General features: G+C 35.6%; 13 protein-coding genes, 4 long non-coding RNA genes and 2 other non-coding genes across 46 annotated transcripts; 9 read left to right on the forward strand and 10 right to left on the reverse strand.

Annotated features, from left to right (window-relative positions):
* Positions 1 to 6,367: 6,367 nt before the first annotated feature.
* LOC147534042 (uncharacterized) lies at positions 6,368 to 7,037 on the reverse strand. The gene is made up of 2 exons (XR_015228288.1): positions 6,895 to 7,037; positions 6,368 to 6,617 (listed from the first exon to the last, which is right to left on the reverse strand). It is a non-coding gene; the product is annotated as an uncharacterized LOC147534042 (long non-coding RNA).
* A 1,716-nt stretch (positions 7,038 to 8,753) lies between these two features.
* Positions 8,754 to 12,527, forward strand: LOC147534043 (uncharacterized). Of its 2 annotated transcripts, XR_015228390.1 has the most exons (7): positions 8,754 to 8,874; positions 9,082 to 9,167; positions 9,767 to 9,845; positions 9,981 to 10,057; positions 10,647 to 10,782; positions 11,219 to 11,317; positions 12,267 to 12,527. It is a non-coding gene; the product is annotated as an uncharacterized LOC147534043 (long non-coding RNA). The 2 variants fall into 2 exon arrangements; XR_015228391.1 differs by lacking the exon at positions 9,767 to 9,845.
* Positions 12,528 to 15,170: 2,643 nt separating this feature from the next.
* On the forward strand, positions 15,171 to 20,226 carry LOC147534044 (uncharacterized). Of its 2 annotated transcripts, none has more exons than XM_086647356.1 (3): positions 15,171 to 15,494; positions 17,102 to 17,992; positions 18,087 to 20,226. In XM_086647356.1, the coding sequence occupies exons 2-3, from the start codon at positions 17,102 to 17,104 to the stop codon at positions 19,791 to 19,793; spliced, it is 2,598 nt and encodes an 865-aa protein (XP_086503482.1). In that variant the 5' UTR covers positions 15,171 to 15,494; the 3' UTR covers positions 19,794 to 20,226. The 2 variants fall into 2 exon arrangements, with proteins under 2 accessions (XP_086503482.1, XP_086503481.1); XM_086647355.1 differs by having other exon boundaries at positions 15,213 to 15,901.
* Positions 20,227 to 21,777: 1,551 nt separating this feature from the next.
* Positions 21,778 to 26,295, reverse strand: LOC147534045 (mitochondrial thiamine diphosphate carrier 2-like). Its single transcript, XM_086647357.1, has 8 exons — positions 26,059 to 26,295; positions 25,571 to 25,721; positions 24,892 to 25,008; positions 24,087 to 24,198; positions 23,522 to 23,649; positions 22,640 to 22,792; positions 22,374 to 22,523; positions 21,778 to 22,192 (listed from the first exon to the last, which is right to left on the reverse strand). The coding sequence occupies exons 2-8, from the start codon at positions 25,685 to 25,687 to the stop codon at positions 21,974 to 21,976; spliced, it is 996 nt and encodes a 331-aa protein (XP_086503483.1). The 5' UTR covers positions 25,688 to 25,721; positions 26,059 to 26,295; the 3' UTR covers positions 21,778 to 21,973.
* A 4,555-nt stretch (positions 26,296 to 30,850) lies between these two features.
* Positions 30,851 to 43,564, reverse strand: LOC147534046 (uncharacterized). Of its 2 annotated transcripts, XR_015227521.1 has the most exons (4): positions 43,334 to 43,530; positions 42,784 to 42,853; positions 33,670 to 34,231; positions 30,851 to 32,388 (listed from the first exon to the last, which is right to left on the reverse strand). It is a non-coding gene; the product is annotated as an uncharacterized LOC147534046 (long non-coding RNA). The 2 variants fall into 2 exon arrangements; XR_015227520.1 differs by lacking the exon at positions 42,784 to 42,853 and having other exon boundaries at positions 43,334 to 43,564.
* Positions 40,457 to 42,280, reverse strand: LOC147534047 (putative LL-diaminopimelate aminotransferase, chloroplastic). Its single transcript, XM_086647358.1, has 4 exons — positions 42,105 to 42,280; positions 41,629 to 41,691; positions 41,098 to 41,202; positions 40,457 to 40,804 (listed from the first exon to the last, which is right to left on the reverse strand). The coding sequence occupies exons 1-4, from the start codon at positions 42,111 to 42,113 to the stop codon at positions 40,739 to 40,741; spliced, it is 243 nt and encodes an 80-aa protein (XP_086503484.1). The 5' UTR covers positions 42,114 to 42,280; the 3' UTR covers positions 40,457 to 40,738.
* A 3,421-nt stretch (positions 43,565 to 46,985) lies between the features above and the next one.
* On the reverse strand, positions 46,986 to 51,701 carry LOC147534048 (putative protease Do-like 14). 4 transcript variants are annotated; one of them, XR_015227898.1, is made up of 12 exons: positions 51,596 to 51,698; positions 51,244 to 51,478; positions 50,915 to 51,100; positions 50,668 to 50,795; positions 50,185 to 50,396; positions 49,869 to 49,950; positions 49,097 to 49,239; positions 48,757 to 48,877; positions 48,165 to 48,257; positions 47,548 to 47,660; positions 47,191 to 47,337; positions 46,986 to 47,098 (listed from the first exon to the last, which is right to left on the reverse strand). XR_015227898.1 is itself a non-coding variant. In XM_086649083.1 (11 exons), exons 1-10 carry the CDS (start codon positions 51,608 to 51,610, stop codon positions 47,544 to 47,546), a joined length of 1,332 nt encoding a protein of 443 aa, XP_086505209.1. In that variant the 5' UTR covers positions 51,611 to 51,698; the 3' UTR covers positions 46,986 to 47,337; positions 47,542 to 47,543. The 4 variants fall into 4 exon arrangements, 3 of the variants coding, with proteins under 3 accessions (XP_086505209.1, XP_086505210.1, XP_086505208.1); XM_086649083.1 differs by having other exon boundaries at positions 46,986 to 47,337; positions 47,542 to 47,660; XM_086649084.1 differs by lacking the exon at positions 46,986 to 47,098 and having other exon boundaries at positions 47,105 to 47,337; positions 51,244 to 51,402; positions 51,596 to 51,701.
* An 889-nt stretch (positions 51,702 to 52,590) lies between these two features.
* EMB2411 (DNA replication helicase) lies at positions 52,591 to 66,999 on the forward strand. 4 transcript variants are annotated; one of them, XM_086647359.1, is made up of 34 exons: positions 52,591 to 53,383; positions 53,938 to 54,099; positions 54,187 to 54,408; positions 54,771 to 54,833; positions 55,061 to 55,252; positions 55,334 to 55,387; positions 55,476 to 55,537; positions 55,845 to 55,977; positions 56,167 to 56,277; positions 56,402 to 56,498; positions 56,717 to 56,799; positions 57,465 to 57,530; positions 58,475 to 58,630; positions 58,784 to 58,839; positions 58,953 to 59,010; positions 59,133 to 59,243; positions 59,329 to 59,385; positions 59,495 to 59,629; positions 59,717 to 59,947; positions 61,366 to 61,440; positions 61,651 to 61,772; positions 61,995 to 62,067; positions 62,149 to 62,253; positions 62,368 to 62,535; positions 62,648 to 62,717; positions 62,808 to 62,959; positions 64,154 to 64,231; positions 64,327 to 64,419; positions 64,513 to 64,650; positions 64,893 to 64,932; positions 65,033 to 65,106; positions 65,280 to 65,417; positions 65,847 to 65,966; positions 66,683 to 66,999. In XM_086647359.1, exons 1-34 carry the CDS (start codon positions 53,072 to 53,074, stop codon positions 66,842 to 66,844), a joined length of 3,969 nt encoding a protein of 1,322 aa, XP_086503485.1. In that variant the 5' UTR covers positions 52,591 to 53,071; the 3' UTR covers positions 66,845 to 66,999. The 4 variants fall into 4 exon arrangements, 1 of the variants encoding a protein (XP_086503485.1); XR_015227522.1 differs by having other exon boundaries at positions 52,632 to 53,383; positions 64,327 to 64,414; XR_015227523.1 differs by having other exon boundaries at positions 52,664 to 53,383; positions 62,808 to 62,978.
* A 539-nt stretch (positions 67,000 to 67,538) lies between these two features.
* Positions 67,539 to 70,492, reverse strand: LOC147534050 (Tetratricopeptide repeat (TPR)-like superfamily protein). Of its 6 annotated transcripts, XM_086647364.1 has the most exons (4): positions 70,379 to 70,491; positions 69,866 to 70,292; positions 69,563 to 69,743; positions 67,539 to 69,385 (listed from the first exon to the last, which is right to left on the reverse strand). In XM_086647364.1, the coding sequence occupies exon 4, from the start codon at positions 68,662 to 68,664 to the stop codon at positions 67,645 to 67,647; it is 1,020 nt and encodes a 339-aa protein (XP_086503490.1). In that variant the 5' UTR covers positions 68,665 to 69,385; positions 69,563 to 69,743; positions 69,866 to 70,292; positions 70,379 to 70,491; the 3' UTR covers positions 67,539 to 67,644. The 6 variants fall into 6 exon arrangements, with proteins under 6 accessions (XP_086503490.1, XP_086503487.1, XP_086503489.1 ...); XM_086647361.1 differs by having other exon boundaries at positions 67,539 to 69,665; positions 70,228 to 70,292; positions 70,379 to 70,492; XM_086647363.1 differs by having other exon boundaries at positions 67,539 to 69,743.
* A 157-nt stretch (positions 70,493 to 70,649) lies between these two features.
* LOC147534051 (histone H2A.1-like) lies at positions 70,650 to 71,436 on the reverse strand. The gene is made up of 2 exons (XM_086647367.1): positions 71,147 to 71,436; positions 70,650 to 71,038 (listed from the first exon to the last, which is right to left on the reverse strand). The coding sequence occupies exons 1-2, from the start codon at positions 71,342 to 71,344 to the stop codon at positions 70,814 to 70,816; spliced, it is 423 nt and encodes a 140-aa protein (XP_086503493.1). The 5' UTR covers positions 71,345 to 71,436; the 3' UTR covers positions 70,650 to 70,813.
* A 1,381-nt stretch (positions 71,437 to 72,817) lies between these two features.
* LOC147534052 (uncharacterized) lies at positions 72,818 to 76,024 on the forward strand. Its single transcript, XR_015227814.1, has 4 exons — positions 72,818 to 72,993; positions 73,076 to 73,121; positions 73,228 to 74,490; positions 75,744 to 76,024. It is a non-coding gene; the product is annotated as an uncharacterized LOC147534052 (long non-coding RNA).
* Positions 76,025 to 76,449: 425 nt separating this feature from the next.
* TRNAG-CCC (transfer RNA glycine (anticodon CCC)) lies at positions 76,450 to 76,520 on the reverse strand. The gene has a single exon. It is a non-coding gene; the product is annotated as a tRNA-Gly (tRNA).
* Positions 76,521 to 76,736: 216 nt separating this feature from the next.
* Positions 76,737 to 78,412, reverse strand: LOC147534054 (vesicle-associated membrane protein 724-like). The gene is made up of 5 exons (XM_086648145.1): positions 78,018 to 78,412; positions 77,650 to 77,791; positions 77,419 to 77,539; positions 77,163 to 77,225; positions 76,737 to 77,075 (listed from the first exon to the last, which is right to left on the reverse strand). The coding sequence occupies exons 1-5, from the start codon at positions 78,208 to 78,210 to the stop codon at positions 76,926 to 76,928; spliced, it is 669 nt and encodes a 222-aa protein (XP_086504271.1). The 5' UTR covers positions 78,211 to 78,412; the 3' UTR covers positions 76,737 to 76,925.
* A 158-nt stretch (positions 78,413 to 78,570) lies between these two features.
* On the reverse strand, positions 78,571 to 81,262 carry RUXF (small nuclear ribonucleoprotein F). Its single transcript, XM_086650401.1, has 5 exons — positions 80,982 to 81,262; positions 80,021 to 80,108; positions 79,883 to 79,920; positions 79,695 to 79,759; positions 78,571 to 78,898 (listed from the first exon to the last, which is right to left on the reverse strand). The coding sequence occupies exons 1-5, from the start codon at positions 80,985 to 80,987 to the stop codon at positions 78,829 to 78,831; spliced, it is 267 nt and encodes an 88-aa protein (XP_086506527.1). The 5' UTR covers positions 80,988 to 81,262; the 3' UTR covers positions 78,571 to 78,828.
* TRNAS-GCU (transfer RNA serine (anticodon GCU)) lies at positions 81,149 to 81,230 on the forward strand. Its single transcript has one exon. It is a non-coding gene; the product is annotated as a tRNA-Ser (tRNA).
* A 1,090-nt stretch (positions 81,263 to 82,352) lies between the features above and the next one.
* On the forward strand, positions 82,353 to 87,997 carry RAD9 (cell cycle checkpoint control protein family). Of its 3 annotated transcripts, none has more exons than XR_015228059.1 (11): positions 82,403 to 82,609; positions 82,845 to 82,964; positions 83,057 to 83,165; positions 83,378 to 83,629; positions 83,722 to 83,837; positions 84,177 to 84,241; positions 84,603 to 84,850; positions 84,979 to 85,141; positions 86,250 to 86,290; positions 86,383 to 86,573; positions 87,655 to 87,997. XR_015228059.1 is itself a non-coding variant. In XM_086649557.1 (10 exons), exons 1-10 carry the CDS (start codon positions 82,505 to 82,507, stop codon positions 86,502 to 86,504), a joined length of 1,341 nt encoding a protein of 446 aa, XP_086505683.1. In that variant the 5' UTR covers positions 82,353 to 82,504; the 3' UTR covers positions 86,505 to 86,795. The 3 variants fall into 3 exon arrangements, 1 of the variants encoding a protein (XP_086505683.1); XR_015228060.1 differs by having other exon boundaries at positions 87,882 to 87,997; XM_086649557.1 differs by lacking the exon at positions 87,655 to 87,997 and having other exon boundaries at positions 82,353 to 82,609; positions 86,383 to 86,795.
* Positions 87,998 to 90,391: 2,394 nt separating this feature from the next.
* Positions 90,392 to 91,061, forward strand: LOC147534058 (rapid alkalinization factor-like). Its single transcript, XM_086650658.1, has one exon. The coding sequence runs from the start codon at positions 90,431 to 90,433 to the stop codon at positions 90,797 to 90,799; it is 369 nt and encodes a 122-aa protein (XP_086506784.1). The 5' UTR covers positions 90,392 to 90,430; the 3' UTR covers positions 90,800 to 91,061.
* Positions 91,062 to 92,727: 1,666 nt separating this feature from the next.
* Positions 92,728 to 93,453, forward strand: TSPO (TSPO(outer membrane tryptophan-rich sensory protein)-like protein). The gene has a single exon (XM_086649073.1). It carries the CDS (start codon positions 92,743 to 92,745, stop codon positions 93,355 to 93,357), a length of 615 nt encoding a protein of 204 aa, XP_086505199.1. The 5' UTR covers positions 92,728 to 92,742; the 3' UTR covers positions 93,358 to 93,453.
* A 3,613-nt stretch (positions 93,454 to 97,066) lies between these two features.
* LOC147534060 (uncharacterized) lies at positions 97,067 to 110,239 on the forward strand. 12 transcript variants are annotated; one of them, XM_086651019.1, is made up of 29 exons: positions 97,225 to 97,586; positions 97,703 to 97,775; positions 97,857 to 97,925; positions 98,028 to 98,164; positions 100,282 to 100,398; positions 100,532 to 100,678; positions 100,820 to 101,042; positions 101,358 to 101,562; positions 102,164 to 102,285; positions 102,384 to 102,475; positions 102,955 to 103,177; positions 103,323 to 103,389; positions 104,030 to 104,178; positions 104,257 to 104,327; positions 104,419 to 104,592; positions 104,717 to 104,782; positions 105,097 to 105,198; positions 105,288 to 105,377; positions 106,420 to 106,495; positions 106,595 to 106,691; positions 106,787 to 106,856; positions 107,296 to 107,475; positions 107,609 to 107,731; positions 107,818 to 107,901; positions 108,070 to 108,254; positions 108,391 to 108,529; positions 108,630 to 108,689; positions 108,923 to 109,027; positions 109,894 to 110,239. In XM_086651019.1, exons 1-29 carry the CDS (start codon positions 97,512 to 97,514, stop codon positions 110,005 to 110,007), a joined length of 3,435 nt encoding a protein of 1,144 aa, XP_086507145.1. In that variant the 5' UTR covers positions 97,225 to 97,511; the 3' UTR covers positions 110,008 to 110,239. The 12 variants fall into 12 exon arrangements, with proteins under 12 accessions (XP_086507138.1, XP_086507142.1, XP_086507134.1 ...); XM_086651014.1 differs by having other exon boundaries at positions 97,301 to 97,586; positions 101,169 to 101,562; XM_086651020.1 differs by having other exon boundaries at positions 97,345 to 97,586; positions 98,031 to 98,164.
* The last annotated feature ends 629 nt before the right edge of the window (positions 110,240 to 110,868 follow it).

Genomic DNA, 110,868 nt, shown 5'->3' on the forward strand with positions numbered 1-110,868 from the left:
AAACACATAGGAAGCTATCTCCAAAAGAAAACTCAAAATCTAATATATGGTCCCCCTTTCAACATCATCACCCCCCTCCTATAGCACTAATCCAATCTTTTAGGTTTAATGCTCCCAATAAGTGTAAAAAGTAAATCATTTATGCATTAACCAAGAATTATCACGTGTGCATGTGGTCCTTTAAATCAAACTAAAGTTACTAAACCTTACCTAATTAAGATATTAAGTATGATTACTGGATAACCTAATTAGAGTTAGTTGAATTTATCTATTTGTTTTACAAAGTTAGGTCATGTTTTCTTACTTAAGAGAGTTAAAGATCCATATACAATGCCAAAACCTTCCATCTTTGTATTCTCTTTTTTTTCGTATTCATGGGATTTTAATTAGGTTAAGGTCACTCCAAGAACTCTGGACAAACTATAATCTAGTTAGAACCCTTAACCAACTCCCTTTTTCATTAAAAAGAATAAGAAAAAGAAAGCAGAAAAATATCACTATTTTTTTTTAATTATAGTAATAGCACTAAAGTTATATGATTCCATTGAGATGACTTCACCTTAACAATCATCATTCCTTTGAGAGTTCAAGTAACAAGCTTTATCTTTCAGTTGAAAATTAATCGAGATGATTTTGATCACCCATTTGAAAGTTTAATTACTTGAAGAGTGGATCATTATCGGATCCTTAATGAGGGTGTAAATTAGATGAAAGTTTTCAGGGATGATGATATCATTCTGTATTGATTACTATATATCCCACTAAAGAAAATTTACTATGCATGATTATTGGTTGAGTAATGTTAGGGAACAAAAAAGAAGTAGACCGAATGTGGGTTGAAATCCCTTGTGGCTTGTCGTGATTCGTTGTTCAGTGGACCAAAGTTATCTTAGAATTTCTTTTTGATTTTTCTTGTTACCTAGCATTTTTCTTATTTGTTATTTACCATCTACTATAAGTTTGATGAGAATTTTAGATTCTATAACCCACGAAAAAAATTCTCATAAATTGGTGTATGTATACTTCCACATTTGGTCTTGTAGGATCATGAGAGAATTTAACTTTTTGATTGTATTAACTAAAATATTGACTTTTTAATATTTTATCATAAGCCATATCTCATACAATGAATGTATTGACAAAAATGTAATCGAATCAACCACAACTTTTGGTGAAAAGCTAGTTTCTTTTTTCAAGTATAATGTCATTTCTTCAACAAAAAAAAAAAAAAGTATAATGTCATTACATAAAGCGATATAAATCAGAATCATGGGTTTGTTATTAACCTAGTTTTCTCAAGGATCATGATTCATAAACCACTCAAAACCAACCCTAGTAATTAATGGACTAGGGAATATTGTCCCCTCCATACCCTTCATTCTAACATACAATACTGCAAAAATGGTGTTTACCCTTGGTTCATACAGTTGACATTCTCCATTTTTATATTCTTCAAACACAATGAGAGTTGAAAAACCCTTGCTTAAACATCACCCAAAAGTGTGGTATTGATTTTTTTTTTATCTTTATTTTTAAGAAGAAAATAGTGTTTCTAATTGGTCATTGAATTGAACCAAATTAACCTAAAAATAAGTGATAAAATTGGACCAATAGTCAAACAGATGTTAAAATCAAGAACAACCAAATCTTGGTTGAGTGATCCTCCTCAAAATTATAATCTCATAGGAAAGCTAAAAATAGGTGAAAAAGTAGGTAAATCCCATTTTTCAGGATTCCTCTTTATATATTCTCTTCTCCATTAGATAAGAATATGTCCCTTTAAATTTATCTTTTTTTAATTTGTAATTACTAAAATAATTTTAAATTTTTGAGTTAACCAAGGAAGATGTGTTCTTGTTGCCTGTTGGTCCAACCAATTAGAGGAAAGCAATTGTCTGGGAAGTGAAGTACAAGTACAAATTCATGCCTGTTTAAAGGGGGAAACTAAGTACTCTATGCTAACCTTAGACACTAATAAACAAATGATATATTCTTTATCTAAAATGGAAGATAAAGGAGAGGAAAGTATTTAAAGAGAGCAGTATAGTCTGTAAATATAGTTCTCTAGACTTGCTTCCTAATGATATAATTAAGGTTTTTATCAAAGTGGGGGTTTTATGGACTATGGGGGTGTACCTTGTTTTGGCTTGGATTCCTCAACATGAAATTATCTTCCCTTTGACCCACACCTAAGGTTTAGGGTTTTGTATTTTAATTTAGATTCCTTATTAATGCATGTATTATTGAACTTTTTCTTTTGATAAAGGCCATTTCACTATTATACCATGACAATGGGTTTTTGATATTGTGCTCGCGTTATACACCCAGGTCCAAGTCTAAAAGTTACGGGATTTTGTTTCTTGGCAAAGACTCCACGAGCCTACCAAAAAGGCCCCAGATCGTTGAAGACATATGATTCACCTTACTTGCCAATTTCAAAGTACGATTCACCTTACCTGCCAATTTCAAAGTACGGAGCTACATCTTGGACCACCAACATGTTTGATGTTGCTCTACCGTGGTTTGATGCTTCGTTCCATTACAAGGAAACCCCAACACCTGCTAAGCTTGAGCTTACACCTATAACTCCCTTAGAGAGATGCGGGTTTATCAGTATCCCCCACCCTCGACGACGAGGCGTCCTCGTCTCTGATACCATTTGTTACGCCCCAACCCTTAGTCATTATTCATATTATCCCCGCTTTAGATACCCTTGCCCAAGTCCAATAGGTACGAGGTGTTGTTCTTGGCAAGGACTCTCCGAGCCCACAAAAGGCCTCTGACATTGGAAAACACACACGATTCCCCTACCCATCATAGTACGCAGTCATACCGTGGATCCCCACATGTTTGATTTTGTCCTCATTCCTAAAATGGAATGTTATCTGATCCATTCTGGATCAATTACAAGTTGTAGTACGGGGAAACCGTGTGGAAAACACGACTTATTTGAATGGCCACTCTTTTGGAGAAACAAGAAAATCTATCGGGATACACAATTTAGGGTGGAAATTTTGGCCAAGTTTTATTGTGGTCCTTTTGTTACCCAAGCCCCCACAACCATTTCTTCTACAAGCTAGCAAGAGTCATCGACAAACTGCCACTGTCTTGGACATTAATATTTTTTTCAATCAAATCTTTCTTTCACCACCTTCAACTGCCACCACCTCCGGCCACTACCACCTTCGGCCACCACCACTACAATTTCTTTCCTCCCTTTCTTTTTCCTCTCTCTCTCTCTCTCTCTCTCTCTCTCTCTCTCTCTCCCTCTAACTGTTCCGCCGAAGGAGAATGTCCTATTCGCCAGAACACCGGTCTAGTTTGGGGGATTTCCTCCCAAAACCAGTATTAACGGTTCGCACTTAAATAATACAATTCGAGTGTACCATCTTCTTTCTCATTTCAAGGAAAATGATAGGAAGGAAAAAAAGGAAACAACAGAGGGATCTAGATCGACGTCACCACCTACCGTGGTGTGTGGTTTTGTTCCATACCAACTTACCAAGGAAGCCTCGACACTTACTAGGCTTGAGTGTACACCTATAGCCGAAAATTCGGATTCTCTCTCGAGGGACGGAAGACTATCACATATGTTTTTAAGAAGACTTGCAGTGTTAAAATGTCCTCCACATGAGCAAAAATTCCAATTAAAAACTCTACATATAAATGACCATATTTTCCAAGCATATATTGGACAACAAAAGAATACATGATGTAGGAACAAGACTTAGCTGATGTATTGTTGAATTATAGTGGCACAACATCCATTAAAGAAGAATTGAGAGGAACCTAGAAGTTAAAAGTCCTTCCAGATATTAAGAAGTGCTTTCCAAGAAATTCTTTGAATAATTTGCCCATCTTCTCTTTCAGGGCAGACAACTTCCCCATTCCTTTGTCTAGAGGAGGTATAATGGTCCTAATCAAAAGCACATTCTCAGGCATCACTGTGTATTGCTTACCTATTAATAGTATTTATCATAACACTGCAAGAATTAAGTACGTAGATACACTAATTTTTAACATAAACAACATAATTGAGACATGCGTGGACTTACAATTACATATAATACATATATATGCAGGCCAAAAAAAAATTCCATGGTTCACATAAAGAGGATCAAGCACCCGTGTGGACCGGAATATGCTACCAACCTATTACCAGAGAGGAATACTTGACGAAACTTGATAGAAAGACAAACTTCAATGATACAATATTCAAGCTACAAACTTCCCCACTTTCATAAATACAAATTAACTAATAAGTATTAATATGTATACAATTTTACAAACTCTCCCAACCTTAGGATTACAAGATAGCTAATAATATGTATACAACTTTTATTCTCAATCAATAGAGTCCTTCTGAAGGCTAATTTTATCTGAAATCTTATTTCTTACTACGACAAGAATTATCACAAAATAAATATCTTATTATTCATAACTCTGAATGGGGATGTTCTCGCGATCATCTATCTTTGTAGGTTTTTCTTCTTTTCCAGCGGACTCTCTCATAATAGTTACCCTGTTTGCGTCTATAGACATGACAACACTATTGTGTTGAGGTTGTTTCTTGCCCTTCCCCAATGGAGGAGGTGTCGGTTTTTTAACGTTCCCTGCAGCTCTGAAGAACAAAAGAAAACCCAATTAAGTTATATTTTCATTCAATTTCATATATATATATGAATATAACGAACGATATGTCAATATAAACATATATATTGAAAAAAATACGTGCGTACCTAATGCTTCTGTATTTATTGGTAGTGATAGCTGTGTTAGGCTTACTGTAAACCAAAGTTTTTGGCATGAAAGTGAAATTCACATAAGCAGCCATACTTGAATATAACTACAAGTAAAGCTAGATAAAGATGGAGCAGAGGGAGAAAACCTAATGTGTTTAGTTTACTTTAGTGAAACCAGCCAATTAAGATGTCTATATATATATACATATATATGTACTTCCAATTTTTTATGAGTTAGATAGACAATCTACAATTTTAAATTTTAGTTAGTAATTTTAAATATTCAATTGATTACAATCCATATGAGTTTGATTATTTAATTGAAAATGTGCATGCCGTGTGGGAATTAAAAAAGAATTTCAACTTTGAATTGAAGTAATAATATTGTCTGATGACTAAAACGGCTTAAATGAGTAAATGGCCAGCATTTCCACCCACGAACTATACCTTTACCTTTACCGTAAATAGGCAACTACGAAATTTTCCAGATTTTAAGTTGTAAATGTAGCATTTCTCTATTTAAATATATAGTTATGAGTCACATGGAATTAAAATAATTATAAACTTGGTTATGAATCACATGGTTTTATCTCAGTCATGTTCTAAGCCATGGTACGTATACCAAGGTGGACTAATCTATGCACTTCTACTCATACATGTTCAAAAAATAATACGTAGAAATAAACAAACAAATAAAATTGTATTGAACTACAGATTTCAACACATGATTGATATTTTTAGTAATCCCATTTCTTTTCCACGTGGCAAAGATGACTTAAGAGGTGAGAATTGAAAGTGGAAAGAACTTAATCTTCTTGTGTTGACCTCTCTCCACTCATGATGAGTTACTCTCCACTTACTAGTCACCTTTTCTTCGTGCAAAATAGAGACGTTGAGTTTAACAATTAAGTAAATGGAAACAGAATATCTGTGAAATTCATTTTAGTTGAGTAGTCACGTGTCCTCATGTATACCTTTTCACTAGAGAGACTAATTAAGTACATGGAGATACAACCGTAATTGGGGTTTGTAAATCTATGGTGCCCATAAAACAGGGGTGGTTCTATATGCACCCCCAGAATTCTGAGATATCATATAAGCAACCAAACATGTTTATAGTCACCTTTGGGTGTCAGTAGTCTGTTTAGTTGGACGGTCTGTCCTGTGAAGTAGGTGTGAACCTCACTTGAATGCCCAAAAGGAGTTCAAAACAGAGGTATCAATTGTCTTTTGATATTGTAAATTTGTCGTAAAGTTATTAAAATGGTCCAATTATTTTATGAACATAATTTGGATCTCTTTTTTTCATTAAAGAAACGCTTTCGGCCCAAAAGAATCATTTGTGCCATATATGCTACAGAAAACGAGTTGAAGTATCGTCGCTCTATAGTAAGGGTTCATAGAGGTAATTTAAGTGATTGTCACTCAAACTCTAAAGTGCTTTTCTTTTAAATGGTTCCCAAGGTTTTTATAGAAGATCAAGAATCTCATTACCGAATATTAAATCTCGCCCAAGCGATCCTCATTATAACAATTTAGATCTAGTACAGGTTCAATTGTTACAAGTATAATTGTATAAAGTAAAATGATTGAGGTTAAAGAGGATTAGAACTAGAAACATAAAAAAAAGCAACAAGGATTAAGTTTATATATATATATATGGTGTGTAAGTTAGTAATAATCATAGAATGTCATTGAGTCCCTTGTTTCATTTCTTGATTTGGTCCAACAGATTGGGTAGTAGCTACACTGGTAGTGGTGGTGGTGGCGGTGGTGGTCTCTCTGACCATGATGAGGACGCTGTTCTTTTGAGGAGGCTTCTTCCCCTTCCCAATCGGAGGCGGAGCTGGCTTCTTGTTGGATTTCATCATAGATCTGTTAATTATCATGAAAATTAAATTAAACACCATAAAAGAATTATCAACTTCGCTTTCTAGCTAGTAAATCAAGACCTAGTAGTATTGTTCTAAATTAGATTTGAAAATTGACACGAGGTTTCAATTAACTTGAGTATGATTCAGAATATATATTTTCTTCTTCTGAAATTTGATGTTTGACTTGTCTGAATAGATAATTTAGCTTCATTATTTAAGTCAGACGACTCACATCGAAAAACAAAAAAGAACATAAGGGAAGTAATGTATAAATTTACCTGATAGCGCTACTTCTATTGATAGTCTTTGGCTTCATCACCGAAGAATTTGGTGTTAAGAGAGTACCAAATTGAGCAGACATTATGAACATATTAAGGAAGAAAACAGATAATGAATGAAGGAGAAGAGAGAAGGGTAGTGAAGAAGTAAGTAATCATGTCTATGTATATTTATAAATCTGAATATCTATCTGTCTGTACTCAGTTGAATTGTTTATTAATTAATTATTAATTAATATATTAAAAGTCAGGTCAAGGACGACAGTTCATTCCCATCTTACTCGTTTTTAGATTTTCAAGGTTGGAGTTTATATGTGTGTCAAAAAAAAATGCAAATGAAATCATTTTGAAAGGACCAACACAAGTCAAGGCCTCCGGAACTGACTGGTTGAATTAACGATTATATGTGTAAAATAACTTCATTCAGTCTAACATTTGCCCCGTAATTCCGACCAACATCCAAAACTAAAAATGGGATTTATTAGTAATCACCAAAATTATGGGTTTGATTCGTTATATTAGTCAGACATAATTGAATGAATTACACTTTAGAGCTCAATTAATATTTATAGAGTAAATTAGAATTCTTTCGGTCTTCTCGATCTGTCATGTTATTCAATGTATCTCAGTAGAGAGGCTACACAAACCCTTGTCATATTCACCTTAGTTGTTATTGAAGGGTTCTTATACGGGCTACCACACTAAGTAATTCCCCATTACTTTTCTTTCTATCGGTTCAAATCTATTATATTAAAACAGCTCAGTCGGTTATCCAGGGGATAAGTCTGACCGTCCATTTTATTTTAGAGATATGATTGGGAACACATCCGACGGATGATATAAAACTTTTTTTATGTAAATAGACTAAAAAAATGAAGGGTATCTATGTAAATCAGTCAAAATTGGTTAACCACCTATCCATGTGTCACTCAATTAGATAAAGAGTTACAAACTACCTCATCCTTCCCCCATTTTCTATTCCTCAAATCTCTCCCTCAACCAATTATCTACCCACGTTTCAGAAAATAACCACTTAAAAAAGATTTGTTCAAAATAACTTCCCCTCCCACGAGCCTATATATACACTATTAACTTGCGGTTTTGCTAGGAAAGTAGCAATCAATTTTTGCTGATTTCATGGGAAAATTATTGTATTTCAATTGCTTTCTCTTATTCTCTATCTCTCTCCTCTGTATCAAGCATTTTATTATGTGTAAATAATGTAAACTTTTATTATGCAAATTTAAATTGGATTCATTGATATTTTATTATGTAAATAATGTAAACTTTTATTATGCATTTTATTGATGTGTATTCTTTTTACCATAATAAACATGATTCTTTTTACCATCTATTATATTAAAACAGCTCAGTCAGTTATCCAGGGGATAAGTCTGACCGTCCATTCTTTGAATGAATTTTGCATCTGACGGACGAAGATATCCCAAAATTTATCTATTTTAAATGTTTGAGTAATTAAAGACTTTATTGGAGGCTAAATTAGTCCTTTACAAAGAGGGATTTCTCCTCCTCTCCACGATCTCTCCTTCTCCACGGATATCACACGCTCAATCTCCTTTACAAACAGTTTTATTTTACTGAAACCCTTAAACATCAGTCGAATTTAATCTCCAAACTTCCCACGCTCCTGATTTCTCGAAGCCGTCTTCCCCCTGCTTTCTCAACTGATTTCACACGATCTCCATAAGATCTCTCTATCTCCATCGAACTCAATTGAAAATCTCATTTGGACTGCTTCAAAAGCCTCTTGAAAATCTTTCTGTTTTTATTTCTCTAGGTACTGTAGGAACTTGGAGCAGTTAAAATTACAGAAGTCTATCGAAAATCCCAAATTCTTCTCTTCTTCAACTTTGCTCAAGAACTGTTTGGTGAAATGCTTCGGTAAAGTCTTTGGACATTGAAATGGTAATAGCAGGTGATGCTTCTAAAAAAATCGCTAGAAAGTCTCTGACCTAAAAGGTAAATCTTCTCCCTTCATGGTTGTTTGATTTTGAATTGGGTGATATCTTATTAAATCAACTCAACTCTGACCTAAAAGGTAAAATAAAGGTTTGGATTTGATTAAACTCATCTCTGTGATCTTAATTTCTTTGTGTGGGTTTCCAGTTTTGCTTAAAGTGTTGATCTTAACCAACATCTAAATTTTGCTCTCTCTTTTTGTTTCAGTGAAGCATTACACATCAAATAATCAAAACTTTTTGGCTTCATCTTTTAAAGAAAAATAGACAACCAACTCTACTCTGACCTAAAAGGTAATAAAGGTTTGGATTTCATTAAACTCAACTCTGTGATTACTTTTGTGTGGGTTTCAAGTTTTGGTTAAAGTTTTGATCTTAACCAACATCTTAGTTTTGATTTGTTTCATCTTTTTAAAGGTAAGTAAAGGTTTGGATTTGATTAAACTCTACTCTGTGATTTTAATTTTGCTCTCTTTTAGTTTGATTTTGATTTGGCTTGATCTTTTGAATGAGTTAGTTATGTGTACTTGAAACAACATCTCTCTCCTAAAGAATTTCATGTTTTCTTTTCCATGAGAGGTTGCTCACTTTTTCTCTTATGGTTTCATGAGAGGTTGCTCACTTTTTTTTTCCACATTCTTGGCTGCCCCAAAGTTCATTTATCTGAAAAATTCTCTCCTAAAGAATTTCATGTTTTCTTTTCCATGAGAGGTTGCTCACTTTTTCTCTTATGGTTTCATGAGAGGTTGCTCACTTTTTTTTTCCACATTCTTGGCTGCCCCAAAGTTCATTTATCTGAAAAATGTTGAGGATTAATGAGGTTATTATAAGTTAAGACATGAATTGATTAATGAGAGAAAAGATTCATTAGTGGGTTCTTTCTTTTGATCCAGGTTAGGTTATTCATATTAGTATTACTTCATCCAGATTTTTTCCTTTGTTAGGCTGCTTAAGAATTTGATTAACCAAAAGGTAAAAAGTCAAATTTAGTTTTTGTTTAAACTTTTCTGTTTCTTTTTGGTTAATTGTTTAATGGTGGTATCAAGAAGTGTTTTAAGAAATGTTTCACTCAAGTTGGTTGATTTATGTTTTTTTCTCTTCGTCCAGTTCTATTTTCTCTTCCTTAGGAGTTCGATTTTTCCCTTGCTTAGAAGTTGGGTGATTTCTGTTTGATTAACCAAACGGTAAGAATCCAAATTTGGTTTATGTTTAACTTTTCGGTTTCTTTTTGGTCAAAATGTTTAATGGTATATGTTAATGTTAATGGTGGTATATTAGTGCTCTCTTTTACAAGAACAATTAGTGCTCTCTTTTAAATACAACCATATAGAGTACATCTTTTTCGATCCTTCTTCCTCTCTCTAAATAATTCTCCCACCTTCCCTTCTTAGATAGAAACCATCATATCTTCTTGGGTATTCACTACAATGTCATTGTTATCTGATACCTACCCAACATAGCATTTAAATTGAGTCAAATTGAAACGACAAGAAAACAATGACGTAAAAGCTACCAACTGAATGTATCTGCTTTTGTAGATAAAGTAAACTTGGTGCAGTTTTAGTGATTTAATATAATAGATGGGGTATAGAAAGGGAAATGAGACCAAGGGTGATTTCACTTCTTACCTTTTGGTTTTGTAGTGTTTGTTGAAAGTTGCAGTAAGAAATGTTTCACTGAAGTTTGGAACTTCCTAATTTCTGTTGATAGTCTTAGAGAGAATTGAAAGTGATTTCACTTCTTACCTTATGGTTTTGTATTGTTTGTTTAAAGTTGCAGTACGAAATGTTTCACTGAAGTTTGGAACTTTAGATTCCTGTTGATAGAAAGACGGCAAACACCGTTAATTCGATTCGTTCCGGAACTCTAGAGTCAAAGAAAGCAGTAGTTCGATTTGTTCGAGCTTGAGGTATACATATTTTCTCCCTCTCTATGTGCTTATACGGGTTTTTTGGTGATCTGTCTCTCATTACTTTGCTCAAGAAACATTTTAAGAAATGTTTACCTCTGTTTCTTTTTTTCATGTGTTTGTCTCTGACTAGGAGTTAATGTGAAGAAGAATGTTATTGTCACAATGAATGGTGGTAGCTATTGAGCTTTTGAGAATTTTACTGTCTATAAGAATAATGTTATTCTTTAAATAGTTACATCATATGATCATATAATTCCTACGTTTAAAGAATTGTTAGCAGGTGATGACGCACAATCCTCCTTATATGAGACGACCTCAAATGGATGAAACAATGAATAAATACGAAAATAATCTATTAGAAGTCTATTTTCAGCATAGTGAAATCATATTTTACTTAGTCTAATGATTGTGGAGTTGATCTGAGCAATGCTAGGGATTACCATAGACGACGTAAGGTTTGTGAAACGCATTTAAAGTCTACTCAGGCTGTTGTAGGCAATGTCATGCAGAGATTCCGTCAGCAATGTTGTAGGTGAGTACTAATTTTTCAAATAAATGTGGTTAAATTTGTTAGACCTGCACAATTATGTCATATTCATTGCGGATTCTCTACAAAGTTCAATATGTTTATGTGTTGTGATTTAGTGGTATGAAAGTGGGATTACAAAGACGTTGTGATAACAAGGAAATGTGTTCTATGAAGTGTATTCATTTCACGAGTTTCATGAAACTGATTCCGTTGTTGGGGGAGGCAAATAAATGTACTCCAAAACCATGCCTTTTGAAACGGGTTGGAGATAATGAGCTCATACGGACTACACTTTCATAGTTTCATGAAAATAAAATTGCAACCAAACAGTGAAAACTAACCTATTTCATGAAAATAAAATTGAATGGTTAGCACCCTGAAGTACTTCTTTGTGATGATAATGTCAAAATCTCAAGTCGGCTCATTCGTCTCTATCTTGATCGTTATAGTCCTGTTGAATCTTCTCTCTCGATTCGGCTGACTCTATTGTTGTGATACGTTCCATTTGTAGGGGCTATCAACCACAAGTTGCTAACATAATTATCCAAGCAGCTTAAGGGGTTCCATTTTTTTTTTTTGTGGTAGATATAGTAACTACTAACAATTTTTTTTTTCTTATTGTCCTTTGTCATTTGACTTCTTTGGTAAAATGTGGGTGGGTTATCTTACAATTGCTTTGTTTGTTGCTTATTCAACTGTCAATTCAAAACCAGTAATGGAATATAAAGTGCTTGCATTCGAACTGTCTATTCTCCCATCTTTTGTTATGTATCACACTATCATTGGTGCAGCTTCTCCTCAGCTTCAGTGAATCTACAAATTAAGATTGCATACCTACTAAAATTAGCCTTTCACAAAGTTGATTTTTTTGAGCTTTTATGAGTTTACCTTAAATCCCCTCATAAGCAAAGGATGCCTACATAGATTAAAGGAGTTTCTTAATTGAGTGCAGATTTCATCTTCTTCAAGAGTTTGATGAAGGAAAAAGAAGTTGTCGTAGACGTTTAGCAGGTCACAATAAGCGAAGGAGAAAATAACAACGTGAGGTTAAAGGTAATGAATTTGATGAAATTAAGAGTTTACCTTTTTCCAAATATTTTTTGTTTTGTATTGATTTATGATATAGATATTCACTTCAATCTTTGTAGGCCAATAAGAAAATTCTTATTGTTGTATATATTCTTAAACTAAACTATTAGTTGGATTTCTGAAATGCTTGACTCAAGTTCATTTAATTTGTTGTATTCTGAAACTAAGTTTATATATTTGTTTTTCTTTAGTTGGATAATTTGTCTTCAACTCATGCAAATTTGGTTTTCCTATTTGAAGGTGTTATTTGCCTTTTGTCATACCCATATTTATGATGGAAATCTTCCTCAAGAAATCGTTACTCTTACTACAGAGCAAAATGGACCAACAATTTTGGGTGGAAGCAAGATGTGGCCATGAGAACCACTTCTTGATATTGCTCAGATATTCATCTGCATTGATATTTTGGTAGCAATAAGATTTCGAATTGTTTCCATGTGGCAATGAAAATACAAAAATTTTATGTAGTAATGCACTATTTATTTCAACGCGAACTTTGTTTGTGTATGTACGAGAAGTCTCCAGGAACTACCTTCAAATTACTAAATTCAGTCACTCACCCATACATTTCTCTCATAAAAACGAAACACGGCTTCAAGTAATCTCTTGCTATTTCAACAAAAAAAAGGTGATCTTCTTACATCGGTTTCCAGATTATTATTTCCAGTTTAAGTTTAGTTAAATACTTGGAGAGCTGGGCTTTGAAAAATGTCTTAATGACTTTGGTTTTTCTTTTCAACTTCATTATTCCTTATTGTTATTTTTTTTTACAACGAAATACATGAAAACTAGGTTCCCACCGCGCCCTACGGGCGCGGTAGATCCCTCTTGGCTAACGCCGTTGTGGTAGGTCGGCTCTCGGTTTTACGGCTAAGGTGTTTTCAGCATTCTTCCAGTGCGTATATCGTAGTGTGTCTACACTCCCGTCGTCTAACGTCACGTTCGATCGAGTTTACACGCGTACGTGCATAAACAGTGTTGCTCATTTTCACACCATGTGGAGTCACGCGGATACCTGTCATTTGAAATCATGTACTGATTTCGAATGAAATCACGTACTGATTTCAAATGGGAGGTAACCACATGACGCTAAAAGATGTGAAAATGAGCGCCACTGTATATGCACGAACGCGTGTAAACTCGATCCAACGTGACGTTAGACGACGGGAGTGTAGACACACTACGATATACGCACTGGAAGAATGCTGAAAACACCTTTGCCGTAAAACCGAGAGCCGACCTACCACAACGGCGTTAGCCAAGAGGGATCTACCGCGCCCGTAGGGCGCGGTGGGAACCTAGTATGTAAATAATAGAGATGTAAAACATCAACGACGGCGTAGCCAAAAGGGATCTACCGCGTCCGTAGGACGCGGTGGACACCTAGTCAAATAAAATAGAAAAACAGAATGATTGTTAGGGCTCAAATTAAGAAACAGGAAATTGGGCCTTCTGCCAAGTAGAGTGATACATCCAAACCTTCATAACCATCTTACTTGGGCGGCATTAGTAAAAGGGAAGTGTGTCAAATGGGGTCAAGGCAACTCTTCCTTCAGGCCTCAAGGAAAACTTTAGACAAAAAGGTGCCTGTAAAAAAGTGGCCTCTTTAAAACTTGGGTAAACAAAATTTTCTCACTTGATGATCCTATGAATCCAAAGTCAAAAGCGCTATTAACCCAAAAGTTGATGGAGCTTGGGAGTGTCTTTAGAGAAATTAGGGGCCTAACGGTTGGTGAAAATTCTTGTTCCTATTTAACCCATCTCATGGCAATCACACCAAATCCACTTATGGTGGGCCCTACAAGAATTTTTTACTTATTTAAATGATATGTAAGCGGATAAAGTTGTTCTACAATTTGCATTGGAGATGCACAATGATTTTTTTTTCTCGTTTGAAATAGACTCAAAATAAATAGAAACCACATATTTCGCCACTCAAACAAAATGAAGCCTTTTTCAAAATTTCGTATAACCGGAGTATTTATAAAATCTTAGATTAGCTCCAATGAGTGATTATAAAATCCAGTTTGGTTCTTAATTGTGATCAATTTGAAAATTTAGTTTCTCGAGTGTTTCAATTTAGCTCACAAGATCGTGATTTTGTTAATCAAACTTAAAAGTCAATGGCGCATTATTTTTACCCCTCTTTTCAATAATATTATCCTCGTATCCCTTTCATCTTTCTTTAAATGGAAATTTGTGGCCAGCGACGGCTTAGTCAGTCATTGAACGATGACATGTTTTTAAAAAGTAATACTTCATTTTTCACTTCCTCTCTTTTCCTCTACCAGCCACCACCACGTCATCGTCGCCACCGTCTCTAACTCTCTCCCTGATTGAAGATTTTGATTGAGACTTTAGGTAAAGCTTCTGCTACGAAAAGAAAAAGTGAGAATTAGAGATGTGGTGGCGGCAGGGTGGTGGTAGTTTTCGGATAAAAAAAATTAGAAGTTGTTTTTTCTTGAACTAATCTCCCATTAATGGTTGCCCTACCATCGACGATGACATGTTTATAATCGGAGAGAGAAACTAAACGGGTGGGAAAGTAACATTTTTCACAAGACGAGTAAAAAGAAAGAAAATATTGACTCTTAGTTTGACGAACTGGAATCTTGCTCTTGTGGGTCACAATTTAGAGTTAACCCTATAATTATTATTTTATATTTTTTATGTTAAGGAGTTAACCTTATAATTACACATTAGATACTAATAGTTTAGATCTGGTCTAAGAATAAAAATGGTTTACTAATCAAAACAGGGGTATTTTGGTCAAAAATAAAATAAGTAAGAGTAGAGAACTGGTTTACGAGAAGAAGGGCCGTAGTCACATCCTTCCAAACAAACCTCTACAATATAATCCCTTCCTTCTCTACTTTCTCTCTCTACTTTAACAACATCCCCACTCTCTCTCTCTCTCTAACTCGTAAAAATTTCAGTCTTTCTCCTCGTCTCTCTCTCTTTCTATCTCTCAGTGGTTGTGAGATCGAACAAACGACTTGGGGTCTTTGAGTTTTCTTCACTTGGTCGTCTACCCATCCACCATTTTATTCATCTTCATATCAGGCATGAAAGTTTGCATCTATTAAACCGGGTAAAAACCCTTCACTCTTTCTCTTTCTAATAACATATCCGTTTTCTTCTCTTTACTTTTGTGTTGTTGGGTTTCGTTCTTTTGCCTCAACAAGTTGACAATCAAGGTCAAAAAACTTAAACCATGAAAACCCATTTTACCCTTCCAACCATGCTTTTCTTCTTTTCCTTCACGTATGTAAACCTATCTTCCATCCCATGGAGCTCTAACATAACCCTTTATCTTCTATGTTTTAAATCAAAAATTTCAGTTCACTACCCATGATTCAATTTAGTGAAAAAAAAAAAAAAAAAAATTCAAGCTTGCTTATATGGTTTATATTAATAGAGTTCAATGGGGATCGCTTGTTGTTCTTGATTTTAACAGTTTACTTAGTTTGTGCTTGAGATCTTATGATATTTGACATAGTAAGTGCTTGAATTTAATTAATTTTTTTTTGTTAGTATGTGATTTTTTATACTCCTTTGATATGAATACATAATGGGTAGCATTTGGTTTTCCTTTTCTGGATCAAAAATAGATCAAGAACTGATTATTTGGTTCTGGGTATGTTACTACTTGTTTAAAAACATAATCTTTAGTACCCTAAAAGATTTAGGGAAATTTCTCTAGGAAATATGATGTTTTATAACTTGTGGGATTATGGGTATTCATTCTTTTTGTTTAGTTTGTAATTATGAACTTTGATTTGCCTTTTAAAGGTAAATGCTTAGTTAATGATGTTCTATTATGGGGTTTTTTAAAATTTAAATTGAGTTATATTTACCCATTCTTTCTTTAAAAAAAGTTTTTTTTTTCTTGAATATTGTTAATTATGTTTTCAAATGGGGATTAGTTATTGTTTGGTTATTGGGGGTATTTCTCATTTGACTTGTTTTTAGTTTGAAGTTTTTAAGATTGAAACTATTGTTATAAGAATAGGCCAGCATTTGTTGTTATATCGAATTTGATATTTGGAATGCTTAGCAAGATTAGTTAAAAATAAGATAAGGAGGCATTTTTGTTAAAAATCATGACTCATGAGTACGAGGTCTTGTGAAAGAGTAATATGAAATCTTAGGTTTTCTGACTACTCAGCCCAAGTTGATAGAGTTAAGTGGATCGTGGAACCACCATTGTGAAACAGCGTATGAAGGGACATAGCCAGGGTTTGAACTTAGATGAGCCATATTCCTAAGTTTTCTTTTCGTGGAAATTTGTTATGAATCAATTTGTTTGTAGTCTCCTCAGTCGTAATTGTAGTCTGTAGAGCCGCTTTACTTTATCCCCTGCTATGGATTTTGCGAAACTCGGGAGTCTATGGAACTGTGGAAAACAATGGGGAACTGAAAAATTCGTTCTTCTAACATCTAGTTGCTTTCAGTGCATATAGTCTGACCAATCCCTTTAGTCCCACTTTTGTTTTTCATCTTAAACATACCTTGTGCATAATTTATACCTCTTTACAGTAGAGGGATTGGTTTAGAACTTTTGCAGCTTGGACAATAATAAGTCCTTCAATCTGGTTCAGGGTGATCTTGGATTTTAGTTGTGAAGTATTTGATCACATCGTTTCTAAATTTTTATCGTTCACAATTCTTATTATCACAATATCATTCATTTGACAGATGAATCCAGTTAACTTGGATCATATTCATGACATTGATCGACACATGGAAGAAACATCAGCTGAGATGTTGCTTCTTCCAAGCTCTCGTGATATAGATAAAATTTTTAAAGATCGAGAAATATTTCCTCGAGTTGGAGATCAGCATCAGGTAGAAATTCCACCTCTACTAAGAGAATCTTATTGGTTTTTGAGCAAGCCAACTCATTTAGAATCCACAAGAGATGAGCATCGTGTTTTAGTAATGGGATTACCCATTCCTGTTATGTGGGTTAATGATCAGCTCGATGATATCAAGCTCGAAAAGATGGAGTTTCGGGGTGACTCAAACAATGCACTAGATAGACTGAGTCATACTAATTTAGAGAACCAAAATACGAAACTTAAAGTTGAATTTTTAGATGTGAAATTGGAGAGTAGGAAGGTATCAGATAGATTACAAGATGGTAAGCTTTCTGAAGTTAAGATGGAAGTTGATTTACCTTCACCTAAATGTGAGAAATGTAGCATGGGTAAACTAATTCCACCTAAATGTGAGAAATGTAGCATGGGTAAACTAATTCCGAAGGGATTATATCCTGTTCCGGGCTCGTTAGGTAACTCTTGGAGTGACATTGAGCAGAAAAGTTTTCTACTTGGTCTCTATATTTTCGGGAAGAACTTTGATCAGCTGAAGAAATTTATTGAGAGTAAAGATATGGGAGATATACAATCATACTACTATGGTCGATTTTATAAGTCTGATGGATATCGAAGATGGTCAGAGGGCAGAAAGATAACAAGCCGGAAGTCTATACATGGAGAGAAGATTTTCACTGGATCACGGCAACAAGAATTGTTATCCCGTTTGCTTCCCCTTGTTTCGGAGGACTGCAAAAATTATTTCTCGCAGGTACTTCGACTTTCAAAACTTGCAATCACACGCATTGCTTTGATGCATATATGTAAAATATTACAGTTTCATTACAGATTTTGATTATTGGCAGGTTTTCAAGTCATTTGGAGAGGCGACAATTTCTCTGGAGGACTTTGTCTCCACTTTGAAGGCTATAGTTGGCATACAAACTCTAACAGAAGCTGTAGGGATTGGCAAGGGGAAACAAGATTTGACTAGCATTATTGATCCAGTAAGAACCAGCCAAGTAAACCATGTTCATCGAGAAATTCCAAGTGGCAAGGAATGCAATTCTCTTACATCTATGGATATCGTAAAGTTTCTGACCGGAGACCGTTTAAGCAAAGCTCGATCTAATGATCTATTCTGGGAGGCCGTATGGCCCCGTTTACTTGCAAGAGGATGGAACTCTGAGCAACCCAAAAGTCGTGGGTCTTTGGTGTTTCTCACTCCTGGAGTTAAGAAATTCTCAAGAAGAAGACATGTTAAAGGTAAGCACTACTTCGATTCTGTCAGTGATGTTTTAAACAAAGTTGCATTGGACCCGACACTTCTTGATGTCGAGGAAGAAGCACCTAGAGACAATGGTTGCTTGTCGGGCTTGGAAGGGAAATCTGAAGAGGACATTTTGTTAGATCAGCAACAACATTGTTATCTTCGACCACGAGTTTCAAATTCCAATTCAGAGCTCATGAAGTTTACTGTTATAGACACCACATTGATTCATGAAGAAGGGTCATTCAAAATGACAGAACTAAGACCTTTACCTGTTGATACTTTTAATAATTCCACTCCTTCGAGCATTTCTAGAGAAACTGTTGGGGAAAGCTCAAACGAGCCAATGGACGAGCCAGATTCTGTTGATATGTTATCTAACCATCAACAGGAAAATAAGATTATGAAACGCAGAAGGGGTGTTTCTAATGAAAAGTGTTCGAAGAAATTGTTGAATGGAAAATTAAACCAGAGAGCAAAACAGGACCAGTCTAACCATGTGGGACCAGCCAAGAAACGTCGAAGATTAACTGCCTGTAGTAAGAATAAAACAATTAGAAATACAAACAATATCTCTATGGATTATAAACTAAAAGGAGAAGATCCTTCTTCTCATTTAGATTCACTTGATGCCACCAGTGAGAACATGGTTACTGAAGTGGGTCTGTCACAGGAGAAAGTGTCAACCAGTTCTTCTAGTAAAGTCAATCCAGACAACAACGATGAAGTCATTCTTGGTCAAGAAGTTAACCGACGGACTCTAATTGATCTGAACTTACCCCATGTTCAACTGGATCTCGAAACTCGTGATCCCTTCGTGACAGAGATGGGAGATAGTCAGGACGATGGATGGACGAAAGGGTTGTCACTCTCATCTCAAAAAATCCAACCCGAGGATCCCCAAAAGTTTATTCGAACCTCTAATGGTGTCTCTAGTGTAGAAGAACAACCAACTGTTAATGTTCGAAGACAGAGCACTAGAAATCGGCCATTAACTGCGAAAGCATTAGAAGCTCTTGCATGTGGGTACTTAGAGACGAACAGGAAGACCAGAGACAAGAAGATTATCACTAAAGAGAACTCGTTTACAAGGCCTTCTAGACGTGTTCGCAGAAAGGTGAACGTTGCTACCGAGAGTGTGGGTTCTAAGATGGAAGAGGGAATAGAGGAAGAATGTAGTAGTGATGCTACTAAAATTCTTACCCTATCTCAGGTTCAGTCTGATATAGAAGGGTCTCGTGAGTTACTTGGGGTTCCTCGACATTCTTATAATTCTGAAACGTTTTCAGTAAACTACAATTAACCTTGTTTGATTCATGGCTGAAGGATTTGAGCTCAAATTAGTCGATAAATCCATGGATATGCTGATCACAGTCACATCAGATCTATGTTGCTCGTGATTCACAGGCAATGTACATTAAGAATGGAGGGGCTTGGAGGCTCTGAAACTTGAGTAAGAAGAGACAAAGAGTAAAGATCATAACTCAAGCCATAGTTTATAAACAACAAAGTCTGATCGGTTCGACATTGTGACATTCTGATTTAGTCCTTTGACAGATAAGAGGTGCAAAGTAAGTTATATGAATAATAATTTATCGGATACTGCAGTATTGTGAGTAAGCTTATACTTCCTATTCTTATCTTTCCATGCATACTGAGTTGATAGAATTCTTCTAAAATTGATTTACAGGTTCTATTCAGCGTCCTCTATCGAATTCATTATTCAAAAAAGAAAATACTAGTATTTCTGTTGTCGTGTTAACATTTTTGGAGTGAATTTTAGTCGAGAAAAAGGCATTTGAACTGGGAGACTTATCTCAGCTGGTCGTGCCATGGGTTTAGTCGCCACATATAATCGGTTTGCTCTTTTTAACGTCACTGAGATTTGCACCTCGGAATGAATTTAGAGAGCCCTTGGACAAGAAATAACTTGTCTGAATTAGTACGGCTATATTCGAAACATCTTAGATCTGATATGACTATAGACTATATTGGAATTCTATTATTCGACTTACATCTTCATCCTAATACAAATTTATTTAAGCTTATTGAAAAGGAAAAATACTGGATGAACTTTATTTGAAGAGTAGGTCGTCAGAGTAGTTGGGGGAATTTATATGTGAATTTGGTCCATAAAAAAATGAACTTTCGTAGAAGGACCACATTTGTTAGATAAATGAGAAATGCATTGGACTTTTCGAATGCAACCAATGTTAGAGGAGATCGATCCATTGGTCTCTGTGATTCCTTTTTATGAAATATGCTCCTCTAACTACAAATAGTATAATAAACTGATGACGGAAATATTTAAACACGAGAAAAGATTATGGGGATTAGACGAAAATGACGACTACGTGAAAAAAAGGGGGAGAGAAAAAATAATACAAGACTACGACTATTTTTGTTTCTTTATATGCAAAAAAGGGAGTGAAAATGACTTATAGACACGCCCCAAGACTAGGAAACCCACCCAAACCCTGCCCCTGGTCTGTCTTCCTCGTCTCTTCATCCGCTTCATCTAAAATTAGTCGTTACTCTGTGGAGAAACAGAAGGCGCAGAGAAACAGAAAGTATGTAGTTCATTGATCTTCCATTGAGCATTGGCAAATTTCGAAGAAAACGAAGAAAACAGTAATGAGGTTGGGAAGTTTTAAAGCATCTCCCGATAGTATTATCGACGTTTCTCTATTATGACGTCCCCCATATTTGAGTCCATTTGGTTACAAATTTAGCTCAAGACCACATATTCTAAAATCAGATGATTCGAAATGATTTTGTGGTTGAACTCTACCGCCACTGTTGAATATAACTATAACCGGTGGACTGGAACTAAATTTTGTCAAAAAAATTGACGGAAGTCTACTAATTTCACCTCTAATGTTTCGGTGGATCTTGAGTCGTAACAAAATTCAATTGAGTCCAGCAATTTCCTCTCAGCACATCAGAGTTGAATGCAGTGGACCTCGAATTTTGTAACTAAATTCGATTGCATCCATTTCAACTTACAAAATCGGAGTTCAATTCAGTAAACCTTATGACCAACCACATGAAACCAAATTTACCAAGTCAAAGGGATGTTGGCCCCCTTTTAACAAGAATTGAAGAAGCTTTTATAGCTTCCCACTAAGGTTTCAGACCTATTTTCGGGTAAAAGTTAAACATATATGTTAATATGAGCAAAAGTTCATAGCAGAGCCTTCCAGTTGCTAAATAAAGGGGTAGAAGTCACAAGTTAAAAGTTCCATCTACTGAAAGAAGGTTCCTGCCCTAGAACAATTCAAAACCAATTTAATCAATGCCCATTCATTATTCTCCCTTTGGGATTCTATATTTCAGTTGCAGCTACAAGACTTTTGATAATGGAGACCCGTAATGTGAATAAATAAATCAAGTATACAATAGAATTTACGGTTCTAATTTGAAGTTAACATGGAAGAAAAAATGAAAATAAAATATCGATGCAAAAAAATATCAGTTTGGGTCTCATGTCATGATGGATTCTAACCAATCTGAAGAGTACTCGTAAGCAACAAATGTGACAGCACCAGCCGGAGCAGCCTTTACTATGGAAGGGACAATTCCTTTGTATAGACCAGCCCATCCCTCTGTCAGCACTATTCGTCTTAGGGCATCAAACATACCGTTGTAAGCAAAGTGCTCGACCCGTGCACCATATTTCGGGTGCCTTTGGAGACCTTCAACCTGTGGAACAACAAGAACCATAATTAATCACTATTAGTTTGTTATTGAGATGACGGCAATTGTAAATCAGATGAATGATTTGTAGAACTTGTCCAAAGACACTATTAGTTTGTTATCTGGCTCGTTGTAGATAAGTGGATGTAGAAAAGGGGGGAAAAAAAGTTAAGACTAGTCGATATACCTGGAACCTCTTCTTGACCACATCAAGTGGGTGACAGACAGCTTTGGCACATGTACCAGCAGCTAATCCACAGACGAAAAGCTGGAAGCTTGATAGACTGCCATCCGTCTGGTTTGGCCTAAGATGAGACGATTCTAACCTGTTCCACCCCTAAAAGTGACACTAAACAGTTTTAGGCTAGCAAGAAATAACTTCAGGAAATATCAAGAAACTCACGATACGTGAATTTGTACTTAGAGAAATCGTCTACAGAATAAGAGTATCACCATGGCCCATCGCTTGAAAGTGTCATAAGTGCCAAATTGTAAACCAGCATAAGGAATGATCTCCACTAAAGTCGGAGAGAGTCCAGCATATAATCCTCGAAAGCCACGGGTTCTGACTATATCAACGAATGCAGACCTCATGGTGGAATAAACCTGAACACATTCAAGCAGGCCTGCTGTGATTACCTCCCGTCCCTTTATCTTTATTTAAAAAGTGCCACAACTAAGAAAAAAAAAATATGTGATATGGCTGTGTGGTAGCCAGCATGAGGGCCATGTGTCATTTCCCGTTATTATCAGGTAACAATTTATATTTGGAAGGAGAAGAACCTAAGATTTTTCATTGGTAATAAATTGTTCCAAATCAATGTAGGATGATGTACTACTACATTTTAGTGCCAGTGTACAGTAGATATTCCGCATACTGAGACTCTATCCCGGCAAGATAGGCAACTAACTGCGTCAACAATGTACGTAATGGTCATTTTATCTAGGTCCAAAATTAGTGATGCCACAAGTCACAGTTCTCAGCTCATGTCCCGGTAGAGATTATGCTGCTATAGACCGAACTTTCCAATTTTCTAGTAACAAGTGACGAAAATTCTATCTTTTGGGTTTCTCATTCAGTGTTGTTTAACATTTAAGATCTTCTTTCCTCGGTATTTATCTTCTAGATTTCAGCTATGCATGCTCCAAGGATCACTGAGAATTGTGTAATATCTCCTTACTGACGCAAAATTGTCGAGCCCCAGTGAGTGAGCATACAACAGACATCCGTACGCTAACTAAGAGTGGGAATATGGTACCAAAATATGCTTCAACCAAATTTCTTGGAGAAAAAAGGTCACCCTGCCCTTGTGTGTGTGAGAGCTGAGATTGTACCTTTGGCTCTCCCTGTGATGCTAAAATGGTTCTTAAAAGATCAAACGGATATGATCCAATTGTTGCTGCGCATCCCGCTAATGCCCCACTTAAGTAAGACAAGTAAGGACTCAAATGAATATGATCATCTGCATCATTAAAGCACACGATTTAGAGACGTACAATGTTCCGGATGATACATGGGCAATCAAAGCACAAAGAATGAACTGCCTTGGTAAGGAGGGTAAAGTTGTGTCAAATACTAAAAATATATCAGAAGGAAAAGAAAATTTCTAGATAGTCGTAAAACCAAGTCAACAGTAATCTACTTTACTTCAACGAAAAGAAAAATCATGACAGTACTCGGCGGAACATGGAAAAATTAAGTGCATCATACGGTTGCAATTAAATGACCATATGATGTATTAGATGCAACGTTAGGACAAGTACTCAAAATATTAAACTATAACAGCACTATGCATAATCATAACCAACACCTTGATCAAGAACCTACTACTAGTAAATTAATAATACTAAGAAAACTTATATTTATAAAGGCTCCCTGTTTCCATTGCATAAGGCTTACCAGGCTTTGATGATCCTGACATAAAAGTTTTGAACTTGTGTAACACCATAAACTGTATTGAAGTGTATGGCATGACCATGAGTAAAGCTGGGACATTGCCTCGCCAAAAACCCTGTAATAAGAAACTTTTGTTAGAATTGAATGAAACAACAGCAGATACGTTTGACAAAATCTCAGCTCCACTGTTTGAGCCAAGTAGAGGACAAAAAATATCATTGGTCATGTAAACTGGGATTCATATGACGCAAGCATATATATATCAGCTACGCAAAATATCAATGTTTGTGATTAGTGCTTACTACTAGAGTGCAATGGAGTACCCTCTTTTAACAGAAAATGAATATATAAAGAATACTAAGCGTACAATAGGCTTCTTACTATAAGTTAGGAAACCTACCCAACAGCAAAACAAGAAAAAAGAAATCATATTGTTGACATCAAAATTTCGCAATTAAGGTGAAGTGTGTTCAATATGATCTTCCATTTTCCAGAAGAAAAACCTACTCATAAAAAAAAGCATAGAATAACCAGCTGAACCATAAAGGTGCGCGGTTTTTGCATCCGACGAACCGACAGAACATTAAAGATCAACAGTTTTAACATTCTGATATAATAAGATTAATACAACGAGAGGACTGAAGATCTTTAAAGAATCAGAGAAAATGTCTAGCACTTCAAACCCAATGGCTAAGAGACCAGAAGCTAGCTCTAATGCTTTATCACTTGAAACAATTATATTAGCAATGTTTTGTCTGTGGAGTGATCAAAACCGGCAAAGCATTTCAAAAAAATTTCAAGGAAGTACCGGCAAACCTTCTTCTCTAAAGATGTCTTTAGTGGCCTGCATCATTCCAGTGTATTTTGATGATCCATACAATTCTTTATGAAGTAAAGCCCAGGAAGAAGTAGGCTCTAACTGAACCTGCAGTAACATAACCAAAACGTCACAAAATGCCAAACAGACATGAGACAAGATGGCTTATTCAGCACAGCAAGTCGCTCAGACAGACAAAAATGAGTTTCCAGAAATAGCAATGACCCGAGTTATCGAAGTGCTCCATAGAAACAAGGGTAACAATTTATAAAATAAAATTAAGAACTAAGAGTTTTTTGTACCAACAATAAATCTTTATTGAGTGACAATTTAACTATACAACAACAACAATCCTGATAAAGATACCTTATGGCAATATTTATTCCGAATGTTTCCTCTGGGTCCTATGGATTTAGTCGAGGTCGGACAAAGTTACAAACTGGCCCATAGTATCACGGTTATAAAAACAAGTACTACGTTTCATATACTAAAGAATATTAAACATGTGATATATTCCTCAGTGAGATTTCAGAAGGGGTTAACAACAAGTGAAGATAAAGATAACACATATGTCTAAGTTTCAAGCATCAAAATGAATCCAAAGAGTTCATGAAACTAAACAAAAAGAAGTAGAGAGATACTTATAATCCAAATTGAATCAACAAAATACCTGAAATCTGATCTTAATAACATCCAATGGCGATGTAACAGTTCTAGAAATACCACCAGAAATTGCCCCAGCGGTGGCGTCTATCAACGCCCGCTTTAGCGGTCCTGGTTCTTCCATCACCAGATATGCAGTCCAGGAACACTATTAAGACCTAAACACCAATACCCAAATCCAAAAACAAAAACATAAATTTGTTAAAAGCTAAACCCAGCTTCCCCAAATTCAAATTTGGGGCATTCCTTAGTTAACTAATACTAGTACTACATAAAGCAGCTTAACAATTTAATATTTCATAGCAGGATAAACTATAAAGAGATAAATAACTAATAAGTCAAATACATCCTGAAAAAGAAAACTAGGGTTTCTGAAGAATCTTACTAATAAGAACAAAATGTGATTCCCAATGAAAACATATGAAAAATGATAAGAAGTGGTAGGTAAGGTTGATGATAAAAGAAGGTATGAGAACGATGATGATAGAGGTGTACCTGGAAACCTTGATGGGAGGAAGAGAGAAAGGAGGCAGAGCCACCGCCATTGAAGATGAAGAGGCCAAGAGAGAGAAAGTGCGAAGGGGAGGGATTGGCTGGCTGAGAGTGGAAAGTAGAAATGTTGTCGGCTATAAAAAGGAAAGATTTTTTTTATTTCATTAAGACATTGAAAAAGTTGTTAGATTTTTTTTATTTCAACGCTCGTACGTCTTTCACTAGTAGATTGAGATAGTTCTTTTTTGAGTTAATTCCTATATGGCCCCCTACTTTGTGACCAGCTTCCTTTATGGCCCTCTTTTTTCGTAAATTCAAATATGACCCCCTATTTTCAAGTAAATGTCATTACTACCCTTCTTAATTCTAAATTTAAAATATTTAAAAAAAGTTCTCTCTCTCCACCTCATCTCTCTCTACAACTCACCCCTCTCTCTCTCTCCACCTCATCTCTCTCTCCACCTCATCTCTCTATACAACTCACCCCTCTCTCTCTCTATCTCCACATCACCTCTCTTTCCAACTCACCTCTCTCTCTCTCCAACTCACTCCTCCGGAAAATTTTCCGGTCGGCGACTTTAATCGGAGAAGATGAAGGTGAGTTGGAGAGAGAGAGGTGAGTTGGAGAGAGAGAGGTGAGTTGGAGAGAGAGAGGTGAGTTGGAAAGAGAGGTGATGTGGAGAGAGAGAGAGTTGACATAAAGAAAGATGTGTGGTGGAGAGGGAAATGAGGTGGAATTAAGATTTTATTTTTATTTTAAATTTTGAAAAGGATTTAAAGGAAGGGTAGTAATGACATTTACTTGAAAATAGGGGGCCCTATTTGAATTTACGAAAAAAAATAGAGCCATATAGGAATTAACTCTTCTTCTTTTTTGTGTAAAATAACTCACGTGATATTACAGGCGCCTTCTTTTTCTTCTTTGTTTCAAGTTTTTCTTTTCAATGTAATAGAAAATATATTTTGTTTCAATGAAAACTCCTCCAACCCTACTATGTATTGGAATCTCGAATGGAGAATGCACAAATTGAATCGAGTAGGATGTGGAGAGAGAGAGTGGGAGAGTGAGAAATTTTCTCAACGCATTACAAAAACTGGATTTAAATGTCAAAGTCGTACCTGACAATTTGAGGACCCTGGACGAAGTTGTTTCAATATGGTTTCTTTTGCATCATGATTTTCACATATCTATTCATGTATTGTCGGAATTTTTGTACAAAACACTTAGATTTCTATTTCTTAAAAACACCTCAAAAGATGAAAAAATGCACTCAAGGTAACAAAATTGTTAAGAAAAAGTATAACTGAGCAGAAATAAGGATTCATTTAGCAATTAACATCTCAATTTTAAAAAAAAAAGGAAGAAAAAACAGAAAAAAAAAGGAGAATGGGATTTGGACCCGAGTCATTAGTTTGGAAGCTCAAAACTCTGACCAAGAAGGTTAACTGGGCTTTCACGTTATTTCTTATGCCGTAATCTATATGTTACTTAACAACCCTTAGACAGAGTGGGCCTCTTGGTGGTGGGGGGGCCAGGCGGATGTCCTGCCCGCCCCCCCTCAGCCACGACTCTGCTAAATTTCTCTTGATGATTTCTGAGAAAGGAGAGTTCCTGAAACGCAATGAGATAGCACCTTACAAAAAATAAAACCGACCTCCGCCTTCTCTCTCTTGGTGGGGGACTGGGACACTAGTCGAAAGCATGGGACACTAGTCGAAAGCATGAGACACTAGTCAGAAAGTAGTGGTGTTATTTGGAGGAAAAGAAGAAAAAGAAGTGGTATTTATTTTTTTCACCCAAAAATCTTTTATACTACAGAAAATTTTCTAGATTTCTCAAAACATAGACAATGAACAGTTGATTACTGCAACGAAATCTTTCCATGGAGAGAAGAAGCTGCAGAGTTTCAAGTTATTTATTTTTATTGCCCTTGACAATGGAGAAAAATTCGAAGAATGAATTGAATCGGCAAGGATCTATACAACAACAACTCACCGATGTTATCTATCAGTTTGTAGAAAGATTGTCAATGGATCTAATCGTTCAAGAAAAAAGAAAGATTTCATGCCAAGATCTAGTTGTTTTGAAGGTTTAAATATTGGGTTATTTCCCTAATGGCCCCCTACTTTGTGACCAGCTTCCTGCCTGGCCCCCTACTTTACAAGAAATACCCATATGGCCCCCTTTCGTTATAACACCGTCACTCTCTCTCCTCCATCATGTTTTCTCTCTCTGCCAACTCACGCCACATCATCTGTTACGCCACCTCATCACCATCTCCGGCAGAGGTCGCCGGCCGGCCAAATTTCCGGTCGGCGACCTTCAAACTAAAAAAAAAAAAAATTTATCTCTTCCTCTCTCTCTCTAAAATTACTCCGGCGAAGGGTAACCTTCGCCGGAGTGGTCTGTTCTTCAATGAACAGCCCAAGGTCTGTTCTTGAAGAACAGACCAAGGTTTGTTCAGTACCTGGGTGTGTTCTTCAGTGAACAGACCGAGATCTGTTCTTCAAGAACAGACCTCGGTCTGTTCATTGAAGAACAGACCACTCCGGCGAAGGTCTCCCTTCGCCGGAGTAATTTTAGAGAGAGAGAGAGGAAGAGAGAAAAAAAAATTTAGTTTGAAGGTCGCCGGCCGGAAATTTGGCCGGCCGGCGACCTCTGCCGGAGATGGTGAAAGCTAATTGTGTATCACCTCTGCCGGAGATGGTGATATACTCTTTGGAAAACACAAAAGAGTATATCACCTTCACATTTCTCCTACTTTAGAGGGCCAAGCGGAAAACTGGTCGCACTTTTAAGGCCAATCAGGAAATAACCCTTTTTCTAAAGGTGGGTAATTTGAAAAAATAAGAAAACTATCTGTGGACGGGTAGAAAGTCACACGGTTAGAAGGATCGTCGGGTGGGCACCAGCAACTAGGCTTCGGGCCTTCAAATAGACGGGTTGATGGGCAGAAGGTCGGTTCTGGTAGCCGGGTAGACGGGTAGGCAAACGTCAGAGACGGAAACAGCTATTGTCGGGCCAACGTCAGGGTAGAAAACGGGTACCAGTAGCCTGTAAACCTGCACAAGGGCAACACAACCGTGAAGTCCAAGGGGGCACCGGAGATGGTGTCGGCCAAGGACCCTCCGACGGTCAAGTCAGTAACTTAGTTCGATGTAATAAAGGGAATAACCGAAGGTAGAGTTACTATTGATGGTAGAATCGTTGTAGCGTCGGGGTGGCACGACTCGTAGAGTGGCCGGAGCTCGGTTCTACGGAATGGTGAGTTGTGGTAGCTTCTGGACTACTTAAACAGCAGAGTAGACTTCTGGTTATGGAAGGGCAGGATTCTGCTTGCGGAAGGGTAGATCTCTGCTTACAGAAGGGTAGACTCCTGCTTACAGAAGGATAGATTAACGGGGAATGAGAGAAACGAGAAGCCTCTAGCAAGTTCCGATGTGGTTTCGTGGAAGCTTCTAGCCGGAATCTCTGCCTTAGGCTAGCTTAGACCAGAGATCGTCGGGGTAGGTGATTCGTAGCCGGAGCTTAGTATAGAGTGAGCGAGGTGATCGGAGTAGAGCTTCTAGAGTGCTAAGTAGAGAATAAGTAAGTAGTTTTCGAGTGAGAGTCTGAACCCTTTCCAAGAGTGAGGCTTCCTCTATTTATAGGGTGTAGAGGATAGTAACCGCTCTTGGGGGAGCAGGGTTGTTGGATCCGCAATAGTAGGATCACACTAGACTGCTTCCGTGGCCGTTGATCTCTTGAGAGAGAAGGGTAGCCTTACGATACCCGTTGCCCTAGCCTGTTCGTTGCCAGTAGAAATAGTCCACCACTCCTTTAAAGTAGCGCAAGACTCGGTCTTCTACCATGACCCCAACGTGTAGCAGAATGCTAGGATTGGACTGACCCAATCTCTAACAATTCGGCCACGTGTACGCACAACTAGCTGGAGTGTGGGTGGATCGTCATGGCAGACTTTATCTCGGCATGCCAGGAACGTGGGCTTGGGTAGGCCTGCTTAGAACTTCTGGGCTTGCGAGGCGTGTTGGGCTTTCGGTGGGCTTCCTTGCTAGACCGTAGAGGCTACTGAAGGCACCCCTCATATGTTACACGAGGGTGGGCGCATAAGGAAGGCCCAATGCTGTTTTTTGTCAATACACTATCCGGAATAGAAAATTTTTAATGGAAGATGTGAACTTTAACGAATTTTTCGGGCGCCAAATTTCAAAGGGAAACAAGTCAACTTCTTCTTCGTCGTCTCTTACCATCAATTCGACTACCACCACCAACTCCGGTCACCACCTCTCATTCCGGTCACCACGATTTCTTTTTCTTCTCCTTCCAATAAAACTACAACCTCCATTTATCTTTCTTCTCTCTACTCCTCCCTCCATTTCTCTCTCTACCCCTCCTCCCTCTTCTCTCCCTCTCTTTAATTAATCCGGCGAAAGGGAGGATCCCCTTCGCCAGAAAGCCAATATGGTTTGGAAAAATCCCAAACCAGACCCGACTAGTGGTTTGGAGTTATCCCAAACATGAATGGTTTGGGAAAATCCCAAACATGAATAGGATTTTGTAAGTAGAAAATTGTACAAAAGTAAAAGCATGATAAGTAAAAGAAATAAGGAAACTCCAATGATAGCTTCTAAGTATCACCAATAATAGTTTTGAAAGATTAAGCATGCAGATTGAACCCAACGAAAAAGAGATACACACAAATATCAAATACTATGCAGAAATTCCCTAATGGGTTTATAACCAAAAACAACCATAAGTTAAGTATCTATCATGGTTATAATTGGATACATGCTGGTAGCTAGAAATACCAGCCCTCGTGGAGAAAATCTAGGCCCTTGTAATTGTATTATGGACTTAATGTCCTGAAATGTTGTCTAGATATTGGATACACCCATCATGGTTTTACTTGGATACATGCTGATTTTGTATATAGAATTTTTAACATCCTACCGTTCCAAGTAACCTTTTGTTAATATGATATATAACTAATTTCTCTTAATATAGGTTATTTAAAATTCAAAAGTATTTTTTTCTTAATATATTTCGCTAATTACAACAGATTAAGCTAAAATTTTGAGTACTAATTTTTATGACTGCATTAACTATATACAATTATCAATAATACTTAACAGAAACTTCAAATATCGTACGATTTTCTTATTTATAACAACTTCATATTTATTTTAACGCTTACTTTAAAGAGTGGAGTCATCACTACGGTTATGTCTGACTTGTCTACTTCCAACTAAAACATACCTAAATTAGTAGTTCAAATAAACAACGTTCCTACTCCACTCAAATTTCAACGTTCCTACTCCACTCAAATTTCAGATAAAAACAGTCATTCTAACTCGAGTCAAATTTCAAATTTTACATAAAAAAAACACACTGCCTTATCAAAATACTGAAAACAATGAATATCTGAACACTACTTCATTCAATCACAAAACTAATGAGGACCCACAATTTAGGAACCATGAGTCCCTAACCAATACATTCACGACAATTAGCTTTCATCATCTTCTAGTTTCAAAGTTTCAACCATTCATTATTTAGTTTAGATAGCGAGAGCACTCGGTAACTTAGAGTAAGCGTCAGCGTATAGAAGACTAGCTAGTTAAGGAGTTCTGACATAGTAATGATTTTCATAAGAACACTAGCGAGATGAATCTATTTTCTTGTTTGTAGTAGTAAAATATGAGTCAAGGGATACGAATCTATTTTCTTGTTTTGGCTACTAGTGGAAAGTAGTGGTATGGGCATATGAGCAGCTAACTATGGGAAGTTGTAACTAATGCATACTTGTAAGAAGACAAGGTTGGCATATAATCATTTAACAGCTACCCAAATTAGGTATCCGCCACTCTACGCCGCCTACTTGGGTTCCACACTTCTACTTAGTATATGCAACAGAACTCTCAACTACTTATCATGATAATTTTTGTATTTACACGTTTTTACGACAAGCCAAGCCGAGAGATATGGCCACGTAAAAGAATCTAGAGTCAGGGTTGGTCATAGACAGATTGGTGGGAATAGAAGGATCAGCCCTAACCTTAATTCGCATCACATGTTAATTTGTCGATGCAAAATCATATATTTCACGTTGCCGAAGTTTTTCTCTCTGACAAGCTACTCCAACATCAATTAAATGTCATATTGTAAATATTTGAAGAGTAAAATAAAATAATGCTGGGACATACCAGACATAAATCAGCTGAGATCGTGTGTCTTGTAAGCTTGAGCTACTCAGTCACTAGCTGGGGTAAGCTTTCTATTGTACCAGTTTGAGTCCTCAAGAGTCAAGATAGCCATGGATTCAAATTTTTGTCCTGTAAAAGTTTAAAACTCTCTTTGAATAAGCTACCCATCAAAATTTACTTGAATTACACCGACACCAATTTGTAAAAATATAATTAAATGAAAGGGATCGGAAGACGAAAGCTTAAAAAGACATTAAAACCTAAGATATTGTTTCCTAATTCCTAATATGTATTTGATGCAAACTTGAAGCTACTGACAACTGGTTCACAAATCATTTGTTATTTATCTTGTTCGGCATAATACAAAGTGATTTAGGGCGTCAGTTCAAGGCTCTGTTATGTCTTAAATATCCTAATATACTGGGTCAATATATGCTGCACTTGAGGTCAACGCTCTAACACAGGCCGGGTTCTTCATGATATCATATACTCATGTTATGTATCCCCTAAACTATGACTATAGTTCCCCTAAATTTTGTTCAACGTGGCCAAAGTTCTGGAGAATCTGGACTACTTTAGTTACACACTGATGATTTCGAAACTTACAAATCTATGTAGCACAATTAAAATAAATTTAACCAATTTGTGGGGATGAGACTATTGAGTGACACATTATTGTGAAACTTTTGGAAGTACAAGCTGCTACTAACTCATGAATTCAAGAGACATCATACTTTTTTTTAATCTTGAAGCGACCAACCCATAAGTTTTGTACACACAATAAGCCGGTAATCCTATATCATGTGTGTGTATAGAGTACAGACCATCTTACTCGGACTAAGTTTATGAACTAGTTCGGTATAGAGTGCACAACAACTAAATGCAGCATTCAAGAATATTATATCGATTACTATTGGCAAGGTCATCTTCAAGCTCACGACCATTTACAGGATGAACTAAAGAATATCTGTACATTTACTATTTACAAAGTAATATGACAAGTAATAACACATAACTATTCCATAAAATTAGCCAAGAAACTTTAATCTACAGTCCTAAGATATCTATTCATCGACCCAAACACATATAAACCATACAAAAATTGGTTTTAGGTGTACAAAGTAGCAACTCAAACATAGTACTTAAGCATTACCCAGTTTCAAAGATTTGAGATCTCATAAAGAAACAAATATTTGACATAAATGGATAAATAGTAATTTAGATCAATGTTAGCGAGTGAGAGAAATGTGCTTGCATTAATAGTTTAGGGTAGTGCGATCTTCTCCTCTGGTATGATGAAATTAAACTTGACTGAAACAGATACACAATTTCGTTGTCATTGTAACGCGTATGTAATATCGGGTGCAAGCCTAGGATAGAAACACAATAAAAGAATGGGTTTCGACAAACCTTGTGATTTGGACATCTCACTCCAGCTCCGCTTCTCCACGGTTCGTTTCATTAATCATGAACCAAATGCCCAAGCAAAAAACCATGAAAAACAAGAAAGTTCATCAACCATATAAAAAAATGGGTACATGATTATGGAAGTTCTTATTCTATTATATTAGAATATATTTTGACTTAATAATGAAATGTTAATTATTTTAAATCGGTTGCCTGTAAAACCTAAAAGAAGTCAACATACCTTTCACCAACCATATATTTTGGGTTTCTTTCAAAACGAAAGTTATATAGCAACTGAAGGCCACACACTAAAAGAATTAAACAAAAACGCAGAAACATAATTACATTTTTAGGGTGCAGATGCATATATGTACCAAAAAAGGTCCGCAACAGAAATTATGTCACATTTATCTCTACTCTATATCTATTGATTTTCTCGAGAAGCCACTGAATGATTTCAGAGGCAATAATTGTTTGTATGGAAAAACGTACCCCAAGAAAAACACATGGTCAAGCATTCAATAGCTTCCCAATAAATACTTCTCGCGCATCCTATCATCGATGGCTATATACACCACAAAACAACCATAGATTAAGTATTTATCAAGTAGCTAGAAGAACCAGTACCAATGTAGAAAATTTTAGCCCTCCTAATGTAGTTTTCACAAGTTGGCGCTTGTTAATATTGTTTTCAGCAAATACTGTTTTAAATTCAAAAAAATATATGAATATGTGATAACAATTAAAAATATAAATTCAGAAACAAAAAAATTTTACAAAAATAAAGCACAGTCAATAAACTAAGATAAAAATATTTTTGCCTGTAAAAGCACGAAAAAGGAAAACAAGTATGGGAACCCCCTTGATAGCGTTAGTTTGCCTAATTATCACCAATAATAGTCTTGAAAGATTAAGCATGCACATTGAACCGAACAAAAAGGAGATGCACAAATATCAAATACTTTGCAGAAATTCCCTGTGGCAGTGAAGAACATGAAGAGACTATCAAAGTAACCCTGCCTAAGGTACCAAACAAACTAAATAACAAACATGACAACAACGATTTAAAAAAGTTTCGAAAGAAGAACAACAAAATGTAGGATTTTACTTCAGTAGAAGGAACAAACAAACTTCACCAACGATAGTCTTAACATATTAAGCATGTACATGAACCCCTGGACAAGGAGGTACTGACTATAACAATTCGTTAACGAGAAAGAGAAAATGCGTGAACAACGCATGTTCAAACATTAATAGCTTCATTACAAATACTTATCACGCAACCTGTCATGGATAACATGGCTTCTTTTTTTTTTAGAGAACACAAAACCACAACAAGTTGAGTATCTATAGAGAAGCTATAAAAAACATTCCCCGATGGAAAAATTTTGGGCTCTAAGTATGTGTTAAAAGTTGATGTTGGTTGATTAGAGAACAAGAAAATATATAGAATACATGACCAATTGTTCAAGCATCACTAGCTGCCCTATAAATACTTCTCGCGCAACCTATCATAGATAATATGGCTTTATACACCACAAAAGCACCATAAGTTAAGTATCTATTGAGTTGCTAGAAAAATACAGTCCCAACGGAGAAAATTTGGGCCCTTGCAAAATACTTTTCCCAGCTAGTTTTATAGAAACAGGAAAACACATAAATATGTCACTTGGTCCCAGCATCAATTGCTTTACCATAAATACTTCTCGCGCAACCTATCATGAATTGCTATATGCACCACAAAACCACCATAGGTTAAGAATTTATCGAGTAGCTAGAAATACCAGTACCTATGCAGAAATTTTGGCCCTCATAATATAGTTTTTAAATGTGTGCTTGTTAATATTGTGTTCAGCAAATAATGTTTTAAATTAAAAAAAATATTAATATGTTAAGAGAATCAAAATTATTAATTCAGAAACTAGAAATATATTTTGGAAACAGAAAATTGTATAAAAATAGTGCACTCAATAAACTAAGATATCTACACTTTTTGCTTCTAAAAGCATGAACAAGTAAAACAAATATGCAGACTTGCTTACTACCTTTAGTTGGCCTAATGATCGCCAACGATAGTCTTAAAAGATTAAGCATGTATATTGAACCCACCAAAAAGGAGATATACACAAAGATCAAATACTATACAGAAATCCTCTACGACAGTCAAGACAAAGAAGAGACACTTAAATATCAAAAACCAAATATAGAACGATCTAAGTAACAAAGATGACAACAACAATTTCAAAAAGTTCGGGAAGAAGAACAGCAAAACGTAGGATTTTACTTCAGTGGAAGGTACAAAGCAAACTTCACAGACGATAGTCAAACAGATTAAGCATGTATATGAACCCCTACACAAGAACGTACTAATTTTAACAATTCATTAAGGATTAAGACCTCAAAGTGATATCAACGTTAATTAGAAAACTAGTATATACATGAAAAACACATGTTCAAGCATCAATAGCTTCCCTATAAATACTTCTCGCGCAACCTGTCATGGATAACATGGCTTTTTACACCACAAAACCATAACAAGTTAAGTATCTATCGAGTAGCAATAAAAAACAATCCCTGTTGGAAAACATTTGGGCTCTTTTAAAGTATGAGTTAAAAGTTGATGGTTGTTGATTAGAAAACAAAAAAATATATAGAATGCATGGCCCATTCTTCAAGCATCAATAGTTGCTCAATAAATACTTCTCGCGCAACCTATCATGGATCTTATGGCTTTATACACCACAAAACCACCATAAGTTAAGCATCTATTGAGTAGCTAGAAATAACAGCCCCAATGGAGAAAATTTGGGCCCTTGCAAATTACTTTTTCGAAACTGGATCTTTAGAAACAGGAAAATACATAAATCCATGTCCCTTGGTTCAAGCATCAATAACTTTACCATAAATACTTCTCGCGCAACCTATCATGGATGGCTATATGCACCACAAGACCACCATAGGTTAAGTATTTATCGACTAGCTAGAAACACCAGTACCGATGTAAAAATTTTGTCCCTCATAAATCATAATATAGGTTTTAAAGGTTGACGCTTGTTAATATTGTTTTCAGCAAATAATGTTTTAAATTCGAAAAATATATTAATATGTTATGACAATCAAAATTATTAATTCAGAAACAAGAAATATATTTTGGAAACAGAAAATTGTGCAAAAATAGAGCACACTCAATAAACTAAGATATAAACACTTTTTGCTTCTAAACACATGAATAACTAAACAAATATGAAAACTCTCTTACTAGCTTTAGTTGGCTTAATTATCACCTACAATAATCTTAAGAGATTAAGCATGCACATTGAAGAGACACATATCAAATACTATCGGAAATTCCATAGGACAGTCACGCCTATGAAGAGACACATACATATCAAAAACCAATTATAAAATAATCTAAGTAACCCTGCCTAAGATACCAAACAAACTAAATAACAAAGATGACAACAGCAAATTCAAAAGTTCGGGAAGAAGAACAGCAAAACGTAGGTTTACTTAAGTAGAAGGTACCAAGCAAACATCACTGACGATAGTCAAAGAGATTAAGCATGTATATGAATCCCTAGACAAGGGCGTAATAATTTTAACAATTCATTAAGGATTAAGACCTCAAAGGGATATCAATGCTAATTAGAAAACTAGTATATACGTGAAAAACACATGTTCAAGCATCAATAGCTTCCCTATAAATACTTCTCGCGCAACCTGTTATGGATAACATGGCTTTTTACACCACAAAACCACAACAGGTTAAGTATCTATCGAGTAGCTATAAAAAACAGTCTCTGTCGGAAAACATTTGGGCTCTTTTAAAGTATGTGTTAAAAGTCGATGTTGGTTGATTAGACAACAAGAACATATATATAATATATGACCCATTGTTCAAGCAACAATAGCTGCCTTCTAAATACTTCTCGCGCAACCTATCATGAAAAATATGGCTTTATACACCACAAAACCACCATAAGTTAATTATTTATTATGTAGCTAGATATAACAGTCCAATGGAAAAAATTTGGGTTCTTGAAAAATGCTTTTCCGGAGCTGGTTTTTTGGAAACAGGAAAATATATAAATACATATCACTTTGTTCAAGCATCAACAGCTTTACCATAAATACTTCTCGCGCAACCTATCATGGATTATTATATGCACCACAAAACCACCAATAGGTTAAGTATTTATCGAATAGCTAGAAAGTAACACCAGTACCTATGTAGAAATTTTGCCCTAATAATATAGTTTTTAAAAGTTGGCACTTGTTAATATTGTTTTCAGCAAATTATGTTTTAAATTCAAAAAATATATTAAATGTAATAACAATCAAAATTTTAATAAACCATATATATTTTGTAAGCAGAAAATTGCACAAAAATAGTGTAAACCATGATATAAAAAAATTATTGTAAAAGCATGAACAAGAGAAACAAATACGGAAACTCGCTTACTAGCTTTAGTTGGCGTAATTATCACCTACAATAATCTTTAAAGATTAAGCATGCACATTGAACCCAACATAAAGGAGATACACACAAATATCAAATACTATCAGAAATTCCCTAGGACAGTCACGACTACGAAGAGACACATAAATATCAAAAACCAATTAAAAAACAATCTAAGTAACCCTGCCTAAGATACCAAACAAACTAAATAACAAAGATGACAACAGCAAATTCAAAAGTTCGGGAAGAAGAACAACAAAACGTAGGTTTTACTTAAGTGGAATGTACCAAGCAAACATCGCCGACGATAGTCAAAGAGATTAAACGTGTATATGAATCTCTAGACAAGGACGTACTAATTTTAACAATTCATTGAGGATTAAGACCTCAAAGGGATATCAACGTTAATTAGAAAAATAGTATATACATGAAAAACACGTGTTCAAGCATCAATAGCTTCCCAATAAATACTTCTCGCGCAACCTGTCATGGATAACATGGCTTTTTACACCACAAAACCACAACAAGTCAAGTATCTATCGAGTAGCTATAAAAAACAGTCCCTGTTGGAAAACATTTGGGTTCTTTTAAAGTATGAGTAAAAGGTTGATGGTTGTTGATTAGAAAACAAAAAAAATATATATAGAACGCATGGCCCATTCTTCAAGCATCAATAGTTGCCCAATAAATACTTCTCGCGCAACCTATCATGGATCTTATGGCTTTATACACCACAAAACCACCATAAGTTAAGCATCTATTGAGTAGCTAGAAATAACAGCCCCAATGGAGAAAATTTGGGCCCTTGCAAATTACTTTTTCGAAACTGGGTTTTCAGAAACAGGAAAATACATAAATCCATGTCCCTCTTGGTTCAAGCATCAATAGCTTTACCATAAATACTTCTCGCGCAACCTATCATGGATGGCTATATGCACCACAAGACCACCATAGGTTAAGTATTTATCAACTACCTAGAAACACCAGTACCGATGTAAAAATTTTGTCCCTCATAAATCATAATATAGGTTTTAAAGGTTGACGCTTGTTAATATTGTTTTCAGCAAATAATGTTTTAAATTCGAAAAATATATTAATACTAGGGTATAGCCCGTGCCTCCGGCACGGATAATAATATAAAGACTAACTTGGTTGATTTTTTATTGAAATAAATAAAAAGAGAAGAAATTCTGAAATAGCATAATGGGTGCTTTTAAAGTTGTTTTTATTCTGGTAGTTGCCCAGTTTTTATGTTGCCATTTTTCTTCTTAATTTGTAACCTTCAAACACCATATCTAACTTCCATTTCATTAAAGGTATAGCATGTAGCCACGTACCCTAAGCCACACATTCTATTGGAAAGTGAAATTCTAAAGAATCACAACAATGTCAAAAATGTAAGATATAAACATGAACATGAAAAATAATTTCTCCCCACCATCACTTAATGGATATTGGATAACTAATACGTATCAAATTCCACACCTAAGAAATTTACTGCATCAAGGTGTCCGGATTTATATTTTCCTTCACTACATTTAGTAATAATTTGCTTGGTTCAATTAAATAAAATCTTTTCGACAAAAAGAAGATTAAATAAAATCTAGAAAAATGTATATGGTTAATGAACCACTATGATTGTTAATTCAGTGTGACATTTTGGAAACAGAAGGAGGAACAATTTTAACAGTGAAATTCTTAGGCAATTTAACAGTTTTGTTAGAGGTTCCAGCAAGACCAACACTAACTTGAAAAGCTGAGACAGGAGCTGATGGATCTTGACCCCATGATCCAACAACTCCACCTTTACAACAATTTGTGAATTGTTGATTATAAGGAACTCCAGGCATCACATCAACAACTGTTGGATTCTTCTTACAACAATGAGGTACATTTCCTTTGAATTTAGAACAATCTCCTTGTTCTGTTGTTTGACTTCCAGCATAATGTCCACCCTGGACTCATTATATGTCTGTACATTTGAAAATTGTTCATCGTTACCGTTGCCTGAAATACGACTATATGTAACAGTTGTTAGTTTCTTCAGATCGAGTTTTGACGTTCTTCGCCTTTTAGTCAGAGTGTTTGTGTTCTTCTAGGGTAAGAAGAGGGGAGAGGACCATGAGAGGGACCGTGAGAGGAGAGAGAGAGAGAGAGAGAGAGAGAGAGAGAGAGACTGAGAGAGAGAGAGAGAGAGAGACACTGAGAGAGAGAGACACTGAGAGAGAGAGAGAGAGAGAGGGACACTGAGAGAAACACTGAGAGAGAGAGAGAGAGAGAGAGAGAGAGAGAGAGAGAGAGAGAGAGAGAGAGAGAGAGAGAGAGCAGGAGAGATAGAGAGAAATAAAGAAGAAAAAAAGAGAAAGAGAGGAGGAGATGAAGAGTAGACGGCAAAAAACATAAATTCAATTTTTGGACCTAACATGAAAATGTTCTCTAAGTCAAATCTTGTTGACCAAAGTCTTTATGCCCTGGAGACTTTTCTTTATGCCCCAAAGCCGCGGCCAAAGAAATTAACATCGCCAATGATGTAAATCTAGATATTGAGATGTTAAAAGATTTAACGAACTTATTGAAGGAGATGATTGTCCAAGGGAAAAAGAAGATGTATGATTAGATTAATGTTACCGGATAAGATGGATCTTGAACCGCAATTGACACGTTTGCCCCAAAAAGAAGCTGCAATTTTAGACACCAAAGAACAAAGTCATTAAAGCTTAAAAAGTTTAACTAAAATATAATAAGCTCAACAATGAACCAGCAATGGGGAAACCATATTCTAGTAATCAGAAGTTTTACTTTTAAACTATGTAACATTGATATTAGTTTTAATATTTTTTTCCTTGTCTTAAATGTAGATACTCTTATCCAATACTCAAATGCTTTTGGACACTCAGATTGGGACTTTGTATCAGCAATAGGCATAAAGAAACATGTAAACATAAATTGAACACCCCTAAACTAAAACAAACCTGAAGACGGGAAATGTCACACTTCGCACCATCAGACACAAATATATCGCTATCCGCTATCCCAAGGTCTGGGTAATACGTCGATGCAATTTTAGCCCTTAGTAGCTGCAAAGATGAAAATTGTGGTTAGCCGCCTAAGAATGGAAGACATGCTTTGCTTGTTGAGCTTATGATCAGTAACCATATTATTATATACTGTTATAACTTATAAAAACCATATGGTATTTTTCACAATGAATATTCATAACAGTAGAATAAGCACAAAGTTCACAGTGTTTAGGTTGTCATGATATTCTATCACTTTTACAAGAGAAGTAACATGATAATAAGAAATCAGCCTTTAACGACACTTCAAAATTTTGATTCTTCCAACATGGTTTTGAAAATAAACATTATAGAAGTACCAAATGAACCAAGGTAAGGAAGATAATAACTTCAGAAGCAACACATGCAGAGTTAAACCTGACGTTTTCCTGATTAAGAAACCCTTGGCATCCGGTAAAACACACAAACACAAGAAAAAAGACATACTTTTTCACCTTGTTCAGCTCCATAACCACTGTAACCCTCCAAAGTCGACAATGCTTTTGCTCTCTGCAATTAGAAGTTAGAACAATTTTGAGTGAGTCAGAAACATGAAAAAGTTCTTATTTCTTGAGATCGCAACTTTAAGTGAAAAATATGGATGTGGTCAGGAGAGGTTCTTGCAAACAGACACAAAACAAATTGGATATTAAGCCTACAGAAGGGCCAAGAATTGTAACCTTCCACACATATTATGCTACTAGAAATTAATTTTGGCCTTTTTTAGAAGCAAAAAAAGAAATTCAAATGATCAATTGAAGGCACAACTTCTTAAAAGTTTGTGGAATGTGGCTAAACGAATTTCCTTTTACATTTAATGGAAGAATCATCGATAATGCTCTTAATTTTTAAAAATAAAGTTTCTCGACAGAATATCAATGTAACAAAAGGGTTCTAAATATCTTTAGAAGTAGAAGTATTACCTCTGCCATGGCAGATGTTATAACATCAGGAATGGGCTCGGTTGTGTCGCCAATTCCAAGACTTATCACCTTTGCATCAGGGTACTTCTGCAAGTGAGCTCCCCTTCTTCTGGCAATCTAAGTAGAGAGCAAACGGACAGACATTAAGAAGTCAATCATATTGGTTAGACTATAGAAGCATAATGATTTTATCCTTTTGGGTTGTGACATTTGTTAGTAAATGTCACACTTTACAACAAATAAAGTGAAGAAATATAAAACATTTCCAACCTAAGGAAATATAAATCCTTAGGCAATTTCACTGTTAAATAAAATCTAGAAAAATGTATATGGGTTGGGGACAATCAAAATTATTAATTCAGAAACAAGAAATATATTTTGGAAACAGAATATTGTGCAAAAATTGTGCACACTGGATAAACTGAGATTAGAACACTTTTTGCTTCTAAACACATGAATAACTAAAACAAATATGGAAACTCTCTTACTAGCTTTAGTTGGCCTAAATAATAGTCTTACAAGATTAAGAAATTCCCTATGACAGTAAAGACTATGAAGCAAAACACGAATATCAAAAACCATATATAAAACAACCTAAAGGTGCCAAACAAACCAAATAACCAACGCGACAACAGAAATTCAAAAAGTGCGGGAAGAACAACAAAATGTAGGGTTTTACTTGAGTGAAGCAGCAGTATCACCAACATATTCTCCTCGACAAAATTGATAGCACAGTCCGCAGGTTTATCCTGCAAAAGAAGAGTAGTATTATGGAAGTGTTCATGAGAATAGATAGGAAACAAATTATTAGTAAAATTAGTATCTAACTACTCCTAGGTCTATCAACACTGGGATCTCTAAATACTGATGGAGCAGTTTCCATAATCACGAATGGTTCCATATGAACCCTATAAAATTCAAGAATTTGCAAAATACTCATTAACGGGAAGGTGATAAAAGCACCGAACTAGTAGAACTCGGCCGAACTACTTACAAACCCTATCAAGAAAACCCGGTGGATAAAACCCTATCAAGAAAACCCAGTCGATAAAACCCTATCAGAAAACCCAATCGATAAAACCCTATCAAAAAAACCTAATCAAGAAACCCTAGTAATTTCGGAGATGCATAAACTACTGCATAATTTCAAGATCGATAGAAGCGATATGGGCAGAAGAGAAAAACCCTAAGAATTACTTCAATGGAGATGGAAAAGGATAAGTAATTACTCTGTTTAAAGAAAGAACCAAGAAAACCAGAAACCCTAATCTGGCCGATTTTGTTCGTTAGGATGTTTCGTTCTTCCGTCGTCGTTCTTGTCTCCATCGTCGTTCATCGTTCTTCCCGCGTTGTTCTTTTCTTCCCGGCCTTCTCCCGCGTTCTTGATTTCCCCGCATTTTTTCCCCAATTTTAGACCCTTTCCCTATTTCGCGTAAAAATAAAGCGTGCTTTGAACGCATGAAATGCCCATTTCTTTCTTTATTGTTACCGTTATAAAGAGGAAGCCCGAGTGCCCGGCCCCAACCCATTTTTTCTAAACACCCAGACCGTTTTTACTAAAAATGCACCTTTTCCTAGAACAAATGAAACTCCCCCTCGTAATAATAAATAAAGACGAGGGTAATTCCCCTCAGGAAACCTTATAACAACTACCAATTTGATATAGTTGTTGTCATGATTTACGGTTTTGACGTGTTTAACACACTATGTGTGACTACATGAAGACCATTGTCCAACGACATCGCATTATATCATGATACAAGTTGATAGTTTTATTATTTCGACAATAAAAAAAAAACTTATAGTTTTATGTGAATGACATACACTAAATCGACCATCCTACAGTGGAAAAAGGTAGATCCGTTAGAGAAGTAAATGCAGGGAACAAAACCTAGGAAGAAGTAACTAATGCCTCAATATAAAGTAATTGATAGTGTTAACGTAAAATTCAAAATCCTGAAGTTCCCAAGTTCAATTTTCACAAGAGATAGAGTCCAAGAATATTAAATTTGGATTATTAAAAGTACGAATAAAGAATAAGTTTGTTGGGATTTAGGATATTTACTATGTTGTTGGACTTTAGACCCCACTCATTATCAGTTTAACTTCGGCGATTATCAAGTTTATCATATCGTGATGATGTATCAATGTCATGTATCGTAGTCGATTTCCCAAAAAAAGGCAACAAATAAAGGAAAACGCTGGAAAATATTAATTTTTATTTGAATAATTTCAATGTATGGGCTCTGGCTCCCAATTTTGAGAGTCCCTGAATTTTAGGAGCTCCTAAACTTTTTCAACTTCAATGTTTGGGTCTTTTAAATCCAAATTATGTACGTGTTTGTGATTTTGATTTCAATTTTTTACTATAAATTATTAGTTTCAAATATAAAATTTAAATTTGATATTAGGGTACAGAGAGAATTTTAAAAAGATAAAAAAAAAATATATATTTAAAGAAAGAAACCAAAAAAAATTAATGGGAGACCCCCCAACGACCACATTTTAAATTTGGTAACTCAACCCCACCCACTACGGACTTGCTCTTAGTTATACCATTCGAACTCTAAATCTCTGACATTCGCTATAATCTCATTTTCTTTCTTTGTACCTTCTTTGATCTTCAAACAAAATCCCTAAAAATCTAACTCTCTACCTTCGGATCTCTTAACCCTTAAATTTAGATCATTTATGATTTGATATGTTAAATTCTTTTCTTTTTCTTTCTTTTCACTTTTACTTTATAATTCGTCAATTATCTTTTTAGTATTCTAATGAAAAACAAAGTTGCAAGATTGAAATACTACATAAAAAAATCTAGTAAAAATGTTATGTTACAGTTATTTTCTTTTAAACGAAGTATAACATTGTCGATGTTATTATCTTATGTTGAATCAAGTGTTAAATATAAATCACTGTTAACATTTAAAATAGCTTAACATAAAAAATGTTTACATATTTAAATAAATAAAGTTCTAAATCGAAAAAAATAGATAATATGGGAGGTACATGTCGAGTGTTTTGGTCTGAGGCTTGGATGAGACCTCGTGTAACCTTTAAGCACACAAGCCCACTAAATCTAGTGAGTTGGTCCGGTATTACTCTGTCATTGTATTCGGACATAGAAAGACCACCTCGGACTCAAGTGAGATACCACACTTGTGGCCATTTTTCTCTCACCCCTAAACCACTCAAAGTTAAGGCTAACAACTGTAATCACCACCAAACGAGAAAAAAAAAAAAAAAACTGTAAACTACATCAGCCCGACTAGTGGGGTTGACACTTGACTAGTCGACCAGTACACTACATCCAAACACGCCCTAAAAGACTTCTTAGACATAAACTAAAACCAGCCCGCCAGAGCTCGAGATTAGACTAAACTAAACTAAACGAGGCAGCAATTTGGGTTGTTCTAGATTTTGGGCTATGAACCTTTTTTTAAGGAAATGTCGAGAGAAGTAAACTTTTTTTTTTTTTTGTTAAAAGATAAGAAGCGAACTTCTTATTGGTAAACATTAGTTCAGGTTTATGCACTACAAGATTAAGGTTTATGAATTACTATTTTTCAGTGCACTTTGTAACAGGATTCTGTTTTATCAACTTGAGCAGCATTTCCAGATGAGTATTGCTAGGGAACAAGAAAAACTAGATAGACTCTAGGTAGAATTCACATCTCGAAATTCTCCTTCCTCGACACCATATGTCCCTTTAGTGGCGGGATCATTAGCACGCTCACCAGCCTGTGTGTTCATTTTTTTTTTTTTTGAGTATTGACTACAATGGTCAATACTCAAAAAGCATTAAAAATGTTGAAAGCAAACTAAGATTTGTTCAGAAATCTTAAAAAAAATATTTTCACGTCTGGTTCCCTATTATCCCCAAATTTTGGGTTTTTAAATTATCCTCCCAAATCTTTTTGTTAAACATCCACTTTTAATGCTTTTATTTTCTTCTTCCCCTTCTTTGTTCCAAGTCCAACCACCATCAACACAGGCTACCATTTATTCGGCCGAAAATAACTCCGGCAATCATCTCTTTTCCTTCCTCTTTCTTCATCCCTCTCTCTTTTCTCTTCTCTGTCTTTTCTCTTATCTCTCTCTTTCTCTCTCTTTCAACTCTGTCTGGATTTCCACCAGCAGCAAAATGAACAACAAGAAGCCTACTCAATTGCTTAGTTTCAACAACAAAGGCGCTGATATCTACCTAGAAAATGAGAAAACTTCATCATCATCCATATTACTCAAACCCCTATTATCCCCCATTACCGATCTCACATTTCTCACTAAATTAACGATATTACCTGTTCCTATTAAATCCCCTTGAGTGCTAAAATCAAAGAAGCACCTTCTCTCACTCTTCTTAATGCTTCTCCTAATCCTTGACACCAAGAAACAAACGGAACCCTAAAATTCCTCTTATTAATAAAATGTTCATCATCATCAGGTGTTAAATTTTCACTTTCATCAATGTAATCAACACCAATTGATTCAAGGAATTGAGCTTCAACAAAATGACCAATTCTAATTCTAACAATTATAGGAATCCTTACCCCAACAAAACATAAATGATGGTTCATTAATGTATGATGATAGGACCCCATAGTCTAAGTTTAACTTCTTCATTTGATCAAAATTAAGAAACACAATATCTTATTTAGTGGTGCTTGTTGATTATATTGTGAACAACCATCCCCTCTATTAATGAAGCATTAGGTATGCCTTGAGGTATAATGAATGCATCAAACCGATAACAAATGAAAGAAATTTAACCATACTACGAGCATTTACGCATGGGTTGCTATTGGTGGTAGAGGAAGGTAATGGTGAAGTTTTGTGGGATTTTCCGGTAAAATTTGTTGAATTTAAGGAAATAGAAGAGAATGCAAACAAAAATCAGCTTCAAATTTAATCACGAAGATACAATCTATACAAATTTAACTTGGAGCTTTTTGGTACCAAGAGTCACTCGGCTCCAATTTGTTTGTTAGATTTGTCTACATAAAAGATGATAAATATTAGTGAAAAATGTCGGGTACGTCAGATTCATGAAAATACTTATTATTTGTTCGTGAAGATCCAACTTCACCTCCGCGAACAGATGGATGAAGATGATGATCCAGCTTCATCTTCTTCTATTCATGAAAGTCCACCTTCATCCAACTTGTTCCAGTTGGACAAATTAAGAGAGGAAGTTAGAGAAGAAAGACTGCTATCGCTGCCGACGTGAAGCGAACTGAAGACAAGGTTAATCAAACAGGACACTGAGATAATGTACACTTTTAACTACTTTATTGAATAAATATATGGAAAATTTCATTCGTTTGGAGAAATCGCAAGACTAGTTTAACTGTTTTTATTTCCGGAACGAGTGATTAGATAAACAAGGGTTTAGTCAAGTTTTTATCACGAGAGACTAAAGGAAAAAAAGGAGGATTACTGTTACATATCTGGATTAGCCTCCTCTGGAATAACAGTGAGAACAACAAGTTCATCTTTCGTTCTCTTCACAACCACTTTCAAGGGCTTCCCAACTTTATCCCCCATTGCATCAATAACCTGCAACAATTCCAAAATAGATGTGTGAATGAACAACATTTCTTGTAGAATTTCAAAACATACAAAAGTAAAGGACTAAAGACAACTTATGGGTCTGTGAGACAAAAAGGTACGATGCATAAATGTTTACATCTATCATACGACATATCGTCAAGGCCGCTCGTCTATCCGTTTATGCAGTGAATTGACATCAAGGATGTGGGATTCCTCAATTCACTGGGTTTCTCCTCGATGGTACGATAAATGTGACCATTTGTTGTACCTTATCATGAGAACCTTCTATCGAATTAGAATTCAAACTTCCAATCTTATGTTATGATGAAAAACTAACTAATGTGGCTTCTTAGGATATCCAACATAATGAGAAATTGAGGATGAACAAAGTGGAACAAAAGAAGCATGTGCTTTGACATTCGTAGGCAATGCCTAAATGTGTACTTGCGGGAAGATAGCATCACAAGGACGGAAAAATGAATACAAAAATTAGATAGCCATAACAGATACCTCCTTAATGCTTCCCACAGGAACTCCATCGAATTCTACGACAACATCACCAGGTTGAAATCCAGCACGATCAGCAGGGGATCCTGGTGTTACCTGATTTAGGCATGAATAAGATAAGAATAATAAAAATTGATATGACATGCAATATTCGTACACCAAAAGTTAATTTACAAGTAACAGAGAAGGATATCGCTATTGTTCTCTCTTGTTTATAGCTTGTACATATCATTACTATGGTAGAATAAGTAGTAACAAGGATTAATTATGAACTAATTTTACGAAACAAAGGAACAAACTTTTGAAGAATAGATACGAATATTACAAGGCAATAAAATATAAAATTGAAAAAGATGAAAATATACTAGTTCCTCTTGTTTTCCATTTATGTCACTTCCAGCAAGAAGCACTCTGTCATTATAACCGTCGACATTTTCAACTATTTAGATATGTATGAAAGATAATTTATTGACATAGAATACAGCTGAACTCGGGCCCATCTAACCATTGTGGTACTTTTCCAAATTACATCAGCCTTGATGCCACAAAATACAAAACAGGGAAAGAAAGAAAGAAAGAAAGAAAGAGAACTCACCACTGGTACAAGTACACCTTTGTTAACATTTGGGAATGAGATATCTCTTTCTTTAAGCTGAGCTACAATCATTTCATTGAGATCAAGCATCTTCAATCCAAGCCAAGGTCGAACTACTCTCCTAAAAAGTAGTAGAAAACAACGCCGAGTTAGTCTGTTGTTCTAATCAAAATTTTACATGATAGCTTCCAGCTTTCATATTAGACATGAAACAATTACTAATTGTTCACACTTCGCAGTCTACGATAACTGAAGCGCATAAGTAGAAAGCAAATCTGCTATTTCTTTAGGCATAAATTTTTACGAAAAGGTTAATTGGCATCCAAGTAAATTACCATACCCATTTTTCTTGAAATGGTCTATAATTTTAGAAACAGAATCAATAGGAACGGCAAAGCTTAAACCATCAGCTGCTAATATTTTCATGCGATTTACTCCCACAACTTCTCCATCAAGATTGATAAGAGGTCCACCAGAGTTTCCCTACAAGCAATATCCGATACAAATGTCAATTTGCGGTTATTAGTAGTATGCACCTATGTAAAAGATGGCAAGTCTTTTTTAGTTTTTTGTTGTTGTTTCGGGTTCAGGTACTTCCAGCTCCGGGATATTCCCAGTCACTTAAATGGATATAATCTGAATCTGTAATTACATTTGTGTGCTTGCACAAAGTTGTGATTACTTTAAAAATTACTACTTTAGGTTAATGTCCTCTAACATAAATTTATAATGGTTGATTAAAAGTTACAAATTGAAAGAAGAGATACTAAGGCAACAATGTGAATGTAGATATTCATATGGGATTCTTTAGTTGTCGTACATGTCTTGTAATGGTGCTCCGCTATGCTGCTCATATCCATGTTCATGTTAAATAAGTATACACTAATTGTATTCCTAAAAAAAGTTGGAAAGGAGTTGTTATGCTCCAACATAACACTTGATGAACTTAGAATATGAAGGTAGAAAGATCCATAACCAGCATATGAACCAAGGAAATCTATGCAGTATAAATCCATAGCTTACATAATTTTGGATAACATAACCAATCGTGAAATTTTTTGTTTGCACAGATATCCCTATCCAAATATGAACAAAAGAACAAGCTATATTACCTCATTGATTGCACAGTCAGTTTGTAAATACTCTCTCCGCATCCCTCCAAGACCCAAATCACTACTTTTACGGTCAACACAACTGAATCAAAGATCAAAACAGAAAAAACAGAGAACGGGTGAGTTAGGAGAAAATGTTACGGGATGATTCACAGTACAACATCACTTCTCAACCCGAATTAAGATAGAATGATTCTCCAAATGCAGGTCGACATGGCTAAATACTCACAGTTTTTCCATACATAGCTCATTCTTAGCTAAAAAGGAAAATTCTTGTCGAGACAAAATTCTAATGCTCTGCTCAATAAAACTTTACCTGACAATACCAGCTGTGATAGTGTTCTGCAAAGAAAGTGGACAACCCATAGCTATTACCCAATCTCCTGGGCGGAGTTTAAATGACGAACCGAGCTTTGCTGCTGGTAAAGGAGTTTTCGATTTGATCTTTAAGACAGCAATATCCGAATGAAAATCAGCATTCACAACGGTACCCTCAAATGTTCGACCATCTTGCAAGGTAACATCTACCTGTCATAATAAGGCAAAAAGACAACGTTTCAACCAACAATGGCCATGCAACACTTGATGAAAGTGAAATTCACTACAGATTTGTTGGAAAGAATCTTGCAAAGCTGTAATTTTGTTTTCCTCTTACGCAAAACTATCACAAAGAATTTACGTACATAATTTCTCGTAGAAAAAGGCATGTAATGTAACACATCATATAAATGACACTAAAACAAACATAAGGAAACGAACCTTTCCTATTGGAAAACATAAAAGGAGCACAGCAACGGACCTTTCCTTTCGAGACAGTTCTCGTGCTCTGAAAGTCTACAACTACATGAGCACAAGTCAAGATTGTACCATCAGAATCAATGATAGTTCCTGAACCTATACTCTTCCCTAGTGTCATCCCACGAAAACCTAAAAAACAAATACTCCCAACTTTCAAAACCTTATCACAAAAGAAACCCACATCAAAGTATGTCTACGTACATAATCTAAAAGCAAAATTCTTGTATCAGGCAAGTAATAAGATGCACCTTGTGAGACAGAAATATTGACAACGGCAGGACCAGCTAAAGCAGCAGCATTTGCAATTGAATCCCTTCCTAAGCATCCAGGACAAGATTTCCCACTATCTTTAACTTCTCCATAAGTTTCCTTACTTAAATCTGGTGATGTGTGAGCTCCAGAACCAATTCTAGAAAAATTTAACGGATTGTGCCCTAAATTACAAATGTGAATTACAAATATGAATCACAGAACGAAAATATGCCCTAGAATTACAAATGTGAATTACAAATACGAATACAAAACGAAATAATAGCTAAATAGAATTGTTCTAAGTAACAAAAGGAATTAAGGAAACCTGATTGGGAATAAGTTTTATCCAAAGAAATTGCTGTAAGAGGAAACATTTCTGTTGATCGCCATGGAAGCGAGATTTTTGGAGAAATTGAAATTGATGATGTTTCATTGGCATGATCGGACCATATAAAACCAGCTCCAGTTGCAGATGCAGCGAAAGCTAATAACCGTAGAGAATATTTATTATTATCAGTTGATCTGTGAAAATATCTTCGTGAAAATAGAGAAAAATGTTTCTGCAAAATCAATCAAAATGAAGAAACGGATGAATTGGTTGATGTGTTAATACTAATTTGGTTTTTAAATGTTTGAAGATGATGAAATCTGAATCAAAGTTATGAATTAGTGATTACCAGAAAGATTTTCATTTGTTTAATTGAATCAGTGTGAAGATCAGTTGCAGAAAAACCCCACCAAAAACCTGAAAAGGAACGGTGTTGGAGTTCACAATCGGGCGCTATTATCTGATTAGATGAATATTTTTGGGTTTAGTAATGGTGTGGGCCTGGTTTTATCCGGGTCTGAATCAATAGAGTCTGGTTCGATTTGATGTGTCGGGTTGGGTCGTATAGTGGGTTAGAGAGACGTGTGTTTGAATGGCTACACACAGTCGTTCGTTCGAGATGAGTGGTCTATTTCAAGTTACTGAAGCGAAACTCTATTTCTATAGCCTTTGAAAGCAGTTTGACGGCAACCTAACCTGTTGATACGTACCATATCAGAAAATCAAGAGAGTTTTCTATTTCTTGCCTAACCGTCGCACCGATCAATCGTTTGGGAATTGGGAACGAGTGAGAGAGAGAGAGAGAGAGAGAGAGAGAGGAAGAGAGAGTATAAGATGTAAGAGAAAGAACTAAGCAAGAAGACCACATACAACCAGGTTTTAGTTCACACAATTACGTGAAGTGTAGAGTGGGTGCGTCGTGGCCTAATCCTTAACTCAATGGATCCTCCTGCGCGCCAAGTCAACCAAGGAACGCATGTGGTCTTACATTATTTTCCAAGTGGTGCCTTTAATTTCAAGCGAGGCTCAAAACAATCACTTTAGTTGCTTTGAGTCTGAGACGCCCCTTCTCGTACTAAACCTCTTTTTTCTTTTTTATTAAATGATAAAAACCCACTACGAACAAGACAATTTCCGTCATACGGTAGGTGGTTTTGTGCATTGCATGATATTAGCTTCACTACGACAAGTGTCGTGGTCTGTTGTGAATGACATTAGCTTCACTACGATAAGTTTCATGGTTTAATACTATAAAATTATTTTTCATAGGTAATTCTTTCCCGTCATTTCTTAAGTAACAAGCGGATCCTAAATCAAAGTACACTTCCTTCATCAAAAAAAAAAAAATCAAAGTACACTAAAATCAAATGAGAAAACTAATCCTTATAGAAAAATGGACTTCCATACGTGGTGGTGTACAAGTATTTGCGGAAAAAATGTGAAATATTTTACCTCCATAGTCCATATTGTTGAATCATACTTTTTTTTCAATTCCCGCGCGCGCTCTCTCCTCATTCTAGCGATCTCTTTACTCTCTCACCTCTCTCGGAACTCATCTCTCCCTCCCTCTCTCTCTTGAATATCACTATCTCAATCTCTCTATTATCTTCCCACTCTTCCAGTCTCCATGAAATTTTAGAGAGAGAAAGGGATCACTCAGGAGAGGGAGAGAAAGTAAGAAGGAATTTAAGACGGAGGAGAGATTAATTTCTGATTAGCCAAAACGGTAGAGATTAGTTGTTGGTGGTTTTCACATCCAAATACCCCTTCTCTCTAAAATGCAAGTAAAAACTTGAGAGCCCTAGACAGAAAGTTTAATCTTCCAATGGCACCAAAGAAGAAATCAAGTTCATCTTCAGCAAAGAAATCGAATCAGAACCAACAACAATCCCAACCATCCAAGTTTGGAATTCAACACTTTTTTGAGCGTCACACTCAAAACTCCCAAAAACCTAAAAATGTTCAAACACCCCAAACATCAATTTCTATCGTTCAGCCTCAAACCACACCTCCTTCAACACTTTCCCATGTCACATCCATCACCGACACCAGCAAGGAAGATGATGAAATTTGTGAGGTCTCTCCTGAAACTTCAAAGTCGGGAACTTTCAAGCGTTTCAAGTTCTCCCCTGGAATGGTCAGTCAGATTCCATTTGTTTATCTAATTTTAGTTCAATTAGTAGAAATTAAAAGTGGGTTTGATTCAACATTTCCTTTTTTGCATAAAATGATTCAACATTTTACTTCATTGTTGTTAAATGAATACTGTGCGGACGCTTTCTCTCACTTGTATTCGAGGTGGGATCACTAAATTAAGCTCACAAGGTAGTTGTCATGGGAAATTTATTGATAAAAATACATCCAGCACCGCCACACCAGTAGAAAAAGTGAAGCTGCTGTTAGGGAGACAGCTGGGCTATATGGAGTAAGGGGCTTTCGTGCCTCTGAGAGCCAACTAAGGGGTACCCCCTTGACCCTGGTTGATGGGTTTCTCTCAGTGGTCAAGCGACTTTGTCCCCATTAGTATTAGTACCCGCTTCTTTTCGGAAGGCGATTCATACGAGAGTGAGATTAGCAAGTTTCGTGTCAGACCCGCATAATTATGGAATTTACATTTTGCCAACTCTCTATCTACTAGTTTGAGGTTTTAGAGTATATTGGTGTCTCAATATTATTTTATCGTTGTGATAGTTAATAAAGCAGAGTCAAGATGATGGAGCTGAAAGGGTGTCCTGGAGGATCTCTCCGGTGGATGTTAAGGCTGTTACAAAGCGCAAGCCTGAAATAATTAGAGTTCTGGCAGATGCTTCTAATCTGAATGCTTCAAATTTCCGCCATTGTTCAAATAAAGAGGCAAGGTTCCAGATGAATTTTCTGCCTGAGCAGTTTTGTTTTTATCTCTTAGTATTGGCATGTGATTGTTTGATATGGGTTTTACAGAGTTCTATATCTATTGAGGAGTGGATATCTTCTCCAACACTTAAGGCACCTGAAAGATCTCTAGTGTCTTCAAAAGAGGTCTCTATGAGAGAGGTCAACCAGAATCAGGATGTGGATACCCATAGCAGCTGTAGTAGTGGAAATGATAAAAACAAGACCAATACAATTAGTCAACGTAACCCATTTCAGACTCCACCTTCTGCATCGTATTGCTCGGATGAGGTAAAAATACATGGCTTCTGAATATTAATGCTTAATGCAATGGTTACCCAGTTTCCTTCAGTTATAGCAGCAGCTAGTTCTGCTCCTTCTATCTTCACAGGTACCTATTTGAGCAATGCTTCTTGGCACACTGTTTAGCATTCCAGCAGACCCATAGTTGGGATTTGGATAATGCTCTCACTGTTCATAGTATTTCAAACAAGTAACGTCGAAATGGGTTGATGCTATGATAGTAGAAGTAAACTTACCAAATGCCATAACTGTAGCTCTTTTTATCTAAATGATGAAGTTCAACCATAGTTTACTTGGCTCATTTTCTGCACGATAAATGTTCTCACCTTTACTTTTACATCCTATTGCAGCCTATTACTAGTATAGTCTGTAATGGAGCTTCTGATCAGCTGGGTCCACGACAGAAAAAAAAGGTAATTAAGTAATTAATATGTTTCTGGCGTAATTGTCTCTTCTTATGCATTTTGTGGTTGCCGTTCAAGTTAGGTATTCCTTGTTACTTCTAGCACTGGTTCATCTGGTTATTTGCACGATTATCTTCCACATTAAGCTGTTTTTGCTTCTTGTAATGATCAATAATATGCCTTCACTCTTCTAGGAATCGCCAAATGATAACATAATGTACTTTATACTCTTGTAGTCATTGCTTGAGCTTTTGGATCAAGTGGGAGATGTCATTTCAGTTGAAGATCTCAAGCCCGACGACACTGAGAAACATTTTGAAGCCCTAGACACCAAGGCTAGCAATTTATATACTGAATCCAGTTCTCTTGAGAAAAGACCACAGATAGTGGGTTCTGGATTTTCCAATTTATTTTTTCTTGTACTAGAGGTCTGCTTATATTATCTATCCTTTTGATGATTGAATAGGATTTATACGCGTTGGTGTTGACTTGTTTCACCATATATGTAGGTCTCAGAGAAGCATAATACTTCAAGTTCATCACATGTCCAGTGCCCTGTTAAGGTTATTTTTTTGAACTTATATAATTATCTAGTTAGTTACTTTTAATATAGCAGGTTTAAGTTAAGATATTTGTATCCTTCCTTTTTAGGTACTTCGACTGTTGAATGAGCAAAGTGGGGAAGAGCGGGCTTTGCACTTGCATGATGAATGGTAAGTAGATTTAGTTCTTAGATGCTGACTTTTAGTTTTTATGATTTCCCATCTTTTACTTTTGAACTGAATATCTTTATTGTATGAATTATATCCGCTTTAGAATGAATTATGTTCACTTAGTATTTAAAGGGTATTGATAGCACCTTACTCTGATATTTGTATGTTCTACTACTGCTAGAACTTAAATGAGGTTCTATTCAAGAGAAGAACTTTTGCATAGCATTCTCTCTTCTAATTATCTAATCAGGGGGATTTAATTGACCGCCGAGAGATTCACTTCCTATACATTGCTCTCTATGTTTAGGTTTTACAGCGTCGTCGGTCCTGGGGATACAATACATGTGATAGGGGAATTCAACGAACAAGGACAATGCATTGTGGACCATGATAACAATCTACTCATCGTTCATCCTGATATACTTCTGTCCGGAACTCGGGTACTTATTGTATATTCATCTTTGTTCATTTTGTTTGTGCTAGTTGCTGGACATCATATTTCTGTTTTACTGAGTTTGAACTTAAATATTCCATTAGATATCCTTCTTTATAAAAATAATATAGAGAGAAGTAGATGTTTCTGATGGTTCTCTGTCAGAATGAATGTTGACAAACTGAAACACGTTTAGGTTGCTGCTAGTTTCAGCTGCCCTAGACGAGCTGTCTTGGACGAAAGGTTAAAGTGCAATGAGCATTCAACTGCAGCATTAGTCGGTATCATGCTTCATCAAATATTTCAGGTTTTCGGACTTTAATATTGTTTTATTCCTTTAATATGAAAATAACTATTGGTTATGTTGCTTCATTCTAGTAGGTTTTATTGGTCAATGCTGTTTGTGGTGTATAATTTCGTTATTTTTGTAGGCTGGACTTGTTAGGGATCACCCAACTAAAGGCTTCCTGGAAGAATATGCAAGAGTAGTGCTACGAAAAAATCTTGAGAGCATTTATGCATGCGAAGGTGGACATCTTCATCCACACAAATCCAAACCTATGATGAGCTTGTGTTTTGATACTGATAGCAATATAGTGTTACATAATTTTCATTTGGTTTAATTGCTAGACACATTAATGCAGTTGTAATGTTAATATTGCCATCCATTCTTGTTACTACTACTAGGCCCAACTTCCTCATCTTTTGAAGGTCTTAAACTCAACATTCTTTCATGACTTCTGCAGTAAATGAGAATGATATGCATACTACACTGATTGAAGCAATCCCAAAATTACTGAATTGGATTATTTGGTTTAGAGATTCACAGGTATGGTCATAAAAAATTATATTGACTATATCTTTGTATGTGTGTGTGTGTGTGTGTGTGTGTGTGTGTGTATATATATATATATATATGAAACCGGATTCTTTGTCTATCCCTAATTCCCTATAATGCCAAAACTTTCACAACGTTTATTAAGGATACACGTGAAGATGATCATTGTCGTGGGGATATTATCCCCAACATGAAGATCATCTTCAGGAACTCATATCATTCTGAAGAATGTGAGCCAATTAAAATTGTCGCAAAAAAATTAAAGTTCGAAACTTTTTTTTGTATCGTCGTTATCAGATTAAAACTGGGGGTTAGATTCGTCATGAGATGATTTTTCGTGTACGATCCTCAAGGTTATGAACACCCCAAAGGAAAAAAGAGAGGCCCTATAAGACCTTGTCAAATTTTTATTTAAATAGACACCATGAACGAATCCCATCTCTCTATGTACATACATATACATATAGATATACGTATATATTGTTATATACAGTTATGCTTATGTATATACATTTGTATGTACGTAAACATACCTACAAATCAGTATATTTTTGCAAGAAAAGAATGTTTTGCAAATTACATGGCATAGTACTTAGTGAACACTTCCACGTAAACTACTAGTTTAATACTAATTGTTGTGCCGAGATGTTCAACAGGCAACTAAGGAATCTACTGTTGATTTTGGGTCAAAAAATGAGCAGAAGAATGTCAATATAATAGAGGTAACACTCTTTCTCTTGGATGTTATTAGTGAGCGCCTTTACATATTGGAATTCATGTATTTGTTTACAGCAATATCACTAAATACATGTGCATCCCATACTACATTACTGCATGGTACTTATGGTTTTCTTGTTACTACAAAAATACACAATTTCTTAGATGGGAGAAAGACTTTATGGAGCTACTGAGTACGATTTTGAAGTTTTAACATAAACTAGCAAACCGAAATAAGAAAAAGAAAGAAGAAGATCGGGTGAAACTAAAACTAGGTCTGAGTAACATCCGGGTTACTCGGAAGTTGGTAGTCAGACTACACAGCTTTGCGCATGAACACGTTGGTTTCCATGTACTTTTAACTATGGTGTTACAACTTCTACGTATCTAGTTTGTGGATATCTAATTCAAACCCAATTGGTTATAAGTTGAGAGGACCTTGATATTGTGTTTTTGGTTATTGGAGAACATTTTGTCCATGTGGGTGTATTCTCGCACTCCCTCTCATGTGTGGTATTCTTTTGAGCCTACCATGTGTCTTTTTTGTTGGGTGACATGGAGCATGTGTGGTCCTTGGTCCTATCACATATGGGGCTAGCTTCGATACCATGTTAAGTTTGTGAACATCCAACTCAAAACCAATCGGTTATCATTACGAAGGACCTTGATATTATATTCTTGGCAATGAAAGTACCCTTTGTACATGTGGGACCCTTCTCACAATACATGCCGTTCATTTATTTGGTCCTTTGAGTAGTTCTGAAACCACTTATACTGTTTTAGGCTTTTTCTTTTGTGTGGTGGTCCCATGTATGCCTGTGCATAAATTTGTACTGAATGGTGCACATTGAACAGGTATATAGTAATTGTAGTTGTTATGTCGAACTTCCAAGTTTTTAAAGTCTATTTAGTTAATTGTTTCATATAAGTGATTCATTTGGAAATGTAGGTGGTGGATATTGAGGAAATGGCATGGGCCCCAAAATATGGGCTGAAAGGAATGATTGATGCTTCTGTCCGAGTAAGAGTAGAGTCAGAAGTAAATGGAGCAACTGAAAAAATCATGCCATTAGAATTTAAATCTGGAAAGGGAACCAGTGGTCAGGCAAGTTTACAATTTCATAATTACAAATGAGGCTGCTGGTGTATAACTCATTGTCTTGTTTGCGCATATATGGAAATTTGAGTTTAACTCTTGCAGTAGTTATACTTCCCACTTTTCTCCTGATGGTGTGTACCTGTACTCTTGTATTTGCAGTCGTTCATGGAACATTGTGCTCAGGTGGTCTTATACACTCTTCTAATGTCTGAGAGGTACGTTTGATCTCGCAATTTCCCCGCGCTATGCACCCTACTTTGGTGATATTTCCCAATGAGACGTTTTATTCTATACATGACACATTCTTTAATTCATCTTATATTTGCAGATACCTTAAGTCTATTGATTCTGGTCTTCTCTATTACCTCCAAACAGATCAAACAAAAGTAAGTAAATCCATGCTTTTAAATGTTTTTTCCTGCGTGGGTTTGGGAGGAGGGGTAATGGGCAATAATGAAATACTTATTTCAAACTACTTGCTTCTTCGCATCTTTTCTATTACATCAAGGGAATTCTGGCTCAAAGATCTGATGTAGTTGGTCTAATCATTCGTCGTAATGAACTTGCAAATGATATTCTGAAGGCATCAACTGTGCAGCAGTTGCCTCCAGTGCTACGGGTATATGATTGGTCAATTAACCTTGTACATTCTATAGATAATGCTTTTGTAATTACCACTGATTATTACTGCATCTTCTATGCAGAATCCAAACATGTGCAAAAGTTGTCGGCACCTAAATGTGTGCCTTAGCTACCATAAGGTAATATTCTGGCCCCTCTATCATTTGATGAACTGTTCTTTTACTATTACACCTACTTTTCTTTTTCTGAATGTGTGTAACTTCTATTTCCTATAATCCTATCATCCAGGCCCATGGTGGTGACAGAAATAGCAGTGGGCTACCTGATCTTTTTGATTCACGTGTCGAACAGTTAACCAGTGCTCATTGTGATTTCCTTCGACACTGGGACCGGTTAATTGACTTGGAGGCTAATGATACCATGGTAATATTCGAAATAATAAGAATACTAATTATGTTTGAATTTGGATATATGGAATCCCTTGACTGCTTTTTTTTTTTATTGTTTTAGGCTGCTAAAAAAGAACTATGGCATTCTCATAATTTGGGAAGTGAACGCTCCACCAATGGTCTTTCTTCTGTTATTTTAGATGCTTCGAATGAATTAACACGAAACAAATCCCCAGAGGATGGCCGATTCATATATAGGTTTGTGCGTCAAGATCTCCAAGATCCAGAAGTGCATGACGAAGCTACGGAATCTCGCAAACTAGATTGCACACTGAAAATTGGGGATTACGTGGTAAGATTTTCTCGGGAATTTAACTTTCTTATTTTACTTCCTATGAATAGCCTTAATTGATTCACTAAACTAATCTTGTGGTTATCTTTATGCTTCTTTACGGCATTTTTGGTACTTAAAGTTCGAACTATCTGAATGTTTGTTCTGACTTGGTGATATTCTTTAGCTTCCTTGTTGAAACTTTGAGTGAATATATTGAGGGAAAATTATTACAATGAGTTCCAGGAACACAAATTTCTTGGATCCTAGGTTGTACACCAGGTCAGGTGATGTTGAATACTGCATATATTTTAAATGATACAATAATGTAATCTTCATTTATTTTTAGACTCTTCAACCTTAGCAGCACTTAGAGCACCCTTTCCTGTTGTCTGTTGAGATCCACAATCTACTTTCCTACAGTCTGGTTAGATCCATGAGATTTTTACTAGTTCCTATAGGCTCAATAGTGAAACCTGCATACTAGATATTCCACAATCTACTTTCCTGCTTAGCCTCAGTAATGCAATCCTGAATCCTTATTTCTTCATCCCGTGCTTTTAGCCATTTTTGTTTGGATTATCTCTAGATACTTTGGGCCCTCTTGGTGAAAATTCGGTGATGAATAGTTATGTGCATTCGTAGTTGGAGCAAGGATCTGACACGAAACTTCAAAGAAAAATCTTTAACATGGACTCACACATAGTCGAATTTATAACAACCAATCTTTCACAAATATTGCTAGGCTGTTACTATTTAAATATAATACAGCAAAAGAGAGAACGAAAACACCAACCCATCGTTAGCGAATTAATTACAGCTCTAAATTCAGACCACATTGTGTAGGGAGGAGGAATCTTCTCTCAGAAGTAACCTTTGAGAAGCATAAGGTGTTTGGAGTATATGCCCCCTTTTGTGTATTGCCTTTCTCCCATTCTTTGCAGGAAGATGTGGTCCTCAGCCAAAGCGGAACAGTATGATTTGGAGAGGAACGCATTGCGCTTCTACTCAAATGTCATCTCACTCTTTACTAGTTTTTTCCCAGCATCTTCTTTCGCATTGTTCTCAGTGGAATGTTGGTGCATAACCTCTCCATTTGGATATAGTGTGTTGCTATTTTTGGGCTCATGTATGTATGCAGCTTTGTTGAGCTTATAGCTACGTAGCAAATATAAGAGTTTGTCTTTATTATGGATAGTAAAGTGACTTACTTTCGAAAAAGAATGTTATGTCCATAATGTCACATACCAGATCTTCTACCTATGACATCAACGTAGTGGACCCTACTTTTATATCTATTGATATGACTTGTGTTCATTATTTTGATGCAATTTGTTGGTAGGATGAAAACAAGCTTGTCTACTAATTTGCTGTCTTGATCATCTTCTGCGTACACCTGAATTTCTATCTTTTTTACATATCAACCTTTTGTTTTTCAGATACTTGGGTCAGAATCTAAACATGTTGCCGTAGCAAATGGAGTCATAGCCAACATAAGCCAATTTCATGTTTCAGTAAGGATCAGTCATCATAGGGTTCCGATTTGTTGCTTTTCTGTTCTTATGGCCATATTGCATAACTAAGTCTGCGATCTTGCTGATACTCCTTTTCGAGATGGATGAACAAAAGGACAAAATGACATTATGTGTGAACAATTATCTGTATTAGCACTGTTAGAATTAACTAATCGCCCAAAACTTGTACCTTTTTATGTAAAACTTTAGGTGTCCTTTTCTAGGCGGTTAAGGCTTCCTTGGAGTAAACCTTCTTCAGAAACTGGAGAACTTCTTAAGGAGCTTTGGCGGATTGACAAGGATGAACTAACAACTTCTTTCGCAATCATGAGGTATACAACATAATTATATCTCTCTTGGTTATCGTAAATTAATTATTTCTAGCTCAGATTTCAACAACTTCATTCGCAATCATGAGGTATACAACATAATTATATCTCTCTTGGTTATCGTAAATTTATTATTTCTAGCATAGATTTCTGGTTAGTGTCAATAGAATCGTTAGTAAGAAAAAAGACCACGGCATTAACATATATTTCATGTTTGGCTGGCAGATTCAACTTAACACAATTGTTCCTACAAAGTATACAAAGTTCTCGACTTAGGAAGATGATTGTTGATCTCGAGGTGAATATATCTTGCTCACACTCAGATTCTCTGCAGTCTAATGCATGTGAAAACTTTAGTTCTTGGATTGATTCATTCCAGGCTCCAAGGTTTGACAGTGGTATTGTATTTAGTCAAGATCCAGCAATAAGTTATATTCGTTCAGAGAAGAATCTCAATGACGATCAGCGTAGAGCTATATACAAGGTTAACTAAGTTTTTCTTGGCTTCTTATTTTTACCTATTTAGTTAGCATGATTATTCGTCAAGGCCGTGAATTAACTTATCTTATGTTTGCTTAAAACCAACTTAAACTTGCAGATACTTACAGCGAAGGATTATGCCCTAATTCTAGGAATGCCCGGCACAGGCAAAACATCAACAATGGTTCATGCTGTGAAGGCTTTGTTGATGAGAGGTGCATCCATTTTACTCACTTCCTACACAAACTCAGCTGTGGATAATTTGCTTATCAAATTGAAAGCTCAGGTCATCTCTTTCCCAAATATTGAATGTTTTCGACCATTCATGTATGTGATAAGTGACTAAATATGTTTGTTTAAAATCTCTTCTCAATATTTTACAATATTAGCTATTGTAGGGCATAGATTTTTTAAGAATTGGGAGATATGAAGCTGTTCACGAGGAAGTTCGTGGGCATTGTTTCTCAGGTTAAAATGATATTTTTTGTGAATACTTTGGTTTCACCTGTTTTCTGTTCTCTATCTAAACATGGGCTTACTTATATTCTTGTATGACAGCGACCGAAACATGCAGTGTGGAAGATATTAAGCTAAGACTAGAGAAAGTCAAAGTTGTTGCAGTAACTTGTTTGGGGATAACTCACCCCTTGCTTGCGAAGAAGCGGTTTGACGTGTGCATAATGGATGAAGCTGGACAAACTACTCTTCCTGTATGTATGATCCTTCTGAGTACTGCACTTCCCTTCTTTTCCTTTTGTTTCTTGTACCATTGAGGTGATAAGAGTACTTCGAAAGAGTAATATGAAGTATTTGGCCTTGGTGTTTCTGTTTATATACGTCATATTAATAATTTTACATATGTTTAGTTATGGAGACAGTTGACGTGCTACTTGTTTTGAGCTCACTGCAACACGATCTGCACGCATTATGATCTTCTCATCATATTGATAATTCATTGTAAAATCATCTTACTCGAAGATTTATACACCATCAAATTTATTTTTACACTTCAAATATTATTAACGTCTTGTAAATGAGTCAAATACTGATGGGGTAGAGGTTTTAAATGATGTAATTTTCTATGATGGTCGACGTGGTGAGTAGATAATTACTACAAAAACCCAACCTCTGCATCATACTGTCATCTTCGTATAGCAATTATAAAAAGAATAATGTCAATTATGCGTCATTGAGTATGTTTGCAGATCCTGGCATTATAATCAGCATATATAAATTAAAGTATGGAACCAACCCATATATAAATAAGAATATGCAGCTAACTTAAATATGTACAAATATCTAATAGGTTGGTAAGTAGACTCTGAACTGTCGAACCATCCAAGTATTTCAATGTAAGAGTATATTTTCATGAAATTCATCTTTTATATATTTCCACATCTTGTCCACCTTCGCTATTTTTTTCTATAAGGGCAAAAATATATTGAAAAAAGTCAAAAGTGATAGAATGGTTACAGATAGAAAAAAGAACCATGGTTATGTCTCATCACTATTTTCACACTAAAACGACCTTAAAATTAGAGATAACAGTATGACATTGAAACGAACCAGCTGCTTATCTCGAAACCCACTGATAGACTGTAAGTTTGATATTTGATATGGACCTATGATATTATCCAATGATATTCTTGGTCTTGAAAAAACCTTCTGTTCCTATACTTTAATAATATCCAATTGATTGCAAAGAAATTAAGTTCCCAAATAGCTATTTTTGTGCCCTCATGCATGTGCAGGAACGGAAGTTCTAAATCTTCGAGTTTGAAGTTGCCCATGTGTAGTTCATCAAAGCCCCAAAATGTCTCCATACTAGGTTTCTTTTTCGAAATACGTTCGCTAACATATACCTGAAAGGGCGAAACTGATGTTGGTGATATTTTTTTGTATAGGTGTCCTTGGGGCCCTTGACGTTAGCTTCAAAATTTGTTCTTGTTGGAGATCATTACCAATTACCTCCACTTGTTCAGGTTTATATTCTTCATCTTTTATCTCTAGACTTTTGCTTGATTTACATGTTATCATTCACGAAATTGGTTGTTATACTATTCCGTTTTATTCTTAGAGCGCTGAGGCTCGCGAGAATGGAATGGGAGTAAGCTTGTTTTGCAGGCTTTCAGAAGCTCATCCCCAGGCAATTTCAGCTCTACAATGTCAGGTTTGAAAACAAGTTAGCTATATTTTGGGCTTAATTTCTGTGTGATCCTATCTTACCCATCAAAATAATTGGAATGCTTTGTTATATATGCAGTATCGAATGTGTGCCGGCGTTATGGAACTATCCAACGCCTTAATATATGGAAACAGATTGCGCTGTGGTTCCTCTGAAGTCGCAAATGCCAAACTCAGATTTTCGAGTCCGAAATCTAGTACATCATGGCTAAAGGAGGTAGACTAGAAATTTCGTTTTTATTCTAGTATACATTTATAAAGAAACTAGGTTTCCAGATGCTGTTCAATCCTTTTCATAGAGTTCTTGCTTATAATGAGTAATGGTTGAAGCTTTTCTAAGAACAAGTTGCTGACGCATTATATGTTGTTAATTCACATAGCATCCGTTAAATTTATAGAATATCTGTACTGTTTATTGTCTCTTGGGATCATTATAGTATTCTATTTTGTGTTTGACAGGTATTAAATACGAACAGATCTGTGGTATTGATCAATACAGGTATATAACTTTATTTTTACATTAAGATCTTCAATTCTTCAGTACTGTAGTTTTTTTATACAATTTGAGATTCCTAATAAAATCGTCTTTTACAAATCAGATACTTTACCTGCTTTGGAGGTGAAAGAACACAAAACTGTCAATAATCCAACTGAGGCTTACATAGTCGCGGAGGTATAATTCTCATTTAACTCATACTTTGATTATTTCTATCTTTTTAGAATCAGTTCATTTCTTGTGTTTCCTTCGGGTTCTCTAAATTTTTTAAACCATGCTTTCTTGCAACTGCTTTCTATGTTTTACCCGAACTTTGAAGATTTTTATTTGTTGAATATTTACTATAATAGGTCACTAATGAATTACTGAAGAGAGACATTGTTGGGGAAGATATTGGGATCATCACTCCATATAACTCACAGGTGAATCTCATCCGACGTGTTCTAGGCACAACGTCTGTGGAGATACACACCATTGATAAATACCAGGTAATTTTTTTTAACCTTGAATAATTACAATGTTTAGAAACTATGTTTCGGAAACTTTTTCTCCAAGTGAAAAAGTACACAATCACCTAACTAGTTGGGACCGGCTGATCCCCTCGTGTAACTTGTGGACCGGATCAAGATCGTCAGGATCGAGGGTAACCCAAGCCAATAATGTCAAACCCCACGGGTTAGTTATGTATTAAAGTTATCAATTTTTGGAATTGAATTTGATTGATTAGATTAGATCGTGTGGACTTGTTATAAATGAAATCTCGTAACTATGATTTTATGTACTTGATAAGTATAGGTATGTAGATAAGTATTTGTATTAGATCGTCTGGGAACCGCCTCTCTCCAATCCCAGCGCGAGCTGCTTTGCAATCATCTTTCTTGATACCTGATGAATCCAAATTGTGTTGACATGAGCAGGGAAGGGATAAAGAATGCATAATTGTCTCATTCGTAAGATCTACAGAGAATCCAAGGGGATGTACGTCTTCGCTACTCGGAGACTGGCATAGGATCAATGTAGCTCTCACACGTGCCAAGGTATTTCACACCATTAAGGTTTCTATTTTGTATTTTCTCCGGAAGTTAATCTCTCCAAACGTTAGCAATTTAACAACATTTTGATAACTAAGATCGATACAAATCAAACTTTTAGAAAAAACAGATCTAAACTCCCTGACTTTTAGATTGTTAACGGGTTTCCAGTTGAGTACTTTAACTATCTGAGAACAAAAACCTATTAGAATAAGTGTATGCATCCTTGCTGGTTCTGATAAATGTACCGAGGACAGAACGATTATAACTCTTCATGCTTCAGCACTTTTAATTGACTCTAGTCCTAAATATTTCCATTCCTAGTGACTTTCCGGTATTTCCATTCCAATCCTGACAAATCAATGCATACATTCGAATTTGTTTTAAGTTAGAGAAAAATCAAAGTAAAACATTGCCTTTTCAAACTCATGCTAGTGTCCTAGTGGCCTCCTCTGGTTATGTCAGATATAACTATACCAACACGGCAACACCCAAACCTAATTATACTGCTAATTACTCTGGTTATTAGTAATTCGGGTTTTGGTATCTCGTAATGAATCCAAAACTGTGAATGTTGGTTCTGATTCTGTTTGATTTGTGATAATTTGATGCTTACTGATTTCCTTACTCTTTAGGAAGACAGAATATTGCAAGAATGGAATATGAATCTAATATGTTCTCGATATTATGTGAAATTTGACATGTACATCTGATAATTGCAGAAGAAATTGATAATGGTGGGATCATGCAGAACTCTTTCGAAAGTACCTCTGCTCAAGTTTCTAATTGAGAAAGTGGACGATCAATCGGGAATTTTGAATGTATCAAGGAAGGATATTCCACATCTAGGAGAGCTCAAAAGATGCTCATCAAGTATTAGTTGAGCCTTCTTTCAAATTCTTTATTGTGTAAAATTTTGCTCTTTTTTGTTTCTTTTTCAGCTAAAAATAAATTGTAAATTAATCCAATATGCTGAAAAATGCTCCCACATCGAAAATCAAAATGCTCCCATATCGAAAATCGATTGTTTTTTGTGAAAGTTTGGTGCCATGTCTTCTCTTTTGTTATTAACTAGACAAAAAAGCCTCATACTTGTTCCCATTGTTAAATTAGAAAATTCTCGCAACTTTCTTCTTTCTCTGAGTAGATCTTTGATCCCAAGAACATCAAAATTTGTTGCTTGGGTTTAAAACGGAACAGATCTTTTCAATCCAATTCTGCTATGGTGATGAAGGGGCAACAAAGTGTATACTAGTTACCCTCAGATAAGGTTCACAAAGTTCAATGGCCAAGTTAAGCTTCTAGAAGATCAACACGCTGTTTCCATTGTGTTCGTGAAGTAAGAATAGATCAACTTGTACAAGCTCGAATCATGAACTTGAGATAGATCAAAATTAATTGAAGAAACAAAAGCTTTTGAAGCAGATGATCCAAGATTAAGAGAAAGAAAAAAACAGTGACCTAATAGAGAAGGCCTGTGACCAACTTGCAATGGTCAAGAGTGGAACTAGACTATGTTTTTGTTTGGTTTAGTTATAGCATGGACCTTGCTAGAACTGAGTCCCGATCAATAAAAACTTCAAAAAATGTGAGTTTTTTGAATATATGTATAGAGAGTTAGACGCAAACTAAAAATAGATGAACGATAACTTGCACGCATAGGTAGAATTTACATGCATTCTTCTTACGAAAAGAATTTGGAAATCAAACGTTTGTAAGTAACAAAACCAGGTTTCATCCCCATCTTCAACATTTCATCATGAATTTTCATGGCTTTTCTCATCTCCTTTTCGTGACAAAGACCTGCTATCATAATCGAAAAACACCCACTACTCAATACGTTCCGCCTTTTCATATACTCAAAAACACGAATCGCCTCATCGTTCTTTCTCTCTCTAAAAAGACCAGTTAGAAGTACATTATAAGTTGATATATCCAAAGTTCCACCAAGTTTTTCAATCCGATCATGTAACTTAACTGCCAAACCAGTTTGATTATTAGCACAATAATGATCTATCAATGAACTACAACAGAGAGATTCTGGCAGAAGACCCTTCTCCAAAATCAAATTCAAAATACCCTCTACTTCTTTCCATCTACCTTGACTACATTGAACATCTATGAACTTTCCAAGATCTAAACAGGAAGGAACATAACCCTCCATGATAACATCTTTTAACAAATTTTCGACGTCTTCTGACGGTTCGTTCTTGCAAATAACATCTGCGAGTGCACGATAACAATTACGGTTCACTATAATTACTTTCTCTTTCATGATCTTATATATTCTCATTGATTCATCCATTTTTTCTTCCTTACAGAAAATCCTCAACAAGTAACTGTATGAAGTATCGGATAGTCCAACATTTTCGTTCAAAGATCTCTCGAACAACATTTCTGCAGCATAAGTTCTTCCTAATTCACAAAGCTTCTGAATACTAGGATCATAATTTGATAAACAAATACCCGGAAGCAACTCCTTTTTAACCATATCTCTAGTTATCGTCTCGACAATTTGAACATCCCCGAATTTACATGCACCATCAAGAACTGAACTATATATGCTAAAACCAGGAGTGAGATTCTTACTATACATCTCATTCAAGAGATCAATTGCAGTAGTGAGATTTCCTTGTTTACAGTAGAACTCGATGATTAAGTTATAAATTACGGCATTGCTAATACCTGAATTCAATAACTTCATTGCATTTTCGATCTTCCCTTGTTTTAAAAGAATCCGAACAACCAACGACCAAGTAAATGAATCAATTGGATTCCCATAACGAAGAAATGCAGAAAATAAACACGAAGCCAATTTTACCTCACTCTTTTGCTGTAATACATCGAGCAGTAGATTGCAGCTATGAACTGAAGGTTGCTGATAGTTATAAACCCTAATAGTGCTAAATACTTCCAAACCTTCAAACACCAAACCTTTATCTGAATAACATTCTAGAGCAAAATTACAAACCAGAGATTTTAAGTCGCTATTTTTACATTGTTTGGTCAATGAATGAAGAACAGAAAATGCTGCCGGTATGGATTGAATTACAGAATTGAAAAGAGGTCTAGCAGTTGATTGGAACCCAGAAGTGACTAGAATCTGGATAAGCTTGCATTGACAATCGAAATCTGGCTTAAACCCTAGTGTTGTTTTGGCCCAGTTAAAGAAATTAAGAGAGAGTTGTGGGTTATTCTCAGTCCTTCTGAGGATTTTGAGGAAGAGATTGGGTGCTAACTTCTGGTAAAGATTGAGCTTTTGAACATGTGGAATCCAATTATGTCTTTGTAAAAGAAGAGAGGAGACTTGGGAGACAATTTCGGTTTGCTGAATTTGGTTTCGCCATTTCAAGGAAGATTGGATTTGATTTTGGTTACTTAGATTTTTCCACTGGACGACTTCAGATTGTTCAATTCGGATCTGTCTGTCGAGAGAAGTGAGAATTTGAGTTTGTTTAATTAGATTTCTCCGTTTGAGCGAGGATGATGGGAATTGAGATTGCTTGATTTGGTTTCGACGTTTAAATGCAGTTCTTTGAGTAGAGAAACTATTGAAGAAAAACGAAAATTTTCTTAGAAACATTAGAGTTTAGAAATCTCACATCTAGATGAAAATATCTTGAAAGTTGCATCAATTTCCTCCACAACATGAACCTTGGAATTCAACTCAAACGGCTTAAATGCATCTCCATGCACCTCGCATATCTAAAAAAGGAAACGATAAAAAAGAGTGGTAAGAGTCAATGGAAGCACTTTCAACTTCCAAGTCTATCAAAAAGATAACTTAAAATAGCAAAACTAAAAGGTAGTATTAGCTTTTCCGACGTCCGATCAAGACCTGAATTAAATCGAGCTTGGTTTGTTTCTTTTGGTGTGATTCATGATGTATGACTCGTCTGAATAGCCGATTCGGGTTGCTTTTTGGTCTATTTGAGTTAGATTTCGACAATGAGGGGAAAATTAACCCCACCTAAATTAGTAACTAGTTTTCCTTTCGACTTTATTGATCATCATCAAAGACACTTGACAATCATACAAAATTTGAGAATGTCAAATACTAGCCAAAGTTTATCTTTGCTATCAGAAGTAAAAAAGAATCAACATATAATTTTATAATCTTCCACCATTATGATTACCAGATGAAACCCTGAGGTGGGAACTAAACATCATTTTCCCATTAAAGATCAGAAATTAGTTTCTCACATAAGTACCCAAATTAAATTACAAAACCCTACTTCCATTTTTACTCATAAATCGATAATATTACCTGGAAATTATATATTACTCCAAAAAAAGCTTCTCAACCCAAGACTTTCTCTCCAGCTTCCAACTCTAACAAAAAATAAAGTATATTCAATCATTGTGATTTCTTAAATACTTTTGAACTCCAAAAGTTGATTAGGAGAGTTAACACTTACCCCATGAAAAGACATTTTTAACCATTGAATACCCAAATCAAGTTTGAATGGAACCCTAGAAGTAGAAACACCTTCCCTTTATTTATTCTTCTCTCAATCTCTCTCACTCCATCAGAATTTTCTTTCTGCCATGTTTTTATCTTTTACCAAAACAAATGGGTTTGTGGGCAGTATTGGGCCAGCCCAGAACGTATAATATCAATGAATTGTTATGGGCGCCGAATATATTCTACAAAGCCACTAACGGTTAAAAGCGGTACAAGATAAAAGATAACCCAACTAATTTGATTCTATTAATACTTTGTCGAACATTATGAACAAACCCACAACAAAACCCTAAAACAAAAAAAAAAATATGATCAACCCAACAATACTACTCCCTACCCAAATTCAAAATCAGTTAGTCATTGATCTGAAAACTTAAAATATAAAACTTCAAGCCTTCTTTGGTGACTTTCCCTCACTAACTTTCTCGCTCTTCTCAGTCTTCTTCGGCAACAGAACGGCATTAATATTAGGAAGAACACCACCGGAAGCAATGGTTACTCCGGCTAACAATTTCCCCAATTCTTCATCGTTTCTCACTGCTAACAATACATGTCTCGGTATAATTCTTGATTTCTTGTTATCTCTTGCTGCATTTCCCGCCAACTCTAAAACCTAAAAAAATTCATAAACAATCAAAACAAAATTAGATATATACAAATCTGGATTCATCAGAAAAGCTTCGGTAATGTTAGAAAACAAAAAACAGATCTTGATCATTACCTCAGCAGCCAAGTATTCAAGAACAGCGGCGAGATAGATCGGAGCACCGATTCCGACTCTTCGAGAGTATCTTCCTTTCTTCAAGAATCGAGTGATTCTACCAACTGGGAATTGTAAACCAGCTTTCGCAGATTTGGAAACAAATTTCTTCCTATCACCACCTCGCCTTCCTCCCTTTCCTACCTTTCCTGCTTCCATTTCTTTTGATCTTCAAACAATTCTAGAGAGAGAGAGAGGGAAGAGTAGAGATCTAATTTCTAGGTTTTCGATTGATTGTGATATTTGGTTGTAGTTGGGGTGCTGATTATTTATAGTGATTTATCGGGAAGTTAAAGTTTTGGATATCGTACTTTGTCAATGATGATCGGGCGATTGAGAGCTTGACACGTGAGCGATCCGTGTGTTTTGAATTTAGCCAATAGGGGTTGTTCTAATTTCAAACGAAGGATAAAATTTTCAAATAGGCGGGAGCGGGAATTATTTTGACGAGTTTTGAAATTTGAGATGAATTGACTATAAAGTCCCTGAAAATTTCTAGGCACCAGCTAGTGAACAGGTGATGGTGGTTCACTCGTTTGTATCACTTCTTTTTTTTTGTGAGATACTCGTTTGTATTTGCAGTTAGATGTGGACGGTGGTTAATGCAGTTAGATGTGAAGAATTCATTTATCAATGGTACTCTCGATGAGAATGCCTGTACAGTACAAGCAATCAAGCATCGAGTTTGTGAGTACTTCTTCTCTGATACATGTTTGTCATCTTCGTAAGCCACTTTATGATCTCAGGCAGACATGTTGCAACTTGAATTTCGCTTTAGTTAAGTCTCGCGTCTCACAGTTTATCCTCTCCACCAGACATGGCACACTTTTATTTATTTCTATATGTGGATGATATCACTGTTATAGGGTGCTAGTTCGTTTGACATGGAGATTGTTATTTATTGTCTTGCATCGGAGTTTGATGTGAACTATACAGGGCCTAACATTAATTCTTAGGGATTACAAACGCAACAAGAAAGGTTTGTTTCCTGACTCAATCGAAAATCCATCTGATATCTTCAAAATCTATATAATAAAATAGGTGGATGGGTGCTGACCGGGACAAACCCCTGGATAAATCCGGCCGTCCGTCCCACGTCAGCACTAGCATCCACCGTTGGATTGAGTTACCCGGGTGCTTGTGGGTATGTATCTTTTCGGAGGCTTGTCACGGAGAGACACATCCCTCCTCACGGACATGCCTCTTCTAAACTCCCTCCATAAAAACCATCACAGTCAGAAATACTCCATAGAAAAGGATTGGCTTTGGATTTTGTTTTGCTTAAGTCGTTTGGTGGTTGGTGTCGGCAAGGTACGATATTCTTATTTTCTTAGAATTTCATTTTTGATGTTCTGTTCTCTTAATTTTTTATTGTCTGAATTCTCTTAATTTTTGGGTGCTGACCGGGACAAACACCTGGATAAATCCAGCCGTTCAATCCACGTCAGCACTCTCATCCACCACCGGATTGAGTGACCCATTGCTATAAACCATTGGATTCCTATTAAGAGACACATCTTCTCAAGGGACACATCTGGTCAAAGGACATATCTTCTCAAGGGATTCAACCGGGAGCCTACAGCCACAGTTACTCACCTTTTCTCCTTCTCAACGGACATACCTTCTCGGATCCCGATCATAAAACGATTTCTTCTTCTTCAACCTTCCCTAAATCTTCATCCATCTCCAAATCCTCATGGCAGAAGAAAAAAATTCTCAGATCTTTAGCCTTCTCTTCTGCATAAGAGAATGATGCTGAAATTTCTACATAAATCTTCACTGAAGAAACCACTTTTTCGTAAATCTGGGTAAATCACTCTTCAGTTTCTTTCAATCTTCAACTTCAATCTTTGGGTTTTAGAGAATTTAATTTCTAAATATTCATGACAGAAATCTTCACAAGAAATAATCTCTCAAAAGAATCAAGCTTCTCAAGGTAGGAAATTACTCTCCATCTTTCGTCTGCCTCTCTATAGATATGGGTAAATATATCTCCAATTTCCATCAATCTTTAACTTCAATATGTGGGGGTAATTTATCAGGTAACATATTTGATGAACAAATCCAATCTGTAAGCAAAAATTCCTCCATGCTCTCTCATTAATTAGTCCCTCCAATCAAGTTCTCCACATAATTTTTGCCTCTCTGCTACCTAAATTTTGGACTTCCATCAGGTATTCGGTTCATAGATTGGTCGTTTTATGATTTGATTTGCTTGCTTACTTGATCAGTTGATGATATTAGGGTTTAGGGTTAGGTAATTAGTATCCATATACTCAAGAGTTGAAACTTTTATTGTGCACCACTCAACCGTAAATTCACTCTCCTGGGTGTCCATGCCAATACCAATAAACTTATCTACCTATTTACAACAGTTTCAGTTCCGGATGCATCTAAACGGCGTCGTGGATGATGCACTCATACTTGAATTTTTGTAGTTTTTAATCGTATGCATTGGTTCCGCATTTACGATTATATGTCTTTACTATATATATTTCCTTGAAGTAATGAATCAATTTAACTCTTTTTTGCTATATTCCTCCTGTAATTAACGAGTATAATAGATTGTAAGTTTATGTGAGTTTTTCGTCACAGTATCCGCGCTCCTTCTTTACCTTCTATTCTAAGTTTACGTCAGTTTTTGGTTTATGAATACCTCCTTGCTGTTGCATTTGAACAAATACTCGTAGAGGTTAGTACCGCATTCTTTTCTTTTCCTTTCAAACACTCCCTTGAAAATCCTTATTTAAGGTTTGAGATGAGAAATGCCTTTTTTTTTTGTTGAAAGAGATGAGAAATGCTTTGACCAACCATGAATCAGAAACTTCCCGTAAGTATCTCCATGGTTGTCTCTCTCATGAACTGTCTATATCTTCCATAACATATACCTCTGTTTGTATCTTCTCTATGTTGAAGAACTTAGGATTTTGATTTGGGGTTATGGATTAATCAATTTAGGGCTTCAAAACCAAACCACTGCTGGCAGGTATGTGTCCCTCCTTACCTCATTTTATAACTAATCAATTTAGGGTTTCGAATAGGAAGGTCCATCTTCTCACATTTGTTTCTATCATTTACGATTTTGTAGTTTACATCTATGTAGTATGTAAATTTAGCTCTTCGCTTGTGTTTTTACTCCATCGCTTCAATAATATTGTATTTCTGTATATTTGTGTAGGGTTTATGACTAACTGGGGTAGAATCGAAAAATGCTTCACATCTCCATGAGAGTTGCTAGAAATCGTATCACGTAACACCCTTGTGTTCTTTATCCATCTCAAATTTTTTTGCTTACCTAATGAAAGGTGCTTCTCTTTCCAATTCTTCAAGCTTTTTAAAATCTAACTGATTTGATCGGAGTTCTTATATGTGTGACCTTTTCATCTCTGAATTGAAGCAAAATTTACATCTGATTGTTTACTTTCAATCTTTCAGTTTAGATTGTTATGTTCATTTACTCAACCATAAAAAATAGTGCACAATGGTTTAACTGTCCACAGTGATGCGATTTAGTGTTTTCTGCTGAAGAAAACACTAAACCATATATTTCTGAATGACACTTAAATTGAAACATTAGCTTGGAAGATTCAGGATTCTCTTACAAATCAATTTCTCTGAAATTGGATTAATGATAGAAATGAATATATAGGCGCATTGATTTCTATATCCATGTGAGATTTTATCTTCCAAATCCAATTTCAGTTTTGATTGATTTTACTGTTCTTGGTCAGTTTTGATTGTGTTTAGGTTAGGATTTTCTTTTTGAAATCGAAAAGAGCTGTTTCATTCATCTTTTTCAATTTTGTTTTATGGAGAACATGTGAGACTTTACGTTGACATTATTTCCATGAACAATTGTCAATTTCTTTGTTTTATCAATGTAATCTAATGAAATTTGATCTCCAATGCGTTTTGGTTGTTAATACTTTTACTTCTTTTAATGTTTTGCTTTTGAGAAACCTTGCTTCAGTGAGTTTATGGTGTTTGTTACTCTTATAATGTAGTTGAGTTGAAAATAGCATAGTCAGGTGGATTTGTGGAGAGATTGTTAAGCGATTTTTGCTAACCATTTTCTTAGTTTAAAGATAGATGAATGTCAGCTTAAATTTTTTTTGTCGTTTTGTCTTTACTAATATAGAGTTTCGTTATGTGAGTTATTGGATGCTACACTATTTTGAGTTTAAAGTTTAAGTGATCAACCACACACATTGTAATCGAGCAAACGACCAGTGTTTAAACTTTCTTTCGTAGACTAGATATTTCATATTTATTTGCTCCAATAGAGGCTGGATGTTCGCATGAGAATATGATTCAACCAGAGAGTTGTTTTGGTTGCGAGACAAGAAATTACGCCCCCAGGTTGTACTATACAATTTGTAACATTTGATCCCACTTAATCACCAATAGAGGTTGGTTGTTTTTTTGTTGTTGAAAGGAATAGAGGTTGGTTGTTGGTATAAGAATATGATTCAATGAAAGAGTTTTTTTATGTTTAAATCAGTATAATATGTTAAAAAGATATGAAATCATTTAAAAGGTTTTTTTGCTTCCATTTCAGATCTTGAAGATGTTTGCTTCCAAGCCTCGACAGAGAAAAAGAACTCTGACACCCTCTGATTCTGCAACTACTCCATTTCATTTGTTTCAAAGGAGGCAATCCAGTTTTAAATCAACGAAGACATGAAAAGAGTTTAGTTTTTCGGATACATCGGCGGAGATTAGTGAATTAATTTCTCTGCCATTGGGTGAGTCTGTTATTTTTGTGTACTTAGTTAGTTAGAACGTAGGAGTCGGAAAAGGATGTCAGCTGACGATATCCTTTTGTTCAATTTTATGTAAAAGAAATACAGTTTTCCAGAACTTGATGTAAATTTTGTGTAGAATATGCATCGATTTATCAGAAAAATTGTACATTCCTTACTAGAATAAATCGTCCAATATCATTTATCTGTAGGTTCCATTTCATATTATATTGTGAAACTCAAATTAATAATCGCGGGCTTGAAGTGAATTTCTAATATCTTGGGTTGCTACATCACTCAAAGTGCTCTACAAGAGCATCCGTGCCGGAGGCACGGGCTATACCCTAGTGTTTGATATATATGGTGTAAAACCTGCAACAAATTTTTTTCTCTTCCGGTAGTGAAAGTAGGTTGTTGTTTCTCTTTCCACGATGCATCCAAATTTTTTTTATGTGTCCAATTTTTTTTTTTTTTATTGAAACGTATTAGCTCATAAAAAAATTGAAGCAAAAATGAAAAAATTGCGCATCCAGGGAATCGAACCCTGGTCAGTACCGTGGGAGGGTACTATGATACCACTACACCAGATGCGCTTCTGTTGTCAGTACCGTGAAATGATTATTATACAACCTATCCCCAGTTTACTCTATCAAAATCTTTTAAACACCACTGAAATTTGTACTCTTGACTGGTTAAACTTTCATAATCCTCGTAGAACAACCAAGTTTATCATACAAAGCTAGAAAATAGTCGTCAAATAACACCGTAAATATTTATCATACGAAGAAAATAAGAAAGAACAAGGGAGAAGAAAAAAAAATAATCTTATTTTGATATTAATCACATTGCTAAAATACATTTTTTACAGCTCAAACCGATGATACATTTTTTACAGCTAAAATATAGAACTCTTTTCGAAGAAAGTCGAAATCTTCTTCTTCTTATCTGCTGTACAACCACTCTTTGCTAGTGATTCAATTGTGTTTACCAGACATGGTTTAATTGGTGCAGTTAAACCCATGGCAAACAGAAACCCAAATAACTAATACCAGAAACAAGAGAACTCCAAGAACAACCAGCTTCATTTTCATATTCTCATACCACATTTTTTGCCTAATTTGTGTCCCTTTTCTCCTGAATTCTTGAGCCTGAAATAATAGTTTTAGTACAATTTTCAATTTATGTTGCAGCATTAAGTTAGGATTACAATTTTTTTTCTAAGAGGACCCACAAACCTGTGAGCGCAGATCGTCGGTCTTGTCGGCAAGAATGTCAATCTTCTCCCCTCTATCAATAGTCTGAAAGGCAATTTTAGGAATGAAAATATCATGAAGTAAGCTGGTATTGATACCTAGAAAGGTAAATCTAAGACGAAAAAAAATTAAAATTCTGATCGATAATGAAGAGAAAAACATCAAATAACAAAGTACACGGAGACGAGAACGATTAAAAAGAATATCTTGAAGGATGGTGAACGATTAAAAAATGTACCTTGTCTAGATTTTCCAACATAATATTCTTAACTTGTGAAACTTGTGCCTTTACTTTCAGAAGCTTCCCAATCTCTTCAGCATGTTCTATAATATAATGCATGTGTTCTTTCATAACAGGCCTACAATTTTTGAAATAGAAAAATATCACATTCAACATTTATTGCTAAATTGTCACTGATTTAGGTTTCAGTTCTGATAAGAAAAACAAAAGTTAGTAGAACACGCGTACCCAAATTCTTTATTGAGGCTTTTCGCCATGGCTGTATCAGCTTTACCACCTCCATATCTCCTCTTGAAATCTGCTCTCACATGCTCCAAGAAAGCAATAGATACTTGTTTTGGGACTGTTTCTTTGGCAACAACACAATATGCTGCACATTAAGAGAACATATTATTATGAAGCAGGAGAAGGAAAAAAGGTGACTCGAAAAAGTGTCCCAAATCACTCAATTTCGATGGAGGCGCGAATGGAAGGCAATATTAACTATATAATCCTACAGCACAAGTCAAAGATAATAGTAATGATTTAACAAGAAGAACCCTAAAAATCATTTGATCAAATAGTATTGATTTAAAGAAGAGTTGAATGAAATATACCGTATCCGCCATCAACGAGGAAATTAAAAGTATGATGATCGCAATTGTAAGTAAACTTGTTGTTATTAGAAGAAGGAAGTTTTTGAAGACATTGAGATGCAATAGCAGGGAAATTTCCAGTGAATTCAGTATACTCGGCTAATATCATCGTTCCTCTAGCAACAAAACTGTATATCAACGATTCTTCACTCATCTTCTTCTTCTTCCTTCCTTTTCTCTCCTCTCTCTCTCAGTTTAAATCCAAACAAGTGAGAGAAGAAAACAACAAAGATAAGGTAGTTGTTATTCTTTTTTAGTTTCCCGGGAGATGAAGCAAAGTCAAAATACTATGAGTAGAGAATCAAGTAGTATTTGGAGAGATCAAGAAAGGAAGAAATGTCTTCCATCCCCCACCACAAAATGAACAACATTTATATATTTACCATTTTCACATGAATCTCAAGTTTTCCATTTAAATACTTATGCCATAAGGTTTCGAGGTTCCTGCTCCACAGGTGGGTAATTCATTTTTCCGTCTATCAAATAATCTTTAGAATGATAATTGAGAAAAACCTTTTAGGAAGCTTGAAAGTCTTATGTGAATAATGAGTTTGCTTTAGGTTAAACCTACCTATTACATCCTTCCTAGACTTTCAAGAGAGTCAGATATAAGACTTGTAAATCCTTCCTTGTCTATACAAGGGTTTAAAAAGGGTTACATATATAATGTATTAGCAATCAAATTTCGACTCAACACAAGATGACGGACAAAGAAGAAAACAACGCCGAGGCTTCCGATAACAAAAGTCTGCTGATCTTCATCTTCACCATTTTAATCTTTATCAGCATCTTCAATTTCCTCATCCTCCGGTACTCCACGAAGATAAAGAACATTGTTACACCTGCAAAAGGCCAAAGCTCAATGCTGAAACAAAAACTTGATAGGACCTAAAAGCAGAACTATATAATGATCGTAGTCGTAATATTCGTTTGCTACATATATCTTCAACCAACTATACAGTAAAGGAAGGTATGTTACTAATACATTATCCTAAGACCCAACTGCCTCCAGTAGGCTCCAAAAATAAACGATTCACTGAAATGAACTTCTTTAGTACCCCCAAATTGTCCATATAGCTCTGAAAAACGTTTATTCATATAACTGAAAAATCATAAAACGTTTATCCTAAGACAAATAACGAGGTTTATTCATATAACTCTACAAAACTGAAAAATCATAAAAGGTATAGTAACATATGATCTTTTGTCAAATGATAGTAAAGCACAGGTAAGCCCTTTATCCTTTTCAAGAAAGATGGTAATTGAGCTCATTTTGTGTGGTTCGATTAAGTGGTGCAAGTACAAATGAAGCTCATCCATAATCTATATTTCTTAATAACATAGATGGGGATCAATTGAGAGATGCTTAAAGATGACAAACGGAGCTCTATATCTAAACAAGATGCACATGCCATGTGCATTACTTAAGTTTGAACTACTTTACATCTTGAATAATATAACAAAAATCTACGAAATAAACAGAATGTACGAAACAAAACTAAACCACTCCACATTCAACACAGTTAAAAATTTTCGAATTGACATAAGAATCATCGGAATATATCTAAAGCCGTAACGCGATATATGCACATAGGTACTCAAATCTAACACTATAGTATTCAAAGTGGCTAGATTTACCTTATGAGAATCTCTCCAAGATTCCCGGTAAATTGTCCATCAATGTATTCTTCGGTGTTGGCAAGCTGCAATTGAATATAGATGAGAATATTGCTTATAAGAACATGATATGCGAGTTTAAAAAGCATTCCGAAAGAAAATATGAATGAACCAGTCAATTAATGACACAAATTTTCTAAAACAATTACCTGCAAGTTCATGTATGAATCTACCGAGACAAGATAACCTGCAAATTCAACCCCAAGGCACTGTGTGTTAGCTATCCGCAAACACACACGCAAAATAATAAATGAAGTGATTCTAACATCATTAGTGCAAGAAATAACCTTTGTACTCCATTCCCCATTTCAACTTCACCATAACAGGCTTGCCCGTCAGATTGTTCAGAAAAGGTTTCGGGTTAACTGGTACACTCTGGACATTTTCGACACAAGTAATTTAGTTAGTATCACCACGCAACATAATTAGAAGGGAATAATAAGTCAACTAATAGATTTTGCTTCATTTTTCAATAAACCTATAATTGATCAAGGTCAAAAATAACAAATTGCGAAGAACTGGCTGAGTTATTTATGCTTCAAACACAACAAAGCTTTAACATGAGTCCGGGAAGTAAGATGAGTGAGTCAAACCACCTCCCCTCTTGTCTCTTGGCTTCTTTCCCATTTTCATTTATACCCGCATACTTCGAACAATAGTAAGATAAAGAAATATAACTTTTCCATATAAAAAATGCTATAACTTGGAGTCTCTTTTAGAAAACCACACATTTTAGAGTGAGTTTTCGGCCGTTACATGATTGACTAGCTAGGGCAAGTAACCTGCCCGAGACAAGAACGCAGTCGAAACTCAACTACTTGAAAACAGTTTGAAGAGAAAACCATGAAAATCAAGTCCTCCACAAGTTTCAAACCAAACCTCCTACTTATAAATTATTCATCTAGAAACCATATTTTCTAATCAAGAAACTATAAAATCTTCCACCTAATACCCAAGAATTTATATGAATCAATTTGTTTTTACGAGTCCAAATGCGTTGTTTGGGTATCCTCGGAAAAATCTCCTAACTTGGTATGGTACTGATAGGTAGATGAGATCCCTATGTGATTATACCTATAACCTCTTGTCTAGTACAAGCTTCAATGGTTTTGATCCAAAAATACATAACCTATAAGATACGAAAGTTTTGAGAAACCCTAAATCTAATCATTTCCCGTACCAGTAGATTAGCATCAAGCATTACTGTGAACTTGCTACATAAGTTTAGAGAGAGAGAGAGAAACTGACCGCCATTGATGTTCGGAAACAACACGAAGCACACACAAGAATGAGGAGAAGAGGGAAAATCGACAAGATGAAGAACGGTGAAGTGGAGGTTTAGGGTTTTATTATGGTTCTCGTGAGAAGACTAAACTGTACATCTAATATATTTATCTCTCGAGGCATTCAACAACGACGCTTTGGCCGAGTGGTTAAGGCGTGTGCCTGCTAAGTACATGGGGTTTCCCCGCGAGAGTTCGAATCTCTCAGGCGTCGTTTCATTCTTTTTTTCTTCATCTTTTTTGTGGAAAATATTGATGGTATTACTAATTTTTTTTTAATCAACTTTAAATATTACATCTTAATAATTGGTTATTAAATTATGGTATTACACTATATAGTATAGATACATTTGACTTTTTTTTCTAATGGTTCGACATGTATTCAAGATAAGAATGATGTTTTGGCGAGTTTAGCTTTGAGATTTTTCTAACTGATGTAACTAAAATTTAAAAGATATATATTTTCTTCGTCAATGGAGTTGATATCACATTTGGCTTAATTTGCAACATTGTATTGCAGAAGGCAATGCTGTTTATAAGGCCATTCAAGATCCCTGAGAGAAAGTCTGGTGGTCATATTGATTCGTTATTGTTGATGTGCAACAGAGAAGTAAATTCTCTACCATCGATTCATTTCACTTTCTTTGGAGGGCGTAATAGTTATTCTCCTATTTGTGCTTCATAATTATGTGTTTTTTTTTGTTAGCTACTACTTTAGTGAGAACATCTATTGAAATTATCTTCTTTTATGAAGGAAAAAATATAGACAAACTATATAAACTGTCATGTAATCTAATTCTAAAAGTTGTATAAACTAACTTTTACATCGTGTACTTATTTTATTTATATAACGAAACAATATTTGTGAGAACGGTAAATCTCAAATATCAATCTCGTGACCATTTCAATTTCAAATGCTCAACTAATCAAACCTCACCAATAACCCAACAATTACATATCTTTTGAGACAATTTACAGAGTAATCAACAAATAATGTATTTGAAGAATAAATATGAACATGTAACTTGTAAATCGTTATCAATTTTTCTTTGGGAATGGTGAAAACTAAATCAGTTGTTATTAATATTTCACTGACATGAACATTTTCAAATATTCAAAGTAATAGAAATAATGTGAATAAAAGCCATAAGAACGACACCCATCTCTGATTCATTTTTTTTTTTGTTAAGGACTGCAACTCTTTTCACAAAAGAAAAAAGAAGCAAATGTGAAATGAAGTATGACATATCTCATCAAAAAAAAAAAATGAAGTATGACATAGAGTCAAAGATACATAAACGAGCAAACATTGTGTGGCAAAACTTTGGCCCATGGGCCATGACACGACATTGCTGAATGCTGACGGACATGTTACTCTGTTATTAGGGGGAGGAACGAAATAACGGAAAAGGGAGAACGAAATATGTTTACGACGGAACGTTATTTTGTTGAACTTATGGAATCACTGAGCACAGGCGGGAAAAAGGAATGGAGCTAAGCTTGAGCGGGAACTCTCTGAAAACCTTCTGTCGTTCCATTATCTGCCTTGCTCGCGTCGGTAGCGAACTCTCAATCCAAGGTTCTTCATCTCAGGTACTTATCCCTAAATTTCCTTCATCCATCTGAATTTTGTAACAATGTTAATGGCAGATTAGAATAAGAACAATAATTTGATCAGTTAGGGTTTCATTACTGAATTTTATAGTGTGAAAATTTGCTAGATTTCTGATAAGACTGATGTTCAAAGTGATTGAACTTTGAAGTTACTGTGCTATTTCGACTTCAACCAATTGGAATTAATTTTTTTTTATGTTCTTGTTCTATGCAGCTTGCATTTCACACACTCAATTCATCCAGATCTGCTTACCAGTCTATAACGTTTAAACCTAGTTTCTTTGATGTTTATACTATTTCTTCTTCAGAAGTACAATATAGTGTGCTTTTAAAGGTACTCAATATCTTCTTTTCGTTATCCTTTTGATGGTATTGAAGTTATTAAGATGTTTATTAAGCCATTATTTGTATTTGCTTTGGTTTTAGGCTGTTTGTTCTGTTCTAAGAACACCTGTTACAAGTGTCGATCGCCTTTGTGTAGTACTACCGAACTCGGATTCATCAAAAGTACAATGGACTTTAGATTGTCTTAACGGTAAGTCTACGTGTTCTCTCTCTTTCTCTCAACTGTTTTTAGTTCTAGGAATACGGAATTCTAGAAAGTACAGTCGATTTTCTACTTTTCCCGCATATTATACTATATTGCAGTTCATTGTCTATGGGTATTGAAATTATCCTACTCAAACAAGTCGTTTGTGAATTTGCATAACCTCATAGTGAAATGACTTTTTTCTAAACTTGGAACAGGCATGAAGAAAGCCTATTGGATTACGTGCAATGTGGAACCCGACATACAACACCTTTCTCTTGATAGGACAAGATTCCCTAGTAGTTTTGTTGTGAGACCTCGTGATTTGAGCAGATTGCTTGCTAATTTTCAGTCATCCCTTCAGGAGATTACCGTGATCGCTACAGAACCAACTTCCTTACCTTCTGATGCTGCAAATGAAATAGGAGGGAAAGCAGTTGAACTTAGAAGTTATATAGACATAACGAAAGGTAAGCAAGCATATTGAACAATTTGAGCTATGTTAATGTTGGTAGAGTTTCTTTCCAGAAGTGCTCTAAGTTTCTATAGTATACTATTGTAGACCACAGTGATGAAGCCCTACATACTCAGCTCTGGATTGATCCAAGCGAAGAGTTTCTGCAATACGTTCACAGTGGCGATCCTGTGGATGTGACTTTTGCGGTGAAGGAACTGAAGGTATAATAGACCATTTTCCTGAATTTATCTATACTAGTCTACTTTATAAAAGGTTTAACCTCTGGTAGTGATTGTGTCAACTTTAGAATTGGTTGACGAAAATCATCTTACTAAATTCAGTTGTATACGATATTAAAGGACAATCCTTTTCTTTTAGCATCTGAGATCTGATTCATAAATGACATCTTTGCATATTCAAATAATGCCGTTATATAATTACTTAAGTCTTCTTTATTTCTCTATGTTCCATGAAATGCCTTTGTCATTATTGTTTGAGGATGTAATTGGTTGTATTTATTTTTTAATTGACGCCATTTATGTGTTGTCTTCAAATGCCAGGCGTTTCTTTCCTTTTGCGAGGGATGTGAAGTTGACATTCACATATTTCTTGAGAAAGCTGGCGAGTAAGATACTAAATATTCTTAAATCATTTTAGATTTATTTTTTACGAGCATTTCTCTTATTCCTACACCGCTGCTGATAGATAATGCTGACTGACTGTCAATAGTGCTTTAATTTGAATGTGCACCGAGCTCATAATCATCGAACAGCTCATATCCTGAAGTTAGGGTTACTGAATGAGTTAGATTAGTGACATATTGGATATGTTTCATGATGACATGAACTGTAGCAAATTACATTCAAGTTGTTAGTGGATATCATGTTCATTTGTTTTTCTTTTATTTGAAACATTTGATGCCTTCATTCAAGTTTTCTTTCGTACAAAATTGTGATTTTTTTAAACAAATTGATTGTGGGGAACAGGCCAATTCTAATGGCACCAAAATTTGGTCTAGATGATGGGTCAAATTCAGACTTCGATGTGACACTGGTTTTAGCAACAATGCTTGTATCGCAACTTCAACGAGACCCATTACAAAATCCACATGCAGCAATGCCTGAAACACGTTGTCAGTCTGACAGAGGAGCAGGTTCCGTAGATCAAGAGGGGTCAAGACCTGCTGTTTCTGATCATCCATCGGATCATACCAGAATCTGGTCAGAACTTTCAGGTAATTGTTTTTGGTTGTGGAAATGCTGACATATTATAGTACCTGTTTGAATATTCTCCTGTCATATGTCATAAGCTTAATCAATACTTACTGATAATCCAAACTACACTAACTGAAAACAAAAACAGCAAGTGCTGCCAGAAGTGGTAGTTGTGCTGAAGGAGGGCCGGTTGAAGTACAAGCAAGTCCAAAGACTAATGGTCAGACTGTAACGGAAAGGATTGCCTCAATGGGTATCCCGAGGACGGGTTCTGCAAGAGAAAGTGCACATGATGCTGATGGGCATGAAGAGTATCCTGAATTTTGTTCTCTGTACAGCATATGTACTTGTCTAAGCTAACGAAGCATTTAGGATCTCAAAGCATAGAATACACGACTGGGTTCTAGGGATGTGTAGATATCATTCCATACCTATCTTGTCAAACATACACTGACTCTACCTGAGTTTATTGATAACTCAATTGCTAAAACAAAATCTCCAAATACTATGTTTCTATTGAAGCGAGAGACTACACCATCCTGTACCGACTCCTGAACGACATAGTGCTGCTAATGAGTAAAAACATTTAGCTGCTTTGGTAATCAGTAAAACGTCTTCATTGGGTCAGGAATCCCAAATCCTATCCAGGAATTTGCTTCCCGATGAACTTACGTTTTAGTTTGCATTAACTGGTATAGTACCATAACAAGAGTTATGTGAAGACAAATAACCATTAGGCATCAGTTAGCCAACAATCTTTCTGTCCCACAAACCCCCCTCATACATCGTATTATCACTTTCAGCTTCAAATTCGACCCTTATTTTAGGTATCAATTATATTAGATCAGCATTCTTGTTTCTCCTATCACTTAGAAACTTAGAAATTGATACACTAATCTTAGCTCATTATTTAGAATCTTAGATACCTCAGTGTCGAGGAAATAAAGAAAATAATTTGGTCTCATGTTTAAAATCTGAATGTCCTCTCTCCCATTTGAGCTTCCAGACATCGATATCAGTATTTCTTCCTGATCTATCCTAGTAACTATGATATCGATCAGGTACCACTGTGAGTTCTGAAAAATGAAAAAAAACTTAACTATACGTAAACCGGGTTAAATTACTGAATACTTCTTCCTACTTATCCTAGCATTTTGTTTGGAAGAAATAGTTTTCAGCTAACATAGATACCTCGAGCATTACTATTGGGGAACAATTTCCATCCGTATAAACATCGATTTTTCCAAATCGAGTGGACGGAGGAGTCCAAGAGATTGATTCTTGATATATTAGTTACAGAAGATATACAACTATATTATATGTAATGAATGTATTTGCTCGTATTCGTGGCAAAAAGAATTCATATAAATCTTCAGATGAAGTAGTTTTGTCGACCATTTCCTTGACTAGATACCACAGGCATCCTCCAAGAAGAACAGATCATGTCAATGAACCTCAAGGTTTGTCAAAATCCCATGTTTACATTTAGTGTTTTTAAGTTGCTTCTCCTGAAAAGCTGGAAATCACTTCCATTTGTTTTTCGAGTTTGCAGGGAGAGCTGAAATGGACGGCCACGGATGGTCACAGCATCATCCTAGTAACTGGGTAGGTGCAGACGAGGATGATGATGAAGATGAGAATGAACTGTGTGTTCAGTCAACACCTCCGCACTAGGAAGGTCAACAGAAACAATTATGTCTTCCCCGTCTCTTTCTTGAAATGGGATAGTCCGACTGTTTTTCTGTAAGTGTCCATTTATCTTTTATTAATAATCTTTTTGTCATTGCTGTAAATTCCTTCCTGCAAAAGTTTATCTTTTCCTATGCCCTTAGTTGTGGATGAGCCGAATCTGTTCTAATCGCGCTATTTGTATCATTGATTTGGCACTTCCACTAGTATAACTTTGCCCCTTTCTTTAGTACCCTTATAATTTTTTATGCCCGTTATAAATGTTCTTTTACTGTTTTTCGGTAGAGCCCAATTCCAATTAAATATCGTTTTAAAGGACGACAATGAATCCTTACATCATCATTTTACAGGCATTGGTTGAGTGTTTAGGTTGTCATCTTGTTAACTGACTTTATTGGTTTTTACAGTAAACTTGGAAAGCATAAAAAGAAGTGAAGTATGTATATTTAATCAAATAGAAATTTCTTGCTTGCTTTCCACTAATCAAAATGCTGATTTTAAACCCCTAAGAAACATAATTGAGTCATGATATATATATATATATATATATATATATATAGAAAACAGTGCTGCTAAACTTTCGATCAACTCCTGTACTGTTAGCTTATAATTTATTTGTTCTTTTCTCACATGAGTTCCTAAATTCACTGCTTTAAGATATGTTTATGAAATTGTGAAATATTCAACTTATTTTAAGATATCACTTTTTTTTGTTGAAAAGTAATCTCATATTTTGATGTGAGGGAAACTGCCCCTATATCCATGAATAATGAAAACAGGAAATAATTTCATGTTTTTTTTTTTGTCAAAAAGACAATATTTTCACTATTCCATTAGGAGGTTTAGAGCAAATATTTTGTTGTGCTACAATTTTTACTCTGCTCCTATAACAAGGGCCCATTTAAAATAAAAGGTCCCTTGTCAATGAAAAAGCATTACTATTCTTGTCCGAAATCCTCCTAAAGCTAAGATATTTATCTTCTTTTTAAAGATACTGAATCGATCTACTAATAAATATATACACTTCAAATTGTCATACCCTTAGCCAACATGACATTCAAGATCTTGAAATGATCAGACCATTGTTTTAAAATATCCTCTATCATTTGTTAATTCAATTTTATTGCTTTGGTAGATGTTGAAGAAGAAAATCATCAAATTTAGACCGTATCTGTCTTCACTTTGATGTATTATCTTAAAGAAATTTGTACTTGATTGGTATCATTTTTCAACAAGAAAAAAAAGTGCATCTATGTAAAAGAAATTGTCTCCAAGAATGTTGATGTGGAAGTTTATGATGTAGAAGTTTGAAATAGTAATAAACTTGAATGGTATGTAATAAGTTGTTTTTTTTTTTTTTAGGTTAGAACAATGTCAAATGTACAAAATGTTCCAAAACACAATCATTTCGTGTAACGAGTACAAACATGTTGAAAAGATCATATCATGAATGAAGTTTCTATCTTTGTGGTTCGCTCGATCATTCATCCCTTGCATAATTTGGTACCGTATAGTTCTTTTTTGTTGCAATATACTTAATTCTCTTTTTTTTGAGAAGTACTATTATTACTTCAAAATCGATTAAAGTTTGTACCAAGTGGGATCACATTTTATAATGCACAAGATAGGACAACTAAACTACTGTCGGCAACTTAGAAATGTTAAGAGGGGTATTTCTGTCATTCCATGGGTATGTAAAAGATAGGCCAATTTAAGCTGAAGCTACCAAGTACCAATTCAGACTTTCAACAAAAAAAAAAAAAAAAAAAAGTACCAATTCAGACAGCACCACCTGAAATCCCAATAAACTCAAAGGTGCATTTTTTATGACTCGGCTCGACCGCATATTATCTAAGGGTGACGGGGCTAAGATCATCTTCGATTCAAAAATCTCCGTTAGTCTACTACGTCAAGTCTCAATTCAGTTTCACATTGTCAAGCAAAATATAATTCTTCATGAAGGTCATGAATTAATTTGTAACCCATTAAACTTAATTGAAGTTTATGTTATTTACTTCAGAGAATATTATCGTTGGTAAAGTTTAATGGTCAGTACTGACGGAATAGAGATTTGATATAGAAAGTAGATGAAATTTTGGAAAAGAAAAATTGGAGAATGAAAGTGTAGGAAGAAGAGAAGCTTGATGAACAATCATTGATATGATTTTCTCACTCCCTTAATTAGAACAAGTAAAGAGATAGGGAGAGATATTTATCAAAGTTTCTCAAGGAGTTTTGCCTAGAATGGGTTGGTCTTTTACCTAAGAAAATTTTGGAGAAGCGTTAATATTTTTCTCACATAATTAAATATTCAACAGTTTTTATTTCATCTGAAAGTGCTCTTTTGTTGTTCATGCATTTTGCTCGTATTAATTGATCGTAGCTCAAATGTCTCCTTACCAAAAACCCCTAAATTACATTACTCAAACGGTTTAGCAATAAAAAAAAACCTAATCTTCTATAAATCATAATCCACTATGATTACTACAAAAAGAAAAATCAGAAAAAGAAAAATAAGATAAACTGTAGTGGTAGAAGTGGGGGAAGTTTGATTTCTAGAGACAAAATTCAATTAAACAAAGCACTAAAAGTTAGTAGATGTTTTTAAATCAATTTTCATGGACCGACTGACCGAGTATGGAGACAAACGGATAACCATTTCAGCTACAAGTGTAAAGAGTAATCCCGAAATACCGGTCAACAACTATAGTATGGGGAAGTCAACTTTGGAGTATCTCCAAATGAGGGGTTTCCCCCCTCTAGGATTCTGACACGCCGACACATCACACATATTTTTCTGCTCACACTCTCTAACGTCTCTTACTCGGTTATTCTAAATAAACCCTTCACTTCTCTTCTTATTACGAGAATGCCACCTGTGTAGGTAGGTTGGTTTGGGACTAGTTTGAAAACCAAGCCAAAGACCAACCTTGGCTTTCTTCACCTAATATCAACAACCACCTCCTAGGCTCCTACGTATTTTCTTTTGGTTTCCTTTAATTTTTTTTTTTTATAGTAGTAATTCTGTTTTATTATTATCATTATTATTATTGTCGAGAGTATTTTAAATATGGATTGATATCTAACTCGATTTGCAATTCATGAATCCGCTTCCGAAACTTTAAACTCGTTAGAAGACTGATCTTTGAATCAAGGCAAGTATGTGCAAGCGCAACATGACTCATGTTATGTCGGCTATTACAACGGTATTCATGAAAAAGAGTCGGCGAGACAGTGGGACAGTGAGTTTAGAGATTTAGTGACTATATAAACTTAAACCCTAAGGATATCTTAGATAGAAAATTCTCACAAATCTCTTGTGTTATAATGGAGATCACCGCGCGGTTGTTCGCCGTGGAGTAGGTCTCACCGACCGAATAACATAAATCTCTTTCTGTTATGCGTAATTGTTTTTTTCTTATTTTTTTTTTTGGTTTACTTGATTTCATCATCACATTACTCTTTCATTGTTAAGAAATAAATACATTCTTTTTAGTGATTATAGGACTGTTAAATATGTCAGTTTTAATTATGTCCGAGTAACATACGAATTAAGAGACAACTTTAATGTTACAATTGTATTCATTTCTTATAAATAATGATATTTGATGAATTTTGATAATAGACTTGGCTTTAGTTTTCTCCGTAATTATATTATGTGGCGGCCAACGTACCCTATTGCTCCCAATGCCGTCTAGGTCTCTAGGACGCCATGGGGACCTGCCGTTGGGCACGGCTAGTGATAATAGAATTCAGAAACTAAGTAGAGTGGCAGTTACGTAAATCATTACTCTGGAGAGGTCATTTCCTTCAAACTTGTCTATAACTCTCAGACCTCCCCCCAGCTCCCCTTTGTCAGATCGGTGGAGAAAACGAAAAGTGAGAGAGAGAGGTTCAGAATTCATTCAACAATGGCCGAGTACTCATTCAGAATCATCCTCGCCATGATCTTACCCATTACTCTAATTCTTTCAATTTCAACCATAGATGCTTCTAAAGAACACCAATTAGGATGGATTAATCCAACAAGATCATCATCATCATCATCAGTAGCTTGCAATGGGTCGATGGGTGACTGTAAAATCGACGAAGAATTCATAATGGATTCAGAGATCAATCGGCGTATTTTAGCAACCAATCAGTATATTAGCTATGGAGCGCTGAAGAAAAACAATGTACCCTGTTCTCAAAGAGGCGCATCTTACTACAATTGTAAAACTGGTGCTCAAGCTAACCCTTATACCAGAGGTTGTAATGCCATTACTCTCTGCCGGAGTTAGTTTTTTTCTTCCCCTTCAATTCTCTCTCTCTCTCTCTCTGTACTCTTTCTCTCTCTTCTTTTACTTTCTCTCTCTATTATTAAGTATAAAATGGGGGTGTAGGTTTGTTTGTTTGGTTATACATGGAGATCTTGAAGGAAATATTGGTGAAGGTGGGTTTTCTTTTGATTTCAAGGGGGAACTTGAGGTTGTGGATGATGGAAATATGATATTGTTGTTTGTGATTATTACTCCATCAATTAAGTTGGGTGTTTCTATAAAACATTCAATAATTAGGATACTAATTAAATTTTCAATTTTGATTTTATTTTCTTTTCCAAATGATCATGAAATCACTAATTAGATGTGATCATTTTTGCCCAATTTACTGACTAACTATCTCAAAATTAAATATCACAATTTAAATTCAAATTCCATAAAAAATAATAATCTCATTTTCACATTGATTATATTGGTTGAAAAACTATGAAGGTCTCTCTTACATTTTCCTTACTATTTTCTCTTCAAACAACTGCTCATATTATTTTGTTGGTTAACAACCTTCTCGATAGGTTAACAACCTTCTCGATAATGTATATTTGTAACACTGGTTCAACTATTATAACTTTCAAGAAAAAAAAGAAAGAAAGTAAGAAACCGCGTAAACAAAAAAAAAATAGATTATAATTTTGTTTCAAATGTAATTAAATGTAATTGCTTTTCTTTTTACTATTTCCTAAGGTCCCATTTTTTTCACTTTAAGGTTTTATTTAAGTTTCAAACTTTTTCTTGTTCAAACACTAAACCCTAAAGTGATTTCAAACATCAAATATTTTTTTGTATAAAGAAACCTTCTTTAGTTAAGCTTTTTGGTTATTAATTATATGACATTTTGAAATTTTAACATCAAATTTTTAGGATTGATCCAAGTTGATTGAGATAAGAGATAAGAGGAGTACATGTCTTTTATCAGTAAATTATTTCGGTATAAAACTAAAAAATTCTTCCTTAATTATTATAACTGATATTCAATTACATCGAGTGGAATATATTTTCTTTACATAAAGGTTTCTTCACTAGTTATCATAATCTCTTTACGTATTTTTGTCGAATAGATTTCTTTGAAGAGCTGCAAAAGTTTCAAAATGAGTATCGAGTAATTGCACACATTAATTTAGCTTTCGCATTTTTGCAATCTCTATATTTTATTTCATCACGTAACTTTCTTTTATATGAATAAAGTAGTATATTTAGTTGAATGTAGTGGATCCATTATATACAAGGACAATTAGTTTATGTGAAATACCAATCGTGAAATTGTGAGGGAAAACTCAATCCACTTTAGACTGAAATCCAAAGTACTACTCGATGTAGTCTTTCTTTTTTTTATCTAAATCTTTTTTGGGAATTTATTTTCGACTTGTACAATAAGCGAATAACAACTAGCTGTCTTAAAACCTCGGTTCATTTGAAAATATAGGATTAGACGAGAAAATATGGACACACCGTAATCAACATACAAAACACAACAATTTGATATAACTATAACACTTTATTCTAAACATACTTTCGCAAAATTTCAATTGAACATGGTTATCTAAATCATCATCTCCTACATTAACCCGAGTGAGGTTCTACCAAAATATGTAGAGTTATTTGGTATTGCCGTATTCGATATTGTGTTGTTTACTAAAAAGAAAATATACATGAAACACCAGATACAAAATTTAGGCTGTCAACTCAGATAAAAGTTCTAGTAGTTAGACCAAATCCTTGGTTCAATTCGCTGGCATAAATTCTCCCCACAATTAAACTTCTGCAACAACACGTGTTCATCCTCGTCACTTATAGTTCGGTCGACGTGTCTACCATTGAGTAAAACAAGCAAATCCAAAACTACACATTCTTCTTCCCTTTTAAACTCATCATCTCTTCTCCTCCTCTCTCAAACTTGTTCCTCACCAATGGATACTCATACCCTCAAACAAAGAATCAAATTAGATGAACCCACCCCCACCACCACCACCTCAACAACCCCCACCACTGACACCACCACCACCACCACCAAAAGTAGAAGAGAAAACAAAATGGTAATGGCAAAAAAAGGTCTTAAGTCATTAGCCATAGCTCTTACAATACCACTCTCTCTCACTACAATTACCTTATACCTTTTTGGTACAAATCAAAATTACTACAAATCAATTTTATCATCATCAAAACCAATTTGGTTTCCACCATTATGGGTTTTAAATTTATGTTGTTTGGGTTCATCAATGTTAATGGGCCTTTCTTCATGGCTTGTTTGGGCTGAAGGTGGGTTTCATCGTAAACCCACTTTTATACCACCACTTTGTTTAACTCAACTTGTTCTAAGTTTGTGTTGGAAACCGGTTGTGTATTGGATGGGTGCAAATCGGTTGGGTTTGACGATTTGTATAGCTGAGTTTGGTACCCTGGTTGGTTGTATGAGGGTTTTCAGAGGTGTGAATCCTATTGCTAGTGATCTTGTTAAGCCTTGTTTGGCTTGGGTTGCTTTTCTTAGTGTTATAAACTATAAACTACTATATATGTCAAGTTAAATTTGTATGTCTTTTTATTTGTTTTGTGTTAAATGATGAGGTTTGAGATGTAGATTTGTGGGTTATAATGGACTTTAATTAAAAGCTTTTAGTTTATTTTTGTTCCCATGATCTTAGACCTAATTTCTATTGTTAACAACACAGTTAAGTTAGGGGGTAGGCACACTAGTTGGGTGAGGATTGATTAAGCCCAACATTTCATGTTCTCAGGCCTAATTCTATTATGAACAACATAGTTACGGGCAGGCACACTAAGTGGGTGCAAGCTACTTTCAATAACGGTAGGTTTTTGGTTTCAACTTGAACCGATCGGTTTCAGCCTGAACCGAAGGCGGTTTGCTGGTTCGATTCGGTTTGGTTCGAATCATAATGATTAAGAATAAAAATTTCAGGCGGTTTGACTAAATCATTGTTCGATTTTTTCTTAAAAAAATAGAAGTGGGAATGCAAAATCTATAATTTGAATTACTTAACTAAGAATAAATTGTTGTACATAAAAAATTAGTGAAGATTTACCTCTAAAACAATAAATTAGTGAAAATTATTGTTGATGAAACCGCCAACGATAAGTAGGAATAAGGGCGGTCAATAGTATGAAAGACTTGGCGAGGGGTTTTTTATTTTATTTTATTTATTTTTAGTTTAATACTTTCTTACTTTACAAAATTAATATTTCATTTTTCAGTTCGGTCGGTTCGGTTCAAGCGATTTCTAGAAACTAGGTCGAGGCCAAACCAGATCGATTTAGGTTGTTCGATTTTTCGACCGAACTGAGTCGAATGGTGATCGTTTCGGCCTAAAAATCGATCGGTGCAGTTCGACTTGGTTTGGTTCGGCCAATTGGTTCGACTTCTGCCCGCTCCTAATTTATAGTAGTAATTAGGAAGAATTTAGGATCCGTGCTACTTTAATTTTTGTTATTCCCTTTGCACGAGTCAACTTAACAATTTGTCCTGACTGCTCGAAACTCAACTCAATTCGGATCTATCCACATCTTTAATCGGGCGGGAACGCCTACCCTTACCTCTAAACTAAACCCGCTTGTCTCACCTTTACTGAGGACATCAACTCCATTAATCTAATGTCTCAAGTATGAATTGAGATTCTCTTTCTTAAGTGACACTATTGAGATTTTTAAATCAAAATACTTCTCCAACGCATTTGCTCTTGGTTTTTATATTAGTCTGACCGGTAAGAAACTACCGAGACGAGGAAACCCTTTGAGGATGCTACGTTACCTGACAATAGTTATTCGGTGAATCAAGTGTGTTAATATATGCACTCTCTAACACACGATCTATTTCAGGTAATTGTATTCTTCTCGAATCTCCTTCAATTCTTCAATCTTTTAAGAAACAACCCATGATGTCTAGATCAAGTACGATGTATCTTGAAATCAACATTTTACTTGGTGATTTGGTAGTTCGAATGAAAACTTTGCCACGTCTCCTATGGAGATACATGAATAACATGATGGATCAAGAAGACGAAGATCCAACGATCAACAAGAACTCAAGATATTTGAAGATCCGAAAGATTTAGTTTCATGTATTTGGAATATCTCTTGTAGTCGTCTAATATTTTAATTAAATTATCTAGACGATCAATAAGAGCTCAATATATTTGAAGATATTCTAAAGTATGTGAAGATCTTAAAGATTTAGTTTCATGTACTTAGAGTATCTCTTGTAAAGTTGTAATCATCCAATATTATTCTAGAATATATCTTTTAATAGTCTATTATTATTATTATTAGATAGATATAATCTACTTTATTAGATTATTAGGAAAATTAAGAAACCAAACAACCCTAATTTACTCTATAGATATGAGTCGGGTCTTAGAATTTTATTCATTCAGTTATGTCTGACCAATGTAACGAATCAAACCACAATTGTGGTGACTATTAATAAATCTATAATTGGTTTTTAAGTGCGCATAGTTTGAGATTATGGAGGGGATCTTTAGCTAAACTAAATTAAATTATCGTGCCAACTATTTCAATTTATCTATTCGATTATCATATAGTCATGAATTTAATGTGACACTATAGCTAGACCAACACGTGATAAGCTTAAAAGCCACATGTGTTCCACGTCATCCGAAAAAAAAAGTGTTTGTCTCAAAGAACGCCATGCCTGAGGCGTGCGAGAATAGTCCCACCTAAGAGAAGGTTATCTCCACTCATTGTCAATTGATTTTGAGTTTAATAAACACAAACTTAACATGGTATCATAGTAGTTTTTTTACCGTGTTTTCGGAAAAGGGGGGGGGGGGGGGGGGTAACGAGATACATGAATAACGTGACAGATCAAGAAGACAAAGACCCGACAATCAATAAGAGTTCAAAATATTTGAAGATATTCCAAGATATGTGAAGATCCATAAGATTTAGATGTATTTAAAATATCTTTTGTAAACGTCTAATTTTCCTAGATTCGTTAGGAAACTAGGAAACTCTAGTTTATTCTATAAATATGAGTTGGGTGCTACAGTTTTGTTAATTCAGTTATATCTGACCAATGTAATGAATTAAACCTACAATTGTAGTGACTATTAATAAATAAATTATTGGGTTCTTTGTTAATGTTGGTCGAAGTTATGGAGGAGATCTTCGACTAAACCACGTTAAATTATCATGTCAGTCATTTCAATTTATCCATCCAACCGTGAACTTAACATCTCGTTTGTGATAATGTGAGTGCCACATACATGTCTAACAACCTCATAATTCCCTCACGAACAAAACATATGGAACTTAACTGTCACTTTTCTCGTGAGAAGGTAACCAGAAGTTCTATAAAGGTTTAGTGTACTCCAACAAAGAACCAGACTGTTGATATCTTTACAAAGAGTTTAGTGAAGGCCCACCATCAATTATTATGCTCCAAATTCTCCCTCCAACATATGATTGTTTAGTTTGACGGAAGGTGATAGAGTATCGACCTCTTTAATCTTTGACTCTGATAGCTTTTGTAAATCATAACTACTGTAAACCCGATTCAAACAACATACTAAATAGAGAACTTCCTTTGCTATGAAAACAAGGGAGAATCTTACACTTTCAACTCCGACTTTCCCTAATTTTTATCTTGCCAAAATAGCTCTCGCCAAAAGATGTTTTCTTCATCATCCATTACGAATCTCTTTCTCTCTCTCTCTCTCTCTCTCTCTCTCTTTCTCTCTCTCTCTCTCTCTCTCTATCTCTCTCTCTCTCTCTCTCTCTCCCTCTCTTTCTCCATGACATAAATAGTTATTAAGCCAATCAATTGATATATTCCAGTCGTTCCTATCTGCATGTCCATTAGTGTTTCGTAAGTGGTTATCAGTGCCTCCATATGGGTTTCACAACTGGAACCCTGAGCTTATCGCTGGAAAGATGCTACCCACCAGTAACTCTTCCTACGTGTACACTTATCAGACTCCCCTAATGCGGCAGGGTACTCTAGCGAGAGATAGCCACCGACACTATATTTGCCTTGACCGCTACCACTAACTTTGCCCTAATCCATCACTATATAAAGAGAGAATACCAAACGGGATCATTCAAAGGTTACAAACAAATTGATGTTTTAAAGACGCAAAAAATCGTTGTAGGAGAAAAACTTTGTTAAGACGCTTGTAAGTTTTCTGATTTTGTTAAGACAATAGTGTTGTCCGGAGGCGAGAGAGAGAGAGAGAGAGAGAGAGAGAGAGAGAGAGAGAGAGAGAGAGAGAGGATAATAGTGTTGTCCGGAGGTGATCGAGGGCGGTGATCGTGAAAATCGAGGGTGGTGATCGTGAAAATCGAGGGTGGTGATCGTGAAAATCGAGGGAGATAAAGGGGCTAAAAAGAATAATAGGCTTCCCTGGGTTCGGGCTGGGAGAGTCCCAGGCACGGGGCTCATGGGCCGTTTCCAACCGTAGAGACTTAGTAAGGTGACAAAAATTATTGCCGATATTTATGATCCTTTATATATCTATCTCCCTCTCTCTCTCTCTAAAACAAACATCAAATCGTATTTCTCTTCTCAGATTTTCTCTATATATATATAGCAATTGCTCTCTCTCTTCAAAAAAAAAAAAAAAAAATCTTAAAAGTCCCAATTCTCTTCTCTGATTCTTTCATCTCTCTCGATTTCTCCGTGACAAAAAATCGGATCGGAGAAGAAGCCATGGTTGAAACCAGGTCTAAGAGATCTATTTCATCTTCAGGTGGTTCTTCTCCTCCAAACGGAAAACGCCCAAAGGTTTGATTCTTCTTTTTTTAATCATCAACAACTCTAAAGATGTTATCTTTCTCTCTCTCTACTTTTCTCCTTTCTTCTGAAACTCTAAAGATGTCTTTTTTTTTTTGAACGGTAAGGTTTCGGAAACACCACAAGATGAAGTTCCTTCTACTTCTCGACCGGAACCCCAAGGTTTAACGAAGGAATCAGGTAATCAGTCGAATGAAGTTCGTTTATCCGATCAGATTGTTGTTGATGGTACAAAGGAAACCAATTCTGTTGATTCAACAGTAGCTGTGAAACCTGCGGATAATAATACTAAAGGAGAAGGCGAGGTTTTGGTGGCACCTCCATCTTTAGGTATAAAGAAGTGTTTTTATCTTTTTTTCAACCTTGCATGTATCTTCTTGCTTTTCAAAATTTGATTTTGAATTTTAGCTGATTAAAAATTTTGTTTTGAAGAAGGGGGTTCTAATGCGGAGGTGGAGAAATCGTCGAAATTGTCTGTTACAGCGCCTCAGCCGAAACGGAATCTGAATAGAACTTGGAAATATTCTTCTAAGCGTCCATGGGGGAAACTTCTCTCTCAGTACTCTCAGGTCAGTTTACTTGAATTAGTGTGAGCTTGCTTGATTCATGGCTTTTGATGGAAATGTTGGGGTGGGTGGAAGTTTAATATGTTATCAGTTGAGCATATTGATTCCTCTTTTGAACAACGTTTTATCACTCTGTTTATGCATTTTCATGTTCATGGAGTTTTTTGTGTTCTTAATTGGGTTCTAGTGTTGCTTTTCATACTTTTGTTTGAAAAATATCATCTTAGGCAGAAAGCAACTACTGTTTTATGATCAGTAAAAGGACTAGAGGGCCTGTATACAGTTGCCAATTCACCATGTGGTACAAAACCATGAATGCATTGAGAAGAGTCATAGGCCCAAAGTTAATTAGTTCTTTACAAACATCAAACACATCCGAGGGACTGATAATGGTGAGTTAACTATCAGATAAATGCAAATAAATGGAAGTATGTGTCTAGCCGCCTAAGGTTCAAATGTTCACGGTGAGTTCTATTTTGAGGTTTGGTTGTTGTTGCGGCTGGTTCTTCTTCGTGATGATATTAGGGGGTCTTTAAGTATCTCACATTTGAACAAAAGAAAACCAAGATGGAAGTGTGACCGAAACGAGACTGAGCAAAATGTTTCAAATATGTAATGGATAGGGGGTTTTCACCCCCTCAACTTTCATAGCATAAAGAATGTGTCCAAATCAACTGATCCTCTGTTTTCTGGTCATACCTTTTTCATGCATCCTTACTGTATAGGAGCATATTACAGGAAAAAACCTGTCTGACCCGTGAAGGGCTCGAGCATTAGCCTTCTTAGAGTGAGAGTCTACTGAGTTCCTAATCCGATGACTTTAAGCTGCTGTCTTCGTTCATTCGTTTTTGTTCTATTTTTTGAGGTAGTAGATAACCCTATTATAATTTGGATAATTCTACCTCATATGTTAATTCAGTTCTTCTATGTAAACATCATTCAATATGTAAATCTTGTGGGTATGGCCTTGGGCCTTTCTTGCCTCTAAGTGGTCCTAGGCCTCTCGCACCCCCAAAAGCAAGCTCAAGATTTGAGGCGACCTTTCACACTTAAAAAGTGAGAACCAGTCCCACAACCAATATGGGAACTCCATCAAATATTTCTAACCAAAATTGCTAACCGGTAGTATGCAAATAGCAAATAGTGGTCTGCTTAGAAATTTTTCTCTGGGCAAAAGTGAGTGGTTTTTATGACAATATGATGTGTATTATATTGATAAAATAGATCTTATATGATATATGAAATTACAAATATAGTCTTGATCTCCTTTGAGGCCATTTTGCTCATGCACAAACGGCTAGCGGGCACCTTAGACTCGGGAACTCGGTGGGACTCGGCTCGGTGTATGGTCGAGTCCGAGTCGAGTCCCGAGTCACTCGGCTGACTCGGCCAAAGTCGTACGGCATAGGTCCAACCAAACGAGTGGAGTGCCCCCGCCGCTTACTTACCGCTGCTTCTATCCCGGCCAAGCAACTAAAGCTGGGGCCCTAGGTGGGGTCGAAATAGTGAAAGAAACAGACGGTAAGGAGCTGGGTAGAGGAATTGGTAGACTCATCAGAACCATCACTTGAAGACTACAGGTTCGAATCATGTCCTCACCTAATCACTTGAGTTGTTGGGGGAGCCGGGGACTTGAGTTGTTGGGGGAGCCGGTCGGTGTGCCCTAATTCTCTCCTGTTAGTAATGTACTTTTTTAAAGAAATCCCGGTTTTCCTTAACCTTGCATTATGTAAGGAAGACGCCCCTATTGAGTAGCGCATGGCTGTCTAGTGAGTAGCGCATTGCTAATTCAAGAACTGGGTCCAATCTCAACTACTAAGTTGTACAATATGGTTGACTGGAATTAGATGAGTTGATAGGTATTTGAAAATTCATCCACATCCTCTACAGAATTAATGAAATGCCTACAAATATATATATATATATATATATATATATATATACTAAAATTCTCGATTAGATGCTGTTATCAGTACTGTGTTTGAAATCGAAAGTCCGTGGAAGTTTTTTTTTTATTAAATTAGGTTAATCTGTCATTTGCTGTAGATTACTCTCATTTGACCACTAAATGCTTTCTAATTCTTGCTAACCAAAAATGGCATTATTGTTGAGTTCCCCAGAATCCCCACCTGTCAATTTGTGGTTCTCTATTCACTATTGGTCAAAGCCAAAAATGCAATTTATGGTTGAGAGACCCGTCTGCTAGTTCCGTTTGGTGTAAGCTGAAGCATACAGAGGTATAACATCCTAAGTCCACACCTGTTTGTAGTACAAGTAACTTCTTGATCTAGATATAAGTGTTTTGTGTTAGTTCTCATGACATGACATGGATTCTTATTGTATGGTTGTACTCTGTTTTCCATCGGACAGAGAGAAGGTTCATATGTTGCCACACTAGAAATCTTAGGGGGAGAAGGTATTGTCCAAGTAAACGGAAAGATATTTGAAAAAAACACTAGTGTGATACTCAGTGGAGGGGACGAAGTAGTTTTCAGTTCATCCGGCAAACAAGCTTATGTATCCTTATTATATGTTTTTTAAGCTGTTCGCCTGTTTATAGGTATACAATCCTTGTTTTGTAATACTCTATTGATAATCTCGCTTTCTGTATTTGAAGATATCCATTCTCCTCGTGTAAATTCCTGAACATGTTATCAGATATTTCAGCACCTCATAACTGAGAACTTGAATAGTCCCGTATCTTCTTCAGTTGGCATTTCAGAGGGGCATGGTGCTCCAATTAAAGGACTAGAGTTCGAGACAAAACCTGGAGAACGAGCAGCTGTTACAGGAGCAGCATCAGTATTAGCATCTCTTGCAAATCTTAGAAAAGATTTGCGTTCAGATCTTAGAAAAGAGTTGCTTTCAAATCTTAGAAAAGGTTTGCTTTCAAATCTTAAAAATGAATTTTCACTTCTTCCACCACCTACCCGAAGTGGCGAGGATGTAAAGAAAGGTTTAGAAAGGCCTACACTACCTTCAAACTGTGACGTACCTGATATTTCAGATCCAAACACCTATTCCTCCACGCAGAAGGGTAGTTCCGGAAATAACGATGGGGATGGACCTGATGGTGCTTCTTTACCTGTTAATGAAACCTTAAATCCTGATAACGTTCCCTCTGATGCTCGAGATGTTGAAATTGGAAAGATTGGGACTAATAATGATGTGAAGTCACTTTTGCGGATGTTGGCAGGGCCTGCTCCTGATTTCAATTTAAATGGAAGTATTGTCAAAAGGCTCAACGAATACAGGGGACTCAGGGATTTACTCAAGGATGTTGATGCTCCAACACTTCTATCATCGACTAGATCCCAAATATTTAAGGATAGGTTACAGCAAGGGGTTCTCAATTCTAGCGATATTGAAGTCTCATTCAATAACTTCCCATATTATTTAAGGTAAAAGGTTTTAATAGCTTTCCTCTATGTTGCTATAACATGGTTTTCTCTTTTTCTTTTTATCATTTATCAATTACCGTATAACAAAGACAAGGCTGCATTTTGTTCTCCTGTTGGTAGGATGACTAGACTTAGTACTCATGTCCTTCGTTGTTTACAATGACATTTCTGTTCTAAAAGGCTCTATTTTGTTTTTGGGCCGACCCACCTTCTGATTTAACACATTGTTGAAGGACCCTGTCAAACTCAGCATCCAAATAAATATATTCTATGGTATTTTAATATGTCAGTAACCAGTGTATTTAATTCACTAATGTATAATGTAAATCAAACTGTGTACTGATATAAGATATAGTACCTCCTGTTCATGTGTAAAAGACCTTATGGTACACATTCTGTAATATCTTTTCTGTTAGTCATATTATGGTAATGCATTAGCATATGGTGCTTATCCAATTCTGATTCTATTGTACACAACTTAAGATATTTTAAGGAAGTGTGTGGCATCTCCATGTCTTGGCTATTGGCATTTTATATTTCACTCTGTCTGAATCTGGTCTTAATATACGTTGTTAGGACTCTTACATTTTAATTGTTGCAGTGAGACTACAAAGAGCACCTTGGTTACATCCACCTATATAAGTCTCAAGTGCAATGAATATTCGAAGTACAGTTCAGATCTCCCCACCATAAACCCGCGAATATTGTTATCTGGTCCTCCAGGCAAGTATTGTTGTATTTTAAGATTTACTACAATATGCTTCTTTGTTCCCTCTGTACTGGGCCTTTGAGCTATATGCTTTTGGTGTTGCCACATATAGGTTCTGAAATATATCAAGAGACCTTGGTGAAGGCACTGGCCAAACATTTTGGTGTTAGGCTGCTTATCGTTGATTCCCTCTTGTTGCCTGGTGTAAGCTTCTTTGACTTTCCTTTGCTCTTATTTTAGGATTTATGGTGAAAAATTAAAATTTACTGTGCACATCCTCCAGTGGGGAAAATCTCGTCTATGTTCAACTACTTTCGGTTTGGGTTCTGAAGTACAATAGGATACAGCACATGTGACTAAAACCCTCAAGAACGGGATTCCAGGTTTTCACAATCTTATTGTGGATAATGGGACTTTTGAGTGGATGTCATTCATATGATAAAATTTCATACTGCAATCTGGTGAAGTACCATTCTTCATAGTAAACTCATAACATAATTATTAACTACTGTAAGAAAAAAAACGTGAAAGTGATCCACTGGGGTATTTGGGAGTCCCAGAATCAGACATAATTTAGAGCAGGAGTGTGAGATTTCTAGAACATTATGCAACATATGTTCTAGCAGAATCTAGGAGTTGTCACTTGTCATTGCAAGTTTATCCTAAATGCTTGTTTCTATTAGGGTCATTCTCTGGACGATACTGGATCCGACAAAGAAATTTCAACATCGGAAAATTCAATTAATCTTGCGAAGCAACGAGCCATCCAAGTGGATTCCTGTTATCCTGAGAAACCAACTTCAAGTGTTGAGGCAGACATTACTGGTGCGTTTATAAATAATTCTCAAGGTGTACAGAAGCAGGAGGTCTCAACTGCATCATCTAAGAACTATACATTTAAAACAGGCATGCAGTTTCTCACCTTATCATTGTTAATGATGATGCATAGCTATACTGATTATTTTTTGACTCCCCATTTTATGCTTTCATCGACCCTTTAGGATTTAATCATTTGATCACTTCACGACACCAACATTTGTGAAAATTTCAGGTGACAGGGTCAGATTTGTGAGCGATTTACATTCTCTTGAATTTCCTCCTCTTCACCCCCCTTCAAGGTAGATTACTGCCTACTGGAGCATAAATATCATTTCAGTTAGTCATTACTTTGATGCTATCTCTAGTCTAAAGTCTAAACACTTGGTGCTAGACAATTTTTTGCTCTGACATATACTATAGATTTGTTTTCGTTTTGCCTTCGTCGTGTTGTTCAACACCTTGTTTGTAGTAATTACTGTGTGTAGTATAATGGATATAAGCCATGTAACATGAAGACTAGTATGGGTGCAGTACCTGGTATGAGGCAAGAGTAGGAAAAGCCAGTACTTCGGTATGGCTGCACGTGTTTCTACTTCTATAGTTCTATTTATTGTTCTTTGAAAAAAAGTTCTGGACTAACAGTGTTACACAATATGTGTTGTCATGTTGACTTGGAAGTTGGGCTGGTATTTGTAGTCCTGGCACGATTGTTTCAAGTTCACACATACACATACACATACAAAATCTCGCACTGAAATGGCTGGAGTACCTACGAAGAGTATCTGAGTTCCCAATTCGAGTATCCAATATGTTTGCTTAAAATGGTCTTATTGTTACGTAAACGAAGGATATTAAGGAACTTTTGCATACTTGCATGAAATTTGTTTGTTAATATGTACTCTAACCTTTGACTACTCTTTTAACTGTGAGCATTTGCAGGGGACCAGCTTATGGGTACAAAGGCAAAGTAGTCCTTGCTTTTGAAGAAAATGAATCCTCAAAAATCGGAGTCAGATTTGACAAACCAATACCTGATGGCAATGATCTGGGAGGAATTTGTGAAGGAGATCATGGATTCTTTTGTGCTGGTGAATTTACTGAAACGAACTTTGTAATATTTTATCATCAGTTCTATATATTGAAGGCTATCACTTCTCCTTATGCAGCTGATTTACTTCGGCTAGAGAGTTTGGGAGGCGATGACATTGACAAACTTGCAATTAATGAACTCTTTGAGGTAATTGCATGGGTCTTCCAAATTTTCAATATAATAAGTAGTTATTTCTTAGTTGTTACGTGGTTGTTCTCTGAAGCTCTAATTATCACAGGTCGCTTCTACTGAAAGTAAAAATGGTCCACTTGTATTGTTTCTCAAAGACATTGAAAAGTATGTAGTGGAATACCCAGAAGTATATGAAACCATCAAGAATGGACTTGAGAGTCTTCCGGCAAATGTAATTAGAATTGGTTCACATACACAGACGGACAATCGTAAGGAAAAGGTAATAAATCAGTTATCTTTTGCTAAGTTGTTGGTTGTAAGTTAAGGTTCTTCTGGCACAGAAAGCTATCTCTCTTGCTAAACTACAATTTTTCCTTTTCCTCTTTGTGTAATCCACTCAACAGTCACATCCTGGTGGTCTTCTGTTTACGAAGTTCGGAAGCAACCCTCTGCTTGACTTTGCTTTTCCAGTATGTATCAACATTTCCAGCCATACGTTTTACTTAACAGAATTTTGCCATTATTTGGGATGCATAAACTTTGTTCTTATTATTGTATTTTCATGCGATAGTGGCTGTGGTTCTTTATTTTTCAGTTATCCTTTACTACTTTCATTTTTCAGACAGTTATTACCTAACAAACTGTTTGCAAACTATGACAATTTGTTTTCAAATTTTCTAGTTAATAATGGTACTTGGAACTTTTCCCTTTGTTGACATTGTTCAAGTAATGCTTATGTGTCTGAATCTGTGGAATTCATATATGGCGAGACTGGTATTTGCAGGATGGTATGGGTAGGTTTCATGAGAGAAGCAAAGAAGTGTCAAAGATCACGAAGCAACTTGTTCGACTTTTTCCAAACAGAGTGACTATACAGTCACCACAGGTAGCCTAAATTTTCAAGGGTTGTAGTATATTTGGTTTTTCTAGAGATATTGTTCTATCATTTGCTTGTATCTTGTGGAATATTGTCAGGATGAGACAGTGCTTCTGGACTGGAAACAACAGTTGGATCGTGATATCGATACTCTCAAAATAAAGTCAAATAATGCTACAATTTGCTCTGTAAGTTATTACTATCTGTTTTGTTGAGTAAAGAAAATATTTATACCTACATAGAATTACATACTACATACATAATTCTGTAGATTCACACAGCATATGCAGAGAAAGGACAGTATATATGTTTATATATATATATATATATTATATATAACATGTATATATATTAAAGATTTGAAGTGCAGAAAGTGGAACCTTCAATTGAATGATCTATCTAGGCTTTGCTTCAAAATATTAGCGTTGGTCAGAAAATTTGTGGTCTTTTTCTTGTGTTGAAGAAGCATGAAAAGGGAAAAGACTACAAAGAGCGATCTCTATTATGTAGTAAATATCCTCCCATCGGTGAAACTTTTATTATTACAAATTCTTCAGAATAACTTGCAACTTCCGGTAATAATTGTATTATAGTTGTTTTGGTGACGAGAGGTTTATTGCTTTACGGAGATTAAGTCTAGGATGATGTGAGTCAAATGTGGATTAAATTCCCAACTCCCAAGGTCAAAGTGATTCCAAGGTTAAGAAAAGACCAACAAACCAGATTGAATATTTTAGAATGACACAGTCATACAGTATAGATATTTATTTTGCTTCATTTTTGACATATTCCAGGTTGGGCTGGATACCTTAAAGAAAATGGGGAACGAAGGGTAGATCTTTTTATTCATGTCATTTGTGCTTGAGTAATTGTTTGGAGATCTTGAAGAAATTTCTTCAAACGAAATCATTGAACTTATGTTTTTGATACGAAGAGCTTGTGATTTTAATGCCTATTCATTTACTTAATAAATCGTGTCCAGACTCCAGAAGATGCATTGTATAGAAAAACTTACATCATTCTCATCAGATAGTTGAGAATGTAGGATTACATAAACTTATAATGAATTCTCTAGCATCAAGTGCTTTTTTGGTCAGAATTTTACTTACTGCATAAATCTAACTATTTGCATGATGAATATTATAACAGTTTTGTTTGAAAGAGTTTACTTTCAGTGAGCAAACTTGAGCTTGCCCAAACATTCTAACCTTTTTGACTTCTTATGTTCAGGTTCTAACCCGAATAGGATTCGAATGCCCTGACCTTGAAACATTATGCATAAAAGACCAAACCCTTGCTATTGAAGGTCAGTAATTCTATGCCCCAACTTTCAACATTTTTTTACCTCCCTAGAAACTGGCCGGCTTATGCACGCATTCTCTACCGTTCCTACATGATTTTACAGGCGTCGAGAAGATAATTGGTTTTTCTTTAAGTCATCATCTTATGCATTGCAACAACGATATTGTCAAAGATTCTAAAATTGTTATTTCTGCTGAAAGGTAATTATATTTTTCAAAGTTAGGTTATTGTGTGAAACGACGAGCTTGGTCCTCATAGGGCCGCTTTAACATTATTCTTACTAATAATGCTGCAGTGTCAAATATGGTCTGGACCTTCTACATGATATCCAAAACGAAACCAAGAGTTCGAAGAAATCACTTAAGGTATAGTTTATACATTTTTCTTGATGATGCTTGGATCATTGAAAGACCGCATGTTTCTGATGACAACATATTTTAAATTAATTTTCAGAAAGTGGTAAAGCAGTTGCATTATGGTCCTTAATTTTTATTTCTTACCATTGTATTGGAAAAGTTACCATTATGATCATTTTTAACGAAGTGGTAGGGCACTAAAATGGTACATTGGCGTTATAACAACCCCCAGTTTTTTTTTATGGTATTATTTACTTAGAAGTGCATAATGGTTATAACAGAAAAACGTTCATCATGAAGATTTAGTAGCTATGTAGGAAAAGGGATTACAGAAAAGTACTCACTTTGTGCAATTATGAAAATCTATCATTATCTTCACAATTTATTTATTTATTTTTGAACATGCTTTTAACTATTTCAGATGATCATTTGGTTTTGAGAATTTCAGGATGTAGTCACTGAGAATGACTTTGAGAAGAAACTTTTGGCCGATGTCATTCCACCAAGCGATATTGGAGTCACTTTTGACGATATTGGAGCCCTAGAACATGTGAAGGACACAATGAAAGAACTGGTGATGCTTCCTCTGCAGAGGCCAGAACTGTTTTGTAGGGGACAACTGACTAAGGTTCAATTTTCTGATCTCTCTCCCTGTCCTCAGACTTGAGTTGTTCAAATTCAATCATCCAGGCATACCCATGTAACTTGACTATTCTACCTAGTGCTTTTGCTAAAAATCTGAAGTCTGATCATGTTTCCAGCCTTGCAAAGGAATATTGCTATTTGGTCCTCCTGGTACAGGGAAAACCATGCTTGCAAAAGCTGTTGCAACTGAGGCTGGGGCAAACTTTATCAATATTTCAATGTCAAGCATATCGTCAAAGGTATTCTGCAAATAAATATTTTAGGCTTTTAGCCATCAGATTTATCCTTTTCTGGGTTTCCATAATCCTAAACTTATTGCTGACAGTGGTTTGGAGAAGGAGAAAAGTATGTCAAAGCAGTGTTTTCACTTGCGAGTAAAATTGCTCCTAGTGTAATTTTTGTTGACGAGGTTAGTTGAACACCTGAAGCTTTAAATTGTTCCTTGTTAGATGGATTCCGACATTCTTCTGCCATCTCATGAACCTTGTCTGCTTCCTGCTAATCTTGTATGTTTCTCTGTATTTGCTGGAATTATGTAAATTTGATCATATTTTGTTCACGAATTCTTGTAATATAGGTTGACAGCATGTTAGGAAGACGTGAAAATCCAGGGGAACATGAAGCTATGCGCAAGATGAAAAATGAATTCATGATGAACTGGGATGGTCTACGTACGAAGGATAAAGAGCGTGTGTTGGTACTAGCGGCCACCAATAGGCCCTTTGACCTCGACGAGGCTGTTATAAGGAGGCTTCCTCGGAGGTAACTCTTTTAGTTTTAGTATTTTTAAGGTTTTTGTGATTGTTCTTTTAAGCATTGCAATTCGTGGGTAAATCTTAGTTACCTTCAAGGCCCGTGTAAATAAATAGACCTCTTATGCAAAAATTATTGCCTGCAGGTTGATGGTAAACTTGCCAGACGTCTCAAACAGAGAGAAAATCTTAAGAGTCATAATGGCCAAAGAAGAGCTGGCACCTAATGTCGATTTAGAAGCAGTAGCAAATATGACCGATGGTTATTCTGGAAGCGATTTAAAGGTTAGCCCAGTGTTTTAGATTGTATAAGAAAAATCCTTGTCCTTTGTAATTGCAAGTTTTGCATATATTAAGTTCCTCCAAACATTGCTTTTGGTTTCAGAATCTTTGTGTTACTGCTGCACACTGTCCCATTAGAGAAATTCTAGAGAAGGAGAAGAAGGTCAGTATGCTGTTCTCAGAATCTGTAACAAAATATGTTCAATATCGTGACTTCCACTGATGTTCTCATTTTCCTTTTTTATATCTAACATCCCTTGCACTCATTTTCTCCATCTAGATCATCCCATTAAATATTTTTCTCAATGTTCCTAAATATCCATAATTCCTCTATAGCTGCTGGTATTTTAACTCCATCTGATTTATGGCATGCTCTTCTTGTTGCATTATTTTCAGGAGAAAAGTTTAGCATTGGCGGAGAATAAACCGTTACCTGAGCTACATAGCGCTGCGGATATTCGCCCGTTAAACATGGAAGATTTCAAATATGCACATGATCAGGTATTTCTCTCCTCGACATCTGTTCAAGATTTATTAGTTTAAGAAGCTTGGAGGCACGAACAAGGTGAACATATATATATATATATATATATATATATATATATATATATATATATATATATATATATGCGTTTTTGACATATGAGCAACACGACAACCATGATACAAAGATTTAGGTCACCACTTCACAGATGAACACATTTTTGTTTTCTCATTAAGTTATTGTAAGCAACATGTTTATATACGTAAAATAGAAGTTATCTACTTTTTCAGTGGATGGCCTTCAGATTTTGATCATAAAGTGGGATCCGACAGTTGAGTTTAAATTCGAAATTGATGACCACCCACTGACTGCCCAAAATGTTATTCTTCAAATTCTCAAAACCAAAATACAGGCGTGGCTAATTAAACTTCCCATTGTACTAGTGTAGTAGTGTTGACCACGTTTCACCACTCCTCGATTTATCCATCTTTTAAATACAGAATCTCTTCTATCCCTTTCTGTTTGACGTTTTTCAATTTTCTTTTTTATAAGAAATGGATGCTCTGGTAATTGATCTTCCAGCACTTGGCAGAGGAAGAATCGATTTTTACTAGTAATTGGATGCATATATGACTGTATTCCTTGGGTTATACCTACTTATTTAGATGTCTTAATTCTTAAGCTCTTGGTGCTGTGTACAATTTCTGGGGATCTACAGTTTCTTGAGGATTAGTTGTAAGCTTTATCAGTATTAAATCAGAACAAAGTCATCCTATCAAACGATTACATTTTCAGCTTAAATTTATGTCTGGATCTATTATGAGGTCTGAACATTTTGAAAATCTCGACATTGCTGAGATAATAACGGAGTATATTTGTGTAGGTATGTGCAAGTGTGTCATCTGATTCTTCAAATATGAATGAGCTCATCCAATGGAATGATCTATATGGAGAAGGTGGATCGAGGAAGAAGAAATCACTCAGCTACTTCATGTAGACAAGATCAAGAAAGGTATCTTGTTTTCAGTTTGTACAGAGCCCAATTTTCTGTCTCTATCTCTTCTTTGGGCCCCATATTCTCTAGATTTAGAAACCCTTTTCAGGATTAGCAATTAAATTATTAGAGGGAATTTCATCAACCAGTTTTCTGATATATTATATATGTAGTTATATTTAAATGTTGAGAAGCAATACTCGTGATTATAATTAACTTATTTTGGATAGAATAACATCGTTGTCGAGCTCTAGTATAAAGTAGAAGCTATTTTACTCCCTGTACAGAATTTTGAGTAACAGAACAAGCAGAAGTACTTGTTATGCCAACTTCTGTTTGATGCCTAGAATATGTACTCAGTTTGTTGATCCATAGACTTGGTTGGTAGGTACTCTTATATAATAGAAAGGTTTTTACAGCAAAATAGAGTAGCTGATTGATCTTCTTTTGTTGTTGTGTTATGGTGGGATCACTTCCTGCCCAAAGAGAGTTAAATTTTCTCGAAATTCCTTACAAATTTTTTTATTTTACTAAAAAAAAATCACCCAATTTTTTTCTCGATTCGGCTCCCTAGGTAATTTTTTAATTTAAAACTGTTTGCAAGAGTTATGCAATAACGTCTAAAAGGATGTAGGTCCAGACCTAGGGGCAAAGCCTTGCTTGGGGGTCTAGATCCTCCAAGAAGAACTGCGAAGAAAGAAGTAAGGGGTGCCACTTCATTAAATGTTAAATGTTTGGTCTTTTTATGAAGTTTTGGTAACTTCAAGCAGAACTTTTTTGTATTGTCTAGTCTTTAATAAATCACTATCAAACCTCCATTATTGTAAGACTTCTACCATCTGTCCCAAGACTCTTAACACCCCG

Source organism: Eschscholzia californica, unplaced genomic scaffold (genome assembly GCF_041429995.1).
Source record: "Eschscholzia californica isolate CP2 unplaced genomic scaffold, dmEscCali1.0.p SCAF_6, whole genome shotgun sequence".
Taxonomy (NCBI): domain Eukaryota; kingdom Viridiplantae; phylum Streptophyta; class Magnoliopsida; order Ranunculales; family Papaveraceae; genus Eschscholzia; species Eschscholzia californica.

Coding starts and splice junctions, on each gene's coding strand:
- LOC147534048 (XM_086649082.1), bottom strand. Junction 50,796..50,914: donor CAATATTTCTGTCTCACAAG/GTGCATCTTATT, acceptor TTTGTTTTTTAG/GTTTTCGTGGGATGACACTA. Junction 48,878..49,096: donor GACCATTTCAAGAAAAATGG/GTATGGTAATTT, acceptor ACTACTTTTTAG/GAGAGTAGTTCGACCTTGGC.
- LOC147534047 (XM_086647358.1), bottom strand. Junction 41,203..41,628: donor GAGCTGAACAAGGTGAAAAA/GTATGTCTTTTT, acceptor TCATCTTTGCAG/CTACTAAGGGCTAAAATTGC. Junction 40,805..41,097: donor GTGACATTTCCCGTCTTCAG/GTTTGTTTTAGT, acceptor CTAAAATTGCAG/CTTCTTTTTGGGGCAAACGT.
- LOC147534058 (XM_086650658.1), top strand. CDS start 90,431: ATGGCCGAGTACTCATTCAGAATCATCCTCGCCATGATCTTACCCATT.
- LOC147534054 (XM_086648145.1), bottom strand. CDS start 78,210: ATGAGTGAAGAATCGTTGATATACAGTTTTGTTGCTAGAGGAACGATG. Junction 77,540..77,649: donor AGCCTCAATAAAGAATTTGG/GTACGCGTGTTC, acceptor CAAAAATTGTAG/GCCTGTTATGAAAGAACACA. Junction 77,076..77,162: donor CCGACGATCTGCGCTCACAG/GTTTGTGGGTCC, acceptor CTATTATTTCAG/GCTCAAGAATTCAGGAGAAA.
- LOC147534045 (XM_086647357.1), bottom strand. CDS start 25,687: ATGGAAGAACCAGGACCGCTAAAGCGGGCGTTGATAGACGCCACCGCT. Junction 25,009..25,570: donor TTATTAAGATCAGATTTCAG/GTATTTTGTTGA, acceptor ATGTTACTGCAG/GTTCAGTTAGAGCCTACTTC. Junction 23,650..24,086: donor GTCAGGATCATCAAAGCCTG/GTAAGCCTTATG, acceptor TTAATGATGCAG/ATGATCATATTCATTTGAGT.
- RAD9 (XM_086649557.1), top strand. CDS start 82,505: ATGGAGCTAAGCTTGAGCGGGAACTCTCTGAAAACCTTCTGTCGTTCC. Junction 83,166..83,377: donor GACTTTAGATTGTCTTAACG/GTAAGTCTACGT, acceptor AACTTGGAACAG/GCATGAAGAAAGCCTATTGG. Junction 84,851..84,978: donor AATCTGGTCAGAACTTTCAG/GTAATTGTTTTT, acceptor AAACAAAAACAG/CAAGTGCTGCCAGAAGTGGT.
- LOC147534060 (XM_086651008.1), top strand. CDS start 97,512: ATGGTTGAAACCAGGTCTAAGAGATCTATTTCATCTTCAGGTGGTTCT. Junction 107,902..108,069: donor GTGTAATTTTTGTTGACGAG/GTTAGTTGAACA, acceptor CTTGTAATATAG/GTTGACAGCATGTTAGGAAG. Junction 108,255..108,390: donor ATAAGGAGGCTTCCTCGGAG/GTAACTCTTTTA, acceptor TATTGCCTGCAG/GTTGATGGTAAACTTGCCAG.
- LOC147534044 (XM_086647355.1), top strand. Junction 17,993..18,086: donor GCAAAAATTATTTCTCGCAG/GTACTTCGACTT, acceptor GATTATTGGCAG/GTTTTCAAGTCATTTGGAGA.
- LOC147534050 (XM_086647361.1), bottom strand. CDS start 69,543: ATGTTTCTAAGAAAATTTTCGTTTTTCTTCAATAGTTTCTCTACTCAA.
- EMB2411 (XM_086647359.1), top strand. CDS start 53,072: ATGGCACCAAAGAAGAAATCAAGTTCATCTTCAGCAAAGAAATCGAAT. Junction 54,100..54,186: donor GCCATTGTTCAAATAAAGAG/GCAAGGTTCCAG, acceptor TGGGTTTTACAG/AGTTCTATATCTATTGAGGA. Junction 58,840..58,952: donor ACTCTTCTAATGTCTGAGAG/GTACGTTTGATC, acceptor TTATATTTGCAG/ATACCTTAAGTCTATTGATT.
- TSPO (XM_086649073.1), top strand. CDS start 92,743: ATGGATACTCATACCCTCAAACAAAGAATCAAATTAGATGAACCCACC.
- RUXF (XM_086650401.1), bottom strand. Junction 79,921..80,020: donor ATGGGGAATGGAGTACAAAG/GTTATTTCTTGC, acceptor TTGAATTTGCAG/GTTATCTTGTCTCGGTAGAT. Junction 78,899..79,694: donor CTTGGAGAGATTCTCATAAG/GTAAATCTAGCC, acceptor GGCCTTTTGCAG/GTGTAACAATGTTCTTTATC.
- LOC147534051 (XM_086647367.1), bottom strand. CDS start 71,344: ATGGAAGCAGGAAAGGTAGGAAAGGGAGGAAGGCGAGGTGGTGATAGG. Junction 71,039..71,146: donor TTGAATACTTGGCTGCTGAG/GTAATGATCAAG, acceptor GAATTTTTTTAG/GTTTTAGAGTTGGCGGGAAA.